The sequence below is a fragment of the Excalfactoria chinensis genome, chromosome 1 (assembly GCF_039878825.1).
Source record: "Excalfactoria chinensis isolate bCotChi1 chromosome 1, bCotChi1.hap2, whole genome shotgun sequence".
Classification (NCBI taxonomy): Eukaryota; Metazoa; Chordata; class Aves; order Galliformes; family Phasianidae; genus Excalfactoria; species Excalfactoria chinensis.
In genome coordinates this window covers 166,638,016-166,782,194 of record NC_092825.1, presented here as the reverse complement: position 1 = coordinate 166,782,194, position 144,179 = coordinate 166,638,016, and positions in this window count along the sequence as shown.

The window sequence follows — 144,179 nt, the reverse complement described above, 5'->3', positions numbered from 1 at the left end:
ATTGCATAACAGGAGTATATTTTAGCTAACCTTCAATCCTATTTTACTAGATATAAGTTCATGTAACTTTGCTACTCCAGAAAATGAGACCTGGGAAATATTCAGTATAGAAATCATTTTAAGTACAGTAATTTTTCCAATTCTGCTCCATCCGAGTCTTCTTCTGGGAAATCTGCCCACTGTAGTGTTTTTCCTGGGGCTAAGTTCAGAGCTCAGTACAAGAGGATTTCACAGAAAATCAAAAAGTGATTTGTTTCTATTAAAAAACAATCATAGCTTAAAATTTTGAAAAAGATTATCCTCTGTCTCTGCCTTCTCTTGTGATTTATATCACACAATACCAGATTACCTAGGCTCCTTGAATACCTAATTCTTCTAGGCAAATATTTTTCTTGATCTGCTTCTGTGTATCCAAGGTCCTCAAATTTCCCAGTTCATGTCATTCAAGCTTAAGATTTGGGAACATTATAGTACTTCCTTGCTTGGAGCTGAAACTATCCATGGTCTTACTTGGGTTCAGAAACCTCTGCAGACATCAAAATAGGAATGCAGTTTTCTGAGCCTCAAAAATTTAGCATGCTATTCTGTGGAATCATTGCCATTCCAATATAACTAGGCATAAATTTTAAAAAGTCTTAGGAAGTTTGTATCTGCTTTGGTATTTTTGGAAATAAAAAATATCTTAGTTTAGACATAGAAAAATCATATATATAAAATATATATATATACTTATATATAATATATATATAAAATTATATATATATATATATTTTTTTCCCAGGAATGAATAAATTGTGCACCATTACGGATCTTTGTAGAAACGTATCCAGCACAGAAGGAGGTACCACAAGCTGCAGATCTTCACTATAGTGGGAGCCGAACATTATGGTTGAATGCAGATGGGGAATGGGACAGCTATAAAGATCTTCTGTTTTATGTTGGGTTACTGGAGTTTGGATGGACTGTTGCATTTTTTTAAGGTATGTGACATAGGTAGAGATCTGATTAATTATGAAAGGAGCATTAAAAATGAAAAAGGAGAAAGGTTATAAGCTAAAAAGAAAGAAGTATGAGGAAGCAAAAGGAAATGAAAAAAAATTATGTGCAGTAGATTTCAGAAACTGGGATTTTAAAATGACCCTAATAATGAAGTGTAGTTTTAGGAGAAAATTTTAGAGATGTTAGTAAAAAAACAAAAGAAATTACATTTTTCTGTTCTGTATTGAATAGAACAGGAGGCAGATTTGTGTCATATTTGGATGATAAGTTTTCTTTGTTTTTCTTTAGTGATTGAAGAAAATGTTAAACTTTATGAACGGGGTTTAGACTTTTTGAAATATCCACCTCTTTAAGGAGAACTCTCTGAACTGTGACCACTGATTTTTCACAAGATTTATAAGAACAGCAGAACTTCAGAGGAAAGTCTGAAAGTCACTGCTGTATGAGGCATTTCTAAGTTTAGTGGCCTGATACTGACTCCCCCAAGAAGTAGAATGGGACTCCACAAACCAAAACTGAAGAAGGATTGTGTAATCATTGTTAAAAACAGTGGATTTATGAATAAAAAGTCAAGCATCAATGCTGTCATAAAGCAGCTACATTTTAAAAGGAATTCCATTCAATGTCACACATCATTTTGATCAATCAGATTAGAAAAACAAAAAAATGGATCATTATGTTAATGAGTAGGCGTTCCAGTGTATTTGAAAACAGGGAAATAATCACTGTAAAAAATACAGACCTAATGATCACAGATGAAGCTTTCAGAATAACATTCATACAGTATGAATCACGTGGTAAAAAGTGAGGCAAAGCAATTTCAGTTTAGGTCTTATGTTCATGTCTTAAGCAGTAAGAGAAATCAACCCATGGATAATTTTATCAGATATTGTAATGAATATCAGTGCAAGAAATTTTGTGTTAAATCAAACCAATATATACCTAAGCTTGATGTGACTTAAAAATTATATGATGAGGCTAATTTTGTTTGTCTTTTGCATGGGGGTCCCATGCCCTGTTTTTAACCTACTAGCTAATTTCCTGTCCATTTGATATGCAGGCAGTCTTCTCATAGCCAACAGATGTTTCTAGAAATATTGCGAAAAGAAAGCTTTCCTATCCTGAGGAAGGAGAGCCTAGATGTACTATGACATGGCAGTATGTGTTTTCCTGATTTTACCCCCAAAGAATCCACACGGTGGCTAATTTTTCTCACTTCTAAAACTGTGAGCGCTAGGTGTGTTTAATGTTGATTTCCAGCACTTGATTCACTCTGATTATTGCTCTAAACCTCTTTTAATTTATTCTTGTCCTCATGGAATGACCTTTTTCAAGCAGTAGAGTCTAACTCCAATATGGCTATTAGAAGAGACTTTAGTCATGAAGATGGGAAAGCAAATGGCACCTGTTGATCACCGTTCTATTTTATAGCTTTAATTCCCGTAACTAATAAGCAAATGTGGACTTTCATGTTTATTCAACAACAAAAGCACGTTATTCTTCTTGATATATTGAATTCAGTATTTTCTAAGGTGTTTTGGCTTTCAGTGATAGAATTTTAGGATATTAAGCTCCAGAGTGCTTTGTTGGATAAGGTGGTTGGGAACTACTTAGACTTCTACTACTAGTAGTGTTACTACTACTGTTCTTCTTATTATTAATATTATTGAAACCCTTTCTAATTCATCCAGTCTCTTCAGCAAACCAGGCCAACAAGTATTAAGGACTGAACTGATAGTATGTACATGGGACTAGTCAGTTAACTGTAATAGTGACAGCCAAGTAATAGGATTCCTTTACTCCTCATGCTTCTGACTGGCAGATTCAGGATGATTTTGATACCACAGGCGGTCCTATCTAGCTATATTTTGCTACTTATTTGTGAAAATGCATCAAAGCTGCAGGGATGCTTTTGGTTTGTGATAGGGAAGAATATGAGGTGACAAGGTGTTACTGTCTGTGATTGTCAGATGATTATGGTATTCTCCCAGTCAGCTGAACCTGGTGATTGACTGCCTTGTCTCCTACTAGATGAAAAAAAAAAAACCAACAAAAAACAAACAAAACAAACAAACAAACAAAAAAATATCCTTTTTCTGAGATTAAAACATTTCAACAGGTTATTTTAAGGGTTATCTACCATTCCTATGTAGAATGGACAGAGCACCTTAATCTTCAAAAGAACTGGAAATAATCTCCAATGTCCTTAATGCCCAGAGTAGCCAGAACTTGTGACAATTAGTTACCTCTGTAAGCTCATCAGTGCTGTATGGGAACAGTTACCAAAAATATTCTTCGCATTTACTTCTGAGTATATGAAGACTGTCAAAAGCAGCTGGCAAGAAATCCTGTTAGAAACTGGTAAGATTTTCTCCAAAAGCTGTTTAGGTAAAGGGGCAAGGGTAGATCAGCACTTGATTGATTTAATTCCCCTGACAGATTATATATACAGTCAGAAGATTCAGTTAAGAAAAAATACATGCCAAAATCAAGAATAAAAGTGAACAGAGACAGGAAGGGCCTGAGGGTTATGAGAAAATAGTGAGGAAGACAGGCAAAAAGGGAAAGTCCTTATAGAATCTGCGTCTAGAAAAAAGATGGCATAGCTGGGAACTTTCTTTCTTCCAGCCAGTCCCTAACTGCTATTACAGCACTTTTGTGCTTCTGACAGGAGGAATAATTCAAAGCAAACAACGGATGCTAGAAGATCATGTCACTAGTTTGGGAGTGGCGCATTGCACACTTGGCTTGAAACTCCCCTTTCACATTTCCTGTGTTGTGTAATAGGCTTTGTAGTCTTAGCCAAAGATCTTCTGCTCTAAATGTACACCATCAAGGAACCATACTGATTCATATCAGGGATTCATGAATGCAGAAATATTTTATATGTAGATATCTTTCCTCTAAATGAGTCAATGGTCCTTTAAGGTGTGCAATGTTTCTCAGAGGAAAACAGTTACGCAGTGCCCCCCCAGTTCTTCATATATTTATTGCATATTTGCTAGTCACCACATTGGAAACTGCAGTTGAAAAGCAGAGCTTTTATTTGTGATTCTTGGTGAGAGTTGAAATTTTGGCAGTGAAATCACAGTTGAGGGAGTAGCAAGTGTGGAACAATGGCTTACAGCGTATCTTCTCTGCTTTTCTTTTCATTGAGGTAACTTCAAAGCCAAGTGTGCTCTTCATGGTTTTTTTTGCACAAGCAGGGATATACTTCAATATTTTCTATGTTGATCTTTTGCTGCACAGCACAAGTAACTTCCCTTCTCATTGTGACAGTTGTACATACTGCAGATGTAAAGAAGAAACCCCCTTTGAGACCAGAGGCTGCTGAGGAAAGGTTTTCCAAGAATAATTTCTCATCACTTTGGTGTCCATGAGCTATTAAATCACTGTAAAGGTATTGCTAATTTGATTTCCTCTACATAAAAAAGCTGCTCTACTCTTTGAAGATCTCAACTAAGGCTTGGATAACTTCAGTTTGCAGTAATACAGCTGAAAGCATTAGGTTAATTAATCTTATTTAAAAGTCAGCGAAACAGAAGTTAATTAAAATGTAAACAATGGGCCACATTGTTACTGACAAATTTAGAAAAAAAGAATCTTTGAAATTCTTTGTGTAATGGATTTTACCTGACCGCCCTTGGAGGAGAGTGCGGTTTTGCAGCAGATCACATTACTGAAGTAGCCATTCTTTCAATTTTAAATGAAATATATTCTTAGCTTCTCCCAGCGCAGCTGCACAATTTGGAGCCAGTTACAGACTGTCATGGTCCTGTTTGCCAGGGAGCTGCTGACTACCGGGAGTCTGCTGGACATGGAGCACTGCAGAGAGCATGAGTCCCTGCAGCAATGAAACAGGGTGACTGAGAGCACCAGGAGGAGAGAAACAGATGACCTGGAAAGTTGGGAGGTATAAAAATATGTCAGTCAGTGAGAAATGATTAACACCCGGCCATTTTATGCCAAGGACAGAGGGTTCTCTCATGCGTTCTTGTACAGTCTTGGCTGTCAGCTGAAACATGCCGAGTAGCAGAAGCAATGCTATGTATGGGCCTGATCCAGAACCAGTGGAATGGAGTGAACAGATTCAGGGGGTTAGAACTGAAGGCCCCCACTGAAGGATTAAAAAACATTTCCCTTGGTTTGTTTCTTTGTGTGTGTGTGTTAATCTTGTTATTCCTGCTCTTCAGAAATAAAGAAAAGATGTGCTGAATAGGTGGGACAAAGAATTTTGTAATTCATAAACCTGTGGGGAGCAAAAGGACATTGCCAGATGATCTTCCTGCCTCACTGATGCATTATTTAGTAAATATGTGTTTTCTAAACAACAATATGCTCAAGTTATCTACAAAGGTAAAAAGTCAAATTTAAACAAAAATTCTTCCTTCACATGGAAAAGTGGGGTTTTCATTAAAGTCATAAATGGAATAATAGAACATTTTTATTCCCCAGTGTTTTACTAATGATGTTTTGAAACTGCAGCTAAAAATCAGCCTTAGGGACTTCCAGCAACAGGAACATGTCATTATATGCAAGAAAGAGTATACTCTCATAGACCATTTTTTCTTTACTACACATGCTGATATCACTTGCTACTTTACATTCTGTTTCTTCAAGGTACAATGCATTAACAAATGAATAATTAAAAATTATTGTCATCATCATCATCACTTTTCATACTAATTTTACTTTAAAGAAATGAAAACAAAGAACGGAGAAATTCAGTGGCTCCATGAATAAAAATATAATCTCCAAGACATATTTCCTGGTAATCTGTTTGCAAATGACATTTTGTTCTCACATAGCCTGTCACAGCATTACTGATCCAACTACACTTCAGAGGGGGGACAGCAAACGCAAAGGCTTATTCACTACTAGAAGACTATGAGTGACCATAGCAAGCAGATCAACAGTGTAAGTAAACACATAGCAGCCTCCCTGCCAATTCTGTGAAGCCTAAACCATGAATAAGTCCTGTCTCTCTTGTGCCCCTTTTGTTTGCATTCCTGGAGAAACTGAAGTAACCAGTTTTATTAGTTCACATGTCTCAGGAGAAGGCTTAATTTAGAAATGAAGATAAATGAACAAGAAGAATGCTCACTGAGATGGATTTAGCCTTTTGGACACAGGGCATCAGAGAGCTGACTGTTGGACTGAGAAGGTAGAGATACTCATCCTGACTACACATAGCTAAGTGACTACACAGCACAAACCAGAAAGGTGATCAGGCCTTTCACAGAGGACTTAAGAGGTAATAAAAACATGTTTTCTCACTGCAGAAGATGGTGTGAGGAAGGTACAACATGTACTAAGAAGAAATGCTCAGACTGTAGAGGTGCATACCCAAAGACTCACTTGTATGCCTGGACCAAAGAGTGTCCACTGGGAATCTCAAAATTGCAGTAACAAAGGTGAGTCATCAGATCCTTTCTATCATGAGGAAGAAATGTATTCTTTGCATGGCATGATATATGGTGCATTCACTCCTGAAAGGAATAGTGAATCTAAATGGTACTCTTACATGTTAGCATGCCATATGAAGCTGTAAAAGATCAGTGTGAAGAACTAAAATGTTTGCAAATGACACTTCTCCCTATTCACATGAATCTAACTTCTTAGGCAAAGAAGATATGTGAAGGAGGAAGAGTTCCTGTTCAAGATTCAAGCTTACAGAGCCTAAACAAGCTACATATAAAACGACATTTTTCCATGCACTGTAGTGAAGATACAAAAATCATTTCACTTATGTATGATATACACTAGAAGAGATTTATGGCATGGCCAGGCTAAATTCAGGGAAAATGGTGAAGTAAAAAAAGGAAAAATGTTTCCATGGACTGGTCCTTTTTTTCTCCTCTAATTCTGGCTGAATACTTCCATCTAAATCAATTCAGCAAAATTTATCTTCATCTGAATTCTCTAAACATGCTGATAGTGAAGGTGAATGCTCCTGCAGAGAGAGTCAGAGTTTAACCCTGGTTCCGGTGATATTTAATGAGGGAAAACATACTAAGTATATATATGTGCCTGTATTGTAACAATATACGTGTGTATATAACTATAATACGTTGACTCTTCACTGACTTTATTGACACATGTAACACAGATGATGGAGTTCACACGTTCCAAACTGGGGAGAAAGACAGGTAAGCTGGATAGCAGGACAGCTGTTTCAGAAGGATCTTGATGTGGGAAGTGAACTGACAAGAACCTCATGAGTGAAACAAAAGGAAATTCACATTCTTGCATCTTGGAGGGAAATGAGTCCATTGAACAGTTCTGGCTGGGGACCCACTGTCTAACCTTGCAGAAAGAGACCTGCAGATCCCCATAGACAAGAAACTGAACATCAGCCAGCAATGTGTAATTGCAGCACAAGCTGATTATAGCCTGGGCTGCAACAGTAAGATTGAAACTAAGATTGCAGCCAACAGGCTGAGAAAAACCATTGTTCATCTCTATTAGGCACTTTTGAGGCTCCATGTAGATTTCTTTGTCTTTTCTGAGTTCTCCGGGATAAGATAAAAACTCCATCAGCTTGGAGTGAATCAATCAGATGCCACCAAGACTGGCAGTAGGCTGGTGAAAGACCTACAGGGATGCACTGGGGGAAAAGGACTTGTCCAGACTTTAGATGAAGAGGCAAAAGAGAGACCTCGCTGCTACTTTCAGCTGCCTCATGTAGAGATATACCAGCCTGCTGGAGGTTCACTGTGAGAAAACAAGGCTTAACAGACATGAGTTGCAACATGGGAAAATTTCTGTTCAATATTAGAAAGATAATATCACCCTGGGAGTGGTCAAACGGGTTTACCCAGAAAGGTTGTGAATCCAATGTCTTCGAAGGCACTCAGGTCTCTACTGAACACAGTCTTAAGTCATCAAAACTTTCTTATGGAAAGAATTTGAATGAGATGACCTCCAGAGGTCCTTTCCAAATTAATTCTTGTGATTATCAGTTTTGTGATTGTGCACTGTTACACAAGTTGGTTAGCATGGAATTAATATGGAGAAATCACTCATGATTTAGTTAAGGAAGAAAGACTTGTGGCAAATACCTTATACTTAAAAAAGAACTATAGTAAGCTCATTTCAGTTCATGTAAGTCTGCAAATACTGTCTTTTGTAATTATTATAACAATAATATCTTATTTTTAAAAGGTATAGTGTACATTCACTCTTGTGATACAAATAGATACATTTTCTGTTCTGGAAGAACTCCCTGTGATTAGCTGCACCATCTTAGATCACTGAAAGTACTTAGTGGGTCAACTGAGGAAGGTGCCCTCATAGATCTGTTGTTTGAGAACAGACTGGGAAATTTGACAGTATGTAAGTGACTTGGCCACAATGATCATGAAATAGTAGAGTTCAAAATTTTGGCTGTAAAGAGAAAAAATGTTAGCAGCATTGCCCTTCTGAACTTTAGGAGGGCAAATTTTAAGCTACTATTTCACATGTTCCCTGGGAATCTGTTCTGCAGGGGTCCCAGAGTTCTGGTCACTTTTTGAATACCAGCTTTTAATTTTCCAGGAGCAGGCAATCCCACTGTGTTATTGCAAGTCAAACAAGCAAGGCAGAAGACTATAATACTGATTATAGATCTTGGACTACTTATTCCTCTGAGTTGGAGGATTGTGAAAGGGAGATTAGTCTCTTTCCCTTTGTTGTCACTGAAATTGTAGGTGATTAGATTAGAATGTTCATTACTTCATTGGGCCTGATGGGATTCACCCCAGAGTACTGAAGAAGTTAGCAGATGTTATGGTTGAATCCTTCTCAACAATTTACCAAAGATTTTAGGAGATTAAGGAGATCCCTGCTGACTGGAAGATAGCCAGTACTATAAAGATCTACAAGAAGGGCATGAGAGAAGACCCAGGAAACTACAGTTCCATTACTCTAATTTCATTACCTGAGAAAATTATGGAGAAGATTATCCAGGGTGCTACTGAAGGTATATAGAGAACAAAGATATTTTCAGGTATAATCAACATGAGTTAATGAAGAGAAAGTTATATCTTAGTAACTTGCTATCTTCTACAATAAAGTTATCTGCTTGATGTATTAAGGGAAGGCAGTAGACATAATATTTCTGTATCATAATAAAGCCTTTGTTGCTGTAACTTATAGCATCCTTCTGGACAAATTGTCCAACTATGAGATGACCAAGTACATAATATATTGTGTGATGAACTGACTCAGTGTTAGAGCTCAAATATCATACTGAGTGGAGCTACATCTGGCTGGAGGACAGTTACTAGTGGTGTTCCTCTGAGGCTCAATTTTCAGGCCAGTACTGTTTAATAGTTTTTCAGTGATCTGAATGCAGAACTGGAGAGAATCTTCAGCAAATTCATGTGATACTAAACTGAGAAGTACTGTTGCTTATCTTGAGAAACAAGAGGACTTGCTGAGGAGTGTACGCACACTAGAGCACTGGACAGTCATCAACAGCATGAAGTTCAACACAAGTAAATGCTGGAATAAAGTAAGGCAGACACAATCACAGACTGAAGCTGACTGGCTGGACAGTCACTGACTGACTGACTGGCTCAGCAGGAAGGGACCTGGAGGTGCTGGTGACAGCAGCTCATCATGAGCCATCAGGGTGCCCTAGCAGCCAAGAAGACAAACCACATTTTGGGAATATCAACAAGCTATACTCAGGCACAGAATTCTATTTTCCTTTTAAAACCTTGAAATGGACTGGACAACATTATTATGATTAACAATTTAAATCAGTTTTTATCACTTTTTTAATAGCACGTTGTTGAGGAGATCAGAAGATTGGGACATTTTTGATAAGGCAGAAGAAAAAACACCTTTGCATGTGTAGCTCTACACTGTCAAGAAAGATGTAGTTATGTCATGATCTTAAAGTCCTTTGAACTCTACAGATGTATGTATTTTCATTTAACAGCCATATGGAAGAATCTGAAAACAAAATTGACAGAAAGTCAATTCAATTTGAAAAAAAAAAGTAGTTTAAGACAAAGTTAGGAAGAAAATATATCTTTTTCTTATGTATTACTATTTGCAAAATTCAACAAAAGACTAGAAAATCTGTAATCAGTCCTAATCTGTAGTTTTTTTATAAACAAAGAAATTATGCAAAAGTCATTGCTTAGTACTTGTTACATCTCTGAAAGTGCATTTCCAACTTCCTCTGCCTTCAACTGACCTGAGAATAAGATGTGAATAGATGAGAGAACTTTTTTCTTGTCATCTTTGTAGCTAATACAGAGAACGAAAGGTAGTTACACAAACCTGACTTACAAGTCTTGACATGTGACTGAGTGTAAAAAAACAATAAGACTAGAGAGATCCTTTTGGCTTTAGTTTATATACCTTAACCAGACTATTCCAAAGTTTTAAGATGTTTTTTTATCCTCATGCAGAGATGCTTTCCTGCAAGACTTCTGGCATCTGTCCAGAAAGAATGAGAATTGAGACAGGCAAGAGAAAAAATGTCCTAAACACTCCAAAGTATCAGATAAAGTGTAGTTTCAGAGCAGATTAAAAGATGGATGATTTTTCCATATATGGATGATCAGGACACCATATGGGGATTACATTTATTACTTGAACAAACCAAAGAGTTTCCTAAATACATTGCACATTGAATACAATGCCAGGCCCTGAGTATAATGGGCAATATGTGTATAAAATGAATAAAAAAAACATCTTAGAAGCATAGGGCCAAAGCACAATCTCAATATATTCAATCATGTGCAAAGCCCTAAAGTGAAAATCAAGCAATTGTGAAGCAGAAAAATATCTGGCACAAGAGTTGTTAACATGCAAGTTGGGAGCCAGACTAAGATTTCATTGCAGCAGTAAATAGATTGTACTTCTACTTTTCTGTTCTACCCTTTACTCCAGCTGTTACCAAAAGCCTTCCCATTCTGTTCTGCCATCTCTTTCCATAAGACACCCATGTGAGGGAAAGCTCCTGCCCTTCATTCCTTTAGTGATGGGTTGGATGACTTGCAAGTCCTGCTTCAACTAGGAGACATGTTGTGTACTCTTGTAAAACAATAGACTTCAATCCTGCTTCTTTTACTTTCCAGTCTTTGTGCCAAATTGAAATCTGGAGTGTTAGAAGAGTTAAAATCATGAAATTCGGATTTTTTAATTCTTATTTTTATTTTTATTTATTTATTGGTGTGTGTGTGTGTGCAGGCATGCAAAGGGCTGATGATTCAGCACTAGTTTGAATCTTATGGGGGCATTTTAAGGATGTGCAGTTTTATAGAGCACCTCAGTTACCTCATTAGATAATTGCTTACACAGTGAGGGGTCTGGAAGCTATCAAAGAGGTAGTCCTTAATAGATCGCATAAACAGAGTTTTGAACAAAGGCAATCAAAGATCAAAAAGGGAGAGAGGGCCAAGAAAGAGGCAGAGGTCTTTTCCAACCTGAGTAATTCTGTGATTCTATGATTCTATGTAAGTCTGCTCTGGGAGAAGTCCAACACTGCAAGTGGTGAACATCCAGCACACAGAGCTCTTCTTGGCATCTTTGCCTTAATGGTAGCACTCTGAAACTGAAGCATGAGAATGAAAAAATTATGAAAAAAAAACCAAAAACATCTGAGGGGTGACTGTGGCAGTCACACTTACATTACAATGTCATACATTGTAAAGCATGCACACAATGATAGGTAGAATTCATAGAGTAATAGAATCATTTAAGTTGAAAGGGACACTTACAGGTCATCTAATCCAACTTCCTTATGCTGAACAGGGACCCCTAAAGTTCAGCCAGATTTCTCAGAGCCCCATCCAGTCTGATCTTGAGTGTTTCCAGGGATGGAGCACCTACCCCATCTCTGGGCAACCTGTCATAAAAAAATTCTTCCTTGTATCTAGTCTAAATCTCCCCTCTTTTAGTTTGAAACTACTTCCCCTTGTCCCATCACAACACACCCTGCTAAATAGTCTGTCTCCTTCTTTCTTAGAGCCCCCTTTTAGATACAGAAAGGACATTCTCAGGTCTCCACAGAGTCTTCTCCAAGCTGAACAGACCCAGCTCTCTCAGCCTGTCCTCATAGGGAGGCGTTCCCTCCCTTGTGTCATTTTTGTGGCCCTCTTCTGGATGCACACCAGCAGCTTCACATCCCTCCTGTACTGAGGGCTCCACATCTGGAGCAGTACTGCAGGTGAGATCTCATAGGTTAGAGCAGAAGGGCAGGATCATGCCCTCACCCTGCTGGCCACGCTGCTTTGAATGCAGCCCAGGATATCATTGGCTATCTAGGCTCTGTAGACACACTGCTGCTTGCCACGTCCAGATGGCCACCCACCAGTATCCCCAGGTTCTTTTCAGCAGGGCCATGATCAATCCTTTCATCCCCCTGTTTGTACTAATACTGAGGGCTGCCCTGGTCCAGGTGCAAGACCTTGCATTTAACTTTGTTGAACATCATGAGGTTCAGCTGGGCCCATTGCTTGAACCTATTTGGGTCTTTCTGGATAGCATCTCATTCCTAAAGCTTGTCAGCCACACTGTGCTTGTTTAAGGTATGCTCAATCTCACTCTCAGTGTCATTGATGAAGGTATTAAAGTGCAGGTTTAGGGAGAAGTGCTCTGAGCTTTATTACTCCTGCTGCTGAATCCATGCCTGCCAGAACATCAGAATTTATATGGATTGAGAAATAGCTAAGGAAAGTTCAGATGGAATTGAAAGTGGAAAACAACACATAAGTCAGGAAATTGAAGTGCAAGAAAAGATGGTTTTTCTATAAGCAGGTGGTGGTAAAGTACACTGTCATGAGCCCTTATCCTCCTCACAATGTGCATTAGTAGGAAATTTAGAAGATGCTAGAGTGCAGATTGTGAATTCTTCCTCTTGCTTTATTAGTATGAACCTGAGGTAATGGGTAAATGCTGATGGCTGTAAGATAGAGTCTTTCAGGGCAGCTGTGATGGCTGAAGAAATTCATTGCCTACCCTTCTCAATGGAAATGAAGGGTGGATGGAAGAGAGTGATGTCAGCACTTTATAGATGGGAAGGAGGTGGAAGAGAGCAATAATTGTCGAGCTTATGATCAAAGTCACTGATAGAAAAAAAAAAAAACAACACCTTTAATGGGTGTGATCAGATTTTTTGGGAAAATTCTGAAAAAAGGCTCTCAGTTTTCCTTCAGTTTATAGCTTTGGGTCAGTTAGCACCTCTCTGTCTAAGCCTGAGTGGGCTAGGAGGTGAGTGCAGCATCTGGAAATGAGAAAAGAATTTATGTAAAGAGTTGGTGGGTCTTGATTCAAATGAGTACTATATACAGTCTTGGATGATCTTCTGAGAAAAGCAATTGTTTTGCACCTGCAAAAAGGAGTCAGAAACAATGAGTTGGTATGAATTTTCCCTCTAGGGTGCATGGGCTGCAGAATTACCTAGACAGACATTTGTGCAACATATTTGGCAATGGACCAGTGATACATTCCTAAAGCTGAAGATTGTATTCACAGTATCTACAAACCTGTTGATATACATCAGCTTGCTAGTGATCAAATAGATTGTGGGAGGCTTTCCTATCCCTACATAGCGAATAAAGAAAACAGAGTGATGAGGATATTAAGAGTTAAAACATACTAAAATCTGAATCCACATGCCTACTTCAGACTCCTTCTACAGCCCTAACTCTCTGCAGCTAGCTGGCTATCACATGCCAGTCAGACACTTTCCAGCATGAGTCACTCTGGTTTCCAAATTTGTCTTTCCCAAATAAAAACGAAAAATTCCAACAGTCTTACTTTTTTAATTTTTTTATTTTTTCTATAGAAAAGGGGGATGGAACATCAAGTACATATAGTTGTAGAATTGTTTTCTATTTCCTTTTACATCCCTAGTCTAGACAAGAGGTACTATGATGAACCCTGTCTTTGCTGCCAATACCAACAGCACTTTGTGGTCTTGTTAGCTCACATCTGGCTAATACCCAAGGACAGACATAACTAATGAGTAGCCCTTTCGATGGTCATTCCAGCAATTCATTTGGGCCACCCTTTCAAACTGCATGGAGAAAAGAGAGAAGTTCTTTTGTACTGGGCAGTGTTTCACACACTACACTTAAATGAGAAGTGCAGTTACATTATAAAGATTTATATAAATGAGAGCATTGTACAAGGAGATTGGTATGTTTGATCTCAGCTGTTATTGATTTACCTTTTCCACATGATAACATTCATTAGGCAGGATAAGTAAAGGCTGGTGTGTTCCATTTCAATTATTATTGGTAAAATACAGACGCTACATTGGGTGGAGCTTCTGAGTAGTTTCAGTAGACTTAAGCGTGAAAACATTTTCCTACCAAGCCATGACACGGGATGACTTATGACTTTTTTGTGTCCTTTCCTGTCTCCTCCCCACCCCACTCACCATTCTTATTTATTTATTTATTTATTTAACTAACTCTTTTTCACCATTGCTAAATATTTGTTTTCTGGTCCAGGGAATCATGATGCCACTTGAAATTTGCTTTCTGCTTCCACATTTCTACTGTGCACTTGTGATGACACATGAGAGCAAAGCACAGATCTTCATGCCTGAAAAGACCAGGCATTTGTGTTCCGAAAGATTCACTGATTTATTAGAGCAACATCTAGGTGACCCTTCTTGGAGCAGGTATTGGACAAGAGGATCTCCAGAGATGTCTTCCCACCTTAGCTACTCTGGTTATTTGAGCCCCAGCAGAGGACTCAGTCTCCCCACAGTGTATGATGTAAGATTGTTTAGTTGCAGTCCCCCAGAGCATCAAATAATTTAGAATATGCTTTGTACAGAAGTAAGGGAAAGCTAACAGTAACAATAACAAGGCACAAAAATTATATATCCTCAGAAAACATATCTCTCTTACTATTGGCTTCAGAGGAGCTCAGGGTCTTACTCACATTTAGATACATAAGTGGAAATTTCCAGACCTAAGAGAGATGAATGTTATCCCAAATATTTTGATTTTTCAGTTGAATGAATGTGTTTCCACATGTTCTTCCCTTTCTTTGGATACTGTTTTAAAACATTCAGAGGTTCCCATCATAAAACTCACACACTCCACATTCATTGATTTGTTTTAAAAAACATTTTCTTCTTAGTTATCTGTTAGCTGAAACACAAAAATCTACTTGCACACACTTGCAGACACATTTGTCAAAAGCCTCTATTAAGTTTTCTGATTTTCTGAGTCTTCACAGTTCCTTTTAATTTGTGTTGAAGAGATGAATATACACTTATACAGAATATCAGGCCCAAACATTCTTAAACTTTCACAGTACTTGAATATTTGAAAATGTTGACCTTTCATGTCCATGTCATATTCAAATCACTTCAATATTTTAGGGATGACCTGAACTCTTAACATCAACTTAAGCATATGAATAGAAACCTGTTCCATTGTACCTGTGGAAAGTAATATGCAGTGTGTGCCATATAATGTAGCTAGTGTCTGAAAGTGGTAAAATAATACAGAACTATAAAAAAATTACAAGCAGTGGATTGTACTTTGAATTGTCCTTGAAGCTGCAGATAGTGCAGGCATAACCTTCTCTTGATTATTTTGCCAGATAGAGGTGGATGAACATATAATAAGGATTTGTGTTGATTAAAAAAACCCAGCCTTATCTGAATGCACTTTGTAAAAAGAAGCCATTAGAAAAATATGTTTTCCTTGTTTGAGAGGAAGCAGGATCTCACAGATGTTCTCTCCGAGGTTCTTTTTCTTATGCATCTTCTTCTATAGGCTCTTTTCTCCTTTTTCTTGGCATTGCAGCAGAGAGTTGGTGACATCAAACTTTGTCTCAGTTGTGCTTCCAATCCATTAGACAGAGCCAGGTAGCAATACCTTTTTTAAAAGAGAAAGGTTATAAAGGTATACACAGGAGAGGAAGTGGTATTCCGGGTATTGTGGCAGTGAGCAAACTCAGAATTTATTTGCCCTTTAGAATGGCCTTTGCACTCCTGCACTCCATGTGACTCAATTAAATATTCAAGCAGATTCAAGATACAGTATTGTGAAGTTGGCTATCTTATGCCTGATTTCTAGTAAGAATATGTGAATTTTTAGTAATCAGATTTCATTATGACATTTTCTGCTTGATTTGTATGTTCGTGAGCAGAATTCTCTTTGAAGGAGAATGTTTTCATATGGAACAAACATCATCTCCTAGAGATGTTCTTGTGTTCTGTTCTCAAGGAAGAGTGTTGTATCCTTGAAGATCTACAGAACACAGAGTATTAGTTTGACTGATAAATATGCCATAAGATGAGGCTGACTGATGAGCAAAACTAGAGTATGGGAAGGAATGGCTCAAGTGAGAGTCCTGTAATGAGTGGAGAGTGAGTGCTGTTTGCAAAATGTGGTAATGCTTTCGTTTGGGGAAAAAAAGGACATTAGGAGAAAGGAGCAAATGTTCAATATTGGTGATACATGCCACCTACACTGTTTAGCACTGGCAGTGAACAGATTTGAGAAGGCTGGACATGCTCAAGGTTTGACTTTTTCCTCAGACAACTTAACTCTGGGGAAAGATTATCTCTGGCAACTTTCTCATGAAGTCCTCTGACCTGGTTTTATGGGGCTAAAGTCTTAATCCCTGCCCTGTGGATTTTGGGGAAAGCATCGAGTAAAGCTTGGAGAAAAGAAGGCTCTGAGGAGACCTCTCGGTGGTCTTCCAGTGTATGAAGGGAGCATATAAACTGGAGGGAGAATGTTTGTTTATGAGGGTGGATGGTGGTAGGACAAGAAGGAATGGTTTTAAACAGAGACAGAAGAGGTTTAGGTTAGATATCAGGGGGAAGTTTCTCACACAGAGGGTGGTGATGTACTGGAACAGGTTGCCCAAGGAGGTTGTAGATGCCCCATCCCTGGACGCATTCAAGTTCAGACTGGATGTGGCTCTGAGCAGCCTGGTCTGGTGGTTGGTGATCCTGCCCATGGCAGAGGAGTTGAAACTAGGTAGTCACTGTGGTCCTTTTCAACCCAGGCCATCCTATGATTCTATGATTCTATGGTTCTATGATTCTATGATTCTATGGTTCTATGATTCTATGATTCTATGGTTCTATGATTCTATGATTCTATGGTTCTATGATTCTATGGTTCTATGATTCTATGATTCTATGATTCTATGATCCTATGAAAAACTTTTATAATCTTCTGCTTCTGTTTTTTTTGATCCCATTACTTAAAAAGCTGGACAAACTCAAGGTGGTGAAGATCTGGAGATCTGTCCCTGCTTCACCTCCAGCAAGGTGAAGCAGTTTCTCAAATGACTGGTACTGGCAGACCAGATCTACAACTTGTTTGTTCATGGACTTGTTTCCCAGACAGGTCAATTTTTGGGCCCCCTTTTCTTTGTTCTTTCAACCTCTGGTGTACATAAATCAAGTGTTAAGTTGTCTTTGCTGTGCTAGAGAAAGCTTTTGCCATGCAGCACATGGATAACTAGGTACTACCTGTTGGTTTTGCATCTGGCTTAGACTTCTGCATTCAACTTTGACATGACTGTGAAGCACAGTGTTAGGGTGAGCAGTGGTTTGTGTGCCTGGGTGCACAGAGCACAGGAGACTAGGGGAGTATTCTTTTCCTGTCTGGGTGACTATTTATTTTTGTTGAGACTCTGTCACATATGTTGTGCAATTGCCTCTCTGGCCTTCCTCCCCTTTTTCCAGCGTGCATTTCAGTTGAAGAGTTAGCACAACTTGACAATATGACAGTGTTTATTACTCAAGAGCATATTGTCTGACTTTTGATTGAATGTCAGCACTTCTTTGATCAGGCTTTTTCTGATGGAGCTAATTAGTGGAGGAGTGATGCTGCCCTGTGGCCCTTGGCTGGCCTTTAGCCCTGCAGCTTCACAGGGACGTTGATCAAGCCGTTGAACTGGCCCTAAATGATGAAGAACTAGGGGGAAGCTGTGAGGGGAGAACAAGATTTCACCCAACCTGTGAGCAAACTTCTCCTTTTGTCCTATGAATCTACCAGAGACTGCAGTTCTGCCTAATTTACTTTAAGTATATCCTTGCTCTGTCCTTTCAGAACACACGAAGTGAGGGTCTTTCATTTTTCTTCTCTGCTATGCTGGCTATTGGTTTTGTTTCAGGGTATTTATTTTACTTGTTTTCTCTTGCTCTGTGTTTTTTTTGTGTTTTGTTTTTGTTTTTTGTTTTTTGTTTTTTTTCAACTGTAAGGCCAGGCCATGCACAATCTCTAGTAGCTGTGATCTGTGGTACTGGAATGCAGGCCCATGTCCTGCCCCATCCTGTGTGGTTTTATCCTTTGCAGTGGAGTATCCAGTTGCAGGAACAAACAAGAATAACAAGGCTATCTGGGATTTGGCCATTTGCTTCCCTCCATATCTTTTCCCATTTTAAGCCATCTTTTCCTTCTATTCATTTTTCCTCACTAGGAGTGTTATGTTTAAAAATAGATCTAGAGTATTCTTGAAAGTTTTATTTTATAGCGAGCAAAATCAGCTGTTTTGAAAAGTTGTCAGTGTAAATTACCTCCCACTAGCATTGCTGTAGTTTGTATTTAGTTCAGACAGCCACATTTTATATGCAACTACTATCAATTTATTAAACAGGGTGTTCCCGAGAATGTTCTGTTGCACATTAGGAACTGGGCTTGAAGTGGTCTATTCTTCTGAAACTTCTGCTTTTTCTTGTTTCCCATGTGTTTTCTGTAGTGCTGTGGCTTAAGGCACTTCAATAATCAAACCTAGCTTCTCTCCTTGTATCAGTTTCCTCTGACAGCAAAGACAAAAATGTCTGTATATGTACATGTTGGTGCACATCTGTATGTAAACAGGATTACAACAGAGACAGTGAGCAAAGCATGTATTGTGGTCCTTTGGATCTGCTATTTCTACATGTTTGTAGGCTGAAGCTTTTTAAATTTTAATTTAATTTTAAATTTTTTTTTATGTGTGCCTCCGGTGGCGCAGCGGTAGAATTCCCGTTTGCAACACCAGGGGGCCCGGGTTCGAATCCCCCCCTGTGGAGCAGGGGATAGAAGTGCCGCTCTGCTACACAGAGGGCTCGAATCCCGGGAGTTGGACTCGATGATCTCTAAGGTCCCTTCCAACTCGCACAATACTATGATACTATGATATGATATGATGAAATTCAGACAGTCTTGTCTCTCTCAATGCTTTGTTTCTGTGAGCTGGGAAAATTTGGGAAAGCACTTTGCATGACCAGGCTATCTAATATCTCTATAAAGATACCTCTTTGGCTATCATGGTGATAAATCCAGACAGTAAGAAAAAGGCATTCATAGCTCTAATTCCTTAGAAAATAAGAATTTTAATCAAAACTGACACTAGAATAAATCAGATGAAGGAAATCTGTTCTCAATCTACTCTGGGTGAAATCTGTTGACCAGTCATTCTGCTTCTCTGACTTACTACTTAAATTTGCTAAGGGTTTTGCTAAGATTTTTGTCAGCTCTCTAAGGTTAGTATCAAATTACTTCCAAACTTGAGACATCCTTAACCTCAGACTGTCTTTTCTGTCCTTCATCTCTCTCATCATTAAGTCCACTTGTCACCACTCCAGTAACATTGACAGAACCTGGCTTCTCTTTTTCCTCTGCCTCTCTTCAATACCCTGTTCATGCCTTAATCAATTTGCATCTCATTATTTCTGTTGCCTCTTATTGGAGTCTTCTGAAATCTTTTCTAATCTTGTGCAGTGAAGTTGGTTAAACAATGAGGGGAAAAAAAAAAAAAAAAAGTAAAAGAAAGAAAGAAAGAAACCCCAGACTTATGTCTGGTATAAATCAGCGAAACTTTAGTGATCCCAATGTAGGCAATAGAATGAAATGGATTTCATACCAGCCTGGAATATCACACTCCAAGTACATTGCAACTTTTTATTTGTATTTTGGTAACTGTTCTACATAGAAAAAAATCTGGGTTGTTTTTGTCATGTGTAGATGGGATTGACTTTTGTTAATATCTTATTATTGACTTTCAGTATGTATTCACCTAGGAACAGGGATCTCACTATGCAGAAAGACTATTTTCTGGCTTGTTATTTCTTAATTGTTAATCTCCTATTTGAATGGTTTTGGACATGACTGACTACTACTCATAATTAACTATTAGCCATTATTTTTCAAGCATTGTGTATTTGATATAAATTGATTTGCATAAATTCCTGGACAATTATCTATAGCAGCTTCTCAAAACTGAGGATGTACTTGTCAGTGATTCACTGATGAGAAAATACAGCTGAAGGCTTCAAATAGTTTATTCATGATAACTATTTTGTCCAGTTCTTTCCTGGAAAACCTGACAGCTAGACGTGGCTTTAGCTCTCTTCTAGACATTTCGTGCTCTCATCAAAGTCTTCAATTTCAATTTTTTGCTTTGTTTGTAAATCTCTCTCCCCAGCTCTTCCTCCATTCAATCACCCTCATGTTTCGGAAGGCAGTAGTATCATGGCATTTGAATGATGAGTTGGATAGTACTGACATTGACATTTGTATTATGTCAGGTATCATAGAAAAGCAGAGGTAGGAAGGCATCTCTTGGCATTGTCTAGTTCAATCTGTTTGCTCAGAGCAGACTAAGATATATACTTGTATATATTGCACTGTCCACATATAGGCATGTCTAGAGACCTGAAGATGTCAGATAGCCACATACATTGTAAGCCCTTGAGAACATTCCTGTCATTCTGAATTATCTCTCATACTCAGCAGTACCTGTCCACATCTGTGTGTCAGAAAATATTCAATGGCACCATATTCATTAACAATATATGTACAAATGCACATGACACACTGGTATTCTGGGACCAGTTTTTTTAAGATCATTGACTCAGGCTCTATTTTTGAAACTGCAATTCAATGCAGAGTTAATTGCTAGCCCAGCTGATCCCACTTATTTATCACACTTCTCAAATTAAAGGCACAATCAAGTAATAGGATGTCTAAGTGTTATTATTTGCACATGATCTTGATTACAGATGCAAAATATAGCAAGAAGAGAGAATATTAATAATACTGTGTTTTTCTGCAAGCTCTACATTGGATAATTGGAACTATCTTTGGCTGTGCTACTTCTGGAACTTCTGGAGAATATGGTATTAAGCAAGAGCATTGAAAAGAAAGTCTTCACAGATGCTCCCAGAAAATAAATAAAGCAAAACAAAATTCTTGTTATTTTTATTTCATATTACCACTAAAGATCTGGAAACCTGCCTAGACTGGCAAGTTTGACACATGGCATATTTCATGTTTCATTATTACTAAATGAACAAGTATCAAATCTTGATAAAAGACTTGCATTTTTCTTGCAAAAGTCTTTAAAGACTCCCTTTTACGAGAGTATGGTTAAATTAATCCTTGTGAAACACAATCAAAATTTAACTCTTTAGCCTCTCTAGAAATACCATTCTCACCTGTTTCTCAGAGGTGAGCATCAGCATCTCTGAAAGTTCCAGGAGCACAAATCTGAAGCTGCAGTACTGTGTGGGACTTTCCCTAGGCTGAAGTTGTGTGCCTCCCATGGAATGTGAAAGCAAACTTAACCCAGAGCCTGCCCTACCTTCTGCTCTCAGCACTCTTATGTTTGCAGCTCAGAAAATTTGACAGAGGAGAAAATACCGAGGTGGTGAGAAAAGGGCAAGAGCTGGGAGGAGACATGGATGTTTGGGAGTATAGACAAGTGTGGGTTGGGACCAGGGGAAAAGAAAGCAAAAGCAGAAAACAAGGAGTGGGGAACTGAGATAACTGATAGAGGCTGGGAAGGAAGTAAAGGCAGGATGAGAAAAAGGTGGTATAGGAAGCAGGAAAAATGACTGAAAACACGTAAGGACCTACAAAAATACCTTTGTCTACCTACACACTTCCTTTAGATGAATGCTGCAGGAAAAAAATATTTCTTCCTTTTGAAAGAGAGAACAGAATAACTGTGCATGTCCACACGCATAGCTGGGATGTAAGGATGATTTACAAACCCTCTGATACCTCCTCCAGGTTACTGAAATGTTAAAGAGGACATGTCCCAGGACAGACTCTGAATTACTCCACTGATCTCCAAGTTGAGTCCAACTCACTAACCACTTCCTGCTGAGCCTAATCATCCAATATTGGTTTTATCTAAATGATTTTCCACTAATCCACGTTGTTTGTCCCAGTGTGGATGCTAAGTTAAAAGCCTCACTTAAGTCACTGTAACTGATGTCCACTGCTCTCCCTGTCTCTAGTGATTCAGTGATTTTTTTTTTATTTTTTTATTTTTTTTCATGGAAACAACAGAGGTTTGTTAGGCATGATTTACCCATGATAAGTTTATGCTGGCTGTTCTTTCTGTGCCTAGGAATTCAATTCAGGAGGACCTGTTCCAACATTTTTCTAGATGTCAAAGTAAGGCTGACAGGTCAGTTGTTGTCTTGATTATCCTTTTAAACTTTTTTGAAGATATGTTCAGCAGTCATCAAGGGATCTCCTTGATTTGAAAGACATTTAAAAATGTTAGAACAGTCTTGCAAGAGCATTTTCCAGTTCTATCCTGACCCTTGGGTGCAGCCTATCTATTCCCACAATGTGTGTGTGCTGAGTCCTCCCAGGTAATCCGTGACTAGATCTTCATCTACTGCTGGTGGTTGCTCTCTTCTTGAATTGTTTCACTAAGCACAGTGGCTGGGGAGATCATGGTGTAGACTGAGGCAATGAAAGCAATGAATATTGCATTCTCACCCATGTCTGCTGTCACCCTGCTTTCCTCTCTTTTCTTTTCTTCTCTTTTCCTTTCCTCTCTTTTCCTTTCCTCTCTTTTCCTTTCCTCTCTTTTCCTCTCTTTTCTCCTCCTCTCTTCTGTCCCCTCCCCCCAGGAACTAATAGAAAAGACAGTTACATCCCTTGGATCATGTGGCCTTTGACTTTAACAAGATATTTTACATGTTCTGTCTTTCCAGGGACACCCAAACAGTGCGTGTTTGCTGTTTTGAATAGTATGTGTCCAGCAGCCCTGATATGTGAATCCCCATCAACCTATAAAAGATGAAGAGCAAAGTAATGAGATTGGAAATAAATAATATATAAACAATAAATGTGGAAGGACAGGACATGCAAAATATCTTGTTAAAGTCAAGGACTTGTGGAATCCTTAGAACAGGAAAGACATGGACCCACTTGAGTGCATTCTGAGGAGGGCACACAATCCAAGGGATGGAACCCCTACCTATGAGGACAGGTTGAAAGCTAGGCTGTTCAGCCTGGGGAAGAGAAGAATCTAGGGACACCTAAGAGTGGACTTTCAGTATCTAAAGAGGGGCAGTAAGAAAGAAGGGAAAAGACTTTTTGGAAGGGTTTGATGAGATAGGACAAGGGGAAATGGTTCCAAACTAAAAAAGGAGAGATTTATGTTGGTTATAGCAAAAAAAGCTTTTTATGGTAAGCTCTGAAACAGGCTGCCCAGAGTCGTAGTGAATACCCTGTCCTTGGAGATACTCAGAGTCAGGCTGGGCAGTGCTCTGAGCCACTGGATCAAGCTGTAGGTGTCCCTGTTCATTGCAGAGGAGTTGGACTAGGTGGCCTTTAAAGATTCCTTCCTGCTCAAACAAAATCTATGAATCTATGATTCTACATGTACCTACATACACACATGTACATGTAAAAATATATGCCTGTATTTAATCAACCTTATGATAGTCAGCATTGCATCAAATTTTCTACTGCTGGACTTATTCATAATTATATTGATTGCACATGAACAACTGGATCATTGCTCTGATTGTCTGTGAGAGCTAGAAAGGAGATCACAGGCTGAATTTGTCTGTAACAATAACATAGTTTCAAAATAAAGATTATTTCTTTCTTGTCCTATTCTGAAAAAATAGGTGCTAAGCTATTTCAGTCCTACTGGATTTTCATGCTAGAGATGTAAAATGACCATTAAATACTCAGAAAATTTTTCCAAACTCACTTCATTTGTTACATTTTCTTTGATGAGAATGGGGGAACATTATGATAAGAAAAAGTTTTATCAAGACTAATTCACTGTAACTTTATTAGCAATCCAATGATTTCCCCATTTCCTGCTTTTACAAAGCAGAAACAATGCAATGCATCTTTTCTTTTTTGAACATCTTTCTTTGTATCTATTAAAAAATCAGAGACCTAGTATTTTCTAAAGCCAGTCCTTTTCTTCATTTTTGTCTCACTAGCCTCATTTTCACAGCTTTTATGTTCTTCACTTCTCTTGCCAGACTTTGAGGGTTGTGAGCTGTATTTTTGTTTTGTTTTGTTTTGTTTTGATACCCTAGACGCTAAATGTCAAGATTTCCAGACACTCCTTTTCCAGTGCCAAAGGGTTAAAGAAGAATGTTTGGTTGTTTGGTAGGTTTTTCCATGATTTTATGGCTCTGCAAAATGCACATCCAAAGCAGTAAAAACAAAAGGCAGCAACACGGAGATTTAGTCTGATTTTTTCCACCTTCGTCATTGTATGAGATTTGCCTCTACACCCATTTCACAATGGCAGCAGCACAATTAAGACTGCTTTCTAAAGGAAGTCTTCCTGGCCTATCTGAGGGTGATCACAGACATTTTGTGTGATTCTCTGCTGTCATGCTTTGTTAAGCAAGAGTATGACAGTCGAGTAGGACAATTTAACTGAGAAAATCAACTCTCGTTGTTGCTTTGTTTGTTTGCTTCTCCAGAGCTTTTGCTTTTTTTCTTTCTTTTTCTTTTTTTTTTTTTTTTTTTTTTTTTTTTTTTTGTGTGTGTGTGTGTGTGTGCGTTTTTTGTGGATTTTGTCTTTTTTTTTTTTTTTTTTTTTTTTTTTTTTTTTTTTCTTCTTCTGTGGCAGTATGGTTTCATACCAAAATTTTACTCTTAAAGGCTGGTATTACAGGCCATTTTCCTATATGCCTATCTGAGAACATAATAAGATTTAATAAGCCCAATTGTAGGGTGTTGCGCTTGGGTGAAAGTGATCCCAGATATGTCTGAAGACTGAGAGAAGAACTCACTGAGAGCAGTTCTGTAGAGAAGGACCTAGAAGTTCTGGTGGATGAAAAGCTGTACAGAGATGATCAGATTGCTGGAGCACCTCTCCTATAGAGAAACATTGAGGGAAATGATTTTTTTTACTGTGGAGAAGACAAGGCTCTGGGGACATCTCATTGCTACTTTCCAGCACTTAAGGGGAGCTTATAAGCAAGAGGAGGAATGACTTTTTGTACAGGTAGATAGTGTTATAACAAGGGGGAATGTATTTGAACTAAAGAGGGAAAAATTTAGGTTAGGTTTAGGATGTTAGGAAAAAAGATCTTTACTCAGAGGGTGGTAAGGCATGGCACAGGCTGCCCAGAGAAGCTGTGGATGCCCCATGCCTGAAGGTGCTCAAGGCCAGGGTGGGCCCTGGTTAGCTTGAGCTTGTGGGAGCAGAGAGTTGGAGCTTGATGGTCTTTAAGGCCTCTTCCAACCTAAGGTGTTCTATGATTCTATGATTCCGTGATGTCCAGCTCTATGGCAAGAGGTGCTCAGCAATATCAGCTGCGGAACCAAGAGGATGATGAAGCCACAGAGTATATCGGTATGTTTATTTGCAGTGTCATATTCAATCAAAACTAACATTTGTAACTCAGATACTTTATGACGTTCTCTACCGCAGTGTAAATGCCCAAGAATAAACATATCATCTTGAAATGAAAGATCATGACAGCAGTTGAGACAGATTGTCATCTCATCTTCAGGTTAAAAATTCAAATTTCCCAATGTGGCTAAGCATGCTTACTGCTGTGTCTACAGACTGTGAAAAAACAGACAAATGAGAATATACTGAGTAATAGATTTTGAAATAACATAAAGTTCCTTGTCTATCAGTAGAAAAATAATACTCTGTTCAACCAATATATTATTTCATTGCAATCTCAGTCTGGTGTGGAATTGCTGTTTCTGTACAGGGATATATATTTTATGGGCATTAAGGAGAAAAGAGCACTTTTTATTAAGTTTGTGAAGCTGCTTGGCTATTGCTAAAGCCAACAGAAACAAGCATTTGGACTCTTTGCTTTTATTCCCCTTTTCTGTCTGAAGAAGGAGTGTTCTTGTTTTTTTTTTCCTTACTGCGCTCAGTTTTCTAATGCTTCCCCAGTTTCTATAGTAAAAGAATCAAGTAGTAGGTTGTTCCAAAAGTAATGCCTCCTATTTATTTCCATAGAAACTACAAAAGCTACAAAGAGCGTAAGACAATTCAACACATAAAATTCTCAAATTCTACAAAGCACTATTTTTCAACATAGTCTTCATCATTTGATTCGTGTTAATAAGCTGATAGTGATGCTCTTTATTTTGTGGTATGACAGCTGCACATAGCTGCCCAGAATGTGGCTTGTCTTTCAAACTGCTGCTGACTCTGCTGAAATGCACCACCCACCACCTCATTGTGCTCACATTCACTGTTTGATCTCTATGAACATTCAACAAGTATTGATGAATGTTTATGCATGCCATTTTTTCCACACTAAGGAATTCAGTTATGCAGATTTGCTTCATCCACACTTCCATGTCACACACCATTGTGTCAGACTGCCCCTCTGCTGCCATCTGTCACATGGCAACAACACATAATGAATTACTGGTGGGAGGGCTCAGTCTCTGCTGCCATACCACCAACATCTGCCTCTGAGAATGTGGGCCAATATAATAAAATAGGAGGCATTACTTTCAGAGCTGCCCTTGTAACAAATGCCAGGAATAATTTACCAGTGTCTCCAACAGATAAATATCATGAGCAAGAAAACAGAGAAGTAGCTGCCTAGTTAGATGAAAAGAATTAAAAGAGGAAGCTATGCCAGTAATTATCTACCTAGCAAGAGTAAGCTGCAAGCTAAACTAGTTGTGCATGCATTTAGATATCCTCATGCTAAGTAGTCTGCAATGGAAATCCTCTGGAGTGGCTCTTTTTAGGATTACACACTGTTTTAAGACATTGTTTTTGTGTTATCCCACATGCCTGAGATGACTATGAAGTGTGCTGCCATTCCAGCCTCAAGCAGGCAGGCAGTCCTAAGCCATTGCCATTCCCATTCTACAGTGCACAGAACAAGTGTCTGGGCACTACTGAAAATAGCAACAAGCCTACAGATTTTGTTTTTAAGGAGCTGAATGGGAGTGGAGATACTTTAACAGATGTTTCATCAGGTTCACATATTTTCCATATGACAGATCCTCAAACAAGCAGCTGTCGAGCAAGAGAGGGAGAACTATGTTAGCATCTCTGTCTTGGATTGGTTTCTTATCTTTTTGGCTAGGTCTTGTTGTGTTTCAAGAGCCACTGCTTTTAACATTTAACCTGTCTCCTACTGGGTTTGATACATGTATGCACGTAGATAAAAAAGTCATTCTTATTAAGCTGCATCAGAATTTATGTTCCTCTCTCACATATAACTCTCAGAAGACGGGCCACATTTTATTCTTACTCTTAATTGCACTGAGACTGAACTTGAATAAGGGGTGTAGAATTAGGTCTTAACACAATGGTTTCTTACAGAGAATGCCTTCTAAAAATAGCTAGAGTATACACTGTCTCATTCTTCAATGGCTGTTAATCAATGTAGCTCTACGGTACTGAACTGGATGAAGATATCCTATTAATTATACTAGTTAAGAGTCTGGTCCTCATGCCTGTATATCAGAGTCAATGTTAGTTCACTTAATAACTGACATAGTGATATTTCATGTCTCTACTCAGTAATTATCTACCTGTGGGGACAGGTACTGTAATTATCAACCAGGTGTCTCTTCCACACTTGAAGTTCAATTCAAGAGAAGAACATTTTAGTAACAAAACAGAATGTCTAAAATATTTATTCTTTTTATTTGCAAAAATCTCAAGATTCAAAAGAAAACAGGATTGGATATATGTACAGATTACTCATGTTAGTAATTTCTCATTCTTATGAGGCCCCTCAGATATTGTTTAAATTAATGACATATGGTAACCCTTTCAGTTCTCATTGCTCATTGGGAAATGAGTCGATGACTATTTAATGGCATCTTATTCTGGTTCCCTAGTAACTCTAAGTTTAATCAGTGACGATTACATTTGTTGAGAAAGCTCTGCTTATGTTCCATTCCCTTCTCACAGTGTAAATTTCCCCAGTCCAGTAATTCTGATCAGGCACAGAATGACACATGTGCCAGCTGCCCAGCACATGTGGGAATGCTCAAATTCACAAGCAAAATCAATTGTACCCTCTGGGGTGTATCAGTTGTTAGGACCTTGGCTGAATACTCATACTTCCCTTCAAAGTAGACTTGAACATGTTGTGTCTTTTTCTTCTTTGCTTCCTTCTCTTCTTCCTTCCTTCCATCTTCTCTTCCTTCCTCTCTCTGTCTCTCCCTCTCTCTTTCTTCCTTTCCTCCTTTTGCTCTTCCTCTCCTTCACACAACACTTTGGTGATCTGTAATGCTGAAAGCAACAAGTAACAGGCTATCAATGTTTGCACAGCTTATTGAACTGACTCAATAATTGTGTGCCTCCGGTGGCGCAGCGGTAGAATTCCCGTTTGCAACACCAGGGGGCCCGGGTTCGAATCCCCCCCTGTGGAGCAGGGGGTAGAAGTGCCGCTCTGCTACACAGAGGGCTCGAATCCCGGGAGTTGGACTCGATGATCTCTAAGGTCCCTTCCAACTCGCACAATACTATGATACTATGATACTATGATATGATATGACTCATAACATTAATACTAGAAATAACTGCAATACAAATGCCAGTATAAATATTCCCACTGCAGGCTAACAGATCCTCTTCAAAAGTTGCATATTTGATCAGAGCACCTGTTTCAGTAAATGTGACATATTTAATACAGAGAGTAGTTAGAAACACACTTCAAGCACTGAGGCTTTAAAGTTGACATTTCTCACTTAGCTCTTACTGAACCTAAAGAGGTTCAGAAGTGATGAGTACTTACGAGTATCTAGTACTGTTTCATTATTTTTTAAACACTTATTTCATACTTTTTTTTCTTATACTTTGCATTTATATAGGTGTTTGCTCAGTTTATTAGGACTCATCACAGGTAGGGACCCAGTCAGGAACAAAGAAATGATATGATAATGAAATTATCATCTCTTTGAATTTTTAACTATAACTTAGTAGCTTACAACAGTAGTTCTCAGGCTGTGCTCTGGAGTCTTGATAGCCTGCAAGTCTATGGAAAATGGCCTGCTGAATCACCTGTGCGCCATAATTAAAATTGCAGTCATTGGGGTGGGAAGTGGACATAAACAGTATAGTGAGGTGACAACTGGATGGTAACCTAGAGTTTTAGGATCTTTTGGAGAGATGTTTGACTAGTACCCAGCCATGCGACTACTTCTTCAGAATCTGGAGTAGATTTCTCTTGTAGGTACTATGAATTCAAAAGATGTAACAAAAAGTTACTAGTTAGGCACTAATAATCATACTAGATTTTAGGTTTTCTTGGATTAATACTGTGTTATCAAAAATGTCTTTATATAAATGTCCATATAGTGGTTAAGAGACCATGCTAGATTTAAAGAGATCGTTTTAATTAATGTCTGTGCTTTAATTTCTGGCTAGCTCTAACACAGTCAGACAGTTCTGTTGTGTTCTGTTCTATTCTAAGATCATACTTGGCAGATCATAACATACATCAAATGACAAAAAGTGGGAAGCAAAGGTAAAGAAGAGAAAATCAATGTGTATTTCAGGTTTTTTTTTTTTTTTTTTTTTTGTTTTTTTTGTTTTGTTTTTCATGACATTCTCTGGAAAAGGCATGGTGAGGGTCAACTTGTTGTCTAAAGTCTCATAAGGAATAAGAAATTGTGGAAGGAGGAAATAATATTTCCAGTTTTTGTTGTTTCCTCTCCCGGTTGATATTTACACTGGGAGCAACAATATGCCAGACTAGGAGCTTTTCAGCTACCTGAGCTGTGGCTGATTCCGGAGGAGAGGTTATAGTATCCATATTTTAGCCACTTAGTGGCATTTTAGTTTGGAAATCTCTCATTTTATCATTAGGAAGAGCAATGCTGCAAGTAAAGAAAGTATGTAACTAGTAAGAAGTAATAGAACCACTGAAAAAAGAAACCTCTTCAACCCAATGTTTTGCCATTTTTCACTGTAAGGACTTCTGACTGAATGAGTTGATAAATTTGACAACATGAAAAGGACCTATCACACAATAATTACTGTACTTTCAGAAGAAAAAGATAAGAGCTACAGAACTGATAATATTTTTAGTTTGAGATAGCTTGAGTTTACAGTACATAAATTTGGTTTCTTTAAAGACTGGTAGAAGGTCAGTCCTTGCATATGAATGGTTTTCGTGATGGAGATTAAACTCAGTAAAAGATTTATAATGCAGGATTATAGGATTCCCTCCATGATGAGGAATTTTCTGCTAGTACAGCTGATAGAAGCGTAAGTGGAAAAAGCTTTCCTTTTCAGTTGTAAACTCTGGCCAAAGTGTTAGGCTTGATACTGCTGTCTTTGCTAGAGTAAGACTCCTTCAGAGGATCACATATTGAGTCTAAAATGTTTTACATGTGAGGACTTTGCAGCTTCTTCCTGATCCATACTATCACATAAGTCCAATTTTCATAAACTCTGAACAGGAAATGATTTTATTGAGATTTTAGTGTCGAATGTCCTACTAAAGACTGCAGTGCACTTTAATTAGCATGTGTGAAGTAAACCTCAAAGTGTCTACTTTGTTATGATTTACAAAGCTCTGTTGTAATTGTCATTATAATGAATGCTTAGTATTATAATGGGGCTTAGTATGAGAATACTTCCATCTCAGTTTGGGAAGATACTCAACTATTGATTTAAGTTGGGTCTTCCTTTCCCAAGTAGAAACAAAGAGTCATAGAATCATTAAGGTTGGAAAAGCTCCCTAAGATCATCCATTCATCCAGTCAAACTGTAAACCCATGCCTAACATTCCTGCTAACCATTTCCCTCTGTGTCACTTTTCCACATTTCCTGAAGACCTCCAGGGATGGCGACTCTGCCACCTCCCTGGGCATCCTGTTCCAATGCCTCACCACTAAGTAGTACCGACTAAGAAGAGTTCACTAACATCAGGTTTTACCAGAGTGAAGACTTCACACTTGGTGGCCAGTTTATTTGTAAACTCAGTTTCATGAGGAAAGATAAGCTCTGCTTGCTTCCTATAGTTGCTCACTATTAAAGCTTTGATCTAAAATCAATATCAATTATCAATATAAAAAGGACAAGAGGTTTAATGAAAGTGGGTTCCCTCCCCTTCTTTTATCCTTGTTTTTCTTATTCATGGGAAATTAACACCTTAACTGATAACTGGCACATAGTAGTCCCTGAACTTTCCCATGAGGTAAAGACTGATCTGTGGAAACATTTGTGTTCAGACACCTCCTTACTTCGTTTCCAAGAGGTCTGCTATCCCCTTCTTCAGAGCCATGTTTCACCACTGGCCTCTTCAATCAACCTTGCAAACAATAAGCTCAGCATTTAGTGCTTGAAACCCCAGAAGTGGGTGAAAGAGGCAGTAAGAGCCGTAATTTTCTCTAACCCTTCCCTTCCCTTCCCTTCCCTTCCCTTCCCTTCCCTTCCCTTCCCTTCCCTTCCCTTCCCTTCCCTTCCCTTCCCTTCCCTTCCCTTCCCTTCCCTTCCCTTCCCTTCCCTTCCCTTCCCTTCCCTTCCCTTCCCTTCCCTTCCCTTCCCTTCCCTTCCCACTGGCCTCTAAAGTGGGCACCTTGAGTTATTCCTTCATTGCAGCTTACTCATTAGGATTAAGCCAAAAAGCTTTGTACTTGCAACTGCAGCTCTGAAAGGCATTTAGTTTGAATTACCTTATATTTACCATAGGAACTTATCACACTGTATGATACTGTTAAACAGGTATAGGATTATTAAAATCTTTATTTTTGAACTCATTTTGAACGTACATTTCCTTTCACAAAAGTGTCTATACAGTACTTCCATTCTGACTGGTAAACCAGAATTGCATTCAAACCTTTATGATATGGCTTTGTGTTATTTCCAGACTAAACTTCCATCATGGATATAATGTGGCCAGCTGAAGGTATTCTTAAATTACTGAATGTTCCATCAAAAAACACCTTAATTTAGTCAACCATTCCTTTGAGCAGAGAAACATTAGAGAGGAATTATTTTTAACTTGCAGTACAGAAACAGAAATCATTACAGAAAAACAGACATAAAGCCACATTTTAGGGTAACTATACTGTTAATTGAGAATTTTTGTCTTCCGATGGATGCAAATCACATTCACAGATTAAAGTAATTTTCTGCAGCCTAAAGGAAACTATCTGGATCCAGTCATTAAATTTTTGTTTAAGCATTTTCATATGTGGAGAAAACTTGTTTGTACAAAAAATGTAAATTTTTATCACAGCCCTTGAAAATACATCTCATTAGGTGTCTGGAATCTGTATATTGGCTGCTGAAAAGCAACAAAGCAATATGAAGTTCAAAACTGCAGAGATCAGCAGAAATTGTTTTCAATGTATAACACAGAAATTCTCATGGTAAACTTTTGGAAACTTCTTATTAACAGATTGTTTGCATCCTCCATCCTGCCATTGAAAGTGTGGAGGAAAAGTGTTTCTACACTACTGATGATGGACTAAGCAATCCTGCCTCCTAAAACAGAGAACATTATGACTTATGAAGCCTTGTCAGCCACTACCTACATCTGAGCGTTTTACAAGCTACCACCTCAACCTTGAATGAATTAGTCAAAAATTGCTGTTTACCAGGTGTTAAAAATGTTTCAGTTAGCAGTTGTATAAAGCACAGAAATTTGTGACAGAAGTAGTTACATTATCTATTGCTTACCTTTTACAGTGAAAGTGAAGAATGAAATAATAACTTTCTGCGAAGTCAGCACACCACCTTAGAAATACCACTTTAAAAATAAAGGCTTGTTTCAAAATTATGAATGCTTACTGATCTGTTATGAATACAAAACATAACTTGAATCTTACAAGATTTATGAAAAAATTCAGATGGGGAACAACTTTTCATTAAGTGCCCATTAGTTAAAAGCACTGTCATTTTCTTTGGATATTTCATTCTTCTGCTTTTAGATATTAATTTAGAGCTTTTTCAGATAAATTCTTATTTTCAGAATGAAAAACATACCCAATCTCTCTCCACCATTTTTTATTCAGGCAACTGAAAAACAATTTACAGTCATCAAGAGAAAATCTACATTGCACATGTATGATGCATCCCTTGCAGCTGAATACCTTTTAATGTTCCCTTATTCTTCTGAGATCATTTTGCTGAGACTTTGGAGTATGTAAAAACAGTACAGTTTTAGTAACACCACACATAAGAAAACCCAGTGGCCCAAACTGACAATTTTCCATGCACACACACTGCTGTGCACAGTCCTATTGATCCAATAAAAGATATTTTCTCTATGAGATACCTCAAGCTACTTTTTAGTTTTGCAACAGGCACCTAAAAATGTCTGGTCAGCTGCATTTTGTTCTTTTGCTACATTCTCTGTGTACTTGTAAACTTGTACATGTGTTCATTTGTGATCAGTGTTGTCTTGTGTGAATTTTCTCTCATTCCTCCTAGCGACTGTGCACTTTGGTATTAAGTAAGAAGTAGAGTGTTTTTCCTCCTTTTCTTTTACTTTCAAATTGCCAGTCGGGGAATATCAAATACTTTGCTTATAGTTCTCATGCTGGTTTGCATGTGAAAATATTCAAAAAGTAACAAAGATACAGAGTAGGTATTTGTGAGAGCTGAATCAGTCCTAAGTATCTACAGCAGTCATATAACTCATACACTATACAAATAAAAATGCCCTGTATTTCAGTGGACATTAGAGAAAATTTAGTACTTGAAAGGACTCCAAACTATACTCATTTCTTTAAAATATCAGAATTTTTTCTGCCTAATTGGATTAAGATTAATTTTATTAAAAGATGCCTGAATCAGTTAAGTTTTCTGTGATACAAAGTGAACTAAAACAAAAACACTAATGATAATAGTCATGGTTTCTATTAACAGTTCACATCTGTAGTTAACTTGAAACAGATGCTTTTCAGTATAAGCCATTGTTTTTAACTTGAATGTGACAATATGTTTTGATGTTTTCTCTTTAATTGTAAAATTATGTAATGAAATCTCTTTAGTATGTGTGTGGTAAATTGCTGAAGCCTTTGTTTTTCCAAAAGTCTTTGGTAAAATTTCTCCTGCCTTAGTTACTATTGCTCGTGACAATCAGATGATTCCTCATATCAGAACAAAAGGTCCATTTGGAAATTTTGGAGAGATCTCAGCAGGACTGGAAACATAAGTAATCATCTCTTAGGCTTTCCTAAATTTGGCCAGACTGGGCTTTCCTGAGTGGAAGGGCTGCCAATGGAGATTCTAATGAATTAGAATGGAGTTTCTAATACTCCTGAGAAAGAAATATGTCTTGATAATTTCTAGCAAAATAAGAAATAGTATTTAGCATAATGTATAATGTAACACATCAGTGGAAATCAAATGATAAATTACTGCAGTGTCTTCTCAACTTGGTGATTGTGCAGGTAATTTTCACAGAATGAAGAAGACAGAAATTGCAAATGACAGTTCATCACCCAACAGAAAGCAGATGTGACTAAGAAAAATGCCCATGGCTGCTTATTAATTCTAGGCCAGGTTGTAGTGTTTCATAGTAACAGTAAGAGAATCGTAGAATCATTAAGGTTGGAAAAGACCTGCAGGGATGGTGATTTCACCACCCCTATGTGCAGCCTGTTCCAATGCCTCACCACTCCTTCTGAGAAAACATTTCTCCTAATATCCAACCTGAACATACCCTGGCACCACTTGAGGTCATTCTCTTTCATCCTACCTGTTACATGGGAGATGATGCTGACCCCCACATTACCATAACCTCCTTTCAGGCAGTTGTAGAGATGGATAAGGTCCCCCCGAACAGTCCCAGTTCCCTCAACCACTCTGCAGAAGACCTGTGCTTCAGACCTTTTGCAGTTTTGTTGCCCTTCTCTGGACATGCTCCAGGGTCTCAGTGTCTTTCTCGCAGTGACAGGCCCAAAGCTGAATCCAATACTACAGGTGTGGCCTCACCAGGGTTGAGTACAGAAGGACGATCACCTCCATGCTCTTTCTGGATAGACTATTTCTGATACAAGCCATGATGTCATTGGTCTTCTTCACCACATGGGCACACTACTGGCTCATGTTCAGCTCACTGTAGACTAATACTCAACCTATCCAAATACCTCTGGAGAGCCTATCTACTCTAGAGCACATCAACACTTTCCCTCAACTTGGTGTCATCTGCAAACTCACCAAGAGTGCACTCAATCCCTTCATCGAGGTCATCAATTAAGATATTAAACATGACAAGCCTGATACCATCTCTTGGGGAACACCGCTTGTGACCAGCTGGATTTAACTCCATTCACCACCAGTCTGGGCTCACCCCTCCAGCCAGTTCCTGACCTGTCAAACAGTGTACCTGTACAAGCCATGGGCTGCCAGCTTCTCCAGGAGAATGCTGTGGGAAACAGCGTCAAAGGCATTGCTGAAACTGAGATAGACTATATCAACCACCTTTCACTCATCCACCAGGTGGGCCACCTGATAATATAAGGAGATGAGATTTGTCAAGCAGGACCTGCTTTCATGAACCCATTCTGGTTTTTCCTGCATATGTTTTGTGACCACACTGAAGATGATCTGCTCCATGACCTTCCTCAGAACCAAGTTCAAGCTGAAGGATATGTAGTTCCCCAGATCCTCTTTCCAATTGAACTGTACAAAAAAGAAGATAGATGTTATAGATGTTAGGCTTGCATATTGTTTCCTTCCTTCCTTCCTTCCTTCCTTCCTTCCTTCCTTCCTTCCTTCCTTCCTTCCTTCCTTCCTTCCTTCCTTCCTTCCTTCCTTCCTTCCTTCCTTCCTTCCTTCCTTCCTTCCTTCCTTCCTTCCTTCCTTCCTTCCTTCCTTCCTTCCTTCCTTCCTTCCTTCCTTCCTTCCTTCCTTCCTTCCTTCCTTCCTTCCTTCCTTCCTTCCTTCTTTTCTTTCTCTCTCTTTTTCTCTCTTTCTCTCTTTCTCTCTCTCTCTCTTTCTTTCTTTCTTTCTTTCTTTCTTTCTTTCTTTCTTTCTTTCTTTCTTTCTTTCTTTCTTTCTTTCTTTCTTTCTTTCTTTCTTTCTTTCTTTCTTTTCTTTAATTGAGGTAAACAGCTTGATTACTGTAAAATCTGCTCCTTTGTTGTTGTGCCCCAAACTCTTAGAAAACCTTGTGTGATGTGCTTACCTATCCTAAGTCATCATTACCACAGTAGTATTTTTCCAGTCTAAAGGTCTCCCTGTACAAGTAGCTCCTCTTCAACAAGTCCAGAGCAAGTCTTAAGTATTTTCTCAGACTGTGACTATTTCCAGCACAGGAAACTTTCTGAACTGAATGTGGTTTTGCATTTATAACCCTCAGTGGATTTCTTCTCTATATACTTGTCTGCTCTCCTCCTCGAACTGTGTAAACTATTAGGAACCACAAAATCACTGGGGGACTACTATACTCTGTGTGGAGAACACCTGTTTTTTCTTTTTCTTTCTTTTCATTTTATTTTTCCCTTCCCTTCCCTTCCCTTCCCTTCCCTTCCCTTCCCTTCCCTTCCCTTCCCTTCCCTTCCCTTCCCTTCCCTTCCCTTCCCTTCCCTTCCCTTCCCTTCCCTTCCCTTCCCTTCCCTTCCCTTCCCTTCCCTTCCCTTCCCTTCCCTTCCCTTCCCTTCCCTTCCCTTCCCTTCCCTTCCCTTCCCTTCCCTTCCCTTCCCTTCCCTTCCCTGGGACAAGTGGACATAGACTTGCACATACTGTCTAGAATTGGGTAAAGGAAGAAATGTCTATAGCAGTAAAATGATGTTCTTAAAAGTTGGTTTCTCATTCCTAAAACTGTTGTTTTGTTTTACTCCTTTGTTTTGCCTGTTAATGAGAATGTAACTGATGTTTTCATGAGTTCATGTTTCATGTACATATCTTTGATCACAGAATCACAGAATCGTAGGGGTTGGAAGGGACCTCCAGAGATCATTGAGTCCAACCCCCCTGCCAAAGCAGTTTCCCTACAACAAGTCGCACAGGTCTTTAATATCTCCAGAGAAGGAGACTCCACAAACCCCTGGGCAGCCTGTTCCAGTGCTCCGTCACCCTCACCGTAAAGAAGTTCTTGCACACATTCATGTGTAACTTCCTATGCTCCAGTTTTTGGCCAGTATCCTGAGTAACTCTGATGCTAGGGTTTTTTATTCTTATAGTATTATTTTTTATTTCCTTTTATTTCTTCCTGATTTTGCATGGAAGATTTAGGCTTCAGGTGCTCAAACAGTTTAAAGAGGGTTAATACTGTAAATGAACGCTTGGGGATGTGGGTAATATCATCTGTTCTGTAAATTTGAGGTTTTTGACTCTAATTTCCATCAGATAATCTTCAGCTGCAGTCACCATACACAAGTATTACAGATCCTTCGGAAAGGTTGCCAGGAAAAAGCTCTTGTATGGTTATGATTTATTTTGAATTTGCACTTTTCAGTATCACCATTTAGACTTGAATGCATATTTATATAATGATCTTTATTATTCTGCTCCTGTAGATATATGAGCACAGATTTTCTTCAAATTCACCTACCTGATTTTCATGCACTAATGTGTTAATGACTTCCCAGGGTCACTTTTGTCAAAACTCCACATGAAAACATCTGATTATTGCTCCAGACGTTATTCCTCAGATGACTCTTCACAACATTAATGTTGAATTTCTGCCTGGGTGAGAACTGGGAGCAGCAGAAAGTGGCTTTATTTTATTTTATTTTATTTTATTTTATTTTATTTTATTTTATTTTATTTTATTTTATTTTATTTTATTTTATTTTATTTTATTTTATTTTATTTTATTTTATTTTATTTTATTTTATTTTATTCTCCGGTGGAATGATTCCATTCAAGGTCAGAACAAGTACCTGAAAAGCACAGAAAGATGGCTTCCTGCTGGTGTGCAGGCAGGAGGTCTGGATGAGGATCTGGGGGACAGGTGAGATTGGAGCAGGGGCAGCAGGCAGATGGAACAGGGACTCTGTCAACATCAGTCCTGGGGGCATGCAGCCACGAGTGTCAGTGTTTTGGGGAACCTTCTGAAAGTGTTCCTGTCAAGGTCTGAGCCACCTGGATACTCCTTGCTCTTATTTAAGGCCAAGTGATTTTCTCACCCTGAGAACTAGCCTTATCTCAGCACATTTGACTCTTTCTCAGTAGTTTATACACCTTATGCACCATTTTTACAAGGGAAAGGCAAGGTGTTCTCTCACTGGCAGCCAAGAAATCCTGCCAAAGCATAGCTGGCAAATGTGGCCATTAGTCTCCTGAGCATCACTACTGGTGAAGTTTTGGAGGAGCAGCACAGTAGTTCCCATGGTTCACTGGAGCTGCATCCCTGGTGGCTGCACAGAACCCAAGAATGGTAGAATGGCTTGAGTTGGAAGGGACCTCAAAGTTCAGTCTAGTTCCAATCTCCCTGCCACAGGCAGGGTTGTCAGCCACTAGGTTAGGCACAAGATCAGACCTCCCAGGGCCCCATCCAGTCTGGTCTTGAACCCTACTAGGAATGGGGCATCTGTAGCTTCTCTGGGCAGCCTGTGCCAATGCCTCATCTTCCTCTTGGTGAAAAAAGAAACAGAATGTAGATAAGAAACAACAGAAACTACTGCCCTATCTCAGAGCTGTGCTGCCTTTGGACCAAACAGGCAAACACATTAAAAAGAATTAATCTGCATTCAGTTCTAGGCTGGATTCAGCCTGTGGGACATACCTCTGCCATGCCCTTAGGGACCTCTATGCTGGTGGAGGTAGGGAGCAGGTCTCCACAGCCCCAGTGGAATGAGAAGGAAAAGACTGAACAGTTCTGTTCTGAGTGGGCTTATTGCACCATCTGTGGAGTAGCTCTAGGGTGCAGAAAGTTTTAATTCTGATTTCATCTCTGTCTCTGACTTGACTGGTGTCCCTGGTTCAGATGTTTAATCAAGATTACCTTCTGATTTACCTTGGACATATACTTTCTCTAAACATTATGTAGTGAAATGTGAAATTAATATTAGTAAAACATTTTGAAGCTAGTAAGCAAACCCTCTAAATGCCAAGCTCCTGCTGTTCTTGGCCTGTTTTCATACCACAGTGCTTGCTACTCTGGAATTCCTTTGCAGCATAAGAGTGCTCCCCTATACAGCACAGGTAGGTTTTTGGCTCACAGTTCATGAATTTGCCTCTGATTTGTTGTTCAATTGCTCATGTCATTTAACCATCCTGTGCTTCACTTTCTCAGTATGTGCAGTGGTTACAAAAATATCTAGGCAGCTATCATGAATGATGAAATGAAATAACCTGATGAACATCACTGTGTGTTTTTATGGGCTCATGTGAAAGATAACAAGTGTGCCAAGTAATCAGATTTTTACTGCTGTTATTGTTTGGTTTGATATTTACTGTTTAGCATGATGGAAAACCTTTACAATGAAACAGAGGACAGCTCATACAAAGGAAACCTTCCTTGGTCAGTTTGGGCTCACATACCAGATACTTAGCATATAGTGTACTTGATGTGTCTGGCAGAAGAAAAAAGAGAAACAGAGGAAAAATGTGGATGCTGCAGTTCTGTTTTCACCAGGCACTGGCCAATAAATTATGTCTAGACTTTGTCCCTCGACCACTATGCAGAAGGTCTGGACTGAACTACCTATAATAAATTAATTGTGGTGAGAAAAAAATCACAGTGGGAAAAGAAGCAGGGTCTTCATTTCAGCTTCTCATATAACTTCTCTGCCAATAAACAGCTTTACTATAGCAGCTCAGCCAGCAGGCACTTTTTTGAAAACTTGTACTGAAGCCCAGACTTTCTTGCAATATCACAGTTCACTGACTTGCCAAATAGTTTCTGGGTTGATAGCACATCTGTATCTGGATCTATCCCAGTATTTCCTTATACAGCTAGGCTCCATCTGAAGTATTTTACATAAAACCCGCTGTAACCTCTTCTTGTTTCAAGCTTTGAAATCAAAAGAATGATGAAATATTTAATTATCTATGTGTTCTGCCCAGACTTTTTCATTACTTACCTTTAGCTGTGCAAGAGGAGGAAAAAAAATCACCCAAGCAAGGGGTTTTTGAAAAACAGGACTGCATCTGGGTATGCTGTGGTCAGCCCCAGCTTTCTATTGGGGTCTGTAACCCCTTGTCTGGTGTCAGTGGTAGAAGAAAGATGTGACACCTCTCCTCAGCTCTGAGCCAGCTCCTATTCATCCAGTACGTGTCATGGAAATTACTAAATGAAAAGGTCCACCATTTTTAGAGCCACTCTTCCTCTGGCAGATGCTATTTGCACCTGCCAAATACATGCCCACATTGTTATGGCTGCAAAATGAGTTATGGCTGTGAGGCTCAGCATGTGCCACTTCTGCTCCCTGATTTATATTCCCAGTGATGTAGTCAGAGATGTGAACCTCCTCAGGCTTCGGCAATGAAGTGCAGACGTGGATTTTCTGACAAGAATTTGCTCTTTCACAAGTGCATCCCACTGCACAGCTTTATTTCAGTAAGAAGGGAGTTTAGATCAGAAGTCTAAAAAAATAAAATACGTAACAGCTACTTTATACTCACTTAGCGTTTATATGGTGTTTTGCTTTTACAATGTAACTGTGTTCATTCTTACCTTAAATACAATGTTCTTACACCAGTGGGTATGGCCCCCAGCTGCTGATGGGAGGAGTGATGGGTGGGTGGCTATGACTTCTCCTCCTTCTGCTTGTCATGGTGAGGGGAAACCAGGTCCAGTGAGTGGTGAGAGTGTTGGTACCCTAGGCATGGTGATTTTTCCTTGACACAGCCTTGTTGAGCTGTGGTGTCAGCCTTCAGTTTGCTCTGGGATGAGAGGAGGCAGTGTTGAAATATTCTCTCTCTGTTTTACAAGTGGGCTATTCGTTCCTCAAATGGATGATCATCAGGAGCACCCTAATGGGCTGAGGTTGGAAGGGACCTCTGAAAACCAGGTGGCGTCCTGCTCCAGCAGTGTCATCCAGAGCAGAGTGCCCAGGGCCATGTCCAAGTGGCTTTGGAAGATCTCCAAGGAGAAGACTGCATGGCTTCTGGGCAGCCTATGCCAGTGCTCAGTTACCTACTGTCATGGTTTTGCAATTTTGTAATTTTGCTATCAGTATTCCACATCATAACATCATGTTAAGCATAGATAATTTTGACGAATCTGCTACTCAAAAAAGAAGACTGAATGTCCCAGAGAACACCACGGTCAGTCATATGACACAGACTCTATATAATGTCTCTTCAGTGCTGAATTCGCTCTCTTGGACCTTGCCAGCCAGGGGGGAGCCGTGTGGGAGCGTTCCAGCCATTTTGCCTAGAGTTACGGTAGGCCCCTCGGTTTCGTGACTCACTCTCTCTTATTTTACTTGATTCGTTAGCCTTGATTCCAATTATATGGTATTATATTGTGTTATTCTGTATTCCGATATAGTATTTAGCAAATAAGTGTGCCTCCTTAGATCATTGCCGCTGTATTTATTTCCTTTTTCCCTGTGGGCCAACTGCCCCCCTGCCATGGGTGCAGGTATAGTTTAGGGTAACCCATGACACCTACAAAGGAAACAAGTGTCTTCTAATGTTCACATGTACTAGTTTGTGTCCATTGCTTCTTGTTCTGACACTAGGCACCAGTGAAGAGAGCTTGATTCCGCCCTCTTTGCACACTCCCTCCAGTTATTTGTGGACACTGATAACATTGCCTGAGTTTTCTTGTCTCTATGTTAAACAGTCCCAGACTTCCCTTATATAATAGGTGCTCCAGTCCCTTCATCATCTTCATGGTTTTTCACTGGACTTTCTCGCGTATGTCCATGTTTCTCTTGTACTGGGTAGTCCAGAACTGAACACAGAACTCCAGCTGTGGCCTCACCAGACTGAATAGATGGGAAGGATCACTTCCCTTGACCTGCTGACAACGCTGTGCCTAATGCAACCCAGGACACCATTTGCTCTCTTGGTGGCAAGGTCATATTGCTTGCTTGTTGTGTTAAACTTGATGACCATGCTTCTTTCCAGATGGATGGGAATCAGCATGTCCTGGTGCCTGGGGTTATTCCTCAGAGCTGGGCACAGAAACCCAATATCATTTACTGGACAGTACACAGCAGTGAAAGTCTTGGTGAGCTTTTTAATTCAGGCCTCTGAGATCCAGAACTGTTTAAAAATAAATACACAAATAAATAATAAGTAACTACCATGCAATTTATTTATTTAGCAGTAGGTATAAAGATTGTGCTCAGGAGGAGCTGAAATCAAGCAGTTTCACAACATTTCACTTATCTGGAGTTTTACAGTTCTGTGCTAACCCCTGAAATGTGCCAGAGAGTTTCCTTTTCTGTTGTTTCTCCCAAGCAACAGCTTGGTGTCTCTGGACTTATTCATGGAGACTGTTACCAGCATCCTTTGTTCTTCTGTCCTTGGATGGCTATGGGTCCATGATTGTTCTCAGACAGAGCCAGAGGTGGAATCACCATCAAAGCTATCAGTTCTGGCCAAGCCTCTTAAAGATTTTTAAGTATTAGTCTTTTTCCAGACCGAGGACTTGGTGAGTTAGGCCAGTGCAGTCATACAGAAAACATCTCAGTAAACAGGCCAGCACACAACATGAGTAAATCATTGCACAGCAGAGCCAAGTTTATTATTTGAAAACAGAGTTAGAGCACTCTATAAGGCAATAAACTTTGGTCATTCGTAAGCCAGGGAATAAAAATGTAGAAGCATGGTGTTTGAACCTGAAACTTTTAGCTTGTTATTTGATGCATCATATCTTCAATGGGTCTCTAATTATACTTTAGCATATTATTTCTCAAAGAATACCCTCTAACTTTCCCTGTGACCACAATTGTTCACATGTGCAGAATTTTGCAGTGCTTTTCATCATTGCATCTTGTTTCCTATGAATATATAATTTGTTTCATTGTTTTTCTCTTTGAGGCACATACACATTCATACAACACAACATTTATTTTTTTTTTATATAGCTGTACCATAAAGCTGTTTCTCAAAGTAATTGAATATGTATCTTTGTTAGCTATGTGAAATAGGATTTGATTTCTATTTAAACCTTAATCCTGCTTCCTCTGAAGTTCATAGCACAAATGCATTTGAGGTTAACAATGTAGAATTATATTCGTAGGAACCAAGTTTTGTCAGAAAATCAAATTAGCACTGCAGTATTTGTAGATAAATTGAAAACCCACCCATTTGTATTACATGTTTTGATTAACATTTTTTTTTTTTATAAAATATATTCTTGGTATTTTTATCTTATACAATCAACAGCAGAAAAATTACTCAAAACATCTTTTAGAAATAAAATAGTATATGTGACAGGCTGTAGTATTGATAGAGTATAACCTGGTTAATACTGTAGTATATGAATATGCTTGAAGAGACAGTAAATGTAATTGGTCTTAATTTGATAGTCTTGCTTCTTGATGAGCAGTGTTCTCATTGGCTCTTGGGTGCTGGTGAAACATGAGGGAAGTGAAGGCCCAAGCAGGAAAATTATCAAGGTAGCAGTCTCTACAGGATGAGTGGAACACAGATGGCAGTGGGAATTGATGTAGTCAAACCACCCTGTACAGCTTCCTAAGTGCAACAACTGAAAGTCTGCAGTAATGAAGGTCTTGAAATGAACATAGTGGTCTGTAGATCTAAATCATATCACTGTCATTTACTTTAGCATTGCAATATTTCACTTCATGGGGATGTTGTAGGCTCCCTGTTGGAGTGGAGAATCAGGACACACTGGAAGGAGTAAGAGTGAGGAGGACAGGGAAAGCTGATCAGGAAGCAAAAGAAGACATGACTTTTGAGGAGAAGTAAACCTGAAAGAAAACGTGTCAGCTTAGCTGGATATGGGTTAATTGTTGGCTGATCAGAGAACTGCTTCCCAAGTGAAGCCCTGGGGAATTCCCAGAGTCGTCTTACACCTGGCATTTATGGCTTGAAAATGTGGCAATGTCACTTACACTGAAGTGTTCATATTAAATATTGGAGCACTTTCATACTGATGTTTATTGTTTGTTTTCACATTTCTTTCCCCTCTCCCAAAACTACACTATCTCATCTCCTCATCCAAATCTGGGGCAGAATTACCTGTGAAATACTACTATCTCCATTAGAACAGAAGTTGCTGGGTTTGGTCTTAAATCAGAACTACTCCAAAAAGAGAAAAAAGTGAATCAGTTGGGATGACCTGTGCACTGATACCTACCAACATATCCACAGGTTCAATTACAGACCTGGGAATGGAACTGTGCTCACAGCAAAACATATGAAATAAATCAGTTCAAGTTAAGAAAACTTGCCCACCCACCTCTTCATTGCTGGAATGAATAATGAATCTTGTGTATGTTTCCACTAGATGATGCTTGGATTGTCAGGATTGATTAAATATTTTCTGCTTTCAACTCTGAAGAGATGCTTTCAATAATTTTTTTTTTTTTTTTTTTTTTTTTTTTTTTTTTTTTAATATTTTATCTGAGCACTGTGGATACTGGCTCCCATTAGTAAAAAATTCTGTCCAGTGATGTTTGGATTTGACTAAAAGCACAGAATTTTGCCTTTTTTCAGTTACTCATTTGTTGTATACCAAATGATTGAATAGCTAAAGGCAGAAGGATGCTAGAAAGAAAAAAGGCCAAACACTGATTGCCAACAAGGTCATGGAATTTAAGTTGATGTTATACTGTATGTTTGGATCCCATGTGAATATGTAGACTATTTTCTAATAGTTCACTGCTTCTATGTTATGATTTTAAGTTTTCACAAATCTAGTCAGTAAGTTGTATTTAAAAAATGCCTGTCACTAAAAAGCTGTGCTAGTTATATATAAGCAATGGGCATCCAGGTGGAATGTATGCATTTCATGCAGGTTATCCCTTCTTGTGTGTCTTCAGGCATATGTGAATAAAAAAGTCACGTTAGAGATAAACCTACTTTCTGAAGGCCACAGGGTCACCCTTCTTCTCTGTGGCTGATGCAAACTGGACTTTCTATTTTGCTTCTTCCTAGGGTCTTCCAGATTAACTCTTCTCACTTGCTCATAAATCTCACATTCAAGCTCTCAGGAAAATTCTATCCATTCCTGGCTACTTCTTACTAATTCCTTTCATTGAGTTATTCAAAAGCCTTTTATTAGCTTCATCTTTATATGAACGATAGACATTCTGTAGCAGAAATGACTTAGGGCAATTATGGAAGCCACTATATTGGTAGGAAAATCTCTCCTCTATTGCACATGCTTCTGGCAAAATCAAGCTTTGGGACTGCTTAGCTTATTAATAGGTATGCACTAAGAATGCAACTGCTTACCCTCTGGAAGGTGGTCATCCCCAGTCAGATCAGATCTGTAACAACTACTCAGGCTGAAGCAGGGAACTTTTATCCTCAAACAACCCATGACAAGTTGAACTATCTCAGTAGGGAGATAAGAAATGGCAAAAAGAATAGACATAGCAGATGTGTTACTGGTTTGGGTATTACAGTCAACTTTGAAATTGAAATAAAGATGAACTGAGAAAAGCAAAAACTGTGTTTTATTTAGATTATCAAGTTAAAAACTTGAGGAATCTGAGAGCATTTGGAAAGGAATGAAAGGATATTTTAGCAGAGCTTGAACAACTCATATTAATGAATTAAAGATTTGTGTTAAATTGTAACAGACATAACAAATAGTTAAGGCATTAAATAATCATCACTGGGCCTGTTAACAGATTTAGAAACCTTCTGACCTTTGAGAAGTCAAATTAATCTAATTTGTTTTTTATCAATAATCAAAATTCCATCTTTTAAAGTGGTAGATTTTAATGAAGTACTGAAAACAACCTAATTACCCTTTGAAGAGACTGGGAGATGTTGATCTTTACAGCTCAAATCTGCAGTCATTTTCTCTCATGATTTCTTCAGCATGTCTCAGTGTTTGCTGAATCCCTGAACAATTTGGAAGAAGTTTTTGTGTACCAGAAAGGTGATGTTTTCTTGGATTTAAATAATCATAGGCTTTCAGCTGCTTTAATGTCATCAGCTAACATTTCCAAATGTTTGGTGTATGGGTAGATCAATGGCTTTATTAATTTAAACACATTACTCCCCTCACCCTACCCTATTTCAAATCTGGCTTTTGTTTAAAGCACTCCATAACCTCAGATTTATTCCAGGTTAAATGTGATATTAATCAAGCTGTGGATAAAGGCCACATATATGACTGAAGCTGTGTTTATTAGCTTTAGTGAAGCCTTTGATTTGGTCACACATTCTTTGCTCTTAACAAAGCCTCAGAATAATACAATATGGGTTTTATGTCAATCCTTAAATTGGTTATCATCAAATTTAAGTAATAATGGAAAACAAACTATGCTCACTTTAGTGGCATATGATCTGATTTTAAACTCTATGGTGCAGGTGTTCTTGAAGATATGCTTCTATTGCTCTGCTTGTTTTCTTTTGAAATGTCATATTCAATATACGTAGACAACTAGAATATCTGATTTTGTAAAGAACATTTTTTTCCCCTAAAAATTCTGCCTTTAGGCATAAAGTAGACTTCACTTGTTCTTTGCATCTTACACATGGTATGTTATGAGGAATCAAAAACTGAAGATATGCAAATACTTAATTGTGAGCTCTATCTATGTAGTGAAGTAGAGAGCTGTTCTGATGTGTGCATATATGACCATCCTAATGGCCAGAAGGCTTTTGATCCATGTGGTTTGGAATATTACAGCTTGATTCTTCTTTTTGATGTGCTGTATCTGATTCCTGCCCAGGATTAGGCAGGTGGTGTAAATCTAGTCTGGATCCCTTGAGCTGAAGGATATAATTTTGGGCATTATTCTGGGTTACCGCAGTGCACAGAGCAGGAAAATTTGCTGTAAGTACCTGCCTTTGTGATGGAAGAGCAGGGAGTGGAGGGTAAATGTGATACCCTCTTTCACTACAGTGGTATAGCAGCAGATATTTTGCATATATATATATATACCAACAGTATAACAGATGTGTGAAAAAGCATTATTATATCTGTGAAGAATGTAGTCACCAGAACATGGAGCAATGTTGTGCCTCCCACAGAGACAGTGGGTAGAAAGGTTCGCCTTTATCCCCGTCATGGACAAATTAATATAATGCCTGTAGGGCACGTTTCAGGACTTTGTTGTGACTTGGTCTGCATGTCTGTTTTTGACTTACATGGACAATAATTTCCCAAAATACAGGGAAACCCAAAGGTTAACATAATTTTCCCTTTGAATAATAAAGCTTTGCAATGTATAGCCACTTATGTGGTCCCTGGGGCAGTGACTCAGTCCATTACAATGAGAAAACCTGATTAAGAATATAGGATCTTAAACTGCTGACACCTTTTTTTCATTTTTCTTTCTCTTGCCAAGATCCAGTTGCTGGGTGCTAAAGGTAAAAAAAATTCCTGTTGTAAACATAGAGACATTTTTTTTACCATGAAGAGAATTAAGATCTTGAACCTGCACAGAGAGATGTGATTCAGTCACTGACACGTGGACACTTTGTGCTTCAGCACTAGTCAGTGCACAAAATGATTCTGTGGTAAAAGAAAAAGGTGCCTGCCTCCTCTGTCAGGATTACTTGATTAAATGGCAAAGACTATTTTGCACTGGAGACTGAGAATGGTGGACCTAAAATCTTTTCATCTTCAGGAGGGAGTGCTTTGTGAGGTTTTTGAATTTTATTTTTCTAAATAATACCATTACTATTAACTAAATAAGACATTTTTCTGTAATATTACTGTTTCCAGTGATGCCTGCTACCGTTGTCTGGATCTCTTTGAAAACTGGCATTTGCTTTGCTGCACCTCTGCATGGCTTTGAAAAACAGACATGCACTTTTTAACCTTCAATCAATTCTTTTTTCAAAACCTAGGGAGAGAGTTTCTCAAATACAACTGTTTCCAAATATTTTCTGGAAGAAAGTTTGCATTAATGTTCAGCACAGTTAATCTCTGCAAAATGTAATAGCTTCCATGCAGCCACCCTGGATGGTGGAGATCCAGGAATGCCTAGGAAAAGCAGTCAGATTAGGAGCTCTAACTCTATTGCAGTTGTGACGTTCCAAAGAGTATTTGGACCAAGTAGCTCAGGGTTCTACATCCAAACTGAAAGTACCGGGGCACATTACAATCTGAATTTCCACTTAGATTTTATGTGTTCTGAAGAATTCTCTTCAAAAGAATTTTCTTGTAAAAAGACTTTTCAATGCTGTGTGACAGTTCTTTCAGTGTTACTTGATGTTGCACTCTGCATCACAGACAGTCTATGAACAGCCCGTGGAGCTGTGTATGGTCTGTTAGTTCAAGTTACCTGGTCAAGAACCTGCTCCAGTGGTTACTTGCTTTCACAAGATGAAATACCCTTTCTGACTACTGTCTTTCTCAGGGGGCTAGTGAGATTTGACAAAGCGTTGACAAAGTAGTTTTTAATTTGAGGCAGACAAGCAAATATATGATGGAGTAGGATGTCATTGTCAGAACAACTGATACGGCTTCCAGATTGATTCTTATGGAAGTCATAGCAATTCCCAGGCAAAATGTGACCAAACAGATTCTCTGAATAGCTTGGCAATGGCAGCCAAATAGCAGATGCAAGTTTTCCAAGATATCGCTTCCTGTCAATCAATGCATGAGCAGTGAATCTGGCCTAAAAGAGAGACTGTCAATCTGTGTGCATATATTGATCACTAGAGATGTATTTGAGTAGCTGGACCAGCCATTTGAGGAAAGATGCTATGAGAAATAATCTTTCTTTGAGGTATACAAATAGTCCAGAGGGTTTGGCACCTTTTTTTAGCATTTGTTTTCTCCATAAAAGTCTGCACTGATGCATGATGTTTGGAAGACAGATTAAGAAAAAAGGACAACTGTGTATATATCACAGTATGCCAGTATTTTTTCCACGATAGTGTATGAAATAAAATGTCTTAATGGCATTACAACTTTTTCTACGGTGAAAATCTTCTGGGGTCAAAAAAGAAATGTAATGAAGCTATGATTTTCAGCTTCTCACCAGCATCTTAAGGAGCTTAAATACAGCATACCTTCACATTAAAGAGAAAGAAAAGGTAATACAGGGCAATGTCTGATCTCAGTTAGTAGTGTAACCAAATCAATACAGGCATGCCAGGAATAAAGAACTTTGTCTGCATTTACTATAGGGTTTTGATGCCTTTGTCAACTGTTGCAATTTTTAGAGATATTTGCAGACTGCATGGAGCTGGCAGTACCACAGGACTGTATGGCTGGGAATAGTGTGGCTCTCCAGTCTTCTACCTGTTCAGGTGGCTCTATTGTACTGGTTGGAGGTGGCTGGAGGCACTGTAAATCAGTGTAAGTCAATGTAAATGGCCTGCCTGATCCCCTCTGGTCCCTAAATGGTAGGGAAGATAGGTTACTGCAAGTGATGAAATTCAGTGTCCAAGCACCTTCCTGAACCTTTCTAGAGTAAGTTATTATACTTGATTACTCTTTACTTTATGTTAGTGACATAAATCGTCTATAAAGGCTAAATATTACATCTGCTAGAAAACACAAGGACCTGGAAGGATGGCCACAAGAGGTTTTCAACATGAAGGAATACAAACCAGAATTTTCTTTTTTCAAGAATCCCCTTGCTATTGCAGCTGGTAGTGAGGCTGGGGCAGGGCAAGATTTCAATGGAAGTGGGGCTATTATGTCAGAAGCCAGATTAAAGTTAATGGGACTGGCAATGTTCTAATTTTCAATTTCTATGTAAAATTATCTCCAGAAGTCCTTATGGTGTGATCACTAAAGTGGTCTGAAATTTCTTTGTGCAAGGTATGAAAGACCACTTCTAGACAGCAATGGCACAACTTTCAGATGCTGGACTGCACCTTCTCTCCCATCTCACTGTCTCTTCATCACATCCAGTGGAGTGAGAGCAGTGGGATTAAATTAAAGGTAAGGTTGGTTGCCAGATTTCAAAGATTTTGAGACCTCTTTATTTCATAACTGCAACACAACCCTGTAATAACACTGCTTTAAAATAAGTGATATGTATTTACTAACTTAATCTAAGTAAAATACAGGGGCTTAAGGGACTGAAAATAGTGAGTAGCTTTGATCTCCATAAACCCTTATTAGCACAGGTACTGATACAATTATCTGCAGGGTCACTCTACATACTTACAGGCTAGCTGTCCAACCAACAGATTAAATTACCTCATTTATCATCATGTGATCTGTTTCTAATTAGTTCAATCCAGTTAATGGTTTCTTAAAGCTGTCTTTTTTGAATTATTTTTTTCAGAATCACATCAAACACATGAAATAAATTTTTGAGGGTGGCTAAATATACTATCTATTTTCTGGCATTTTCCAGTTGTGTGAGCTACACATTTCCTTTACTTCATGATGTACGTACTTTCTTTGTTGTCAGAGATGGAGGGTACAGAAATGTGGTGCAATGATGACACGATCTGATAAAAACCTTTTTTACACATCTATTACACTGTGCTGGTTCATGGACTCTGACATTTACTGCTCCCAAATAATTCTAAAGGCAGCTAGTTTTATCTCCTTCCAGGAAAGTAAAAACACGAGTCTTATGGACGACCAGTATTCCATGAACAAATGTCAAGTTAGACTTAAAAGTGCAGGTTGTACTATAAGTACTGGAATAAAGATGAAATGTCAACAGTTTTGCTTGCCAGTCATAAATTGCTGGTCTTAATTAAAGTGTAATAAAAAATTTAATTTGATCAAAGTGTGTAGCACCCATTGTAAGCCTACTGTTTCATCAAGGAGATTTATATTCTTTACTTTCTTCTCAATGTACTCCAGTAATTACTTCTGGTTATTACTAGATTTGCTATTACAAATACACCTCTTCTGATGATCTACAGGCCAGGATTTAGAGTTATTAGGACTGACCTGGTTTAATTCCCTGTCAAGGGAAACCCTTCAGTCTCAAGACTTTCAGAAACCACTGCAGCTGGCATGCCAGCAGGTGAAAAGTAAAATTTAACAAACTGCATATACTGGCATGGAGGTGTTTAAAGATCATGAAATCATCAGTCTCAGAGGAAACTATTTAGTTAAAACAGTAAATAATGGCTGTCTCAAACTCTCATAAATTTGGCTTTCATCAATGATTGAAGTCGTAATATGTTATCATATTAGGTTCTGCAAAGAGAGTATTCTCTTCTGAAGGAGAGTAAACAAGGAGACAAGCCAGGACTGAGAAACCCACTATGATCAAATCAACCACAGTGCAATTTCAAGATATCATATATTCATCACCACCTCCTTCCTTTCTGGTGACATCCTAGGTTGCTTTCATGTAAGTGTCTTTATGCAGTAAAATTTCAAAGGAAGGAAAGGAAGGTAATCACAGAATCACAGAATTGTAGGGGTTGGAAAGGGACCTCTGGAGATCTCTGAAGCAAAGTGGCATTTTATGTTCTACAGACTTCTGCATATGGAGTGTGCCAGCAAAAGATTTGTAGATATGATCCGTAACTACGGTCTTTTTGTGCAAAATATTAATGTTCCATCTTAAGTGGGGGACATCTGAGTGGCAAATATCTATAACACAACAGGAGGCTTTTCTTTTTTATGGGAAGAAGCCAAAGGCAGTTTAAGAAAAGTCTAATGCTGGAGGAAGGAATCAGAGAATCATATAATCAAATACTGGTTTGGGTTCAACAGGTCCTTTAAGATCATCTAGTTATAGGCAGGATCACTTTCCACCTCACCATGTTGCTCAAATATCCAACCTGAAAGTACCCTGGCACAACTTAAGGCCATTTCCCCTTGTCCTGTCACCTGTCACCAGCCCCGCTGTTACTGTAAGCAGCTTTCAGGTGTTGGAAGAGAGCAATAAGGTCTCCCCTCAGCCTCCTCTTCCCCAGTTCCTTCAGTCACTCCTCATAGGGCATATTCTCCAAGCCTTTCATAAGCCTGGTTGCCCTTCTTTGGAACTCACCATCCAGCCTGGCCTTGAATGCTTCTAGGGAAGGAGTATCCTCAATATTTCTGGGCAAACTGTTCCAGTGTCTCACCACCCCCACAGTAAAGATTTTCTTCCCAACATCTACTCTAAATCTATCCTATTCCACTTTAATGATATTACCCCTAATCCTGTCAATACCCAACCTTGTAAAAAAGTCCTTCCCCCTCTCCTGTGGGCCCCCTTCAGGTACTGAAAGGCTGTTATAAGGTCTCATCAGAGCCTTCTCTTCTCCAGGCTGATGAGCCCCAGCTCTCTCAGCCTGTCCTCGTAGGACAGGTGTTCAGCCTTCTTATTATCTTCATGGCCCTCCTCTGGACCCTCTCCAATGTCCTACTTGCATAGGGGGCCAAAGAAAAAGCACTACAGAGAAGGAGAAAAAGGTTAAAAAAACATATACTAAGGAAAAGAGAGGAAAAACAGTGTTTGTTCTCATCCAAATGTCAGTGAGTCAGGCACTGAGACAGGTTCTCCCCTTGGATCTCCAAGTCTTGTCGGGAACACAGAATCCATAGCAGGATCTCCTGGTCTCATATGTTTTTTGTTAGAGCATTATAAAGTAGAAAATAGGAAAAGAATAAACCTTTTTCTCCTATATTTTTCAGTTTTGGAAAATCCAAATTCTCTGTGTGCATCCCCCTCCCTCTTTAGCACCGTGTATGCTGCTAGCTGATATGGGGACTCAAAAAAGTTTGAAAACTTCTGTGGTAGGAGAAGCATTCACATTCTGCACTTGCCTTGCTGGCAGCCATATCTGCCTTTCATATCCTATGCTTATTTTCCATTGTAAGGAGAAGTTCCTATTAAGGCAATTATTACTCCCAAGCTCTGAAAAATTGTCTTGGTTTTTGACATCCTCTTTGCAAGGCTTTTTTGTTTCCATGGAGAAATTTTGTGCAAAGCCATTTTTGTTAGTAGTCGGCACCTCTAATTATAGCCTAGCGAATACTTCCAAAATTGAAATAAAGGTGGCTTCAGCCACCTTTTCATCTTAAATACAGTTCTATCCTTCTGAAAGCACTAGGGGTCTGATTCTTAACTCAGGTGTATCAGCTATATGTAGGTGTCAGAATTTTAGATAACACATGAGTTAGGCTGAAAGTAGATTAAATTATAACACTTCTCTTTATATTAAAAATGACCTTCTTTTCTGGCCTGTTTTTATTACTTTGTTTTTTTTCATGAAAACTAATTGGCAGTGGGACATGTATATGTCCTTTTAGAAAATCTGAGTAATAGCCATAGTGTTACAGTGTGTAAAGCCACCAGTTTTACCCCAGTGTAATGAGGGGAATATTTTCTACAGAGTGAAAGAATATTGTTATAATGACTATATATGTGAAGTAGTGGTCTCTGTCATAACAGAGTGACTTCTGATCTTTTCCTCTTCTTGAAATTGCTACTTGCTGTTTGCTTCTAGGTCTATGTGGATATGTTAAGGGCTCTCGAGAAGTTTGTTCAACTGTTTAAACTGTTAAATGCTTCACTATTCCCTAGTTCCAGTGGGAGCTATAAGTCTCATACTACAGAGTCAGTACTACAGAGTACTGTAAAACAAATATTATGTCATATTGGCATATACCGTACATATTGAACCCTGCCAATATTGAGGCTTGGTCTGAACCATTGCTTCATGGGCAAGGCTCATGCAGATGTTCTCATCCACACCTCCACCCTGAACTCTCAAGATTCTTCCATAAAATTTTTCAGTAACAAATATAAGCACTTGTTTTTTTTTTTTTAGCTTTTCTTTACAGTAAAGTGGCACATCATATCTGTAAACCAGGGAAACACACACTCAAAACCCAAAACATTAAAAAGTGCAAATATCACAGACATTACCCAGTGCACAAAAACCAAATTCCTTGATGTTCATGGAGCATAAATGCTAGAGTTTTCATAAGGAAATGATAGCATAAATTTCATGTGCTGAACAATAAATCCCTCACAGTGTATCCAAGGCCATAATGCTGAAGGTTTCTAGGAATGGGTAATATTTTTATTTTACATTTCTTTATTCTTCTTTCTTGTAGAAGAAGACCTTGTGTTGTGAACGCAGGCAAGAAGATAAATTTGTTTCAGTAAATGACTGGAAATATTTAATTTTTCATCTCAAGGAAGTGGGAATGGAAAGACATAATTTCTCGTATATTTAGATTTCATATATCTTTTAAGTGAGAACAGAGGAATAGTACAGCTTTGAGCTAGAATCATTTTAATTTTTCACAGTATTTGGGCTTTACATGAAGGATATGGAATTCATATTTGCAGTCTCATGGAAGCTGTTTTTGTGGTTTTGCATCTTTACACATAAAACAGTTTTGAATCATATGCTGTAGCATATGCCTGGCCCAGCTGTTCTCTCTGTGCTTATATGGCCCCATCCCCTTAAATTTCTGAGCAAATCACAAGTAAAATCAGAACAACTTGCAGTACAGTGTACGTGGCTGAAGAGGCAGTTGATGTCCACCACTAATGGAAAGAGTAAATTGGAGCCCAGACCTGTGAAGTATTTAGTTTCACATCAAGCAAGGAGTATCTGCTTCTTCTTGAAACTGGTCCTTACTGAGCCCCAGCTAAGGTCACCCTCTTTGTTGCAGCTCTTTCCAGGAAGAAAAGAATTGGAGTGCGTATCTCTTGAAGTGACATGTACAGACAGCCCTCACATCATCTCTATGGTTTTCATAGATTCAAACAAAAGTACTAAAGGTACTGAAGTTCTCAGTGCTGTGTATCTGTACTCTGTGTGTCCCTGGGAAAGCCTGGGAGTTATGATAAAGAGAAATGAAACCAATTCTGCATTTATATCTGTTTTATTTGATTTTATTTTTAAATACATTGTTAGTAACCTACTGAGACACCTCTGCTCATGAGTCTTTCTCTGACCCTCAGTAGCTTATTGATCTAAAATTTAATGCAAGATCCGATTCATCTTTTTTATTAATTGCAATATTTTACACAGGAAAAAAAATAAAAGAGAAAAAAAAAAAAAAGAAAAAAAAAAAGAACTGTTTTGACTGAAGCATTTTTCCTTGGCACACATAGTAACGCATCCTCACAAATACCTCAGATTTCACACGCAGAAGATACTCTCAGATTTATACCATAGAAGGTGCTACTGTGATATTTCAAATTCTCCCCATTCCCAAGAGTTTGGCTAATCTCAAAGGAATGGAGTAAGGGAATGTGTTTATTTGGACACAGATTTCACAATGCTGTGATGTACTTGGACTCATGAGAGCTTCAGTACCCAGACACAGAGCTAAAGTCTCCTCTTGCACCTGTGAGTACAACCAGAAGAATTCATAGGAGGATCCCATTCTGGCTGAATTATCTTTAAATCACATACAAAGAGCAAGAAACCTTAGTGAATCTCAGCAGTAAGAAAAATCTGTTAGTGAAGTGGGATGCACATCTATGACCTCACTCAGGAGTGACAGAAAAATCTTGGATTTTTGCTGGTATTTAAATACAAGCAAAGACCCTCTTTTATACATTTTATCAAATCATAGAATCATAGAATTTCTCAGGTTGGAAAAGATCTTAAAGATCATCGAGTCCAAACACAGCCTAACCATACTACCCTAACTCTAACAACTCTCTGCTAAATCATGTCCCTGAGCGCCATATTCGAACAGTTTTTAAACATATCCAGGGATGGTGACTCAGCCACCTTCCTGGGGAGTCTATTGCAGTGCTTAACAACCTTTTCTGTAAAGAAGTTTTTTTCCTGATATCCAACTTAAACTTACTCTGGTGCAACTTCAGGCCATTTCCCCTTGTCCTGTCACCTGTCACCAGTGAGAAGAGACCTGCCCCACTCTCACTGTAAGCACTTTTCAGATACTGGAAGAGAGCAACAAGGCCTCCCCTCAGTATCCTTTTCCCCAGACTAAACAGCCCCAGTTCCTTCAGCCTCTCCTCATAGGGCATATTCTCTATGCCCTTCACAAGCTTTGTTGCCCTTCTTTGGACCTGCTCCAGCACACACAGTACTCGAGGTGAGGCCTCAACAGTGATGAGTACAGGGGCAGGATGACTTCCCTAGTCCTGCTCACCACACCATTCCTGATACAAGCCAGGATGCCATTGGCCTTCTTGGTCACCTGGGCACACTGCTGGCTTAATTCAGATGATTGCCTATCAGTACACCAAGGTCCCTTTATACCAGGCAACTTTCCAGACACTGCTGCCTGTAGGGTTGCCTGGGGTTGTTGTCACCAAAATGCAGGACCTGACACTTGGTCCTACTGAAATTCATACAGTTTACCTTGGCCCATCAATCCAATCTATCCAGTTCCCCCTGTAGTGCCTTTCCCGTCTCTGGTAGATCAACACTCCCTCCCAACTTGGTGTCGTCTGCATAAGTCCAGTAGGTCCAATCAGTCAGGTAGTACACTTCAACTTTGTGGAGAACATCTCCTCCCTGCAATGAAGAGCAGGAGTATAGGGAAGGTTGCATGTACTCCATTCCTCCCACACATGGCAGCTGCCAGCAAAGCACACAAAAATTTATCAAGAAAAGAAAACTACAAAAATCACCTGTTGGAGCTGTTACGACATCTGAAACCACTGGTATTGTGTTTCCAATCTAGGATAACTTGTTCTTAAGCAATATAGAACTGAAATGGAATTTAGGACAATTGAATTGCCCCCAGGTCCTATGTCTCCAGCTTAGCGGTGTGAGATAACTATTTCATGTACCTGAGCTGTCTGCCGATAAGGACTGTATTGCACTACCAAAAGAAGTATCTACATTAACTGGTCAGGAACTCTTCATAGCTTACATTCTGCACCCAGACAAATGGCTGAACTACGATGAAGATGTCCTATGTGTTCCCTGTTGAAAACTTGCTCTTCTGGTAGACAATCTGAAAAAACTGTGCTGTGTCAAATACTTCTCTAATAAATAATGCAAATCATTTAAAAATATGGTTACTTAATAAAGATATTGGTGATGCTCAAAGCAACATCTGCAACAAATAGCTGGAATTTCTGCTCCTGGATAGAAAGTTTCAAGAATAAGTATCTTTTGCTATCTTGCTAGGAAATGGAATTTGACCTTTTTTCCAAGCAGTCCTTGTGTTCAATTAACATACATTCATAGTACTGTTATAAATAAATTTTAAAGGGTATTCTCCTTTGCTTTCTGAGAACTGTGATATGCAGCCAGTAGAGAAGCATTTGAATCTCATCCCAACAGAATCTGATAGTGCTAAAAAAAAAACAAACAACACACCAACATTACCAATCACAGAACAATCAGTTAAAAACCCTTGATGAATGTCTTGAATAGTATCTAATGAATCTAAGAAAGTAATGAAGGACCGGTATATATGTAGATGGCTTGCAGTGACCAAAAGTATTATGGAGACAGAATACTAACATACAGTGTATATTGGATGAAGATTTTAATAGTGATACCAGACAAATTAAAATGAGAGTTTTTTGATGGATATGAAGATTTTGGGGATTAAAAATATTACTTAATCTTTTTGTCTGCATTTCTAACACTATGCATTAAAGTGACTGGTGGTAAAAAATTGTCTTTTCTATATAGATAAGATTCAGCTTATGGATTCCCTTGTATGCAGCTTCAACAATAAGCCTGATCTGTATCAAGCAAGAGAGCTCATATGGCTTTGCTGTGCTATAGTGCCTGGACTGAGATCATTAAATAGAATCTCTCCTTACTGAATCTTACATTTCTGTCTTCACTGCTCACGCACTAGTCCCCTTTTGACAGATTCTTTTAAAATGTAAACAAATTCATTTTCTGTATTTCACTTAATAAAGCACTTTTTCCCCATTAAAAAGCAAAACATAACAAAGCCACTGAACTAAGTGCTACAATCTAAGCATTATCCTTTTCATTAAAAAAACTGACTCTATCTGAAAAGAAGTAATCAGCACAAATCATGAGTATCTACACTGAATGTGCTTGTCTTCATTTTCAGGTGACTTAAATTCACGGACTCACATACACATATGCTTCATATTCAAACTCTCCAGCGCAAAACCAAGTGAGTCTATGAGCTGCCACCACTCATGCAGGCACAGTAGGTTTTTGTGGTACAGCATTGCTATTACATTCTCAGTATCTGTATGAATATTGTGTATAACTTCTCTAAGTTGCGGTTTGGTATTTCTTTACCTCCCTCCTTCAAAGGAAGAAGAAAGACAACATGAATAAATTTTAATTCATTTTTGGAAGTAGTTTTTATGATATGAATGTTTCATATATCACAGGTTAAGAAGCCCAGCACTCACCTGGCCTTCTCTGTAGCACAAACTACACTCTTGTCATCCAGTAACTCAACTGAATTTCCCCAAGCACTTACACTCACAAGACTCTCCCACTCAGATGTTTGTGTGCTGAGTTAGTATGAACAGAGGCAGGGCACGAGGAGTGTGACTCACCTTCAGATTTTAGAAAATAATTCTTAAAGAGGATTGCTACATACAGCAGCTCTGGTAAGAGGATCAATAGGAGTTCAAGGTCTCTCTCCTGACTTCCTTGCTAAGGAAGGCAAAATTGTGGCAAGGAGAGGCTTTTTTCCTCCACAAGAGTAAGTAACAGCTGCAAGTACAACAGTTAGTGGAGAGCAAAAACAACAACAACAATAACAAAAAACAAACAAACAAACAAAAAAAAAACAACAAAACAAACAAACAAACAAACAAAAAAACCAAAAACCAACCAGCCCAGGAATCTCATTATTTCCTTTGAGCCAGATCTTAGAGGTTATATTCAATACATCAGCATACCTTTCTTCCTCATGTTAATTAAATGAAATAACTATGTAAAACAAACCTTCTTATAAGTGTGTAGCTGAAACTCACCAGGGTGGCCCAAAGCATTAAAGAAAGATCGTCAGCATGGATCAACTTAAATACACTGCAACATTTCCAGTTGACATCAAATGTGAATCTGTCAGTACAGCTGAGGATAGTGTCAGTGTCTTCCAAATTCGTCTGACTGGGATTCCAGTTTGGATGAAGACCTGTGACCTATGGCAGGCTGCATGAGAGAACATTCCCCCAGCACTGCACTAGCGCCTTCTCTAGTATGAACTGTTTTTGTATTTATTTTGAGCTTTACTTTCTGGTGGTTTTTAAGTGATGTTAACTGCTATATTCTCTGAGCACTGTTGAAAAAAAAAAATTAAAAGCATTTTGTTTCTAGGGATTTCTTCTTTTTGAACACTGAGCAGGCATAATACACTGGAGGCAGCAACAGCAACAGAACAAACAAGCCAACAGCATCAAAATATAAAGAGTGACTCATAAGGCTTACAAATTGCTACCTACTGAGTGATTCCAGGTATCCGAAGTAAATAATTTAAACTCAGCATAAACCAAACATGGTCACGGAGGGTGAATTTTTCATTTGCTAGGGGTCTGACAAAAAGCAAGGCAAATTTAAGAAACCAGTCCTTTCATATATTATTGAAGAAATTGACATATTTGTTATTTGTTTTTATTAAGCCACATCTAAGTCACAAGGTAAATGTTCTATTATGACTTTTAAACAGTCAAGATGGTTGTTTGTTACTGTATCCTAAGAGACATGGCAATTTAGGTAGATAAACTTGCTGGATAAAAAGATAATCCTTTCATTGGTATTTACAAGCACTTTGACTGTTTAGAGTATACTTCTCTGGAAAGATGTCTTCCACACTGTATCTTGAAGGTAGAACAGGACCTTTTTCCAAGGTCATACATTCCACCCATCAAACTAATTTGATGACAACCTGACAACATTAAAATGATGACATTGGAAACATCAACAAGAATTTGAGTTAGCACCTTGCATAATTTGATGAATGGAGCAATCCCTATTTGTCAGATCCCCCCCCCCCCCCCCCCCCCCCCTTTTATTATTTTTTTTTTTTCCAGACTGTAAATACCCAGAGAAGCTACATCTTACACCTACCTCAAGTTTTGAACGTTTTCTTTGCAACTACAGTTGAAATCTTCACTTCAAAAATAAATCTGAAATTCAGAAGAGCTGGAGAGAGCTAGTGGTACCTAAGGTCAGAATGATTTGCTTAAAAAATGACTTTGTACATCTGTTCTATGCATATGTGCATGTACAAATGTATTTGGCTTTATGCCATTCTTGTCATTCTTGTGTTGGAAGATGATACATGTACTGCTGTAAAATAGAAAGTCGGGCTTTGGGCATGGTGGGGTGATATTATACCTCTAAGTATAGATGAAGAATAACTGTGCAAGTTGCTAGGTTTATCCTGCCTGTGGTGGAGGTGATGGGAGACAGGTTTCTGTGCTGAGAAGGAAGGTCTGATTGCCTGAGGCACTGAGATTAGAAAGTTGCTATGTGAGTTCAGGGAACATCCTGGAGGACATGGAACGTTAGGGGAGGAAATGAAGCTGCCTGAAGGCTGACAACTTTGGCAGAGCAACCATGGAGAAGGGGAACATGCCAACAGACATGAAATTCTTCAGTGCCGTGAATGGGAAAAGAAAAAAAAAACAAAAACTGAAGCTTGACAGGAGTGGTAAAGGGTGAGTCAATGAATGTACAATTATTTTGATAAGAAAATCTTCCATTAGGGAAATATATGAAATGACTAACAGTCATTTATTTCACTTTGAGTTTGCAAAGAGCTCTCATGAGAAATACATTTGTTAAGAACGACTTTTTAAGTTGCCATCCGGTAGTGAAAATCTCTGAATACCACTGCCAGGTCACCATTCTCCACAGTGTACAGTGTAGGTTTCAGTACCGCTGTTGAGCCTTATCACAGCTCTGGCACGTATTTGACTTGTGCTAGAAGTGGCCGCAAGTCTTTAATCCAGGATGTGTGAATCTGTCCTCTGTTTGTTTGTTTGTTTGTTTGTCACATTTTATTATCTGGTTGAAACATGGAAGGTTTCAGTAGAAATCTCTGCTGTTTTAGTTTGTAAAGATGACCCAGATCCTCATGGCTTTAGATCAGCATCAAAATCTGTTCAGACCTGATCTCCACTGCAGGTATTATGAGGTTGTAAAAGGATCCCAGTGGAGCACCCGACAACAGAAGGTAACAGCCCTATAGATGTAAAGGTTAAAAAAAAAAAAAAAAAGCTATTACTCTGTTTATCTTCAGACTGTGAAAGAATAACACCATGCTGTCCTTTCACACCACTGCTCTCCACTTTCAACTCGTTTCCAAAAGAAAAGACTGAAGCGTATAGGAGACGGTAAGGTGCCAACCCTACAAATGTGCTTGCACAGAGTTAACTACATGCACAGGGGTGGTCCTGCTGATTTCAAGTTAAGCACATGCCTAAGTGTTCAGAGGACACAGCCTTACTTCTAACATGTAAGTAAACAGATATCATCTTAAATTCTGCTTAAATTTTTCTTCTGATCACAAAAGAGGGAAAGCAAAAATTGAAAATTGTGCTCATAGTTTGGACTTTTGGTTAGCAAAATCCTCTTTAATAGACTGGAGTTTAAAATTTCACCTCTATTTTAATAGCTAAAATGAAATTTCTGAGTAATTAGAGGCCGAGTGAGCCTCTATTACACAGAACTTGCTCTATTGCTCTCCCAATTAATCACCAGTCAATCATCCTCTGTAAAATTAGAAGGAATTTTTCTTGAATTTTCCAGATAAAATCTATTTCAGCAGCGATAAATTTTACATTATTAAGAGACCCGTAAGTAACAATTTGAAAGATTCTTATACTTGCGAGGCCTTTTCTGGCCATTGATCCAAATAACTCTTTAAACCACACACAAGCACTTCTAAGAAAGGCCAACATTATCAACCAGTTGAAGGCAACATTCACAGGCAGAGGTTAATTACATTGGTTGGGCTATGTACCATGTGCTTGAGGATCAAGTTCTTACAGTCTAAAGAGCATTGTTAGGGTTTGTGCTTTGGTGAAGCAGGAATTCAGGAGGGCTCTGAGTAGTAACAGATCATGCCACTTAAAGAAAGACAGAACAGTGGCTGTTTGTGGTCTCAGGTGTCTGCAGTGTGCTTTGCTCTGAAAATGATGACCTGGGAGGGGTCATATTATCAACAGGCATCACTTCAAAGGTATGACAGGCTGAACAAATTGCTGGGTGACATTGTTTGAAACTAACAGTTCAGTTGATAAGTTTAGTCAGTATGTTCCATTTTCCTGTTTCTAAATTGGCAGTAAAGTAACTGATTTTCCAAATCTTTAGATACTGCAGATGTGGTATTTTCGCTCTTAGGCTTTTTGACCACTGTGTGCTGATTACTGATTGCACCACATGGTTGGTCAGCTTAATTGTATAGTATTACTGTTTCATGATTGCACACTTCAAGTTTTATGAGCTTTTTGTTCTTCCATATGAGTTACTCACAAATACACACAATTGCTCAAAGAGTATTTAGAGCTTAAAAATAAATAGTAGCCAAATGACTTTTGAGTTTCCCTAGAGCTGTTAAGCTTCCAAATCCTCATTTGATAGCCTTTGATTCCCAGGGATACATAGAACGTTTAATCTCCCAGATTGGTGTGATGAGTGGGTTTGGAAACATTCGCTTCCACCAGAGCAGTTCCTTTTCAAATAGCTTCAGTTTTGTTTTTGCCATAGAAAAACATGGGAAAACAATTCAGAAGAGAGTCTGTAGCTATTTAAGAGAACATTGAAAGCTCTCTAAACTATAAATAGATTTTTATTTCTTTCTTACTATTGAATGAATCTATACAGAGAGAAAACACATCTGATATCTCTCAAAAGAAGAAGCAAATCTTACTCATCAGCTGTGAAGTTTCAGAATACTTCTGGAGATATTTTAGGCACAACAATTAATGTTCTGTTGCGTTATTTTTGTGTGTGTGTGTTTTGTTTTTGAAATATTCCTATACCAACATTAACAACTAAATTTGTTGCACAAAGAATATAGTACTCATAACCTCAGCTTCAAAACTACATAACTTAATTGCCTGGAAAACCACATTCATACAGTGAAAGAGATTGGCAACTGCCACTGACTTGCTTGACAGGCAAAGCAAAGGCCCTTCTAGGGATGATATTGCATCATCTAACAGGCAGCATATACTCAGCGTATACTCAGCATTGTGATGCCACAACTGATAGCTCAGTCCAGCCAAGTTTAGAGGTAGATAAGGCAGGTCAGATGTTTTTCCCATCTACCTTAGAGCTTAAATCTTTACTGTAAAGCCAATGACCTGAGAAAATCACAATTTACAGTTAGAAGAAATAATTCTCTGATTCACATCTCTTGAAGTCTTGAAGGTGTCTTCTAAACCTAAGATTGTTCGTAACTGATCATGTCTTGCTTATATTACAATCTAAAAAGAAGTTCTGTGAGGGAAATTCACAGTGAATTTTGATATGCTTTTAAGTTAGCATGTTTGTATTTTCCTGCAACTTTAAAATGAGCACTATTTTGGGAGAATCTACATTATTAGAATTTTAAACCCCGTCTATGCTAAAAGACTAAGACAGAAAAGCTGCTAATGCAGCTAAGACAACTTCAGGTAAAAATAAATCTTTAAGATCCTCATGGACAAATTCTAAGAATTTCTAGGCAATAAAAGTCGTGTAAGTGACTACAGAATAAATGTTTTCTTTTGCAGACTTATTTTTAAATTCTGTGTGCTAAAAATAGTGACATGAATGCTGAGGAAAAGGTCACAGCTCCCTCCCTTGGCATTATTTTATGCAGTCCTGATTACTGAGGATCAATGCAGCTTTATTTTGGCTTTTCTCAAACCACATGGGAAAATACATCAGATGTGATATAAGCCCCCCAGGAATAAGCCTTGCCTCCTCACCTTGTCATTCTTGCTATGGGTCAGACTGGTAGAACTGGTGGGCTGATATCTTTTTCTTTTCCAGGGCAGCGGTCTTGAAACATCATGATGTACAATAATTTAAAATGGAATAAATACACTTTTCCCGTAATGCCTGTCCATCTCCAAAGACATATTTCCCAAACAACTTTAACATTTTTTCCTTGTAACCCAGCCTCTGCATATGCATTTGTGCTCTGTAGCCCAGATGATGCAGATCCACCGGTGGTGGCCTACCGTGATGTACTCCACTCTCTGCTCATACCTGACCTGCTTGAGCCCGTGTTCAGAGCTTGGAATCATGAGCATGTGCACAGGATGTGGTGTTGGCTTTGTGAAGCCTTAACCTCTCAGCCTCACAAGATGAAGCTGTAAGGTGGTGCCTGATTTCGTGTCAGCGTGATGAAAAAGGCAAGTCACTGACTGTACCTGACAGCCCTGGGTATACAGAATTTTGTTGATGTGGTGGTCTTTTGTCTCACCAATTTTATTTTGTCTTTACGCTATAAACACAATGGGCATTACTTGCCCTCTTTGCCTTCTTTTTCTCTCTCCCCCTGCACAACTCTCTTGCATCATTCCAATTGTGTAGAAAGCCTGGATCCTGCAGCCATTAACACTGATGAAACTGGGTTGCTGTTTGATGCATTTGCTTCAACTACATTAGTGGTACAAGAAAAGCAATTCCTGTTCTGGTGAGACATGTCAAGGCTGTATGGGGCATATGGGCCGAGGGTTGTAGGGAACCAAGTTCTGCTGGCTAGATGCCCACATAGCTGTCATCTGCCCATAAGACAGGACCATGACAAAGCTGGCTATCATGTGGTCTGGCACACTTTATTCCTCCTCTGAAGCAAACTGATGAGTCTCTCAACTACTGGTGGTGGCCCCCACAATGGCCACTCACTGGCAGAGCAAGGGCTGCTGCATGCCAGGTCTAAGTATGATGCATCTACTGAATTATTCCACCTTCTTCGGGCCAGCCATGTAGAATTTCTTATCCAAAATGATGCTATATGCCAAATGTGAGAGAGGGTCAGTCATCTGGGAATCCCTTTTGTAATATTTTTAATGGTGTCAATGGTTTACAGGCTGGTTCAGCCTGCTTCTTTGGGTGGGGGAACAAACAGACCCACAACCCAGGAAAGGAGAAAGGAGGGAAGGGTAAAGGCTAGGGGGATGGGCCTAAAAATGAAACAATGGCAATGATCTGAGGAGAAACAAACTAATTTACTAAATATGATATCAGAATGCAAGATAACACAATATAATATGAGATAATTGGAATTGAAGTTAATAAATAAAATAAAATGAGAGAGTGTCCAAACACCAAAGACCTTACTCTAATGCTGAAGGTAAGGTGACAAGGGAGCACACACGCTGCTGGAATGAGCAGAAAGGGAAAAAAGGGACATCTTATAACCTGTGACCAATTTTATCTTTCCCTCTAAACAGAAACTGAAAACAAAAAGACCTCTGGGATACGCTTTTATTCCTCTCTTCTGAGACAGGTATATTCAGAACATCGGCAGTCCACAGAACTGGAGCATTAATTCTTTAATATCATGTGGTGCACTGGGAGTTATGATGTAGAATGCTAATAACAAAAATCATAAAACCATGACATATAGTAACAAGAACTATCAGTCAATACTGTGCTTTTTCTTTTCTTTTAGATTAAGAGATGATTAAATCATAAGACACACTAGTAGTTCTTGAGATAGGAACTTGGCAAAGTTCTGTTTCTAATGTCAGAATGGGGGGCTTCAGGACCTGATCAAAGGATGAGTAAATATGCAGGATTTGGGCAAGAAGTGATCAAGAGCAGTTCTCCAGCCACCTAATCAAACCTCCAAATGTGGCCAAATCCTGCTCCTGGGGCACTCCTTGTTTTTAGATAGTACTGTGGGCATGTGATGTTCTTACTCATCATTCTGTAACTTAAAAATTCCACACTATTCTTGTAAGGTAAATGGCAATAAATCAATAGCCATTTGTTTGTCACACAAAATGGTTCAGTTGGGTAGTACAGAAATAACCACTGGAAAGACTCTACGATCATCTTTCAATCAATAATACTCATATCCCAATCAATAAAATTCATTATTATTGACTCCATGTTCAGGAGAATTGTGATCCTTCCATGCCTGTACTTCTGTAAGTGAAAAAGCATATCTAAATTCACAATAAGTAAAAGCACGCGAATCTAGACATAATGTGCAAAATGAATTTCAGTTAACACATGGGGAAAGAAAAACAGAGAAAAATACTTTAAGGACAAATGACAGTACAGGTACAATGTAACAGGTAGGGAGACTAAAACAGAGATAACATAATCAAAATGTATAAAAGATGTAACGTTTAATTCTATATTAGTATTCATCATTTCTATGCTTAGGAAATAGGAGCTCAGTAAAAGTATAGGAAGAAAACAAGCTTAAGAGAAGACTGATGTACTCAAACTGGCAAGGCCCAATAGTCTCAGATAATTTCTGAGCCTCTAGGTCTTCCAACATGAGCATGAAAGAAAGTAAACTTGATTCTTCTCTTAAAAAACACACCATACCATCAGAGCAAACACCCAGGAAATTACAGATCGTTTCTTTATAGTGACTCCTGGACAGGCTCTGAAATTACTTTTAAATAAACAGTAAATAGGTTACATGGGAGGATAAAACAAATACAATTAAATAATTAAAATATCTATCACGAGTATGCCAAGAGCACTGTGTTAAAACAACTTCATTTTCTTCCTTAAGAGCTTTACTGAATAAGAGAGTAAGAGGAAAGCAATGTCTGATGCCTCTTCACTTTGGCCAGGCTTATTGCACAAGAGCTTCCTCTGAAGCTTAAGAAATAAACCTTGAATTGTCAGATTGAACTGACAGAGAAACTGTTTGAAATGGAATTTTCAGAAAACTTTGGGGGCTCTCAAGGTCATCTGCAGTTTGCTGCTAAGGTGCAGTTTTGCAGGACAAGGGAGAATATTTTTTTGCCAACATCTTGGCTTGCAACATAAATAAGGAATTGATAAAATTGCTGAAGGCACTGCAAGCAATTTGAAGGACATAATTAGAATTTTAAATGACCTTGATAAATTAGAGAGGTGATCCAAAAACAGCAAGACAATCAATACAAATGTGACCTTGGTAACACTTGTTGTTCAGAAGGGGAAATATAAATACAGGAGAAAAGGTAAATGGATGTCACATGGAGTGAGTCAGCAGAGTGAAGAAGATGCAGAAAATTGAAGTCTTAATGGGGAGGTACCATTTGATTGCCTTAAAGAAGATGCAGGATGCAGCTATTCTCTTTAGCAAGGCTTTGGTGGATTCATGAGATGTGCCAGGGCAGAGTATGCTGGAGATAATCTGGAAGAGATCAACAAGAGTGAGAAGAAGATGTCATCTGTAGGGCTAAGGAGGAATTAGCATTGGTCTTCTATTACTCTACATTCTTTGCAGAAGTTTGGTGGATTTAACTGTTGCACAAGAGAAACACTGGTTTCTACTTAAATGGTAGACTTTCAGAATAATCACAGAAACCTGCCATACCTAGATTATGTATCTTGGATATAGAAGTTTGCATTATGCAGTTCCCTGAGGTTCCTGCAAGGCACACATTTTTGACACTCTTCTGGGGCATCTGGCTGGCTAAATGAAACCTTCACCTGTGTAAAATGAATATTCCCTCAAATAAGACAAAATGAAGTATCTTGGGAGAAAAAAAAGACAATAATCCGTGTTTACTAAAATGCTTGGAAAATATGCTGTTCTTTTGCCGATTTTGTGCATTACATGACTATGTTGACTCAGTGTAAATACAGGTTTTATGGAAGAAGAAGAATATTAAAGCTAGGGGTGAGATCACATAATCACAAACAGGATGGGTCCCCGAACTCCTGAGCCAAGCCTGATCTTTCTGCCTTCTTCACATTACAGCATTTTCTATTCACAGCTTCACTGTCTTGCTTCTCTGTCTGGCAATGATGTCAACTGGTGTTTAGTAAAACAAGGTGAAACTATGACATAGTGTCTATAACTTAATCACAAAGAAATGTGAGACATTAGTGATTTGGAATTTCTGAACAAAATCTCAGAAACACCAACAGAGTTCAGGCTCATTTCAGATGTTCTGAACCTGTGAGATTTGGATTGCTTTAGTACTTTTTTTTTGTTAAGGATTCATAATGAGAACTGTTAAATTTCAAAAGCACCTAATTCACTCTTTGATCTTTATTGGAAGTTTAACCATATTTTGAATTGATTTCTTTGAAATTATACAGAAACTCCACAGTTGAAAAAAAAAAAAAAAAAAACAACACAAGAATTTCACAGAACGTTTCAAAAACCAGTAGTTGTGTGTCAGAGGACTTAACACAGTTCCCTAAATAATACACAATGCAAGCCAAGAACTGTCTTCTGGAATTTCAGAAGTCTGTTAAAAACATCAGTGTGTCCTTAAACTGGTGTCGCTTCTCTAGGCCCTGGAAAGAGAGCTGTAGCTCATACACAGAAAAACTGTTAATCAGTGGAAATTGTATCTTGTGTCTGCTCCTTGAACTGTCCATTTAAGGTTAGCACACAGTCTACTCTGAAAATATTCAGTTTGCAGAACTCTTAAAAAAAAAAAAAAGAAAAAAGTTTATGAATCACTTGTAAGTGTTCAAACCCCTTACTCCAGCAGGGCTATCCTGAGCAGGTTGCCCAGGACTGTGCTTTTGAATAGCTGAAAGGAGAGTGACTACACAAAATATATATGAAGATATATGAAGATATATATTATTCCATCTGAGAACTGCACCCAAACCTGGGGCCCCCAGCATCAGAAGTATGCAGTACTGTTGGAACAGATCCACAGGAGAGCCACAAAAATGGTCAGAAGACTGGAGCACATCTACTACAAAGACAGGTTGAAGGAGCTGGAGTTGTTCAGTTTGGAGAAGGTTCCCAGGAGACTCCATTGCAGCCTTCCAGTAGTTGAAGGGAGATTGTAAACTGGAGGGGAAATAAGTGTTTACACAGACAGTTAGTGATAGAACAAGGGGGAATTAATTTAAATTAAAAAAGGGGAGGTTTAGGTTAGATATAAAGAGAAAAATTTTAACTCAGAGGACAGTGAGGCATTGGCACAGTCTGTCCAGAGTATCTGTGGATGTCCCATCCCTGAGGCCAGGTTGGATGGGGCCCTATGCAACCTGATTCAGTGGGTGGCTGCCCTACCCATGACAGCGGTTGGAATTTCGTGGGCTTTAAGTTGCCTTCCAGCCCAAGCTATCCTGTGACTCTATGATTCTATGAAATAGTGACAGTTGTGAGAACTTAGGACTTTTATTTATGCAAGTGTCTTAGAAGCTAGCTGAGCAAGAAATACCCACTAGTTGAAAAACATGGATACATTTAGTTTTCTTTTTTTTTTTTTTTTCTTTTTAATTTTTGTTTTCATGGTTTCTCCAGAGAATCACTTTCTTGCATATAGTTTCTGTTCCATAGGCACTTCTATCAATTTCTGTGTCATTTAGGTCTACTTATATATAATATTTCTGTCCTTTAGTTTGATTTGCAGCTGAAAAAAACACAAGCTGCTTCGTCTTGCTCTGAAACACACTGCTTTTCACTCTCATGAAGAGCAGATAATAAGCTTTAATGTCAGTCATATTTATTTTAACATTCACAGTTTCAAATCTTGATTGTCTTAACTGGCATCTTGACTGTTATAACTGAGTAGCTAACTTAAGTATTATTCACTTCACTAGATATTTGGATTTCATTAAATTTCTAAAATTTTGAGCTATTTAACATATTTCCTTATAAAAATATGATTTGCCTTCCTGAATGTCTATCTAGAATGAAGAAAGAGAGGGAAGGGGTAGGAAGACAATAAGAAGGGATGAATGAAAAAATAAAGGAAGAAAAAGTTTAAGTTTTTCACTGCAAAGCTTGATCTCTACAGTTTCTTGTTTCTCTTCTGAGCAGTAGCAAGGGAACAACAAAACTGAGGGAAATAAAAAGTGATAATTGTCATGTTATGTTATTACATTCCAGAAATGCTCAGAGGCAAATAGGAAGTGGGTTACACCCAGATCAAATTTAAGTGCATGAGATAGGGAATATTTCCAAAAGGAAACACTGGTTTTCAAAGCTAATGAAAGTGATGCATTTATTTCAGCTGAAGTTGATGAGGATCTGGCCCATAACCCCTATTATTCCTTAGGATCTGTCACACATGCTAACAAAACAAATAATCTGTAATAGCACATACAGAGACATGTTATACGTGAGACTTTTTATGTATCAGATAAGTGACATGCAGAAGAGGTTGTATCTGAAATATCTATCAAACTTGACTGAAATCGTCTACCTTGATAAAACTACTGTAGGCATCCAAGTAGGAGGGGTAGAAACACAGGTTTGCCAGATGTGTTAAGTATTTAAAGATGTTTGTTAAATGGTAAGACCTCACCTCACCCGCCTCCCTTTTTCCAATATCTACATTAAAGATCTGAGTTTCATAAATGCCAGTCTTCCAGTAAGGAAGAGAAAGAATTTCAGACTTTCAGTACTCTTGAATTTTTCTGTATCCCCTGCAGAAGCGAACAGGGAGGAACAAAGGATTAATCTGCAATTATTAAGATTGCACCAAAAAGTGCATGTTGGCCAAAAAGTGACAGTTTTTCTCATATGCTTTTAGGCATCTAAAAGATAATAGACTAATCTAAAGTATAGGCTAACTCTGCAGTCTTCAGAATGGGCATCTTAACAGCAGCATTTTTTATCATCTCTTTTGTGCTCTTATTGCAGTTTGCTAATAATAATTTTTATTTATTTATTTATTTATTTATTTATTTATTTATTTATTTATTTTGAGATCCCATTTGTGTGTAATTCCTGTAATCACTGAAAATCTTGCAGATGGGATTAAAGAATGGCTGTTGCTGTCTACTACATTTGGTCTACTAAATCATACCAGAATCTATGAAATGAACTGGAGATGAAATAATGAGTATTCGTTTGGATAATCCTTCTGATAGCAACTGGTCTACAAAAGAAGAGGTACATCAATCAGGAGGCACAGTGTGAACTACAAAACTTCTGTAGCAGTGCCAAGACTGGCTAAGAAACAGAAGTGTGTGTGATGCACCTCTAAAAACTTTTGCTTGGGAGGAGGTGTCTTAAATGTGTCAAAGAAAATAACCTCAGCTGTAGTGGACAACTTAACCAGGCCTTTAATAGAATGGAGTTCTTTTTTGCTGGTCAAATAGTGCTGTAAAAGGTTATTTATCTCTTTTCCCACACACGGGTTGCACATTACAGTGGGATGATATTTAAAGTGTTATGCCCTTCAAAGAAGCTCAGAACCCAGGTGATGGGGATTTACGTTTCCATTAAATGACAACTGTAATTAACATAATGCACAGTTTTTAGAGTTTAAGTGAACATAAAATTGCATCAATCTCTTCAAATGGAAATTAATAATAACAGTATCCTGCCTTGAAAGTTTTCTGCTAGGTTGAAGGTAAAAGATCATAAAGAATAATTTTGTAGAAAGCTGATTGTGTTATACAACGAAAGAGTAACTCCAGTAAAAACTGTATAAAATGTAAGCAGAAAAAATAGTAAGAAGCAAAAGTAGAGAAAAGAGAAGATACTTTCATGAAACAGAATAAGACTTCGGAGGACAGGAATAGGAATGAAGTAGAAATGAGCCTCCTGGGGGAAAAGAAACCAACCTGCACTATTTTGGTAATGGAATTCTTATCCTCCCAGAATACAAAAAACGTGACTTACAAGGGTCTCTCTGACAGTATCCATACAAGAAATAGTTTCAATGGGAACTTTCTTTTTGGCAACAGTACTCCCCTTGAAAGTACAGATTTGCCTTGTGAGTCCATAGTTCCTCATCTGACAGATTGACAGCTCCAAAGAGGAGGATGGGATAGTGTTTATAATGGGACACAGTGGAATGCAGCTCTATCCAAAATGCTATGGATTTACATACATTTAATATCCACATTCCATTAAGTGACATCTAAAACCCAGGGAGAGACTTTACTTAAAAAGAAAAGAGACACTGGATGATTCAGAGGCTTAGTAATGGAATACAGAGCCATTCACCTCTGGGTCAACCGTCTGAGTTCAGCTCAAGTTATTATTGACCAAACATTTATTCTAACTACAGGCTATGTGAAATATCAATGGCTTTATGGCTCTGCTAGATATATTATTTGTCCATGTCTGAGATGTCCATATGGCAAAAATCACCTCAGACTGCCTTTATAGTCAGTGAAAAACAGGTACTTTTAGGGCATAAATCATTTGGAAGATGTCTTCTTTAGAAGGAGATTAATTGCACCCTAGAAGTATCTATTTCTCTCTGTTGACTACAAAGGGAGCACAGGGTGACTAGCTCCTATGTAGATGTTTATACTGCAGGAGTCTAAATTTGGGTAAGATGAATACCATACTAAGTGACTTTTCAATAGTCTCCCAGAGTGCTGCGGTAGGTCGGCAACTGAGTATTGTGGATTCAACTCCAGAAATGCACTTGCTTATACCTGCATTTGGTCACATGAATCTCATCCTTCACTATGGTGCAGTGTCATCTGGGAAATAACCTACAACCTCCCTTAATCCTTATGGGAGAGACAAACCAAGATAGGGGGGAGGCATGTCCCTACTTCTTTATACCTGTCAGCAAAATTTGTTAGCATTAGTGTGTGTGGTCTCCAGAAAGGCTGTGTGCTGGGATGTATCTCTGAATTGCTGTTGTGACTTTTCATTTGCTTAAGATCCTGTATTCAGTCTCTGTGCTGCTCTACCAGGCTTTTCTGCCTGGAAAATGTCAAAATCCATTGAATTGGCACTTCCAGTTTTAATCTGTGAATGGCTAAATTGCTTCCTTTTTGTAGCTCTGTTACAGGGCTTTGTTGAGTGACTGAAATAAGAGCAGATTGTGTAAACCTCTGCCAAGACATTTAAAAATGTTAGTACTAAATAATAACAATAGCATCATTCTCAAAGAATTTCATGCAGTGGCAGGTAAAGACAGTATGCTGAACATGATACATGTGAATTAGCCATCTTGTTATGCTCTTGCAACATTGGCTCAATTCTAAGAGATAATAAAACCAAAGGAAAGTAGGCTGTGCATATATTTGTTTTAAAATCTTTGATAGTATATTGGCTGCCATATGATCAGTATTAGTTTGGGAGATGTTAAGTGCAGCCTGTTTCCTAAAGTCCTGGTTAATGTCTGGCAGATGCTTTCTTCAGTAACGCCAGCAATGCCTGCTCTTGCGTAGTAAAGTGTTTGTCCACTTGTCTCTTCATCAGCTGGTACGTGCAGACAACTGGACAAAGTCTGCTTTTGTCATATGCTCTGAAATAAAGCACCTTTGATTAAGATAGCTAAAGAAGGCTGCCCTGATGTGTCTGTGTACCGGATGAAAAATAATTTCTAGGTGTAAACTAAGACGCCTCTTCAGTCTTGAGCTATTTTGGTCCTCCCATGAATCACTTATACCCTTTGTTGTGCATTGAAGCATATGCAGCTTCTCAAGTAACCTTAACAATTATGATGGATCTTTGTATTGCAGAAGAGAGCTTGCATTTATGTTAGCAGCATTGCTTGCTTCCTTGAAACAACTTTCAATTCTATCACATACATCTTTTTTCTCTGCCTTAAAGCCCATAAGGATTAGTTGAAATGATGGAAGTAAGTATCTCTTCAGCCATATACGATCATATTATCAACAGATTTACCTTATTATTAACAAAGATGCCTTTCTCACAGGAATGAGATGGTGCTTTTGTTCCTACACTCAGCCAGGACAACACTGTTAGGGATGCAGAGATAGCTTAAAATCTTGGGGCTATATGATGATATGGTACTTACAGCAACAAATTAATATATACCATACAGTAGAGACAGAGAAATGAAGTCAGTGGAAAACTGCATATGTAAACAATGAGTTTCACATGAGCTACAGGGACAACAGACATTTCTGGACTCCTGTCTGTTCTTCTCAAGCAGACTCTGCTCCTTCCCTAGCATCCTATACCATTCATCTGTGGATCCCATCAAAATGAGCCCTCGTAAGCTCACTTGACCAAGGGCTTCATCCTAAAACTTCACTGTGCACAATGTCTGCCTACGTTAGCATCAGTTCAGAGCAGAAGTGAGTTGTTGAATTCACTGTTGAATTCTGACTATCCCCATTTTTTGTTTATTTCTTTCTTTCACCATATTTTGATTCCCATCGCTGAACAAAGTGAAACTAAGCCAGAACCTGTGTTCTCCTTCAGCTGCATACAGGCCTCTGCTTCATGTAACAAGATAAGGACTGTTCTGAAGCAAAGGCACCATAAAGAGATAATTGGATTCTCAACAACCATTTTGCTCTACTTATCATCTTTTGTTAGTCCTCATGACATGCTAAAGTAGAGCTTTCCTAATTATCCTCATGTGCTTTTGAGAGTGAAGGAGGTGACTGTGCAGCTAGAGTGTGGGAGCCTGCAAAAGATTGTATGTGGCTCAAAGGACCTAAAACTACATGGTTGCACTTGCACTGTATGGCGCAGCTGTTGAGGAAATTGTCCAAATCCAGATCAATTTCTATATCTATTTCTGTTTTACTTGGATTCCAGTTTGATGTAGATGATAGGAGTGCTCTTCATGCGTTACTGCAATGGTAGATTTAGCTTCAAACAAAATATACCAGGTCCATACCATACATAGTTCAGTCTTAAAATTGCCCTACAGCTACAGTGTAGTACTGTCTATACAGTACATGTACTGCACTATATCTTCCACATTATATTTTAAATTAACTAATGCTATTCTGCCTTAGCTTAGATTTTTCACAGTGGGATGCACTTTACAAATTTAGATGTATAAAAATGTAACTTGTACTGTAAGCTGCTTTAGGTACTCCATAGAGATAAGATGAAAATGTGAAATCTTGGGACTGAGGTTCCAGGATTCACATCTAAGGTCAAAATTTAAGGTACGTGGAATGAGTCATTCTTTGGCTACTTAGTGAATGTTGACAACTTAGGCAAAAACCTTAATTTTGAGATAGCTGATGTGGTTTAGATGACTCCAAACATAGCTCTAATGAGGCAAAACTTCCAGGGAACTGGAGAAAAATAGAAAGCTTTCAACTCAGCCCCTTGAGGAGTGCAACAATAAATACATTGAGCAAAATAGATTCAAAACAAATACATTGTATGAGTCAAGCCAAGTTCTTCTTTCCTTTTCCAATAAAAACAAAATTATGAAGCTGTGAAGCTTCATTTATTACATAGTGGCTCTAGTAAAGCATCTGTCATTTTTTTGTAGAAAGTAAAAGTGCACTGCATTAAAAACTGAAAAGGCTTTCATTAATGCTAAGGATAAACAGTAATGAATGGTGTTGGAAGAGAGTCCTTGTCAGATCTGGAAAAGGAGTAAAGAATGTAGAATGTAATAAATAATTCTTTTTACTAATATTAAATTGGAAGAATTTCTGTGCAGCTAAGATAAAATTAACTTCAGTGGTCTTGGAAATTGGATAGAATTGTGAAAGTTTATGGAACAAAGAGACATAGTTTAAGTCAGACTCTGAGAAAACCTCACTTAACAGATCTGGCTATGTTTTCATGCTTGTATTGCTTTGCTTGGTTGTCCTGATTTCTCCCTCCCCTCTGGCACCTCCACCAAGTACCTGTTTGTTTCAAGCAGTTCAGAGCTGTCAGATCAACTAGGAAGACAACGTATCCCTCTATCAGACCTCCTATGTTGCCACATGAAAGCTGACTAGATTTTATCCAAAAGTAATGCAAGTTTTGGAAGATACTGAAATGGTGGAGTCGCCATCCTTGGCAGTGCTCAAGTGGTGTCCGGATTATGAGCTATAAAGTATGGTTTAGTGGCTTATGGTAGCAATGGTGGTGGGAGGATGGTTGGACTATATAAGATTTTGTAGGTCCTTTCCAACCTTGTGATAGAAGCATCGAATCATAGAATCATAGAATCATGGAATAGCTTGGGTTGAAATGGACATGAAAGATCAACTAGTTGCAACCCCCGGCCATGGATAGGGTTGCCACTCACTAGATCATGCTGCCCAAGGTCCCATCCAACCTGGTCTTGAACATCCCTCCAGGAATGAGGATCCACGGCTTCTTTGGGAAGCCTGTGACAGTGCCTCACTATTCTCCATGAAAAAATTTTCCCCGATATCTAACATAACTCTTCTCTCTTATAGTTTAAAACTGTTCCTCCTTGTCATATCACTGTCTCCCAGTGTTAAAAGTTCCTTTCCCTCCTGTTTATAATCAGGATGATGAAGAGGTCGAGTTTTGAGAGAAAGTGGAAATCTTATTGTGCAAATTATTTTCAAACAAGGGAGAAATCTGCTATTGTCAATGACAGAGAATGAGATCAAAATAGATACTTGCAATTGTTTTCTTTTCTGTGAAGCCATGATAAAAATCAAATCTCCAGAAGGGGTGGAGGGAAGAAAAGCATATTTTTAGTATCTGTACATCAGTTTACATCCCTCTTTAACTTTTTTTTTTTTTTTTTTTTTTTTTTTTTTTTAATTGCTCTCTTATTGACTTCTTTTAGCTTTACTGGCATAGTGACTCCCATCTCCAGGACCAAATGACCTATATCCGTTTACCATCAATACTGTCCCAACTCTAGGCTCCCTGACACCACTTTAATGTGAATTCCAGACATTAGCACAGCACTGCAACATTGATCTGATACTTAGTAATATACAAAGAGAACATAAACAGATGTTGGCCAACCTTTTCTTTAAATCCCTCAGATATTTTTTTCTTGTCAAGATAAAATATTGAAATGTACAGTGTATTTTTTTGGAAGACGGGGTGCATTTAGAAAATTTCACATTTATTTTAAAAATAATTTTTAAACCCTGTTTAGGAAAGTACTTAGTACTTAGATTTGTTGACTAAAATTTAAAGCCTTGCCATTTATTATTCGGTGGAGCTTTTTCTAAATATCCAGTAACCTGAAATGGTGAATCCCAGTACAGTGGGTCTATGTGACCTATAACATCTATGGCAAAGTAAATGACTGCTTTGTCTATGACCTTGATCTTTCATCATTTTTCTTGAATACAAGCTTACTGTCTGTTTCTCCTTCGCAGCTATGAGAGCACACAAATCAGCTGCCCAGGTCAGTAGGAGAAGAATAATTTGATCCCTTTTCCTCCTTTTCCACTGCTCTCATCAACTTAAGCATGAACTCTTCCAAAATTTCATCTGTGGGAGACCTATTTCACTACTGAAATATTCACATAACTTTGTCTTCATTTCAAAGTTCTGTTTGTTGCTGAGTACTACTTTTTCACTGCCCCTCCCCAGTTCTCCTGAAACGTTGCTTTACAGTATTGTCTTTATGACTAACTGCAAAGTTGTAATAAACTCTTTCATCAAACAGTAAACTCCAAATAACACTGTTCAAAGACATGATGATTTTATAGTGGTGACCAGAATGCACAAATTACATTGTCTAAATAATCTTAGGTCTTAAAGTAGATCATGTTTACATACAGCATCGTACCAGTTCAGATACACCAGCTTTTGGCATTTTTCATGTCTGCATTACACTGTAACTCTAATGGGACTAAAACTTCAAGTATATCATACAAATACACTTAAAAGTGTCTTTTTTATTTATTTGTTTGTTTGTTTTTACAAACTGTTAGATATTCTTTGTATTAAACTCTATTTCACACATCAGATCTTTCATTCTGTCATGGTTTGTGTTGGGATAGATTTAATGTGTGCCTCTGGTGGCGCAGCGGTAGAATTCCCGTTTGCAACACCAGGGGGCCCGGGTTCGAATCCCCCCCTGTGGAGCAGGGGGTAGAAGTGCCGCTCTGCTACACAGAGGGCTCGAATCCCGGGAGTTGGACTCGATGATCTCTAAGGTCCCTTCCAACTCGCACAATACTATGATACTATGATATGAATACTCTTCATAGGGTTTCATACAATGTTGTGTTTACAAATTTCAATGAAAACAGTGATGATAACACACCAGTGTTTTCTGTTATTGACAGTGAGGATCTGGGGGTGCACAATGAGATGGGAGGAGGACAATCCACTTAACCTGACTGAGGAGACATCCCATATGTGTAGGAAATAAAAGCTGGGGTGAAGAAGGAGGAAGAGGAGAACAATCGGAGAAATGGCATTTGTCTTCCCAAGAAACTATTATGTGTGTTGAACCTTGCTTGGAAGTGGCTGAACATCTGGCTGATGATGGGAAGTAGTAAATTAATTCAGTGTTTCGCTTTGGTTGATTTTTGCTTTACCTAGAAAACGGCCTTTATCTCCCATGTATTCTTGCACTTTGCTTTTCTGAGTCCCTCTCATACCCCACGGGGGAGAATGAGCAAGCAGCAGCATTGTGCTGAGAGTCCTGCTGTGGTTAAATCACAACACATGCTTTTCTTTCACTTAGGAAGAAGACGGACCAGCTGTATCAGGTGTACATAGAAGCACGGAGAAGAAAGAAATAAACTTGGAGACTCTGCATATTTGATTACTATTCCTTGCTATTATTAGTTATATAGAATGATAGAACCATTCAGGTTGGAAAAGACCTCTAACATCACCTAATCCAGCCATCCACTTACCTCCAGTATTGACCTCTAAACCATGTTCCTTAATACAACATCTACAAGTTTTGTGAACATCTCCAGGATGGTGACTTCACCAGCTCCCTGAGCAGCCTGTTCCAGTGTCTGACCACACTTTTGAAGAAGTTTTTCTTAATACTCAACCTGAACCTCAGCTGGTGCATCTTGAGGCCATTCCTCCTACTATTGCTAGTTACATGGGAGAAGAGGCTGATACCTATCTCACCACAAACTCCCTTCAAGTGGTTGTAGAGGGCAATAAATTCTCCCCTAAGCCTCCTCTTCTGCAGACTAAACAAACCCAGTACCCTCAGGTTCTCCCCATAAGACTTGCCCTCCCTACCTCTTACCAGCTTGATTGCCTTACTTTGGACATGTCTTTCCTGTAGTAGAAGGGCTCAAAACTGAGCACAGTACTTAAGGTGCAGCCTTATCAGAGTGGAGCACAGGGGAATAATTATCTCCCTGCTCTGGCTGGCTGTAATGTTTCGAATACAAGCCAGGATGCCACTGGTCTTCTTGGCCACATGGGCACACTGTTGGCTTGTGTTTAGCCAAGAGTCGACCAACACCCCAAGGTCCTTTTCCAGCCACTTTGCCCCAAGCCTGTAGCACTACCTGGAGTTGTTGTGACCAAAGTGCAGGACTCAGCACTTTGTTTTGTTGAACTTTATCCCATTGGCCATAGTTCAGCAATTCAACCTGTCCAGATCACACTGCTGGGTCTTTTTATCCTCAGGCAGATGGACACTTTCTTCCAACTTGGAGTCATCTGCGAACTTACCTGTGCTCTTGAGGGTGCACTCAATTGCCCTTGTTCAGGTCATCAATAAAGATATAAACAGGACAGGCCAAGTACCAAGCCTTGGGGAACACCACTTGTGACTGGATGCCAGCCCAGCATAACTCCTTTCAGCACCACTCTCTGGCAGTGTACCTGCCCAGGCCAGGGGCTGCCAACTTTTCCAGGAGAATATTGTGGAAGACAGTATCAAAGGCTTTGGAAAAGTTTAGGTATGCTATGTCATCTACATCATCCACCAGTCTGGTCAACCAGTCATAGAAGTAGATGTGACTGGTAAGGCAGGACCCACCTTTCATGATGACTGATCCCCTGTTTATCCCACACATGCCACGTGATCTCACTCAAGATAATCTGTTTCATAATCTTCCCTAACAGTGAGAGGTCACTATGCTAGTCCTAGAAGCAGTGTGAGAATGGAAATACCATTTAGAATAAAGTATTTAGTTTGACTTTCCGCTCATTCGGAACATTAAGCTTAATGTAACCAGTACTTACTGTAGTACAGGAAAAAAAATCAGTTTTTTAAGGGCTCATATTCTATATGACAAGCCTTCTTTCTATTTCCCTTCATGTAAGATGAACATTTCAATCACACTTCAATAGCATGAGTTTGATTAACACGCAGTCACAGTATGTTCAATTTTCCTCATTATGTGACTTCATGTGACTTCATGTTTTGTCAGTATTTTCTATTTGCTTTCAATAATTCCTTCCCCACATATAGACATTGTGTTCTTTTCTCATTGATCACTGTTTCTGACAGTGTGTTAAGATCCTATACAGAACTACCTGTGTGGTCTCTAAAAGCACTAAGCTCTACTTTTTCTCATTCTTAAATGATGAATAATCTTTCATCATTTCTGATAATTTGAAGAAATGCCTCTCCTGTTCTTCCCTGCATTTTGTGCACTGAAGAACAGATGAATAACATCTCCATTTTAATTTATTTTCTGTCAAGTTGGTGTACAATGACTTTTCTCCAAGCTGAACTTTTTAATCTCCTGTTTCCATCTCTCACTTATAGTCTTGGATCCTACACTTAGAAAATGCTAACATACTCCTAAATTTTGTTTGTGTAGTAGTTCAAGGAGAAGAATGTAGAGATGGCTGGAGTTCATTTTAAACTACCTGTACATCAAAAATACTTAAATGTAGATATACATATATAGAGACAGATCACACTTTTCACACTTTCTGCTTAGAATGGGAAAGCTGGCCTGAAGTATTGCTGAAAGAAGGAAGTGATAGTACAAATTTGGACTAGAGCCTTGGACTGCTGTTTCATCAAGATATAGGAAACAATTGCTGCTTTGAACAAAATGTCAGGATTATTGCCATTTATTTCTTCACACTTAAACGGAGTGCGTGGAACCCACTACATTAAAAATATATTTAGGTGAGAGGTAATCTGAAATATAGAGTCACTCAGAGAAGGTATTTCCTAAGAACTGGATAATCAGAGAAGAAAGCCCACTCAGCAGTAACATGATGGAAGGCAGTGATTCAGGAGATATAAAGTATTTTTGGAAGACACAGAGAAAGGGTGAGAGGGTTGTCACAGATGAAGACCATTGCAGAAGTGAAGCAAATCTAGGAAGAGTAATACGTGTCTGTGATGGGAAAAGAGCAAGGAAATCGAAGGTGCCAATGACAAGCAGAGCATGAAGAGCACTGAAGCAAAGCTGAGTATAACAGCTATACCCAGGGGAAGGCAGAGATTTTCTTGGTCAATGAGGAAAGAACGGTAAATATCATGATAAAAAAGAGGTGGCTTGTTGAAATCTCCTTAATGGTAACAGAAGAACATGTAACAGACAGCTGATGTTGTAAGAATTACTAGGTGGGTAAGGTTAGATGCTGAGACAAGAATGAACAGTAAAGGGAAGAAGACTGAAAAGAACAAAAGACCAGAAAGAAAATGTTAAAGACAACAAATGAAGATCATAAACTGCATTTGCTGACCCTTCACTTGTGGATGCAAACTTCTAAATCACAGCAATCAAAGAGGAGTCTGATAGGAAGAAGTTTAATGAGAGGACCTACTGAGATCCTTTGGAGATTATTCTGAACTGAGGTATGCAAAGGGCAAAAGAAGTACTGGGGAAACTACCATCGCATAAAAAAGTTTTTTTTTTCTTTTCCCCTGTGGCCAAAACTCTGCAGCAGCACCAGGGAAAAGATGTGTAAGAATGAAGTTGCCCAAACAAGAATTTTTGCATACTTAGAAGATTTTTTTTTTTCAGACTGTAATTTCTGGGCAGGTAAAACTTTGGCAAAAGAGGATGCATTGTAATTCTGACTTCTTTTAATTAATGAAGAGGAAGATATGACACATCTAGAGCTGTGGGATGTAAAACCTTGATTACACTATCATTCATTCTCAGTTGTTTCATCTCAAGATTATTTATCTCATTTCCTCAGGATCATCTCCTCTGAATTCACCTGCTAACAACTCTTAACAATAAAAAAGCTAGCAGACATTTTGCACTAAAAACACACCACATACTTGTACTCTGAAACTCTGTTTTTGGAAGATTTGGGTCTATTTATAATGAAACTCACAATTTCAAACTTCTGCCTTCACATCTTAGTTTCCTAAGTCATGATCCAACTGCAGGTAATGATTCTCTCCTCTTTTACGAAGCATTTAAGTATGTATATAGAATCACCTGAAACTCAGAGTGAGTGGGAGTCCCTGCTAGTCTGACTGAACATAAAACTATTGTGCTTCTTAATCATAGCCTATGTAAATTCTAGCACTTTATGACTTTATTGTGTATAAATAAAGTTAGAAAAGGAAAATGACTACATATTATTGGCGTTATTTGCTTTGCATTTTCTAAGTGCTGTTCTTTCAGATTTATGTTGAGCTGCTATGCGTATACCAAGGCAGAAGCCCTGTAAGCAGCAGTGGGGCATGGACACAGTTTGCCTACTTGCTCTTTGAGGATTTCCAAGTCATAGAAAGTGATGTGAAATGGACCTAGCTGTTCCCTGCCTGCCATACCAAGGGTGGCCACAGATCTGGGGGGTTACAATACATTCCCAAGGGAACTGCAGAAACACAGGAGAATACCTTGACCATGGGAATATCCTCAAGGCATTCATCTCTGGGGAATAAGCTTTTAGTGGGAACAATTCATCAGTGCTGCCAGCTAAGGACTGTGCCTAGCAGCACTTTTGAAAGCACAGTTAATAACTGGGAGTCAGCCTTGTGCAGCCAAAGTGATATTTTGCAAAGAAACACATGCAAATACACTCCTAAATTTGTTTATAATACAAAAATACTACACAGGGCAGCTTCGTCATCTTAGAAAGTTTTCAAACAAGAGCTAATTCTTTTACCAAAACATCTAAATAAAAGCTTCAGTATAAGCAGTGCTTCTGATGATTCAGTGAGACCGAGCCTTTGAAGTCTGTCACCATCTTTGAATCCTGAGAAGTTTGTTTCTGTCCATGTCACCACCACCCACATGTGTCTATTTGTCTGTCTCGGCCTGTGGTTTCACTTCAAATTGTCAGTTTTCCTCATGGCAAGCAATGCATCATCCTCAGGACTCAGCAGTCAACAGCAAGGAGAACTATGAATAGCCATAGCCTGTGGATCTGCACACAGTGTTGTTGAAGGGAGTGGGGACGTCTGCACCCCTGCATTGTGACTAAGTCTATAAGCAGAAAGAGATTTGCAATAAAGAAAGCCGAATTACAGATCCAATAAATTAGGTACTCACCCCATGTTTGTGTCCTTAATCTCCAGAACTTCAGCTCTGCTCCACCACAGAGAAAAGCCTGGGTATGTCAGCAAGCTCAACGACGGGTCACTGGTATTAGCAGAAAAAAATCTGTGTTTTTGTCTGTTATCAGCAAAAAAAAAAAAATAAAAAAAAAAATGTGTTTTTGTCTCACTGAGTACCAAGAAAAACAGACATGCTCATTTTACAGACAAAACTATTGTGGTGATTGCATGCAGCATATTTCAGTCCTTTTAAAAAAGTAATATAAAACTCATGCAAAACATAAAATAACCACACTGAAGAATTTCCACACTGATAAAGTGCTATTTTAATACTTATGGAACATTAGAAACATTTAAAAGATAATAAATACATTGACATGTTAATGAATAGATACATTGGAGGTACATTTTTATCCTGTCACAAGATAAAGTTGGTTTTATTTCTGATATAATTGTAATTCTGATTTCCTAGAAGCATTAAACGATTTTTGCACTGGAAATCTTATCTTAGTGAACTTGGTAGAATAAACAGAATAAGAAACTAATTTCAGAGAGTGCAAAAGAAAATCTTCACAATGTGTGTTGTGCTTTTTTTGACAAATTTCAGAGAATCATAGAATGGCCTGAGTTGAAAAGGACCTCAAAGATCATCCAGTTTCAACCTCCCTACTACAGGCAGGGTCACCACATTTGAAGGTGCAAAAATTAAATAAGCTTTCAGATTACTATGCAGAAAAGCTGGGGCGGATTTTTGACTGCCACTGCCATCACTACATTAACGTACATATTTTAGATAACTAATGAACAATGTTTAAGTTCTTGATTCTGTGAACAGTTTTTCCCTTTGAAGGCTTTCAGGAACATGTCTTTGAGCTGGTGGGATCGATTTGCTAGGATCCCTGAACACAAGTGTAATGGAGTGTCCAGGTAGCTCATGAGCTCATCTGTGCTCATGATAACTAGTACTTTCACTGGGGATGTACAGGGTGTAAATTCCAGGACAGCAAATGTGTATGCTGGTCCTAAAGGGAAATCTAGTACAACCAAAGACTCTTATGGCAGAATCTCTCAGATTTGACTTGGAAAGACTAATGACAGCAGGGTCCTCAGGAACTAAGCATGATTTTTCTGTCACAGTCCATTCTGATGCACTTAGTGGTGTATGTTGACTACTGGGGCAAATCAACAGTCTTCTTGATTATTTCCAGCCTGCTCCAAGTTACACCAGGTGAAATGTTGGGAAGAAACTCTTGAGATATCTCAGTTCACGCATGAGGAACTAAAAACTATGGACAACAGCATCTCCTTCAGAAGTGTGGGTTAAAAAAGGCAGCTCCTTAAATAAGAGCTCACATGACACCAGAGCGGCTGCATAACAAATATAGATCTGCTTTTCTGCCATGACAATTTCTCCTTTTTAATACGTTTTCACTTAGCTCAAATAATATGTTAACTTTTTATTGTGTGGACTGAAACAATGGAATAATTTAGATTTAGCTTCTATTGTAGTATAATGTAAAAGGTTATCTTTTCTTACAGTAAAAACTTAAGAGATCATTCAGACTCCTTAAAATTGTTCAAAACAAACAAACAAAAACCAACTAACACCATAGTCCAAGGAACTTTCCTTGTAGCATTTAGATATTTCTGTTTTCATTTCAGGAGTCTTGATTAGGGACACTGGGATGAGAGAACGTTCTTTGTTTCTTAAGTGTTTATCTGTCCCTACTTTTTATAGGCTTTGATCTGAAGTCTCATAACAAAGAGCACATTAAGTCCACAGGAAGTTATTTTTATATCATTACTTGGCTAAGAACCATGTCCTGACTTGGTTTCCTTTCTCTAAATCTACCAGGTTTCCTATAAAAAGGTTTCAAGCATTGGAAAAGCAAGTAGTTTTTATCCTCTGAAAGCAATATGTGCAGTTATTCCCATTCACAAAGAGACATATCAAAACTCATACAGGGCGATTTCTACACAACCCTTTGCACTTCTGTACTACAGTTGTAAATGATGGTGTCACTAGTCAGAAAGTACCAGAACCACAAGTCCTCAAAAGTGATAAATATCTAGTTAGGGATGATGGTAGGTAACATCAGAGGCCTCTTCTCTGAACAGACTGGTATAGGCCATTGACTCAACACGATTTCATATGAATTTTGGACTTGATGAGTATGACAGGAAACTTCTGTCTTTATATGAATTACTTATTCTGTAAATAAATAGAGAAAAATCATGGCAAATGCTATTCTATAGCTACTTTTTCCTACATAAGGCTGCAGGTCCATACTTACCCATCTATCCTGCATACTTTGCCTCAAGCTCATAATAACAAACAGTTCAAGGTATGATGTGGCTGCATCACAGCTTGAGTTCTTCCCAGCTGATGCTGCTGTGGCCTCCAGACAACAGTGACTGCTCCCTCTAAAATTACTGAAATGCTGGCCCAGCCCACTCCTCACTGTTCTGGTGATCATCAGTTCCTTATCATATTTGGCTGGGGGTTAGAATCATAGAATATCCCAAGTTGGAAGAGAGCCGCAAGAGTTGCTGGGTCCAACACAGGATCATCCAAAATTCAAATCCAATATCTGAGAGTGCTGCCCAAAAGCTCCCAGAACTCTGGCACCTTGGGCTATACCCACTGCCCTGTGCAGGCTGTTCCATGCCCACCACCCTCTGGTGCAGACCCTCTCCCTCACCCCCAGCTTCCCCTCCCCTGATGCAGCTCCATGCTGTTCCTTCAGGCCCTGTGGCTGTCACACAGAGCAGAGCTCAGCGCTGCCCCTGTGAGGAGCTGCAGCCTCCAGGTAGCCTCCCATCAACCTGCTCTGCTCTGGGCTGGACAATCCAAAGGACTTCAATGAGTCCTCATCCATCTTGCTCTCCAGACCCTTCATCATCTTTGCAGCCCTCCGTTGAAGTCTCTCCAGCATCCTAAGTCTCTCGAAACCATTACTAGGATTATTATTTTATTTTTTTTTCATGAAATATCTCTTATTTATGAGGGTGTACTGGTGTACCCTTCTTCGTTCCCATACTTTTTAGTGTGTTAAGACACCTTTCAGGAGTTGTCATGGTCTTGACTACATTTTGTGTGAGGTCAGTTTGTCCAAAGAATTTACAAAGTTATGCGGAGGACTTTGCTTGACAAGCCCTTATGTAAGGGCAGATAGATACATTTTAAGCATTCACATAGTGGCTGTGAAAGTTTGAGACTTTCAAAATTGTGAATGCCCTTTCTGATGAAATAGAAGATGAAAGGCCCCAAGAACAGAAGCTCTCTCTTGCTTTCTCTGTTTGACTACGATGAGTTTCTAATAGAATCACAAGACATCTCTGGCTGGGAGGGAGCTCAGCATGTCTGCTCCAACCTCCTGCGAAAAACAAGGTCAGCTTTGAGGTCAGACAATTATCCTCAGGACTTCATCCAGTCACAGCCTGAAAAAATAAAACGATGGAGGCTGCATCACCTCTCTGGGTTAACTGTGTTCCTTACTGACTTTCTTCATGGGAAATGAGTTCTGCATTGCATTCAGAATCACTCTTGTGATTCAATTTGTTATCCATTGGCTATCATCTTCCCACCCTGTACTATTGTGTTCATCTCCATCTTTTTGATGACCTTTGTATGTGCACTAGGGGATGCTTTTAGGTCTCCCTAGGCCTTCTCTACTCCAGGATGAAGAAGTCCTGAGGGAGCTTAGGGTGGAAATGAGGTGAGAAATGGGAGAGCAGTGGTAGGTCCACATTATGGGTCCTACTGTGCTATCAGGGCTCCTGTACTTTGTGCTGTGAAGCTAGAAAGAGGCAGCTCTGCTGAAAAGTTAATAACATAGTGGGACCATAGGTATTTAACCAATAACTTCTTAAAGTGGAACTACACAGTGTAGAAAATCCACAGTAAAGCAGCCTTTACCAGGAAACTAGACGGAGATTTACAGTCACCTCATGCTTCTGTAAAATAGTCTTAATAAACCTGGAAGTTTATCAAGCATTTAAGAAAGTCAGAAAAAACAGATCAGTGCAACAAAGCTATACTGCCAGAGCTAAAAATATATTTTTAAGTGAATACTGCATTTTTAAATTAAGAAATTGGACAAAGTCCTACAGAGCCCAGTTTAAGGTTTGGCATTAAGCCTGCAAAAATACTTATTATGGTCAGCCTCTGCTACTGAAACATTTATTATGGCTGGATGTAGGCAGGCTTGGTCAATGTGAAAGATGCTTCTAATCTCCTTTGCTCTTGATGAGTATGTTTTTCACCATGTTCCAATTCAGCAAAGTCTGTCTTGTTGCAGAACAACCTCCCCTCCCACCCCCATCAGATTTTATTACCTAACTTGTAGATTTGCATGAAAGCTATTTTTGTTCCTAGCAGGGTGCAAGGAATGTTAAAAAGTCCTATTCCATTTTTTTTTTTTTATATTTATATTTTTTAAGATAATTACTACACTGGAGTTGATGGTCTGCATCTTATTTGGGATATGTTTAAATTTATAAGATGATAAAAGCAAGTTTTCTAGTTTTCTGTTTGATCATTAAGTGGTATGAAAATTGGTGAAGAAAGACTGAAAAAAAAAAAAAAAAAAAAAAAAAAAAAAAAAAGGTAATGGAAACATCTAATACTCCTGGAAAAATAATCTTTAAATAAATAAATAAATAAATGCAGGTAAGAGAATATCTTGTAATGATTTCCTCTATGGGACAAGGGACTGAAATAGATCCTATAACCTCTTGTCATCATTTAGACAGGGTTCTAATTACTTTGCCATGTTGATCTTCTGTGCACTGTACCTGGCTTTGTGATGTAGTTTATATTAAGAAGTGTAGCTTTCCTTAATTTGGGGGAAGGATCTTGGGCTTAAAGAGTTAGTTACTGCTTCATGAATGAAACTTTGTATAGTCATTTACTGCATACTTCCGATCCCGTCACATGGCTACCTTGCCCAAAAGGAATTAGCCACCTCATAATAGTGTTCGAGATTATGCTTTTTACAATGGATGTGTACATTTACCTCTTGGGAGAAGGACACAAATGAGGCAGAGATATACTCTTTCCTCTAATTTTCCATTTATTTACAGTAGAAAATGAAATTTCTGCATATTGAAACCTTTTTTTTTTTTCACTTGAGCCATTTTCTATGTGAAGTGTTTTGATGGTAAGAAAAAGAACTACCTGTGTACATGCATATTTTTATGCTTATGGATTTTTTATGTTCTTAAATACACAAAAATATATTTGGAACAGTAAACTATGATTAATTTGAACAGTGTGTTGAACAAAGACCATGCACCTTGTGAGAAAATCTGGACATTACTGCAAGTCTAATACTAAGAACATTCATCCCGTGTCACTAATTGAAAGAAAAAGAAGAACTACTGCAGTTGAAAACTAACTTTAGAATCATAGAATCATAAAGAGTCAGATATCATAGATATCAGTATCACAGAATCATAAAGAAACACCACCATGGACAGTGACTACACAACCTCCCTGGGAAGCCTGTTCCAATGCCTCACCTTTCCTTCTGAGAAGAAATTGTTCCTGATATCCAACCTGAACCTCCCCTGGAACAATTTAAGACCATTCCCTTTAATCCTATCACTGTTACCTGAGAGAAGAGGCTGACATCCACCTTGCCACAACCTCCTTTAAGGCAGTTGTAGAGATTAATAATGTCTCCCCTGAGCTTCCTCTTCTCCAGACTGAACAATCCCAGTTCTCTCAGTCACTCTACATAAGCCTCATGCTGCAGACCTTTCACCAACTTTGTTGACCTGCTCTGGGCACATTCTTTAGAATCATAGAATCATAGAATCATAGAATTACTCAGGTTGGAAAAGACCTTGAAGATCATCAAGTCCAACCGCAGCCTAACCAGTAGCCTATCTCTTAAAAAACAACCACAAAACAATACCACAACAACAAACCTCTGCTAAATCATATCCCTGAGTACCACATCCAAGCGACTCTTAAACACATCCAGGGATGGCGATTCAACCACCTCCTTGGGGAGCCCATTCCAGTACCTAACTACCCTTTCTGTAAAGAAGTTCTTTCTAATATCCAACCTAAACTTGCCCTGGCGCAACTTGAGGCCATTTCCCCTCGTCCTGTCACAAGTCAGTAGTGAGAAGAGACCTGCCCCACTCTCACTGTAAGAACCTTTCAGGTACTGGAAGACAGCAATAAGGTCTCCCCTCAGCCTCCTCTTCCTCAGACTAAACAGCCCCAGCTTCCTTAGTCTCTCCTCATAGGGCTGATTCTCCAAGCCCTTAACAAGCCTCGTTGCCCTTCTCTGGACCTGCTCCAGTACCTCCATGTCCTTCTTGTGCTGAGGTGCCCAAAACTGGACACAGTACTCGAGGTGAGGCCTCACCAATGCTGAGTACAGGGGCAGGATGACTTCCTTAGTCCTGCTCACCACACCATTCCTGATACAAGCCAGGATGCCATTGGCCTTCATGGCCACCTGGGCACACTGCTGGCTCATATTCAGCCGACTGTCCATCAGCACACCAAGGTCCCTTTCCGTCTGGGAGCTTTCCAGCCACACCTCCCCAAGCCTGTAGGGTTGCCTGGGGTTGTTATGACCAAAATGCAGGACCCGACACTTGGCCCTGTTGAAACTCATTCCATTAACCTTGGCCCATCGATCAAGTCTATCCAGGTCTCTCTGTAGTGCCCTTCTCCCCTCAGGCAGATCAACACTCCCTCCCAGCTTAGTGTCGTCTGCGAACTTACTGAGGGTGCACTCAATCCCCTCATCCAAATCATCAATGAAGATGTTAAACAGAAGCGGCCCAAGCACCGAGCCCTGGGGGACGCCACTTGTGACCGGCCGCCAACTGGATTCCACTCCATTGACCACAGCTCTCTGGGCCCGGCCATCCAACCAGTTCTTCACCCAGCGGAGCGTGCACCCATCCAAACCACGGGCAGCCAGCTTCTCTACCAGAATGTTATGGGGGACAGTGTCAAAGGCCTTACTGAAGTCCAGGTAGACCACGTCGACAGCCTTTCCCTCATCTACTAAGCGGGTCACCTTGTCATAGAATGAAATCAGGTTAGTCAGGCAGGATCTACCATTCATAAACCCATGCTGACTAGGCCCGATCCCATGGCTGACCTTTAGTTCGTCCATGATGATACCTGAGATTATCCTTTCCATAACCTTCCCAGGCACCGAGGTGAGACTGATGGGCCTGTAGCTGCCAGGATCATCTTTCCGGCCCTTTTTGAAGATAGGCGTCACATTTGCCAGTCTCCAATCCACCGGGACATCCCCAGTCAGCCAAGACTGCTGAAAAATTATGGACAGTGGTTTGGCGACCACATCCGCCAACTCCCTCAGAGCTCTAGGGTGCAACCCATCCGGCCCCATGGACTTATAAACATTCAGCTTTCTAAGTAGGTCCAGAACCATCTCATCACGGATCACGCAAGGCTCTTTTGGTTCCCCCTTCCCGTCTACCAGTGTAGGGGGCTGCGTTCCCAGGGAGTTACAAGCATAACTATTGAAGACCGAGGCAAAGAAGGTATTAAGTACCTCAGCCTTGTCCCGATCCTCAGTGACCAAGTTGCCCTCAGAATCCAACAAGGGATGGGGATACATTTTAATACATCTTCAAGAATTAACCTCTTAAAAATAAATATTTCTTAAAAGAATTAAGGAAGCTAACAATCTATGCATTGTGAAAAAAATGCTTGTGCTGATAATTCTGTGTAGCATACCTTATGGATTATTTTTTGTTCCAGCCCCTGTCTATGCCTGAAGCTTTGAGGTGTCAGGATAAGCATTTGTTACCACAAAGGTTGCCAGAAGCATGAAGAACAGTTAAAGCAAGTGTCTCACTCAATCTATGTGACTGGAGTGTGCCCAGAATGCATGGCAGCATGGAAAGGTATGGAAACTTCATATAACAAACTCTAACAACTCCTCACTGAATGTGTGTGAAGAAAGACTCATTGTCAAAGCACTGAAACTGACCACATCTCAGCATCTGTTTCTATAGCAACTGCTAAAAGCACAACTCCAACACAAACCTAGCGTACGTGAAATAAAATGTTTACCTCTGCTTTAGATGTATATTCAACAGTCCTTGTGAGAATATTAAAAAATCATATCACTATCATGCTCTGACATGAAGAACAGAATCCAAATTATTCCTAACAAAAATTGATTGCTCTTGATTCTAGTAATCTGCTTGAAAACATTGTAATTATTAATACATCTGTGTTTTATCATAGAATGAATCATAAAAACATAGAATGGCCTGGGTTGAAAAGGACCACAAAGATCATATAGTTTCAACCCCCCTGCTATGTGCAGGGTCACCAACCACCAGACCAGGCTGCCCAGAGCCACATCCAGCCTAGATTTTAGTATAGTTTATAGTTTTAGTATAAGGTAGCTTCTCTGGGAAGTCTGATAAGGGTCAAGGAGTGCTGAATATAATTCAGTGTTTATTATGAGTTTTTGCAACTTCCACATTCTTGTAAAAAATTATTTTTGTTACTCCACTGATGTGTTTGAGAGTCATATTTTAGCTGATAATCCCAGCTTTTTAATTCCAACTAAAGCAGTCTTATTAAAACTGCACTTATAGCCATCTCAGAGCTTCATGAATGGGTGCACACATGGACCTCTGTGGTTTCAGGAGCTCACAGTTTGTAAATATCACTCATTGTCTCAGATTGGAAACCTTCATTTAACAATTATTCCTCTGGAACTTCCAGGAAATACTGTTGAAAGTTGGTGCATTCACTGATACATGATGCCTTCATATTTAATTTTATATTTCATTCTTGAATCCTGCATGTCAACCAGTCCTAACCAGAATGTAAAACTTCTGACCAACTTTAGAAGGACTGATCAAGCAATCAGTGTGGAAAAACAGACATATGAATATCATCCCTTCTTCCTTTCATGAGGCTGAGATGGAAAAAGTTACTGAGCAGCCCTGTATTTTTCTAACAGAAAAGGAAGAAGGGAACTAAAAAAGATCGCTAAGTGACAGTGCAGGAGGGTATGATGTTAACTTGTTATGCTTCTAAGCAATGTAATTTAATACATGAGGAAGACGCCCATCATCTGGTTGTGACCATCAATATTTCTGACACAAATACAGACTTTACACAACAAAACAGTTTGCTCCCAATTTTAGGCTAAAAAGCATTATCAAATAAAAGAGCGGGCTTAGCAATTACACAGCATCTAGAATCTTACATCAGAAATAGAAATAACCCAGATTCAGAAATAACTTGCAGGCACATCAGTCAATCAAATAAAGATGCTACTGAGAAAAGATCTAAATATCTTAGTCACAACAAAGACAACTATTTTCAGCAAGGGCTCTGCAGATGCACATTCTGTTTGCAGCTGCAGACCAGCCCTAAAAAGTGAGGTCAGCTGGGTTTGGAGGGAATCCAGTGTGAGGATCTGAATGAGTTCTGCAGTCGAACCCTCTATCTGAGGATGAATAACTAGACTTAGCTCAAGATTTCTGTTTAGTATAGTCATCAGGGTTGTTGTGAGGTGCCTCGGCTGTACATCTGAGCCATAAATCAATTTCTGTTTAGTTTAGCAGAGCAAAAATGTGTGTTGTTTATTTTCTTGCTGCCACTGTTCAGAAGGTCTCCAGGCAAAGGGCAATATTTTTAATCAGCTGAATCATGCCAAGAAATGCCTCTTAGTTGTGAATCATGCCTCTAAGTTGTGTTCAGTAGTTCATGAAGGCGGGTGCTAATGCATGAGAAGCAAGGAGGGTGAGAATACTATGGGCCAGTTCCTTAGTTGGAATAAAATGGCTTACATCCACTGACCTGCTGCATTTCAAATTGTGTGGAGAGATGGATGGTAGCATCCAAGATTTAAAACCAGAATTAAAGAACATTTCATGGGGTCCTGGGCAGCCTGATCTTGTGAGTGGCAACCCTACCCATGGGTTGGAGTTTTATGGTCTTCAGGGTCCCTTCCAATTTAAGCCATTCTATGATTTTATGATGCTATGTGATCTAAAGCTACAGATTTAAACTTTAATATTGATAGGTAAGCAGTTTACCTCATAGAAGAAGGGGAGCTTCTCCCTAAACTTGGCTGACCTTCCTGCACCTGACTGTGTCATTGTACAAATATTGCTGGGCACAATATTATCCCACATTCTCATCAGCAATCTCAAAGCAAACACAAAATACATGATGTTTAATTATTGGTTAACAGAAACACTGCCAAGGTGGTAAGGACTCAGCAGGGAGCAATGACACTGATGAGTGGTGAAAATAGTTTTGCATTTTTCAGGTTGTAAAATACATCCATGAAGAGCAGATAAGCCATCCTTAGGCTCCACCAAAACCATGGTACAACCAAAGAGACAATGGATCCTTACTGTCTGAAAGAGGAGAAAGATAGCCTTAACAGGGAAGGCATGTGAAAGGACTACCAGAATGCTAGCCACAGTTTAGATGCTGCATATGCAAAAGCTAACTGGTAGCTGTTGGACTTCCTGCAAGTCCATCTGAAATTTCAGTGTTTTTTAATGATCTATTCTTGCCTTAGTCTCAGTCCATAAATGGGGCAGTGGGCAGCAGCTTCTAAGACCACATGACAGAATTGCTCCAGCTATAAACAGCTCCTGCTATTAATAATGACAAGTCTCCCCTTAGTAAAGGCAATCTGAGGTTTGGGGAAGTTGGGGACAAGGCAGGATTGATTTCTTCTTAGAGCAAGATCCTAACAGCTTAATGCAGTTGTGGTGGTCATATTGCTTTGAGCCCTTCACATCTCACTTTTTTTTGTTAAGGTTTAAAGATATGTCCTGCCTGGATCTGATGTGTGAGAAAGTCTTAGCCTTAAAATGTAAGCACATCTTTCACACTCAGTAAAAAGGATATACTCTGTTTTCTTGAATTAATGTGCGACTCAGTGGACTTTCAAGGAATTTATGTCCTCTTTCACTTGATAAAACCGCTGCTATTGTGAAGAAGTTGTTTTTTCCCTGGTGGAGGGACCCAGGTTACCTGGGCACAAACCTTAATGGCAGGGCACTCCATGTGCTAGCTGGACCTGGATGGACTGTTGTCACAGTGTTGCTCTGATTTTTCTCTATATTAGGCAGATTTTTTAGCAGAATAACTCATGGCTCTTACCTGAGCATAAATATGGGCCATATAATGCATTCTGATGACTGATTAGTTAACTGTTGTGCACATCTCTGCTTCTGTCTTCTTGGATTATCTTGATTTTTCAGTTGTTCGTATAACATACAAGTGGTTCTTGGGTCACACAACAGCTGTCAGCAAACCTCTTATCCACCAGCCAGGAGCTGTAAGCATGCTACTAGAATCCTAGAATCATAAAATGTGTTGAGTTGAAAGATACCCACAAGGATCATTGAGCACAATCTCTGGCTCCATACAGAATCGCATGGAAATCAAACCAAAAGTGTGAGAGCGCTGTCCAAACGCTCCCTGAGCTCCAGCCCTCGGGGCTGTGCCCACAGCCCTGTGCAGGCTGTTCCATGCCCACCGACCTCTGGTGCAGAGCCTTTCCCTCACCCCCAGCCGCCCCTCCCCTGACAGCTCCATGCCATGACCTCGGGCCCTGTGGCTGTCACACAGAGCAGAGCTCAGCGCTGCTCCTCAGCTCCCTGCGAGGAGCTGTGTGAGGCTGCCATGAGCCTCAGCCTCCTCTACAATGAATCCTACTACATCCCACGGTATTTGGGGAAGAAATTAATCTCTCTGAGGCTAAGGAATGATCCAAAGTCCCCTCCTGGAAGAAATAGCTTGTTTGGGGTCACATATTTAGGATGGCCATCTACTCCACTCTCGTGAGACCCCATCTGGAGTACTGCATCCTGTTCTGGAGCTCCCAAGATAAGATGGACATGGAGTTGTTGGAGCAGGTCCAGAGGAGGGCCACAAAGATGATCAGAGGGCTGGAGTCCCTTCTGTCCCAAACCATTCCATCCATGTCCCTATGGAGTAGCATGGTTGAGAACTATATTATCATATAGGAAATATGAGACAAGATGTGGATGCAAATAGTAAAAAAGACTGAGTCATAAAATAGAGGACTCAAATCTATGCATCGATCAAGGCATAGAAGAGTTAAGTGAGAGCATTAAGGTTCAGTTCATAAATTCCTCTCTAGGTTCATTACATTGGCTTTCATCAGGGTCATTCACACAAAAAGACACAGAATCATGAAGAAAGCCTGGAGAAGCTGAGACACGGAACACAGAGATAAGCGCTTTTTAAAACTTTATTTTCCCTGGAAAATAATCTACTTAACTGATTATCTGATCTTCTAACAGGGAAAAAATAAAGGAGACAGGAAGAGGGTCACTGAAGAAGCAGCAAATGTGGTAATTCTCAAAGAAAAAAATATGTTAAATATGTTTCTGGACAAGCCAAGTGACCTTTGCCTGCTGCCAATTTTCTTTAGCAGCAACTTGTCCTATGTATTAAACAGCAAATTAGATCACCCCCCAAGGACTACAGAGCTCTTGTCTTCCTTTCCCAAGTGCTGTTACTTGGCATAATAAGTTAAAATAATTTTAATACAATAACAAATAATAGATTTCCAAAATAAACATGTTTATGGAGTTATCTGGAATATATTTTCAACACTTGTGTTGAATTGACCAATGCTAATACTTTGAACCATCTTTTTTAACATTCATTCAGCAAAACACTATGATCAATGGTAATATGACTGGGGAAAAGTGAAGAATTGGTCCTTTCATGTGTCTGTCCTTAGTTTGAGGATATTCTTTGTGTGAAAAGAGAGTGATGCTCACCTCACCTCCACTTACCTCACAAGTGTGATCTTTCATTTGCCCCAGTTTAGAGCAGAATTTGACTCACTGGCTATGGACATTGCCTGGGGATGGGAGAATGAAAGGCCAGTAACATTTCACAAAGCTTTTCTTCATGGCTGCTAAGAGATAAAGATATGACTCAATGTATCAGAGGCAGAAATACATCTCTAGGACTGAATGGAAGTATGTTTCTCTGATATGAAGTAGTCCAGGCCAGCTGATCTTCAAAGCATGTGTGAAGCTCCTGTTCTAACTTTTGAGCTCCAGAATTGTTAATTATGACCAAATCTCTCTGCTTATTTTGTAAGGTATTCCAGAATATGAATACATATTTATTAGATAATCATTCTGGGCTCTGCATCAATCAAAGGCTTCACGGTGATGGTGAACCAGGAACTGCTCGCAAACAGAAGATGCCCACAGAGTCCCTCAATTAGTAGTGCTGGGAGCAAAAGCTGTATTTACTTTTAGTATGGCAGGGTGTGTGTGAGATGAGACACAGCTCTCAGCAGCACAGGAGGGAAGGAAGATGGATGCTGGTATTTGGTCCCACAGAACTGTTGCAGTATTTCCCTCTCCAGAAACTACTGAGGTGGAGAAAAGACTGAAGAAACCACATGGGAAATGTCTAAAATTACTTATAGTGCATTTCTTTACAGTCACAGAACTGGTGGTAAAGGAAAAACAAAATTTTCATGCTTTCAGATCTCTTTTGGGGAAGGGAGGAAAGTAAATATTGTAACTGATACAGAAGAAAATGGATTCCTGAAGTGAAATGACCCCGTTTTCGTGTATTTTCCTTCTAACTCTCACTTACAACTCATCTACATGTAGGAATGTTTCAGTTCCACTTGGAAATTCTGTATCAATATTTACCAAACATAGTTGACATTTTCACACCAGATAGTGTTTTGTTCAGTATGTATAAAGTAAATTGATCCTTTAGCAAGTATCCATACTACACAGGAAAAGCTTTACTTCTTTTGCCTATTGTGCAGCCACATTGCATTAGAAGCACACTGTGCTGGACTTCTGGACAGTCCAGCCAAGACTGACAGGGTGTCCCATGGTCTTCAAACTGATATGAGGCCTGGTGCTCCTGTGTTGCAAGAGAAAGACTTTTCTTCATCTCTGACTTGATTCTGGAAGTTGGAGCTTTCAGCTTAGTCAGCATCACAATGTAGTGATCAGAACTGATGATTTGTCTGGGTTCCAGGCAATCCAGAAGGATCACCCCTTTCTTAAGCCAAAAGACAGTGCACATCACTACACCTGCTGAGGGCTGCTCCTGAACATTTTCTTCAATGGGGAATTCACATGTCACCAAACCATGGAATGCTAGTTTAACACTGGCTTGTAGTGATCACACCATGTTTCATCACTGGCAATAATGTAATCCAGGAAACTGTCACCTTCAGGCTCATATTGGTTCAATAAGTCCTGACAAACTAAAAATCATAGAATCATAGAATTGCTCAGGTTGGGAAAGACCTTAAAGATCATTGAGTCCAACCACAACTAAACCATACTACCCTAACTAACAACCCTCCACTAAATCATGTCCCTGAGCAACTTAGATATGTTGTTCTTCCCATTCCTGTGTGAGCATTCTTGAGACCCACCTGGTGCAAACTTTTTGATATTCCAACATTGTCACTGTCATTTCCAATGCATTAAAGTCAATATTCAGCTCCATACACAGTTCCCAGATTATAATTCACTGATTTGCACAGATCAACTGAGACACCCTTTGTTTTCTGGTGTGATGACTGTGCATGGCCCTTCAGAACATGGCTAGTCTTTCATGAAGTTGTTCCCACTGCTAAAATGTACCACCCACTACTCCACTGTCCTTGCATCCGCTGTTTGGTCTCCATAAATGTTCAGCAAACATCAATGAATGTCAATGTGTGCCATTTTTACCACATAGTGGAATTCAGTGACACACCTTTGCCTCATACACGCTTCCATGTCAGATGCCATTCTGCCAGACTACTGCACTGCTGTTATCTGTTGCACAGCAACATGTAATGGGATACTGGTGGAAAGGGTCAGCCTTTACTGCCGTACCACCACCGTCTGCCTTCTGTCGTAGGGCAACATAAAATAGGAGGCCTCACTTTTGAAGCAGCCCTCAAGTAAGTAGCATCATTTTAAATTGCAAATCCAACAATATATTTTACCTATCTCTTCAGAAAATCTGTTATTTTTCACAGCCTGATAGGGGCAAGGGAGCCTCATCTACCAGAGCAAACAGAAGTGAGGCTGAGGCTGTATTCCCAGTAAGCACATGCGTTTGCGTGTATGTCTGTGGTGCTGGTCACAGAGATCACAGGAGACAAACATAGAACTCACCCAAATATGGTACCATCATGCTTCTGACTATGGTTGGACAGGATGGAGGCTCCTTAAGGGGATTATAAATGTATATAGGTGTGATATTATGTGGATCCTCCAGCAGCTGGGCTAAACACTTGGTCTGCCCAACAGTTGCCTGAGGATCTCTGTATTCCCAATTGCTGGCATCTGGAGTACAAGCCTGTACACTCCAGCTGCTGGCACAGACCTCCCCTCTTGCATACTCCAACAGATACACTTCCCAGTCAACTACAAGACACCATGGCTTCTTGGACAGTTGCCTGGGATCACATTGTGTCTCCAGAATTTACATTCCCAAGGTTCCTCACTCAAAAACACAATAACCCCTCTAGTTCCTAAGCCACCTCACTCACTGGCTCCTCCAGCCTGATCTTCAATAGCAATCACATAATCTCTTGAACATCCACACAATCCACACTTATGACAAGTGCTGTCACATGGATGTTTGGGCCTCTGATCCTTGGTCATATCACCATTCAGACTCCTATATGTGCATCCAGGAAAGAATTAGAAAACATCTGAGTAAGAATATGAGTCATATGGCACAGCCAAATCAGTACAGTAACTAGCAAATTATTACCACACAATCAGCCCTTTTATTATCCTTAATTATCTATTTTCTCATATTTATTCCTTCACAAACCACCTTGATGCTCCCTTTCCCTGACTTTGTGTGCTCCCCTAAATATCCCTCAATAAATATTCAAGAATCTTAAAATGCTTTTGCCTGCATTCCATACAAGATCTCATATCTCTACATACAGTGACCTCCCTTAACCTGAAAGATGCTCTGGGTAGCTGCTTCCCTTTTTCAAAGGGAATGTAATCCCTTTGGTGTAATCCAGACTGTGGGGTTGAGAGTCATCCTGTGGTGTGGCTGATTTGGGGCTCATCTGTGAGTGTGAGGACCAAGCTCCACTAGTATGAGCCACCTTCTTGCACCAATACTGGTTGGACTGCACTAAAACAGCTGCATTAATGGAGTTAAGTGTGTCTGTTCAGATGTTCTGCTGGTGTGAACCACCATAACTCCATTGCCATCACCACAGTCAGATAATTGCCCATGGCTGCTGTAGATGTGTTGCCCATCAAGACTTTCATATGGTTCCCTACCCTGAGCCATCATGCTTTTGTAGAAAAACATTTTATTTTGCTCTTTCTGATGCTGGAGAGATAGGAGAGAGCAAATTCCTTTTTGAGGTCAGATATGAAAGAGACAAATAATGTACTTTTATTTCTATGCTTTATTGTCCTCTGTTTGGTTCATTTTATGACAGGAGAGTAGTATGGGAAAGACAGAGACGCAGGTGGGGAAAGAGACAGTGAGCACTTATGCAACACCGCATTGAACATTTCAGATGTTACATTTAAGTGCTTGCTTGTTTTTCAGGTTTCTCTTTATGCTCTTTAACAAAACTCCCTTGAGCTTATGAAATCAGATCAGTTTTGAAAACAGTTGCTAAAATGAGTGTACTTTCTCTCCTCAAGATTTCAAACCTCATTTTCCTGGAAAAGCTCATCCATTTTACAGTCTTTTCTTCAGAGACCCTTTCCTGGTCTCAGAAATTGAAACTTCTCTTCAGATAGTTTTATACAAGCAAATATTTAACAGATGCAGGACTGCACCTTGGAACTGCAGAGGAACATATTTTATCATCTTACCCTTTCACAATGATGTTTTCATCTGCTCAGGTGGTGAACACATGTGCTGTCTTTCTAATTTCATTACATATATATCAAACCACAACTATGAATAAAGATAATATAATAGTGACAGCTTCCATGTTCTCTTTCATGGTGTAGAACTGCTCTCTGAGAGTTTGCTGAAAACTGGAGAATCTTCTTGTGAAAATTAGAAAGACTTTCAGCAGCACCTATTGAGATGTCACAGAGGCAGGAAAATAGCCTTGATGATTTGAGAATTTTGTATGTGAGGTTTTCTATTCTACCTCTGTTGAAGTCAATGGCAAATGTCTCTACAGCTGCAGAGGCATTCAAATAAACACAGGCTGGATGACCCCAGACCCTCTTGAGTTTGTGAGTACACAGTCCTCCATTCTTCTACTCTCAAACTCAAAGCTACCCTAATGGGACCAAAAATAAGTCCAATCTAAAATGCATGTCCACTTTTCACAGTTCCTACTACAAAATTGTATCCAAAAAGGTCTGTAAGCAGCAGTGTCAATGGAAAACATGACTAATCACCTAGATCATAGCTACTGACCACATCTGAATGCTCTGTGATGTACTCTCAAACAAAATATAGCCTAGCCAATTGAAAATGATGTGCATTTAAAGAATAACAAAATTATTTGACATTACTTCAGTAATCACACAAAGACATGGTGTGAATTCTTCTATCAGCACTGCAGTATCTTAATTTCTCAATTAAAATGCAAATGTCCTTCCGTCTATCTATAAAATACAAAAAGATACCTAATCAATTTTCCCCATTCATTACTATTTCAGCACAACCTGGTAACAGTATAACTGGGGCCAGAAGGCAAATACCAAGTCGTTTTATTGCTAACTTATCAAAGGTCCTTCAGTTGGAAGGGACCTGAAAAGACCATCTAGTCCAAAAGCCTATTTCCTTAAGAGATTTTCTTTCTCACACATCATCTTTTCAGTTTTGAAGTGCTTCACAATTTTAGAAGAAAGAAATTGAGCTTTCTTAAAAACAAACAAACAAACAAGAAAACAAACAACAACAACAACAAAACAACCCACAAACACTTTTCTCAACAAACAAGATTTTTTTCCTCAAGGAAAAGTTTCATATGAAAAACTAGTATTGTCCACCACAGAGTACAATGGGACTGAATTGTCTGTGGGTCATCAGCTCCCCACAAACCCATAAGCCTCCAGCCTGCTTTGGGACCCTAGTTGAGGGACATGCTTCAGACCAATAGATGATAGATGGACCAGTGAAGGTAGCCAGGAAGTGTATTATTCAGTATAGTAGATACCGGACTGTTTCAGGTAAACTAGTGAGGAATGTCTTCAGAAGACAATACCTTGATCTTCTTGCTCATAGGTTAGTTAATGAACTTAAGCACTCTGACTCCAACTTCTGTTGAATCTATGAATGTATTTGGAGACAGTTATGTGCTGCAATGCTTTGCAAACTGGCAATTTGCCCTGAGTTGTGGTTTCTGTCAGTCAGGGGCAAGGAGCTGAATTTTTGGGCCAACAGAGTAAAGAGCCAGAATATATTTCAATTGTGAGCAATCTCGAAAAGATTCCCAAATAGCTTGGATTAGAAAACTCTTGTATTAGCTGCAGGAACTGTCAACATTTTATCCTAGGTTCTGACCCCTTGGACTTAAATAGAAATAAATGTGGAATGAGTAAGACAAACAAGGGTAAAAAATGTAAGAAATAGCAAATGTTTTGGGATATAATCAAGGAAAAGCCAAACAAACCCGCATGTGACATCCCTAAGTCTGCCTGCCAAGCATGTGATTTACATCTTCTGCAAGAGGATTTAAGAGAAATGTCTAATAATGTATTTGATTCTCTTAACCCTCTCCCCTTTTGTTACCTCTGTCCATGACATTTAAGAGCACAGCTGGAGCCCCCTGAGCTAACTGAAGTCATATGATGCTCTGAGGGCAGCCAAACATCCCAGAAGTAGCAAGAAGCTGACAGGCTGAGCAGACTAACAGGACAGCAAAATGCTTTTTTAAAAAGAGGGAAACAGAAAGATTAGGAAGAGAAGGGGGTTGGGAGTTGAGGAGGAATGCAGACTGTTTGATCAAATTTGTCACATCAATAAAAATATTCTTTTTAATGAAACCTTGCATGTTTGTATTTTTCTTCTTTTCTGCTCTGATCGAAGAGTCATAGTGAAGTATCTGTGGTATGTAAAGTATTGGAAAAATAAACCTGGACAGAAGAGAGGCACAGATGTTTTCTATGTTTGATTTTTTTAAAAAACGTTTGTGGTCACCACCCTTTGCAGCAGGACACAGCATTGCAAGTCATATATCAAACTTCCTCTTGCACTGTTTGTGGTCCAGATTAATCAGTGGGAGATGCTGAACTACAGGAAAAAAGAGCAGGTATTCTTGGGACATATGCTCCTGGAGCAGCCATGTCATGCTGCCAGGCTGGCAGCAAAAAGATACTCCATTAGCATTCCCATTAGGGCAAAATCCACAGAGGACAAGCATGGCTACATGTGAGACTTGTGTTGGTGCCATCATCAAGGAAAATTGTTTTTTCCCCTCTTTCCCTAGTGACGGGCATCAACTGTTGAAATTTCATAGAAAAAAAAAAAAAAAGAAAAAAAAAAAAAAAAAGACTTTTATTGAATACTAGAGCACAATCTAGATTTTCTATATTGAGAAAGGCAGTGAGGGAGACTCTTCCTTGGTTTGTGTCCTAATGTGTTCACATTAGCAACAACACCAGTCAAAACTGCCATCAGCAGAGAGGAGCTCTTGCTCCGTCATAGGGCTAAGACTGTGTGATGAAGAGTGAAGGATTTACACAGCTGTCAAGACCTGCACAGCACTGCATAACTTTTCAACAAGTTTTAATTTAAGGTTTTTGTTTGTTTGTTTGTTTGTTTGTGTTTTGTTTTTATTTTTTTAACACTCACATGGCAATAATTCTCAAGGATCAATATGAAAATATAAAAATTATTATAAATGTTTATCTTCAGAAATTGAATTACACTTCACATGGAAAAGATGCAAATATGATAACTCCAACCAGAACACCTCTTCCTCTCACCAGCATGGCACAAGACTGACAATTTGAAGTAGTTTCTCCTCTGTAGGCCTTGTGTCTGCAATTTTAGAGCACATCATGAGCAATGGTGTGTGTAATAACAAAAACCAGATCCAGACACAAGCAAGTTCAATGGGATGTCCACTATATTTTAAAATCATAGAATCATAGAATTACTCAGGTTGGAAAAGACCTTGAAGATCATCAAGTCCAACCGCAGCCTAACCAGTAGCCTATCTCTTAAAAAACAACAACAAACCTCTGCTAAATCATATCCCTGAGTACCACATCCAAACGGCTCTTAAACACCTCCAGGGATGGCGATTCAACCACCTCCTTGGGAAGCCCATTCCAGTACCTAACCACCCTTTCTGTAAAGAAGTTCTTTCTAATATCCAACCTGTAAATAGTAAAAAATGTACAGATTAACATATACAGAGTAAAAAGAGAAACATATCAGGTCATCAAGCTGCTTTCTGAGAGGAGCATTTTGGTGATCATCAATGGTCATGATCCACCTGCTCAGAAATTACATTTGAAAGACTTGCTTCTCTTCTGCAGATGGTCCCCTCTGACTTCTACAATTAAAACCACACAGTCTTACGGAGGACACCCTTATCTGCCTATCTAGTGGCTGAAATCTTCTATGGGTTGAAACGAGGAGAACGAGTGCCCCAAACCTACCACCCCAAGAACATAAATTTATGCTTCAAAATCTCTTGTGAGTAAAAGACCTAGATGAGAAATGCTCTTGTGGGTGTAGCACTTATTTTCTCAGCAAAGAAAAGCTCCTGTTTCCTAAGGACTCATGTACTCAATCATTACTAAACTCATGTCAGTGCTGGAAGTAAATGTGGGATACACTAAATGAGAATAAACATTTTGGCAGAAGCCAGGTGATTGCAGGATAGCCTACAATAGCTAACCTCAATTTTCCAGAATAAAACTAACATTCAGTAGACTGTCATTTGAATCAGAGTTAGGTAGTGTAGAACAGTTATTGTTTGGCCTTTGCCATAAAATTTTCTCCATAATGACTCCTACGAATGCTCTGTATTTTAATTTTGTAAAAGTTTCTTAATTCATTTATAGGTAGAAATAATCTTAAGTTATTAACTTTAATCTCGTCAAAATAAGCTTGAATCCCAAATAAAATAAATTTTTGTACATTAGCATAATTGTTATGTAGTAAATATATCATGGTGACTAGCTGAAATAAGAGAATTGTATTAATTGTATTATGTTTCCACATCTTTCAAAATTCCACCTTATTGAAATTTGGTATGTGAGAGAATTAAGCAGTGATCTGTGTCGATCTAAAACAGAATAGGTACAACAAATCAAGGATAAGCATCAAGTCCATAGGAATCTAGTTCAGTTACAGATGTATATTAGAACGGTGAGATTAAGAACTATGATTTGCTTTGATCTCAAGATAATATATACTTGGGATATCTCCATTGCAGTCTACTTTGGCACAAAGATGTTATGTATGAGGCCAGAAAAAAAAGGTACACTTTGAGAGCCTTGTATTAGGGTCTTTCAGAGAATGATGAGAAATATTCCCAAGGAAAATAAGCTCAATCATTATAGCTACTTCAATTGCAAAATCCACTACCATGCCACATGCATTGCATAAATTACTTTTTTGCTGGCTACGTAAAAAATGGCACATTCTTTTGGAGACTCTTGTTGAATATAATGGTGGAATGCATGATGGAACAGTTCAATAGTTCTGTCAAAATTTCTCTCTAAAGCTTTGATAGAAGGCTTTTCCACTGTGTAAAAGGACTGTGAACACAATATACTTCATAAAGCTCCCATTTCAGGACTCTATCCCTGTGCAGCACTTACGCATCCTCTTTGTTGCCCTTGAGCTGTACATTAATCTGTACAACTGGAAATCCTCCCTCTGGATCTTCCACAAAGTTCTTGTGACTTCAGAAGCCCTGTTTGGGTTGATTTATGGTAATGACTGCTAAAATGGTGTGAACCACTCGTAATCTGCAGTTGGAACATCAGCTTCAAGTATATTCAAGTCAAATTTTGATGGTCTGCTCTTTTGAAATTTTCATGCTGTGAGAAATGTTTCTGAGAAAAGTTGAGAACTGCCTCAGTGTCCTTGGCTTCCAGCTTAGGAGCCATTGCTCCTTGTTCTCTACCAGCAGGAGCAGTAAAAACGGGAGAAAAGAAAGGAGATAATCTTGGGAAAAATTATAGTTATTTCTTCTATGTGCATAAACAGAAGAATATTCTTAATAAGCCACAGAAATGAGAAACTCAGAGCCTTACTTCAGCCAGGAAGAGGCTTGAACCTTCTTTAAATACCAGCAATTCTTTAAGTCTGGTCAATTGATCCTGGATAAAAGGAATGTTGTTGGTATCTCAGTAAGCTAGTTAATATGAGTTAGAATAAAGTGTTTCAGACGTAATGGGAACAACTGGGTTAGCCAAAAAATGCATTAAGAAAATACATTTTTAAAAATGTAAGTTTGCAAAGCTGTCAGCACGAGGTGCATGTGTAACACGCCAAATGGAACAGCAATGTCTTCCTGAAATCTTTCAGGTTCCATTAGCAACTGAGGGTGCCAGTGAAATCAGTGTTATATCCATTAGTGAACAAATCATGCCCGTCTTTATTAATTCAATCGCTATCCATCTCTCAGACTATCCTTGCTTTTCTTAGAATGACACCAGGAAAGTGTGCAAGCAAACAAGTCAACTGAATTCAGTCTTCTTTTACATCTACAAGAAAAGCTATACTTGAATGCAATTATTATCTCAGTAAGAAGGTAACCTGAGGATCAGTTTTAGAGCCAAGGTATTCACTGGCTTCAAGTTAGACTGAAATAGCAGCCAGGGTCACAGATGCTCTCTTCTTCCTTCTGCCTGTCATATTTCACACAAGAGCTAAGCAAACATGCAGTCTTTACATTCAGTTAAGAAAATATATCGACTATGACCTCCTAAATGTCCTAAGGTAGTATAGGCAGAGTTTAAAAAGCTTTTAATACCCTGAAACTCAAGATAGCTAGTGCTCAGGTACCTGAGTCTGAAACATTAGCACAATGCTCCCTCCCACTCATCCTCTGGAAGTTCTAGTGAGTTTAATCAGGTGGATCATCCAAGAGATCAGATGCATATTGCTTGCTTACACCTGTGACAGTTTGCCAGGTGGGAATTTCTCTGCCTAAGATTTGATGCCTAAGTACTCAAAACATCCATGATGGTTTGAACTAAATGACCTTTCAGGACCCCTTCCAACTCAAATGATTCTATTATTCTAAGTTAGAGGTAGAGCAATCAGGAGGAAGCACAGGAATTCAGGAGAACAGGCAAAGCTAGCATTTACTTTCAGGATTATTTTTACATCCAATTACTACTTTATAAGTGGAGGTGGAAGGTATCCTATTCCTTCAGTTACATCACACTTTCTGGAAAATCAGCTTTGAACTCTTAGGCCCAAGCGGGATTTAAATCTAAGCCTCCTTCAACCAGGATGATTTTTCTGGCCTCCAGGCATGATTAAAAGACCACAGCAATGCTATGATCATCTGGGTGTGGCGCCTATGTCTTTCACAAAACTCCTCACTTTGGGGTGATGCTAGGCATGCTCTGAGCAAGCCTGCTGGGTAAGCCAGTACATTTCAGATAACCTCAAGGACATGGAGTTCAGTGCTTAGATGTTCATCCCTATAGATACAATGTAAATAGCATGTAAAGATTTTCATGAAACATAATAACTTGTTTCAATTAGCCTACAGTAATACAAAGGTTGAATTGCTGCCCAGCCATGTGGTGCTGAGAGCAATTGCTTCATGCTCTGGGTTGCAACATGAGGGTACAAGAAGGAGCCTAGCACTGAAAAGAGCTGAGATGGTAGTTCTGGGAGACTGTAAAGGACAGAGAAAGGAACCTGGAAGAAGCTGCAGCACTGAACTGTCCCCAGAGAGGTGCACAAGTTTTGTGTTAGAAACAGCTTACTCTGCAGGACAGCATAGGAGCATGTACTATGCGTAATAGGAGAAATAAAAATAAAAGAACTGAGGGTCTGAATTATTTACTGGGGCATTTCTATCGCTTTCTTGCACTCCTAGGGTGCAGAGTTCTGAAATGGGTGACTGTACACAAAACTAGAACTGCTTTTCCTTTCATACCAATCCTCTATGCAAGAAAGATGCTGTGCCTCTCATGGGCAAACAAGGTGCTTTTCCCTGAAGAGCTATAGGAGGAATTCCCTGGGGGAAGCTTAGAAATAAACCTAGCTACTTAGCTTTTACCCAAAGGTCCAAGGGGCAGCCCCTTAGAACAGGTCTAGACTGCAGTTGATATGAGCAGTAGTGAAATAGAAGAGACACTTTTTTTTTTTTTTTTTTTTCTTTTTTCCATGCTAAGGATTTCAGTGTACTTTTCCCAGGAGTTCAGGGATGTGGAGTTATCTTTCCTTCCATTTATTTATTTATTTATTCCACATTTTCTTGCATAAAGACTGAAATCGAGGATGGTTCATTTATTTGCATTCCTGTTGGCTCAACAGCATGGGGACATATTGAGAAGATGATTTTCTTAACTATAATAGGAGAGGTTTGAAACTGTAATGCTGTATCTTCTTTTTAGTGACAAAAATATGTTGTGCAGTCAGCTCTGAGAATGCCAAGTGATCCGTCATGCTTCTCAGCCATTGATGTTTTAGCAGAACAGCAAAATACATTTCTGTAGAGGTTGTTCCAAAGAGAAATGTCTTTTCCAAAAACAGTTATTTGTACATAGTAATATTTTATGTAAGAACACAAAGTTCACCTACTGCATTATATGGATGTATCTTTAGAAGCAAAACCAGGAAAGTAAAATCTGTACCCAATTTTCTTATCCATAACTAAATCAAGACTCTGAGAATGAAACATGATTAAGCATTTTATTTTAAAAAGGCAGAGATTGTAGTACAAATTACTGTGTACCACATCAAAGGAAACCCAGGAACACAGAAAACATGGGGCAGCTTGAATAAGTTACTTAGAACAGGAGCATAACCATAATTTCAAGCTGCCTTTTGAGAAATCTCAGTGTATCTTACTAGATATTGTGAGATGTCAGATGGACAGCAGGACCATGCAAACTATTATACTTGATGAGCACTGGTCACGGAATGGCTCTGTTTTGTTGCAGTCTCTGTGGGTCCAAAGCTAGTATTACTTGATGCACTGCCAGGCACAAGCAGCTCCAATGAGAGATGGTGAGCTCAGTACTTACAGGGCTCAATAACGTAAAACATCATTGGGTTACCATGAAGCAGAGCAGTAATCTGATGCAGGAGTTGGTCTCCAACAGCAGCTTGGGAGCTGGGTGCTCATCCAGGATCTTCCTGCCCTAGAGAAAGGTCCCATGTGGCCAGAGGGCAGTAAGGGCTCTGCTGCACCTTCAGACTCTCTGAGCTTGGGCTCTACCATGTGAATTGTTTTATTCTTATATCCAAACCACACACATCTGCAAAAGTTTCATTTCAATGACAAGCAAGAATAACAGAGTAGACTGGAAATTGGATATACTATGGGTCATATAAAGTTGTCAACAAAGTTAATGGTGAGGGATGACCATTCTCTGGCTGACAGTTTCCACACCTGTGCTGAATTCCTTTGTTGAGTTCTCTTTCTCCACACTAGGAGCAGCCTATCAGGGCACCACAAATACCTGAGATGCATTTGCCTAGGAAATCCAACATAGCATTGCTGGGTTTTCAAAGATTGGCAGTAATTTTTTCAGCTTGTCACCTTAAAGCTTTTTCTCCTGTTGAATTAAATAAATGCTTCCTGAATCACACTTAAAAAAAATCATTTACATACAGTCTCATTGCAACAAGATTTTTGTTAACTACATCTTATTCTTCCAAGAAATGAGCATCTTCTATTCAGGTACTAATGTCACTACACTTTCAAAGATTAAACAAACAAACAAACAAAAAAACAAAAAAACAAAACAAAAAAAAAAAACAACCAAAAACAACCATTCTTTTTGATCACATTTACCTGAAGAAGTTCACAAGTCAGATTACGGTAACATGCATTTGTTCTAAAAATAATGCATAGGAAAAAGCAAAACTTGAAGTCGGATTTTGAATCAAAATAGTTCTGATTCTTTAAAATAAAAAGGATAAATGTAAGAATTAACAGTTTTTATATTTCATTCTCAGAAATGTTACAGCTTATTATCTGGCCATCTGCAGGACATGTGGAACAGGTGGGCTGAGAAAGAGAGGCAAATTCTCAGTCTGCATCAGCTCTCTGTCCACTGAGACACGTGGCTGACAGGTGTCTGATCATATTCTGGCATGAAGTAAGCATCAGTCCAGTTTCAGATATTTATTTCATACTGCCATTTTCTTGGGATTTAGATATATTTTTTCATACAAACTATGCCTATTAAGTACATTAATATCTGAAACTATGCATACAGGTATTCGTTATATTTAACTTTGAGGTGCTCCCTTTGACACAGTGCTGTGAAGGAGTTTTACAATTATAAAATCAATAAGGTTGGGAAAGATCTCTAAGATCATCTGATCTAACCACAAACCCACCTACCACCAATATTGCTCATTAGCCACATCCCTCATTGACACATCTCCTTATTTCTTGAACACCTCCAGGAATGGTGACAACTACCTCTCTGGGCAGCCTGTGCCACTACCTCACCCCTCCTTTGGGGAAGAAATTTTTCCTCATATCCAACCTGAATCTTCCATGACACTACTTAAGGCCATTCCTTCTCATCCTTTCATGGCTACCTGAAAGAATAGACTGACCTCCCCATCACCACACCCTTCTTTCAGGCAGTTGTAGGGAGTGATAAGGTCTCCCCTAGCCTGCTCTTCTCCAGACTGAACCATCCCACTTCACTCAGCCACTCCCCATAGGACTTGTGCTCCAGACCCTCACAGCTTTTCTGCCCATCTCTGGACATGCTCCAAAGCCTCAATGTCATTCTTGCAGTGAGGGGCCTCCCCAGTGTGCCAGTGCTCACTGAAGAGTGCTTCCTCCTGAGTTACCTCTTCTCTTCCCTCATCCTAGATTAAGAATAAAAGTCATAGACGTGAAAATGCAATTTTCACATGCTGTATCATTTGAGATTTTTCATTTATAGAGGTAAGACTGTATGTATTGATTTAAGTAAGATTTCCCTCAATATGAAAAGCTGAAAAAAAAAAAAAAAAAAAAAAAAAAAAAGAATAAAGAAAACTTGTTTATATGAACCCTTTATCTGGATGACTTCAAATACTTCAACATCTATCTGTATTTTTCTTTGGAAAATGAATCAAGAATAATTAAATGGGAATGGTAACATCTGTCACCAATCAGTGGACATACAGTAAAATTAAAATGATTTTTTTTCTTCTAAAATCCACTTTTTTTCATCTGATGCCATTCATTGAGATCAGATGCATTTTACTCTAGCTGTGTCAGATCTTGGAATTACATAAATAATGAAGTCCTGAAGGCCAATGGCATGGGAACAATGGAATGTGTAACAATATAATCAGCTAAATCTATATTTAATGTGTGGCATTCTAATGCTGTAAAACATGATGATTTTTAAACCTCTTTGTTCTTTCTCGCCAGGTTCTACGGCTGCTAAGAGTATTTAATCTTGTGCCATTTTATATTAGCTGATGCCTTTTATTTTATTTTCATTTCTGACTTTGGAAATTATTATATAAGACATGAAGTACAAATCGCTAAAACAGTCTATACTGCGCTTAGCAAGTGTTAAGCAGAGCCAATAACTTCAAACTTGACAGTCTCTTATTCTTTTTCAGTGAACACAGAAAGAGGTTTTCTTGTTTCAAAAGCTACCATAGCATTCTTGCAACCTTTTTTCTTAAATGCTGCAAGAAGGAAAAATCCCAGCTCAGTCCAGCAAAATTCAGCTTTACTTACACTAGTAAATGACAGATACATTTTTATTTTTTTTTAATACTGTCTCCTTTTGTAGTAATAATACTAAACCTAACACTGTATCAAACCAGTGTCAAGGGGATAGTGTTAAGGTCATTACAAGAAAGCCAGGAAGCTTTTAAAAAAAGAGAGATCTGTCTATGAAAACACCTTAAGACAGGGACAAGAGGCCAACATGGAATAAATCTGCAGAAACCAATCCATAACTCTACCAGAGCCAGCTGGAGTTTTTGTGGGCATGAGAATTCATTTTTGTGAACTTACTCTAGGATTATGGTCTTAATTTGATCCAGTGAACTTAAGTAGAAAGATATCAATACGCATTGCGACCCTGGCAGAAAATGCATTTGGGCAGATTCATCTCACATAGCTTCAGCCATTTACTGTTAGGCAGCTTTGTGTCCATCAGTAGAGAGGGATGCACACTGGTAGATTTATCCTCTTCTTTTCACAGAAGCTCTTGTTTATTTAGCTCAAACTATGCACCTAGCTTTCAGTTGGGCAAATAATGGAGATAAGCACCATTCCAATTGTCCCTGATGGACTGGTATATTTCTCTAGCATACGGACAGCATCCAGCAGCAGGTGGCTGGAGTCCATCAATCACCTGATTGGCCCCAGGCACTTGAACAGGACTTCTAGCACTGGCTATAGAAGAGCTAGGAGACTGTTTGTTGTTGTTGTTTTCCTATAGCAATTTACTGTTTTTCCAGCTTTTCAGATATCTGCCAAGGGTAGGTTACTATGCCTTAACCTTGAAAGAAAGATTCTACTTTTTCAGTGACTAGGTGCTGGTAACCTAAACGCTTGCAGCTGTGATGTGCTTTTGATAATGCAGGGTGCCTCAGGGCAATCAAGGCAGAAAGAGTCAGCTTTTGCAGAATATGTGCAAAGTGGAGAATTTGAGAAACTTGCAATTTGAAAAAACAGTCAGTGATCATGTGAGATAGCCATGCTCTCAAAAAAGGTGAAGAACCAAGATTTATGTCTCTCTAAACTAAACCTTAAGGAATGATGAAAATAACATTTCTTTTTTCCTTATTTAGATTCTCCTGAATAGATATTTTAAGTAAACCCTCAGTTTCTGGAGTGCAGATTTTTTGGGACGAGACCATGGGAACTTCACAGCATCTCCAGCTCCCTGCAATATCAAATGTGATTTCAAGTGTTTGGCACTCTAGATTTGTCTTCTATGTGCATCATAAGTAACAAAATGATTTGTGATAACATAAGGCTTGCTGGCAGCCCATTGACAGGTCCTGTTAATGTTCACAAGCCATCTTCTGGGGTAGGACCAAGCCATCCTTCTGGCTCACCTCCTAGTCCTTTTTTACAGTTTTATAAAATTTCAACATCTCCAGAGATTTATTTTTGGAGACACGAAAAAGCAAAGGATTATCAGCAGCTTGTAGGGCCTCTGTCCATACCCTTTCAAAGAGTTTTCCACACCTTTGTAAAGAGATGGAAACTTTGACAGTAGCTTTAAGTAAGAAGGATGAATGATTGCTGAATGACTTGAGCACTGGCCTGATCCCAGAAGAGGACTTTGCTGGGGGTGTTCATAGCCCCTGGGGTCATTTCCCCAGCCTGATAGGCTGCTCCCAAACAGCACATTGGCATGTTCTGCATAATAAAAAGGAAAATGCAGATAAGTAGGCAACAGAGTATAGCACATCTGGCACTAAGCAAGACTCATGGCTTTGGGAAGGGCACAGCAAAGGCATAGGATTTTTTTCCCGGTGAGGCTCTTAGATTAGCACACAGTCAAAGTGAGAAAGAGGCAAAATTTCAGAACATCACTGGAAATTTGGTATCAGGGAGAAGCTCCAGTTCACTGGGACCAGAAATGGGGATAACAGAATATGATGTGGCACAGAGTACAACACTGCATGCTGCTGCTGTAGCTGCAGACACATAACTCTTGCTCATCCTCCACATCTGCACCATGTGGCTCATCTCCTCTCCAAGACATGATCTACATATAAACGTTAACGTAATATATTGCTGTGTTGAACATATTTTGTCTGATTTTTCTACTAACTCATCAAAATTGTATTCATCAGTATGCTAGAGGTATATGAGACTATCATGCTGTACTTCCACTTATAACCATACATGCTGGGCCATACTCATGCTCTGCTGATGTGGGACTGAATTCTGATAAGCCACCAGGTGGTCGATTTTGTAAGAAGCTGCAGTTCACCAGTTTTTCCTTCACTCTTCCATTTTTCTTTCTTTCCATCTTGGACAGCTGCAGAACAGATGAGAAGGTACTCAGAAGACCAGGAAAATTGTTGCTACAATTGTTCTTGTGTTTGATTTGATGATAGTCCGAATGCTTCAGAAACCATCAAAAGGCAGTTTTGAGGTCAAGATTAGCAAATACGAGAAAGGAACTGAAACTTCACTTGAGATCAGAACTCTAAGATCAGTTACACACTGTGCAGTCTGGGTTATACCATGATCTTCTCAAGGCAGGTGAGGGTTGATAGACACAACTAGTGAACCATTGCATGTGGAGCATATTTGTTTTTCAGCACAGGTACTGGTTCAGTGTCTTGACATGTAGAGAGATTAGACATGGCAGTGCCTCGTAGCACACCGTGAGCAACCTGATCTATTTGTAGATGACCCTGATCACTGCAGGGGAGTTGGACCAGATTTAAGGGTCCCTTCCAACTCAAACAATTCTGTACATGTTCTCTTCTGAAAAGCTAGGGGACATTAACACCAGTGAAACTGTGTCATGTGTACACATATTAGACAGTTATACTTAATGGGGAAAGCTGCTGTACCCAGAGGGGAGAGGAATTCCCCATGAGCTGCACAGGTGCAATGCCATGACTCCACATGATTCATGTACTGGTTCATTCCTCTAGTGATTTGCTTAGGTAAAAGCATTCCTCCAGACACACACTTTAAACCACTCCTAGGAGACGCATCTAGCTGTTCTACTGACTCGACATTTCTATATGTGGGCAACACATTTTCAGATGAACACATTTCACGACCTCTGTCTTACCTTACAAAGGCCTTCCCATTCTGTTACTTTTACTCCATCTGCTTTGGCAGGAACAAAAAGTAAAATAATAATAAAAATGGTAGAGGCATTGCATGCAGAATAACTACAAGGTTTAATGATCAGATCAAATGTGGTTACCCTTGGTTGAGTAGCCATTTTACTGAAACAAAGGCCAGTGCTGTACCAGACTGTACCAGCTTTACCAAATGAACAATTTTAGCACTCACAAAACTGACTTTTACCAGTTGCTCAATAGTTATACGTTCTTTTGACTGATAGGAAAACTGGTACCAGGACACTGAGCTACCACTTTTGAAGCAAGTCTCTTTCAGACTAGAAAAAATGTATTACTTTCCAAATTCTGTAGCTGTGTTTTAACATTCTTTATATCCATTCTTTTTTTGTTTGTTTGTTTGTTTGTTTGTTTTTGTTTTTTTTTGGTTTTTTTTGCCTTCTGTGCTTCATATTCTTCATATTGTTTGCACAGGAAAGGGAGCTATGTCTTCTAGATAAATGGGACTAGAGAACTGAGACATGCAGTACATAAACAAGTACTCTATAATTAATTTATAAAGAAACTTAAGAATGAAAATAAGAAGTGAACATGCCTGGTTCCAACCTACTGCAAGACAATATGCAGAAAATATTGAACAGTTGCCCAGGTTAATTTTAACATCATGTAATGTAATTATTTGACAGAATAAATGATATTTCATAGAATCATAGCCTCATAGAATTGCTCGGGTTGGAAAAGACCTTAAAGAACATCAAGTCCAACTATAACCTAACCATACTACCCTAACTAACTAACAACCCTCCAGTCTTGTGTTGCATCTCCTTGTTGCTGCTCTTTGGTCTGCATGGTGTTGGGATTTTTGCTAACATCATTGCACCTTCAGATAGATGTTCTCCATAGTCTAGTTGCCTATTCTTATCTGTGATAAGAATAACTAGCTACTTGCACAGGAAGGAAAACTACACCCATTTAGTGGCAGACCACACTTAAAACAGCTTACAGCAACTGTGAAACCAACCTTCTAAGACACCTGCACTGGGCAGATTGCTCTCTGAAGATATCTATCTATCTCTCCCTTTGGCTGTAGGAAAAGTGTGAACCAGCCCACTCAGTGCATCCAATTTTCCCCGTGGCTGCAAACAAGTGAGGTGATTGCTGTTTGTTTCCCTGGTCATGCTAAGCAGATAGAACATACTGTGACATCCTACCCACAGCTGCAGGTGCTGCAGCTCATTGCCACTCATTCAGCTTTTGTACCTTCTGACATTTCAGGGAAGTAAGAACATGAATGTGGAACAAGCCATGAACAGTCAAAACATCTACTCTCAGGTTGATCCAAGGGTTTGTTTTTGCCTGTGCTACCAACATCCACTTGCCTTGACTTGCATTTTTGGCACACACAGTGATACTTGACAGCTTCCTAAACAATTTTATTCACCTGGGGCCTCACCAAATACTTGCATATCTTCCCAGCATGGCAGAACTGGATGGCATCCCAAGGTGGCTCAGATTCCACCTACTAGCCTAATCCCTACCTCAGGTGTGAATCTATTACCCACTAATCACTTTTATGGGTTTTCTAGAGAAAAAGTATGTTCAAGTAGGTTTTTGAACAAGAACAGCTTTTATGTGACTCTTAGGAACAGGAAGGTGTGTCTTGGTGGGATGGCACAGTGGATGATGCAAGTGGGAAAGATGCTGGGGATGCTGACAGTGATTTTTCTGCTCTTGACTTGCTGCAGAAGGGCTGACAGCTGCTTTTGGAGGCACAGTAAAGGAGGTATCAGTGATTATGTTGTTCTATTTGTTGCATCAGTTTCTGAGAGATGAGGAGATCTTTCCCTCTCTAAATGTTATTGTGTTTGGTAGGGAAGCATTGTGAGCTGAGAGTGGATTGAAGCAAAATAGGAGGCTGCAGTATGAACTGGTGTTTGTTCAGGCTTGGGAAACCATTAAGACTGTAGGAGCAGCAAGTGGATGTGTAGGAAAGGATGAAATGGAAAAGGATAAGATTCATCTTCAAACCATTTAATGCAGACTGCTTCATCTAGTAGTCTGAGCTAAATCAATTTAAAGAGATGCTTTGTTCATGAGTTTGTATTCTAATAAAATGTTTTAGAATTTGGAAACATTTCAGTGCCTCTTGAATCACTCATTTTCCAGAAAGTGAGGGGCAATTCTGCATCCAGGCCTTAGCCAACTTGAGGCCCTGCTTCAGGTAGAAGCAGAGGTTTGAAGAGGATGGCATAGCAGAACAATTGATAGCACCTGGGACATAAAAAAAAATCAGATCTAAAGGCTGAAACTATGCAGAGCTTTGTAGACTGGGGGCTACCCTGTATGCTGGGTCTCCACCATTTATTTTCTACTCAATTTCTGTCTGTAGCCAGACTTTGGGAATATTCTACTTTTGTCAGAGGTTTCTTCATAAATAATGAGAAACCCAGAGCTATTTCAGTGTACCCAGAAATCTCAGCTCCATCTGATGTGTAGTCACAGAGAAACTCTAATGCATGGTTGTGAGGGAGTCATTAGAGCTGTGAAGTGTCCAGAAAAAAAGCTGCACAGACTAACTGTACATGCATGCATCAATGACACAGCACTTGCATACTGTTTGCAGGCTTCCAAAAGCACCAGACCTACAGCACATACTCTGCAATATAGATTTGCACATGTAGGGCCAGTTGGACATGTCCAGAGGTGTTGGACTTAGTGAGTATCTGCACACCATAAGGGAAGCATTTGCTGCTTCCCAGAAGCACTGGATTTACTGCGTGTACATAATGCAGTGCATGTGTCCATACTTTTGTGTGGGAACACCTGCACAGAAGTATGGGAGCAATAAACAAGTGTTCGAGGTCAAAGAAAATGAATGGAGGAATAATGTGTTAGGTGAATTGAGAGAAAAAGGTTGTGACAAACAGCTATTAGATGGGTGCGAAGATCTCACTTTGGCTGTGGAAATACATAGCAGTGGAATGGGGGCTGGGATGCAGCAAGCTGTGGATCAGGGTCCCACTTACCCTACTGCTCCACAACCAGCCAAGGAAGCTGGTGGCAGTCCACAGGAGTCACACCATTCTTTTGGTTGCATTCCAAAGGACTGGTTCTTTGGGCTGAATGGGCTCTCCCAAACCAGATGAGGGCAAACAAGAGAGAAAGGAATCTGTAGCCCTACAAGGGGGGTGGGCAGGTGCAGGGAAAATCCCTTCTGGCAGCAGCTGAGTGTGAAATCAGTTCTGCCTCTCTCAGGCAGCTCAAATGGGGCACGGCAGGCCGGTGGATAGCAGTACAAGCCTGTGAGGACAAACCCTCTCTGAATTAGGAAAAGGGGAAATTGCACTCAACCCAACATGCTGATAGACTGAAATACTTTAGACCATCAGTATTTTTGTTGTTGTTGTTTCCTACCCAAATGCACAATCAAATTGGAACTAAAATCTTGCATTTACTGGAGATGATCTCATTTTGTGCATGCAAGCAGCAGGCTCCCAGGGGCACTGATAGGGGATGCTCATAGAAAACACACGTTTGCATGGAAGACCACTGAGCGCCCACTGGAGAGCCTCCAACCACTTTGCGGGCTACTAGAGGTGCAGAGAGCACATTTCAGTCTGTACCACCAGTCCGGCTGGCTCTCACTGGCATAAGCAGGTGAACAATTCCAATGCATGCGCACATGAATCAGATTAAAAGATCAATTTAATATTTTTTTTATGAAAGGCAGTTGCTACATATGGTAAAGCCATTTGCACGTCTAGTGTCTCAGCCATTTGCTTTTTAGTACCCCGAAGGGGATTACAGCAATTGGACTAATTGCTTAACAAATTGCCTTAGTAAACCAAAGGCATTTTTGAATGGTACAGGACCAGAAAACTTTTATTTTCTTACTCTTCTATAACTAAAGTTGTCCAAAATAATGTTTTTTTAAACTTTGCCATCATAGTTGGATCTCAGACTGAGCTTTTATTTACCAAGTTATAGATGGAAGCCAACTCTGATGTCCAAGTTATAAAAATCCCTGAAAACAGCAGCTTCTAATGGAAAAGCTGAAGTTGTCCAAGCTTTGGTGAGACAAATCTGCCACTACAATAACACAAGATATCTGTTTTTTTTTTTTTGTTTTGTTTTTTGTTTGTTTGTTTTGTTTTTTTTCTATATGCAGAGCCTTGCCACAATCTTTTGAGGAATTTATATTACTAGAGTTGAATTCCCGAGTGAAATGTGTATTCTTTACAATGCTGATGAATTTAAAACCCTATTTTCACTCAGATGGAGGACTTTTCTTCTTGTTTCAGTGTTCTGACCAACCCTGTAAATACTGCTCATCAAATGTTGACCACTTTATTACCACGCATCTAGTAGAACTTACAAGCAATTATGCTAAAATTTGGCTTGGGTTCTTTTCAGTGTGTCTTCCAGAAAAGCTTCCCTGCATAGCAGAGTGTACACTTTCCTTAATCTTGGCATTTTGCTCTTCAGCTGCCGTCATTCCATCTGAAACATTCACTTTGAAATACTTGCCAAATATTTTTGCCCTGGTACCACAATAACAGTGCAGCAATGTGGGAGTGATTCAACTGGGTGCGTTTACAACAAGAGCAGCCTCTGCAGAGAAACAGGCTCAGGAGAGTGTCTGTGCTAGAGCATAGTTCTCAAGTGAGATCCAAATCCTAAGCAGAGCTGCTAAACTTCAATAAAGTTCATGCTTTCGTTCCTGTGAGTTTTGTTCTTTCTGATAAACAGGACAGCTTGGATATGAGTTGTTTGTGTTTTGCGGTCCATTTTACTTTTAGAAACTAATTTCAAAGTAAGTGCATTCAAGAAAGAGATGCATTGGACAGTGTCTTCAGTAGTAGTAATCTGTGCAGCTCTGGGGATATGAGAGCTCTTCTGATTTGCACCAGCTGTGTCCCTGGCCCTGTTTGGTGGGTAGTTAACTCTTGCTGAGGTTAGTTGGGCAGCAAATCACATGCCCAAACATTTTACAGTGAGGTACATGCTGTTAAAGTTTAATGCTGAGGTACAGGGAACATTCTGCAAAAATCAGGGTCTCCAGGCTCATACAAATACTGTCTGCCTTGTAAATCTTTCTTGCCCCACTTCAGTGGAGATAAGAGGTTCGGCTGAGAGAGACCACCCAAGTCATAGCTCATTTCACTTATGCTGACCTTCTCTGATATGCCCATCAAAGCAGCAATTAAAATACATAGCAGGAACTTTGTGTAGTGCAAATGTGTTCCATCAATCTCCTTTTCATCTGGCTATTCAAATACTTCAAACCTGAGTAAGCAGCTGAAAATTTTGCAAACAGGAATGAGTAAAAGTAAAGACAGATTTTCCCCCCTGTTCTGGAGCAGAACAATCTGTCTACCTTTCCAAAGGAGCTGTCAGTGGAGTGGTCATCATGAAATATGAAAACACAAATGTTGCTCTCCTAGGAAAACAAGTACATGTAGAAACATGTTCCTTCTATTTTCAAGAAGGTTTTTTTCTTTTTTTTTTTTTTTTTTTTTTTTTTTTTTTTTTTTTTTTTTTTTCTCCCCTCTCTGCTATTTGAGTTTGGCAGCAAAGCTTCTTTTTTAGTTCCATTGCAGCCTACTAATAGTCTTTTAGTCGCCTGTTATAACTAGCAGAACATGCAAACTTTATACTCACCTGTTGTTTATCTGTGGTTGTACAAGCACACAGGTCAGGAAGGTCAATCAAGTGAATGAAGGGAGGACTATGATGTATTCAGGTTAGATGTGCTGCTACATATGTAAACAATAAGAATCTTCCTAGACCATTTGATGTCTCCTGTGCTATTCTCCTATGCCATCTCTAATACTGAAGTCTTTTCATTGCTCTAACAGATATTTTTCCAGATATAAGTTTAGACCTCTATCTGAAAAAAAAGATATGTTTTTTGTAGGACTTTAAGAATGAAAAAGCATTTGTGGGGGCCTTGCATTGCAGTTAGAACACAGTCCATAGAGCAAGAACTGACTGCTTCCCTTTGAGCACCATGTTTCTGGTGAAGCCCAGTGCAGAGCCAGCACAACAGGCTGCAGCAGAGAGGAGGTTTCACATCTGGTTCTGGAGTTTTCTTGGGCACTACTGTTATTCCTCTTTGCTGGCAAGCCAACACACACATGTATCCATCTCTATCCAGACACATCTTGTGGGGTTGTGATATACAGTGCATTTCCTTATGTGGACTTTCTGAAGCTCGGTTCTATATATATCTGCTCTCTTCTGCAGCTCTGAGCCTCACAGACTCATAGAACGAATACAGAGCAATGCAGCAGAGACCCCTTGCTTCTACAGTGGTTTGGGTTTGTACACCCACACCGGGGCTGTATTTAGTTTTGTCAGATTTGTAATCTTTGGACATGGGATGGTCATGCTAAATAATCTCAGTGTCTAGGAGATGCACACTGGAAGCAATCCAAGTACAACTGCCCTGTTCTCTGGAGCAGGGCACAACCATACCCACATGTAGCCAAAGCTCGTGCTGGCTGTTAGGTTCCTGTTGGAGGCCTATATCTTTCTCTGCATAGCATCATGGTCTCCAATGTGCACTGCAAAAGTAAGGATCTTTGGAGAGGGTGAATAAAGTTGTCTATCTTTTGACAAATGTCAGGTTGGGTAGTGGAAAAACTTCTCCAAAAGAGTGGTGATGCATTGGAACAGGCTGCCCAAGGAGATGGTGGAGTCTCTGGAAGTGTTTGAGAAATGTGGAGATGTATCTCTGAGAACATGGTTAGTGGACATGGTGGGGATGGATGGACAGTTGGACTGGATGATCTTAGTGGACATGTCCAACCACGTATCTGGCCCCACTATAGTCAGGCACATTACATGCAGCTTAATGTGGACTAGAATCTTGAAGGTGTTTCAGGCCTCTGTGCCTCTGGTCATATAATCCAGGATGTATCCTGCAGTTATTGAACACAGGTGTACACCTTGAGAGCAAAATTCTTAAGGCAGCTCTTTAGGTTATATATAAAGTGCATCCTCTTTTGAGATGCTCACTGTTTATCATTAACTTCAGGAAAATAAATGCAATTTGGAAAGATTAAGTGGGACAGATTTACAGCCAAATACCTATCATGACATTTTTAAAGACAGCCTTCAGCTTAGCAATAAGGTTTAAATACAAAATATTGTCCACAGTAAATTCCTGTCCACATCTGCCCCAGAGTTAAAGATATTTCTCCTCTACTGTTTCAGAATTTCTGAAACTTCTTTCCTGTTAACTGTTGGGACCTTCTGGGAACCTTAGAAAGCTTTGATAGACTATCAAAATCAGTTGCCTGTTACATCTCTGTTCATTCTCTCTGAGTAAAGAACAAATGACAAAAAAATGTTTCATAGGTACTTAGGTGGAAACCAGAGATAAATCAGTGCAAACAGAAGAATGAATGATCTGTGCAGACAGTTGCTGACAGAAGCTGGGTTCCTGCACTCCACCATTGTTTTTGCAGGTGAAATCTTTGCCTTCGAAAGCTGAGGAAGTCTAAAATGTGTATGGTTTTGAAAGACACACATCTGCCTTTGAATTCTATTGTTACTATCATGGCATCATTTTACATAATCAACACCTTTGAGGGAAAAAAAAAAAAAAAAAGTATCTTGGAAGATACTTTGTTTATACTATAGCTAAGAGTTGTCTAGTCCCACTGAACCATGCTGTATATTCATCAATGCATAGTTCTCTTGCATTTCAGTATTTGTTATGAAAACCAAAATTCTTACTCTGAGCTATTTTTGCTGGCAGCTCTTCAAAGGCAGCAACTGCTTTACTTCACGCCAACCTCTGAAGCAGTGGGGAAAAATACCTCTCCTAGGATTATTTATATCTTTTTAACCTTTCGATGTGGATTTGTCTGAACACATTTTTTCCTTTAGTACATACCTGCGATGACAGGAACTTGTTTGATAAGACACTGACATAAGAAGTTAAGGGCTCTTGTTTAGTGAAAACAAATTGACCTGTGAATCAAAACACCTTTTAGTTTCTTCCTCCATTTGTTGGCAAAACAAATAAGAGAATTTCCAAGTTGCAGAAACGTAACGTCCTACTCCTGTCATAGAAGGGTAGCCATTATGCAGTGTTGCTGCCAGATCTGAGATGATGGGAAGACCCAGCAGTCCACCACAGAACAATGGCAAAAAGGAATATTTTATGCCTGTGAAATCCACTGGTTATATGTCAGCAGCTCCACCAGTTATCTCCCAGAAACTTTGCCATGCACACATGCAGGGCTTCCACTCTGGGCTGTGCCTTGACTTGTATTATAATCAAGACATTCACAAGACCACATAAATTATTGCCATCAGCTTCCATTTATCTGCTGTTTAAATTTGTTCTCAAAAAGGTTCAAGAGTTACTGTTTGTTTTGCAGAAGGAAAGCATCAGATGTGCTTTGGTGGGAACCAGGATGCCAGACCTGGATCTATACATTGCCAAGAGGCCCTTCTCCAGGCAGTTGGGAAGGCTATGCCCTGCTGGTTGCAACTCAGCCAAGAGTGACTGAAGCAAGAAAAGATTTGATTGGTGATGGTTTGGGCCCATAAATTGCTGTCCACACTAAATGAAGAGAAAAGCCTACACTGCACTGGGATCTCCCTGTTTCCACAGGTCTGGAAATATGTGAGGCTAGGCTAAAGCTTTCTGGGGCACAGAGCACATTTCAACATAAAGCCTTCTTGACTCCAAGCTGTCTCCATGCTGTGATGCCAGACACTAGTAGTACTGCATGGCCCTCTCCTCTTTGACAGGATAGTGATTGCTTCCTGGAACAAGTATAGGTTTATCGACAGGTTTTGCATCGTAGGACAAAGATTATATCTTAGGATGGGGTCTCTATTCCCTGAAGACAAACAAAATGCAGTACAAACCCAAATTTCTCCCAGCGTTCAATGTAGAAAGGCTACGTTTATGTTAGCAAGCAGTACATGCAGATGGGACTAGATCCATAGAGCAAAACAGCAGCTGCTGAAGACTCATTGTCTACATGACGTCATCTTTTGAGGTGATTTGCTTCAGAGTAGTGCTAATTTGGTCTTACAGACAAAATGCTCACTTGTATTTAATTAGATGGGCCACGTGCAATAAATGGGGTTGATGAAGGATTTGCTTCTAGAGCAAATTTCTACTCTGAGCTAAAATTTAAACACTATGTAGTGCTAGTGTGGATATACCTCAAGTCTCCTACATTCCATAACCAGATTGCCTTTGTACCTTAGCAGAGTACTCCATGCCCAGAACCTTTTACTCTCAGGTTCTTCAAAATTTCCTCAAAAGAACAAGTATTCACCCGACAGCAACTAGAATATTCTTATCTTCATTTGACAAACATGCTTCCCAGTGTTCATGAGAGTTCTTAAAGGTATTTGTGAGTCATCTCATGTGTCATTCAGTAGGGATGTCAGAAGTACTACTGTGTGTTAAGGGAGACTGCTTCTTCTGCTAGTACTTTCTACAGAAATTAGACAGGGAATTTTTCTGCAGAAAGTTAACATGAAAAACTACAAGAAAAAAGATTATTCAAAGCTTCTTCCTGTCATTTATACTTAGTTGGACACAAGTAGATGCAATTACTGAAAACCTTGTAAAACAGCAAGTGATGGAATTCATGCACGGCTTTGATACATACAAAATAAATTATAACTAAACACCCCAGTGGATACATGTGATAATGTATTTCTGCTACCACGTGCTTTCAGTTATTCCTATATTCATTTATTTTGTTTTTCTTTTAGTGTTCTGTTAAGTATCTCTAATTTATCTCTAACTTATATTCCTGCACCAACATTGTCTTTCTTTTGCTTGGCAGAGATTGCTGTTTTTTCAGCTTACCATTGGGGGCAATCAAATTATTTATTTATTTTGATGTAAGCAGCATATGGGCTGCCAGAACTTCTTGGAAAAGTGCTCGGCTTAGCTTCATTCTGTCATCTGTACAGTAGCCAAGCAGGGCACGTTGCTAGTACACCGCAAACAATGGGTACTATTGTTATATTAACTCAGTTTTATTTCTTGGGGAAAAAAAAGAAACACTGGTGGATTTAGTGGGAGATAAACTAAATAACAGGAATATGCCCAGTGGGTTTTACTGAGAGCAACAAAGTGTCTCCAGTTAACATCTCTGGGAATGGAGTTAAGCTTTTGGGATTACATCTGTTTCACCAGCTGTTGTCATCTAAATGTTAGGTTTCTAAGCTCCCCCAAAGGCTTTCTCTACCAATAGAAAGATGTGTTAAACTCTTCAGGGGGAGTGGGTGCATCCCAAGGTGCTGGGAAAGGTTTGATGAATTGGCCTCTCTTTGCAGATTGCATCATATCTCCAGTGATACCGGAACGTGGGATGAACAACCTAACTCTGGAATGAGAGCTGACTTCAGAGCACGTTTTGCCTGACCTAATTAGCCCTGAAATACTCAGCCCTTGTCACCACAATATTGCTCTCAGGCTAGATGTCTGATTTCCAAGCAGCTTTTCTCTATGGCCAAGGGCTTCTTGCAGAGGTCCCTCACTTCATTTTCCATCTGTAATGACTGCACAACCAGCTTCACACTCAGCACCTGAAGAGTGGAGCCTTTTAGTGCCACATGCCCTTCCACTTAAAGGATTTACTAAATGATGTTTGCAGTGTGCTGAGAGTCATGGATGGCACCTTTGAAGGGGCAGAGCTTCTGCTGGCCTACAGTGAGGGTGTGTTTTTGCTGGGCTTCATTTTCCTGCTGTTAACAGTAGAGATAGTATGTACTAAGTAAATATATTCAGTGCTTTTGAAGAAGTCATAAAATGGCTTTAGATTGGAGGGGACCTTAAGGATCACTCAGTTCCAAACCCCCTGCCATGGACAGGACTGCCACCCATCAGATCAGGCTGCCCAGGGTCCCATCCAGCCTGGGCTTGAGCACCTCCAGGGATGGAGCATTCACAGCTTCTCTAGGCAGCAGTGCTTTGCCATCCCTGGTGGTGCACGGTGTTAGAACCGCCGCTTGCAACACCGGAGGGCCCGGGTTCGAATCCCCCCTGTGGCGCAAGTGGCAGAACTGCCGCTCTGCTACACTAGAGGGCTCAAATCCCGGGAGTTGGACTCGGTAATCTCTAAGGTCCCTTCCAACTCACACGATACTATGATACTATGATCTTCTGAGTAAAAAAATTCTTTCTAATGTCCAACCTAGATTTAGTTTAAAGCCATTCCCCCATGCTCTATCACTATTAGACCATGTAAAAATTTGTTCCCCCTTCTGCTTGTAAACTCTCTTCAGGTAGTGGAAGGTCATAATGAGGTCTTCTCCAAGCTAAACAAGCCTATCTCCCTCAGCCTTTCCTCATAGGAGAGGCCCTCCTCCCAACTGTTTTACTTTTTCTCTGTGCTGAGCCTATTTTCTAACAGGCATTTCTGGAAAGGTCATACAAGAATATCTGCACTGAAAAACAGTACTTATATTGAACTAATAAGAATTGTGGTTTTGGGTTTGAGTGGTAAGAGGTAGAAGTGATCTTCATGTCTTCATCCCTGTAAAACCTGCAGATGTTTGCAGTGATCCCGTTTCTTGCATATCTGTCAGTGGGATGTGCTGAGACCTTCTGGTGATGTGATAGTTATTATGTGGGCTGGACTAGAAGAAGCACAGTGGAAAAGTAACATATGGAGTTGAATCCTAGGTAATTATTCTCGTTTACTAGAAAATGTTGAGGTTGCACAGAGCCACCACATCTCATGCACTCAGTGCAAGGCTCAGGATCTGGATCGTGCCCTGTTTTCTACAGTTGCAATGGCCACATTTCATGCACAGAAAGCACTGCCAGAAGCCACAAATCCCAGTTCTACCCGCTTTGGCATCTTGTCCCCAATCATATGTTCTCTCTTGCCATTGTTATACCCCGCCTCTTTGGACACTGTCAACTCTGTTCTGCCATTCATCAGAGCAGGCAGCTCTGGGGAAGCTTTACCACTCAAAGTTCCCTTTGAATTTCTAGTTGCATGAGCTTAAGTATTAAGCTTTGAAGGAGCCAAGCTAAGAACACTTTAAAATAATTTTAACTCTAAGTGAATTCAGAGTTGGTGTAGTTTTGAGCAGTTTTAAAGCTGTCATAATGGAAAATCAGTGCAGCTCTGACAGTAGTCAAAGCAGTGTGGAATGAAGCTGCATCTTACAGAACAGAATGAAAATATTGCTGTAAGGACTTACTGCCAGAGACAAGGGGACAGCTGATATCTGAACAAGAAGTCTCCAGGGAAAACATTTTTCAAGAAAACATTTTCAAGAAAAACATCTGAAAGCATGTTCCAAAGCATTTCACCAAAGAAAGTCCAAGTGTTAGTGACAGATGTTAATGATGTTGCTTAATGCATGACTGGCAGGTAGTCAGATACTTCTGAGCCGAGTGTGGCTTTAAAGTTTACTGAAAAGCAAATAGAAGCTTGCATTGAAGCAATGTCGGTCCCTGGTGCTGGGAGGAGAATGGAAACTGCTGGGAGTTGGGAGCACACATCTGTTTAGCTCAATATCCTATCTTCAGCAGTAGTAGATGCTTTGGAAAACTAAAATACAGCATGTAGTATAGTATAGAACATTCCTTTCCCTCCTATAACCCCCCACCTCTTGGCGGTGAACAGTGTAGGGACTCCCTAATGCCAGACTTTGCATTTGGACCATTGTTTTTAACAGCCACCAATGGACCTATATTTGATAAATTTGACTAATCCTTTTCTGAACCCATTTATAATTTTGGCCTCTGCAGCATCTCACAGCAACAAGCCCTTGGGTTGAATTTTGCTGTGTGTTAGAAAGGAATCTCTTATGTCTGTTTTAAACCTGGTTCTTGGTAATTTCACTGGGTGTTCCAGTTAATGCACAGTTAAATATAGTGAACAACTGTCCCTTACTCAAAATATTGAAGCTGGCTCATTTTAGAGATCTGCTTTTTCCCTTATCCAAGCAGAAAACATCTACTCTCTGGAGAGTGAAAACTGCTCTGTATCTCCATCACCTTCTCTGTTATACACAGCTTCAAATAGGGTCATGCTACAGTGCTTGAATTATGAGTTTACCATGTTACACTGCTTTCTATATCTTCTGCCTAATAAGAATGTTTATATAGTGAACTTCTTTCATATATGCTTAAAAAATAATAACTGCTTGTAAAACAGTCCCCTATATTTCTTGCTATGGAGGAGCTCTATTCCTGCTATGGAGGATCCCAAAGGCAACGGAATGGTCTCGAAGGGAGAGGGGGGTGAAATGATCTTTGTCTTGGGGCATCTCTACTATCTGCCTCCAACTTCTTTGCAGAGACCACCTCCAGCCCATGCCCACGACAGCATGGTCTCTCCCTTGCATACACCAGAAACCAAAAGGCCAAAACCCAGGCTGACAAAGACCACGTTGGCAGTGCCTTGTGGGACTTGGCTTACTTACTGCTGCAAGGGTTTTCCATGCCATACAAGAAAGATAGCCATGGATGATGGAGAACCCTACACCCTCCAGCCTCCACAGGACAAACTGGACATTATGGTTCCCATCTCTCAACCATGCTTTTGGGAATACCTCCATGTGATCACTGTGGTGGGAAGACTAGAAGTAAGTGTAGATGTCTCTTAAAAGTTAATTTTACTGTGCCTGTTACAAACCATCACAGCAGAAGCATGCAAAGGGCTTTTCAGTAGGATTAGGTTCTCCTTCCATGACTTTTCTTTGGCTGTGGAGAAACCTTTCATTGTTCTGCAGTGCAAGGGTGAGAGAAAAGCCCTGGCTGCAGGATTTAGCTGCAGTTAGCAAGAAGTAATGCTGATTCCTATGGACTCCCTCCTAAGATATTTTTACATCTGGCGACTTGTGCTGCTTTCTAGCGGAGAGTCCCTTCCTCCCATGCCCCTACAGCACTTTCCACTCTCAAGTGGGAAGCACTGCCAAGGAGCATCTTGGCCTTGCAAAGAGAAAAGCAGACAATTTCCAAGCAGCTCTTGATTTATGAGCACTTATCCAGCTAAGGTGATTAGCCTAAAATGCTGACCTAAAGCCACCAGTGGGAGGCAGCTCCATTGCTGTTGTAATTGGGCTTACCTCATACCCACAGATCAGTATCTGATTTATCACCACAGCGGCTCTGCCCTGAAGTACTGAGCCTAAATATTCTCCTATTTTCCCAGTGGAGAAATCATGGGGAGATAGGTTTAGAGCCAAAATTTCAAAGGCAACTTCCAAATATTTTCATCTCTGCCAGCCCTTGAGCTTTTGGGTGCATTACAATTGAAATAGGTGAAAGCTCCAAACTCTGGAAGGCTGCTTCATTAAGCATAGAAAATCCAGATGCCTGCTGACAGACCAGATATTTCTTAGTTAATACTCTTCTCTGCAGCCAGAGGATTCCATCCATGAGCTATCTGAAGGTGTACACAGAAAATATTTGCATAAAAATCTGGAAAGCAGAAAACCATGGTAATGACCTAAAGTAAATGCTTCAGTGGACACATTCATTGGAAATAGCTGGTTTAGCTTTGGTGCATTAAACACCAATTAGGCCCCTGAGATTTGAACATGAATGTACATGTTTTGCTGAATTGGTGCCATGCTGCATAGAAATGACATTTTGGACTCTGAATTGTGAGCGTACAAATACTTTGGCACCAGAAGGGGAGCTTGCAAAGAGTTAGAGGCACGGATCTGCAGGGCACATTGAAGCCCTTGTGAAATATGGCCCTGGAGTTTGGCAGCTGAATTTAAATTCAAGCCAGTGGGTGAAGAAAAATATATTCAGATTTCGATAGTAAACAAATCTAGCAGACCTTAACTTTAGCAGTGAGTATATTACCACTTGCCCCAAAAATTGCATTTCTAATATATCACGTCACTTACTGCGATTTAAATCCTTTTATTCCCCATTAAAAGAGTGTGTTAATAAATACTGCAGGGGAATGTGCTCTTGAAATGACAGTAGATGGCTTTAAGCTTTATTTATTCATTTATTTATTTATTTATAGGTTTGTACATACCTCCCTAGCTCCAAGTAGAAATCATCCTTCACATTTAGTGATGGAGAAGTTGAAACAAACAGAAAAAAAGAAGCAATGCATTGTACATTAAAAGTGAGCCTGGATAATTGTGAATGGTCTTTTTGACAGCCACTGCACTGCGTCTGGAAGGACACTACTGAACTGTAATTATAGTCCTCAGCAGCACTGCTTTACTTTTGTTTTACACTGGAGTAACTTAATAAAGTAAAATTGGACTGGTGCCATGCTATTTAAGGGACGGTATTTTGAAGCCTTTTTCACACCAAAACAATTTGCTGTAACATGTCTCAAAAATACATTTGGAGATAAACCATTACAATGGTCAGTACTGCACTGAGATGTACACTGAGGATCTCATCCCAACTTTTGTTGGTTCTCCTACCTACTGCAGGACACTGGTGTCAGAGAGCATGAACAGAAAGCAGAAATGGTGGTCTGAATCCAGCTGTGTCTCTGGGACTGAGGACAGTGTTAATAATTTTCTTCCATACAGAACCTCGGTGTGATTACTGAAATGTCAGAAGTCATAGAATCATAGAAATGTTTGAGCTGGAAGGCACTATTAAAAACCATCTAATCCAACTGCCCTTCAGTGAACAGGGACACCCGCATCTTGATCAGGTTGCTAGGAGTCCCATCCAGCCTGACCTCGAGTATCTTCAGGGACGGGATTTCCATCACCTCTCTGGGCAACCTGTGCCAGTGCCTCAGCACCCTGACTGTAAAAAAATCCTTCCTTATCTCCAGTCTACATTTCCCCTTTTGTAAGTTTAAAATAATTTTCCCAATGGACCCTGCTAAAGTCCTCCCCCTTCCTTCTTACAGCCCCCCTTTAGATATCAAAAGGCCTCTCTCATGTCTCTCCAGAGCCTTCTCTTCTCCAAGCTGAACAGCCCCGGCTCTCTCAGCCTGTCCTCATAGGGAGATGCTCCATTCCTTGGACCATTTTTGTGGCTCCTTCTCTGGATGCACTCTAGCAGGTCTATGTCTCCCCTGTGCTGAAGACTCCACATCCGGACTGATTGTGGATTGGTGATGGGAAGTGGTGCTATGTTATCAGTTTGGATTTGTGACTGAAGGGAGACGCTGATTGAAGGGGTCAGCCCGCTGACTCCACACACTGTACATGGTACATCACTCTACTCCTTTTACTCAGCTTTCCATTTGTATCTATACAGTCAAGTTCTAGTAGCAAGGTTGCCTGTAAAAAGATGTTTTGCACATAGGTGCTACCCTCACCATTTCAACCCTTGTGGCTTTCACACACATCTCAAATAAACCATGGAGCCCACTTCATGTTTACACATTAAAACACTGTGTGAGCTCCAAGGCTGCTTGCTGACCATCAGCTAGAGTCAGTATCCTAAGGATAGAAAACACAACTATACAGTTCTACACAAATACAATCATGATCTTAGAAACTACTGAATTTCCTTAGCTGCTGGCAAATGAAATCATTAGAGTCATAAACAACAGTCTTTAGGTATGATTTTTATGTGCTTAGGCTATTCAAAATAATTTTGCTCTTGCAGAAAATTGCAGTTCAAGAAACCTTTACTTCATCATTCTGTTCACTGAAGTTTGGAAGCTGCAAGCTGATTCCCACACTGCTCCCCACCATAACCTGAAGGGTGGCTCAAGACAAGCAGCAGGGATCAGTTTACTTGCCTGGACAAAGACGAAGTTGCAAGGCCTTTGTTCTCAGCTCTGTTTTGTTTTGTTTTCCTAAAAGACACACACCTTTTATGGCTTATATCTTAAGGAACTGGTTTAAGTCACATGTTACTTGTCTCTTTTTTCTTTAAAAATAGAATTGTTATTAAATTACAAGTAAACCCTGTTTTCTGATTCCCGTAAATCCACCTTTTCAGCCCATTCCAGTTGCTGTAAAGGAGATGGAGGAGGAGGGGGAATCCTGCTTAAATTCCCAGGCAGGCTGCAGGTGCATTTGTTTGTATTAAGAGGAAAGTCTAACAGAATCCTCCTTTGTGACACACTATAGCAACATTTCAATTTTCTCTCATTAGCTGACGGTACTTCCTCCTCAATAAGGTACTGTTGTGCTGCCTCTAACCTGATCAGTGAAACTCTGTTGAGCTGTCAACTCATCAACCCCAGAAAATGGATAGTTAATCTTTTCAGGTGACTTACTTCATTTCCTGCAGCTCATGTAAAATCCAAATATTTAGCTACTACAAACAGTGAGTTCTTCACCTGGTCTTCACTGTTAAAGCAACAAAGATTATTCCTTCTTCAGAACCTTTTTTTCTCTCTTTTTTAATTTTGTCTTTTCTGCTGCTTGAAAAATAATATCTCTGGGTGAACAGAGTCTCATTTCTTGTTTCTCAATAGGACACTTAGTGAGCTGGGGCTTAATTATGTTTCCTGAGATTTTTTTTTTTTCCTGTGTTTGCATGGAGTCCAAAGATTCACCTTCACCTTCCATTTCTCTTTGGTATTTTATGATTTTTGGTTCCTATTCATTAGATTAGGGATACAGAAAGCATTAAATGATGCAGTCTATCACTGAACACTATCAAGAGATTTGAGGCTGCTTTGTAAAGACGCAGACTCATACACTTTCAAACTTTGGGGTGTTGGGGTGTTTTTTCAAGGTTAGGGAGAATTTCACTCTAAAAGAGATACCATAACCACAGCTTTTTTTTTTTTTTTTGCTTATTTTGCTTATTCTTCCAACCTGCTTCTAGATTGTCCTGACCTACTTCTCAATTGTCTTCTGTGCTTTAATATCACCTTGCTAACAACTTTTCCTATCTGAGAAGAGATAAATAGTTTGTAATGAATAAGAAGTAAGGGAGGCATTTCCACCTCAGAAATAAAGCCCCAAATCACCTACAAGTGGTACTGGTTCTTCTAGAACAGACTAGATAGATTTTTTGCAAGAGTGATATTACACATAATTACAATTGTTTCATGGCACACCATCTCTGAAGTTGATATAGACATCTGTGGCTATTTGTTGTTTACTTTGGGATTCCTGTGGCACTTTTAAAGAATGGTCTTTTCAGCCAGATCCTCTGGCAGGCTCTGCAACCCTGGTGCCTCTGGGGAAGATGATCTGAAACGTGCAGGCTCAGAGAGGCATTTACAGAGGGGATAGGGAAAGACATCAGCAAGGGATCCTGAGAAGAAACAACTTCTGAAGAATGGTTTTGAAGAAACACTCTTTTGAGAGGTCCCTTTTTATAGATTGGGTATTATAACAATGGAAACCACATTCCTATGGAAGAGGAAAGAAATAATCTGCATTGCAGAGAATAAGTCAGTTGGTCTATCTGTTAAAGTAGGGACAGGTTCCACTTCAGAGCTGGTGGAAATAAAAAGTTTTGGAAAAGGGTTGCCTTTTCCTTTGCTAAACAGAAAGAAAAAGGATTCCTGGAACATGTGCCATGAAATCTAGCAGCACAGTCTTATGTGGTTTGCCACTGATAAAGGAAGTTTCCTCTCATGGACCACAAAGTAGAAGACAGTGGTTTTGGGAAGGTGGACCTGAAAATTCCTGAAATTTTCACATGGAGTTGTCTGCCATGATTTCATTTCACATACAAATACACATTTCCTACTTTTCTGAAAAGTAGGTTATTGCTCAGTAATTTAGTGCTCAAAAGAGAACAATAGTTGAGGAAAATGGAAGGAAGAGGAAGAGGGAGTTTAGGAAGAAATCAGAAAGAGAGAACACAGGATAGAATTTAAAATAAGTGTAGGATAATTAAACAGGTCCGTCCTAGGTAAAGAAACCAGCTTTTCTCCCCTTAGAGTGACTATCACACTAAAACATAATCTACATGTTAAAACACAAGAACTGCAATCTCCCTAGATTCAGCCTGTAAATTAGTATTTGAACAATCTTGTAAGAGTGAGTTTGTTTCCTTCTGAGATCACTGACAGCCCTCCTGTGCTATAATATATTAATATAGTCATGATAGCCTGGAGATATAACTGTGACGGCACAAAACTTGATGTGCCCCCAGTGAGCTCTCAATCCTTCTGTTTCACAGTGTTCTCACTGCTCGAAAGCACTGCGGTTTCCAGTGCAAAGAAACCCCAGCACATTAATTTTACAGTGCTGACTACCAAAGGAAACATGATAGATAACATTTACATTTTGTACCAAATAAATTTCCAGTAACAAATATTATTACAACAAATACCATAGGAACTTAGAATTGCTAAGTTATTTTGGAATTGCTTTTCCATTGACTCTTGGAGCACCTTATAATCCTTCCCTATATATCAGTTCAGAAACACTGAAGCCTCTTTTATCACAACCAGCTGACCCAATCTCAGCTGTTCTTTAAAAATAAAAACACATGTTTGCTTAGCTACTCCATGTGGTGATCCATTTACTCCCTCTTCTGTGATAGTTTTTTATGCCAAAACATACAGTTTTATGAAATTTCAGTAGCTGCTCCGTAGTTGGATTCTATCCTGGCTTCCAGTCAGGATCCTCAATTTCATCTCTATACCTCAAAGATTTCCATCACACAAGTCTTATTTTCTAAAGTTTTGTCCAGTTGAGTTTTATTTCCCAAATCTGATGAATCAGAGCTAAATGCAAGATGTGTCAAATCATTCCACTCCTTGCTTCTGGAACCTATTTCCAACTTTTTCTTCCTTGTCATACCTTCAAAATGACTTGACCTGCAAGCATTGAATACACTTTTGTTTGTTTGTTTTTTGTTAGGCTCAGTGGGAAGAGACTGTGTTTGAGCAGATTGTATTTAATGTAAAAATAAAAATAAATTGATCTTTTGTTGACTCAGGACTTCGATACAGCAATGACTGAGCTGAATAAGAGATAGAAGAATGCGGATTTGCAGATAGGAGAAAGAAAGAAATATGGCAGGTTACTGACCTGGAAAGGGATAATGCTGTAGGAGCAAGCATTGGGAAGTCACAGAGGAATGGGACAGGAATGTTGCCTGTCCACAAACAAGAGGAAGGTGAGAAAGTAAACATGAAATACTGCTATTTTAGTACAGCTATCTGAGTATGTAAAAGGGAAGTGCACACAGCATATAGCGACAGCGAACACTACTTCTACCAGAAGCTTCATGCCCTGCTCCATATCTGTGAAGACCACAAGATGAGTTGGTTTAGTGACACGGACTGAAGTGCTGACCTGAAGGTCCACCATACCCACCCCTCCACCACTCTGCTACCACCATGATAGTGCAGATATACATGAGGGAATGAAGGCAAATTGGCTAGTAATGAGCAGACTACAAATACTTACGGCTGAAGCAGAGCAGAAATGAAGGCCTGCTGAAGGCCTGCTGAAGGCATATGCCCCTTCTTGTCTATAAAACTGGAATAATTTGGGTTTCTTCCTAGATGTTAATCTCTTTCAACGCAGTACTAATACTGTTTAAATTTCTGCTTTTCTGTAAGACTTCAACTCAACTACCTGAGTGCTGAGATTTCACACAGTCCTACCTTCTTTGGTGGGCTGCAGCAAGAGGCAGGAAGACATCAAACAGATTTGTAGAGTCATAGAGTCATTGAGGTTGGACATACCAGTAAGAACATCTAGTCTGGCCATCAGCCCATGTCTATGGTCACTCTAGACTATGTCCTTCAGTACCACATCCACCCTTTTCTTGAACACCTCCTGGGACAATGACTCCACTACCTCCCTGGGCAGTCTATTCCAACACCTCACCACTCTTCTTGAGAAGAATTTTTTCCTAATATCCAACCTGAACATGTTCTGATGCAACTTAAGGCTATTACCTCTTCTCCTATTGCCAGTTACCTGGGAAAAGAGGCTAACCCCCACCTCACTGTTAAAGTGAATCACCACACATCTACCCTGGGCAGCCCTGGCTAGCACCAGCATGTCAGTTCAGCCCTCCTGCTCCTCAGAGTTTCAAACCAAAGCTCATCAAGATCTTGTGACTTGATCAACAGTGATTGCCATAGCCTTAGCCCCATTTTACAGAATCTGAAAAGGATGAATTATGGTTGCCAGAGTGGTCAGCAGACTCGTGCCTCTGCTGTTCTGATACCTCAGCACAAGGCCAAAGCAAAGCAGAACAGAAGATCATAGGGAGGGATTTTGGCTCCTCATTTGAACTTTGACTCATTGAGCCCTTCCTGGTCACTGTTCATCTTGCTGCAGCAGCCGCACAACCCCTCTTGCTCAGCGGTGAAGACGGGGATTCAGCGGTTTTAGAAGAATGGGAGAGGGAAGGAAGTGTAGAGGAGAGATGATGTGAGACCAGGAAATTGTGAAGGCTAGAAGGGCTTTTTTGGGGGATAGGACTGTGACATAGATTTCTCAAGGTTGAGTTTGTCTGTTTCTGCAGTGATATAACTATACAACAGTTCATGGGGATGCTTTAGGCAAAGAAAAAGTCTGAATCTTTGACCTTGCCTGACCTCTTTGCATTTATCTGCAGTGCCTGCATGTGATGTAAAAGCCCAGTGTCCTTTAGAACAAATTATTTGCAGATACAAGCAAATCTGAGTTGGTGTTTCTTGTTTGCTTGCTTTTACCTTAAAGCTATCTGCATGATTCTTGGAAGCCTCAGGATATTTATTCTGCTGCATTTCTGCATCAGATAATTCTGTGATTATAGAAAGATTTGCAAGGTGGAGAATAAGATAAAACGAATTTTCCCCAAAAGACACCATGAGACAGAGCACTACTGATAGCACCTTGAAATGCTATCACGGCAGTGGTGCAGTGATAAGGTAAATATAGTTTAAGGATGACCGAGGACTCTGAAACTAATCATTCTTTATCTAAAAATGCAAACTCATCAGAAGTGAAACAATGCATTGTGTTGTGTTGTGTGGTGACTTGTTTTTGTTTGTTTCTTTGTTTGTTTATAATTAGAATGTTTTCTTGTGTCATTTTAAAGCAACAATAATAATAATAATAATAAATAAAAATCTGATGTTTGTAAATGTTTTTTTTTTCAAATTCTTACCTAAAGAGAAAGCTATGCATACCTCTTGTTAAATAATCTGAAAAGTACATTGTTAAATTACTGAAGAAATGGAAAGCATGGAAATAATTTTTAAAATTCATTTGAAGAGTTTTTGCAATGTTCTATTCCATGAAGTTTTTGAGATCGTGGTTATTTTTCCCAAAGTGAAAGGAATGGCAAATGAAAAAATCAAAAACATCCGTAAGTGAAGAAAACATTTCCCGTTATCTTTGAGAATGTCTGGGAAACATAAGGAAACCACTGACAATTAGTGGCCACATAAAATAGTTTGCTCTTCCGCTTTGTAATCATAAAATACATTCATCTGGTAATACTGGTTTTGAAAGAATTGGTTTAATGGATCCATACGTGGCAGATGTTACATTTGCTACAGTAACAGTAAATTCTTTCTGGGAATTTGCAGCACCCTCTCAGATGATGCATGTAAGCGTGCAACAATTTTTCAAATTAAAGAAAAGGAAAACAACTGCAAAAATAACCAAGGAAACAAACCAGCAGCCATCCTCGCTGCAACACGTGACATCAAATCTGCCCTGCACAGGTCCGTGGCTCTTACTGACCTATTTACCAGCATCCAAAGAAAGTATAACAAAAGTTCATTAACTCATTTCAAATAAATGCATTACTCTCCAGGTTTGATTTTCAGTGAACTAAAATACTGAGCAGAGTGGCATGTGTCTTCAATAAAAATTTCTTACAGTCTCTTTGCTTAATTTGGCCATGGGTTGTGGTATAACACTTATCTCAATATCTTTTATACTGTCTTTCAAGGTTTTCATATCAAACCTCATCATCTCAAATGTTGCATCAATATGGACAGTTTCTGTACTCCAGTACTTACTTCACTGTCCTCTTTCTGTATCTAATTTGCTAGATAAATATTTGCTTGCTCTTTGGACTCTGAAAACCTTTGCTACAGTCTTCTACACCCACATGAAATTAATCACATATCTTCCATTTCTCCTTGCCTTTACAAGTTTCACCACAGTGGTGACATTTTTGGACTTAAAATGCACACCTTTTTATTCTGTCTGATTTAGCTTCTACTGCACTCACTGAACGACACCCTAAAACGATTCTTGCTGAGTGCTTGAAAAGGTGTTGTTTCTTTTTGCATTTCTCACCAGTACTGTGAACATCCTGAGCTCTGGCCCTGTGGGGCTCAAAGTCTTTCTTGCTGCTGACGCTGCAGTTTGCATTTGCCTACAGTGGAAAAAAAATTAAGGTGATTTGAACCCTAGGGATTCATTATGGATTGTTCTGTAAAGTAATGTTAAAGTAGGCACTAATTATTCTGGATTAAAATTTATTTTAAATATATAGTTGCTGGTTTGGTTTTGTTGGATTTCTGGATTGTTTTTTCCTTGTTCTTTGAGGACAATCTATCATTCATACTTGTCGTGAGACTATCATCTCCTTCGTTGCTTTTTCTCTTATACTCAGGTCCCAGGAGACTGAAGGACTGACTCTTATAGCCTTCTGAAGGTGATGCCTCTCAGTCTTAATTTTTTTTATATTTTCAATGATATAATCAATGAAATAATGAATGAATTACATCACCCCATGACTCCACTACGAGGAAGTGGTGGCATGCAATTCTTTTGACACATCATGTGCCACATGGACTGCTGGAGTTGCCTCTTTTCCTCCAATACAGGAAGCTATAGGTTTATTCATGGAAAATGGGCAGATAAATGGGATATGACTTCAGAGATAAAAAAAATCAGAACACAAAATAACAGAAAGAAAACTAATCTGAACAGAAGAAAGTGGTAGATGAGAAAAAGGAAATGGAAATAGCTGAGTAAGACTGAAATTAAAAGGAAACGTGGGCAGACTTAAGTCCAATCTATATTGTCCATTTTCATGATTGCTCAGAATCATCAGTGCTTTCATTTTCCTGCTTGAAACCCGAAAGCAAGAAGCACTGTGAGAGCTAAATCACTTGTACTAGGGAATTCAATAGTGTGGTAGGTGTCAAAATTAAAATTAGTGAATAAATTATATGTCTCTAATTTTTGCATGTTTCAGATGCAAATTTCTGAAAGATCTTGACTATAAGAAAGCAAGCTTTGAATTTTTTTTGAAGGATATAATGCAAATGTTTAAGTTGGAAATCCATGACCAACTATGGAGCAATATTTGCCAGCAGACATAAATTCAAACTTAAGATAGAAATGGTGACAGATAAACCACATGTGCTTCTAAAAACACAGTTTTCAGATTGTTCCCGCTTAAGTGGGAAATGAAATACCTCCCGCATTCCCTGCTGCTCATTTCTGCATTGAGCAAACACGGAAGGAAAGGTAATGACTCCTGGGAATAGAAAGGGATGCCACAGAGTTTACTTTGTCTAATGGAGCTGATCGTGGAAGAACAGAGGGAGATAATGTAAATAAATATCTTTCGTGTGTTGGAGGGCAGGCATGGGGAGGCAAAGGTGGGGTGAGGGTCTGCCTGGGCTCAGCTAGGCTGGCGGTGCCTCTCCATGTCTGATACAGTCTGACTACAACTAACAAATCCCCCTGCTTTGATCTTGTGGCAGTGGAAATCTGGCTAATGCTGCCTCTTTGAAAGCCTGTGGGTTCCTTTCATTATTTCATTGCCTATGTTGAGTAAAAGAAACATTGTGGTTTGTTTCAAATTAATGGCTGCCCATTCATTACTGTAGTGAGTCTGAATATTTCTCTCTGCTGACTCTCCCTAGGGTCAACCCCTGGTTATTGTTCAAGTTTGGTGGGTTTCACTCAACTTCTGAGACTTACTGGTAAAAGGAATGTGCTCCTGTAACCACACCATAAATAACTTCCATGGTGGTGGCCAGTTTGAAGTGAATCACTAGTCTCCGGAAGGAGATCTTGGGGAAAGTATGCCCTTAAACCTTCGCCTATATCACCTCAGTGCTGAGCAGCAAAATCCCACTCCCCTGGAGCACAGGCACCAGAAAAGGAACCAGTTTCTACAGGAGTCTCCCTAACAAACACAGCTCTGCATACAGAGGTGGAATAAATCTCTTATGACTTTCCTCGCACCTCATCTATACCATTCCATACTGCTATTGCCATGGAATTTCTGTATCTAGATCTGTATCTCTAGATCATTCATCATGATAATTTGGTGGACATCTCTAGCTGACAGCATTATGTCTTGTCAAACATTAATATTTTTGAATTTGTTTGTTACGTAGAAAGCTGCGCTGTCAGAGACATGGAAAATTAATTGGAAAAAAAAAAAAAAAATAGTTCAAAATGGAACAAAGTACCACACTTCTTTCTTTCTTCCTCTTTTTCTCTGTTGCATTTCTCTCAAATAAGAACTCTCTGGACTATTAACTCTAACAAAAGTCCTGGGGTCTCCCTGAATCCCTGAATTAGGGATATGATTTAGCTGAGAAGTATTGGTGATGGTTGGACTGGATGATCTTTTAGGTCCTTTCCAACCTTGATAATTCTGTGATTCTGTAATTTCTTGTTCCTCCATAAAGACCTGGTGACCTGAGTGAGGATCCCAAGTCTGCCATGCAAAGCCCCATATTTCTGGCTATGGATGTGGAAGCCCCTCCCCAGGTGCTTTCCACTTTGAACTGCTGCAGCATTTCACTGCTTCCTGCTTTGGATCCAGCCGGTGTAGGGAGGAGAGGGGCAAACACAGTTTAGAAGCAACCTATTACACCTTTGTGGAAGACAGAAAGCTTCAATTCTGTATTTGAATTGGGAAATCAGCAAAAACAAAAGAATTTGGCTGGATGCACAGTGAGGAGAAAGTCACCTTGTTTTCCAGTAGAATCAAAATAATTCAATCAACCCAAATGCTGGGCTGAATTGATATGAACAGTTTTATCCAACCAAAAATTCCACAGCTGCACATACAGCACTGTCTCTGGGAAAGTGATGTATCATCATTCAGCTTTCAAACTGATTGGAAGATTCAGAAGGAAACAAGGTGATCACCAGACTGTTTGAAGATGTTTTCTGGATGGGGTAGGGTGTAACACTGTCATCTTCTTGTCTTGACTGTGTGACTACCTGGGGTGGTAAGTAGGCTGGAATCTGCATACTGTTGTCCACTGGGGACAGGAGATACAAGAACGTCAAAGGGGCTGAAGTGAGCTGAGGACAACTCCAAAGGCCATCAGATGTCCATACTCCTTTGGTGGACTTGAAAGTGCATCCATGAGAGGTACTTTCACCGACAGAGGATGGTGCTGTCACATAAAAAACAAAATGTCACCAGTGTTTCTGAGACTCCCAAATTATCTTCACTAAGGACTATTGAAATGGGCTCCTGGAAAGTGGCAATTCTTCATCTGAACACAGTATACAGCAAACAGTGCAGATTTGGATAATGATAAGAACAAATGAGGGGCCTTAGCTGCTCCTCATACATCTTGCCTTTCAGACTCTTCACCATTTTCATAGCCCTTCTTTGTGTGCTGCTTCATAGCTTTCGGTCTTTCTTATATTGTGGCACATGGCTCTCACAGTGAGTCTGCACCAGTGCAGAGTACAGCAGATACTTGCCATAAATTTGCTGTTTCAGTGTGGATGAGCAGATGGACTTTCAGACATACAAGCCCTTCTGCAAGCACAAGAAGAGGCTGGCATGCAGTGGATGACATCTTCTGCACTACCCTTGTGGCCCTAGGATTGTTCCCTATATGTTCATTTCCCATCTAATATTTAATTTCAGATATTCTTGTCTTCTGGCCCCCAGTCCAGATGACACTGAGTCTGGAGTGAGCCAGATACTCACCTGCACCTTTCCGAAATGGACTGAGGGCATCCACTGTTATCTATTATCTTAGGGAGATATTTATATGTTGCTTTTATCTTGGACAAACAGCAAGGTCATTCTGTATCTGTGGTCAAGAGCCTGGAAGCTGAGGGAGCATCAGGACACCCCACAGAGAGCGTAGTTGGAATGCCTCCAGGATCTGCAGGGTTCTCATTACTAGCACATCTCCCCCAGTGGAAAGAAAATCAAGCATCCAAGATTTGGGATCAAATATAAAAGTGTCACTAAGTGTTACTGTTGAGAAGGCAGGCTCCTCTGGGTTTTTCAAAACTTCCCATATCTTCCCTGCCTTTTGACAGTTTCTCAGATAACTCACACTGGTGAGGCAGACATGTTGCTGCAGCAAGCACCAGGTGGAACAAATCAAAGTCACAGCCTGTGGAGAGGCTCTCGTTAGCATGGCAAGTTTCATATTGACACCTGGCATGCAGACATCCAAATGTATGCACCTAGCCATGCTTTTAAAAGGGCTATTTGCTATCATCCCTGCACTCCAGAAATTGCTCCTGTCTGTAATTATTTCATTTCATTAAACAGTGAAAGCACAGGGAGCTAAAGATGTATATATGTATATATTTAATGGCAGAGTCATCAGCTAATTTTTCTGTCTAAAATACTTAAGGGGAAAAGGTGCATATAAGATTTTGTTGTGAAACTCTCATTTAGACTGTTAAGCATTTATCCTAAATGCTTTAAAAAAGCTGGAACTGACAGCAAGTTGTGTAGGAGTGACTGCTCACCATGGTGTGCTTGTGGTTCACACTTGGCAAAATGAGCATCCCCATACATTCTTCTCAGGTCCCATGAAGTAAAAGGCAATGCTCTGAAATCCAGACCCGGTGCTGGGGTGATGCCTGGCCCAGAGAACAACTGGTGATGCAACTGCACTCGGCACATTAACATAGTATTTTTCCTTCTGAACAGCCATATTTGTCAAAATAGCTAACTTGGGCTCCATCACTGTGAAAATAAGGCTTTGATGTATTGAGTCTCTTTGCCAAACATTTAACAGTAATCTAAATAAATGTCTTGGTTCAGTGGTTCACAGAATTCGAGTCAAAACTCATATTTCAAGGGAGAAAAAAAAAATCTTGCTGCTATAATTCCTGAGCTGCCAATGTACGGTGTCTCATTTTTAGGTATTTTGAAAATGGATTTTGTTAAAAAGCTTCAGCCATTGTCCTAAACAGCTGACAGGTTCCCACCAGCCCTCCCCATGCCAGCTGGCTCATGTATTCACAGTCTCTCTTGGCAAATGGTCAAATACAACACACATTTTAAGCAGCTGGATTAACCTAGAGATTCTTACCAGAACCTTTTCATCTGTTTTTCAGAGACAGACCACTGCTATTTAATTATACTTTAATTGAATGAAAAAACAAGTCAATACCTAATTAATTGGGGTTACAGAAGAGTGACAGTGTGGAGCTCTGGATCCTGAAACAAGAATTTCAAAGGAAAACCTTGCTAACTTCAGCTGCATTTGAAATGCATTTGAGATTTTTTTGCTTTTTATTTTTAATTTCCTCTCCATCCTTCCTTCTCTCCATCCATCCATCCATCCTTTCTTCCTTCCCTCCCTCCCTCTGTTCTTCCTTCCCTCCTGTCTGCTACAAGTTCACATGAGGAACAGAAAAAAAATTAGTGCCATGCTTTATAAAGTACTGTCATAAAAGTTTGCTTTTTCTTATCTTCTGTTCCTGCAGCTTTTTATCATTCAGAGTGCTCTCCGCCTTTATTTTCTATCTGCTTTAAATTTAAATCTGCATCATGATAGCGTCTGCAGAGTTTTAAATGAGGACAACTTGTTCCTCCCTAAACCTTTTTAACAGTGGTATCCAGATGTTTGAACCAATTATGGAAGACAGCTCTACATATGCATCCTAATTGTTAAGCGTATGATGCTTATTGGAGACAATGCCACTCATCCAACATTTTTGCTGCCACCAGAAAGAAGCACGGGAAGGCAAATGCTTCTTGTAAGACTTCAATATCACATTTCCCATCCATATTGCTGCCTTCCCCACTACACAAACTAAATAATTTGCCACATCCTGTAGAAATCTAAAGAAGCTGAAGTGTAAAGATGAGAAAATAGTGTATTCCTCTGCCATGTTGTGTTTATACAGACCAGATGAATGATGTAATAATTATTTTTTATTGCATCAGATCATTTTGTTGCAGCTGAAGGTACTCTTGATTATCACTGGCAGCTAGGTCATATCTGTTGGCATGATTCAAATGCCATGAAATTATTAACAAATTCTTTAATCTTTAACAATTTTGCTGTCTGAACTATGTGAAATGGACAAAACCAAAGAGGTAAATAATCTCTTCTCTAATGAATGAGAAAGCGAACTCATGCATGTTTTCCCCAATCACTTTACATTTGTTCCTGTAACCAAATTATGAGAGCATATATTTTTAACATAATGGTCAATGGTGACCGGCTTTGCTTACAGAACCATCACATTTTTCCTGTAGGCCTTTATCTGTCATTAGTGGAACATGGTCAAACATGGCCAATTTCAGTATCTGAACATATTTTTGAGATTAAGTCTTTCACTTATCTACTACTAAGCCTGAGAATAAGACTTAGGAAAATTAGATAATAAAAAAGAAACTTGATCAGAGCAGCATGATTCAAAGTCAGCTACAGTTTGGACAAAAATCTCTGAGAAAGTTTTGCATAGGTTACACATAGCTTATTTCTTGTGGCATTGTGTCTGTGTTGTCACTCTCATGAGTAATAGGGAGCATTCCCATGTTGGTAGGCACTGAGACAGGAGCCACTATGTTGGAAGAAATTTTTTGCAATTCAGATTGAACCCTCTGGTGTTGGGACTGACAGCCGCTGCATCTTCACTTGCATGATGTAAGTCTCTGCTTTTATTTTCCTACTAAAGGTCCTAAAATATATCTGGTCATCCGAAGCAACATACGCCAGAAAGCAGGTTGAATACACTTTTTTTCTGTGATTGTAACAAGTATCTTAGAAGGAGAAATAAGACAGGAGATTGTGCCATGAAGAAAACCTGTGTGGGGTTTAAGCAGTTGAAGGAGGAAGAAGACGAAGTGAAGCAGGCTGAACTAGGAAGGAAAGCAGCAGTCATTTATGTCCCCAGAAAGAGCTGGCTTGTTGAATGCAAGTGTTTTGGGGCAGTCTCATACAGCTGATCCATGAAATAGCTGCTGCCTCTCTCAAACTCAATGGTAGGACAACCAGTGCATCTCTTCTGGCTTACTGCAACAGGCAGTAAGCACAAAAGTAGCTCAGAGTAGCACAGAGTAGCTCACAAAAAATAATTTGTCTCATTTTACCTGTAAAAATCCAAGTGAA